This window comes from Tenrec ecaudatus, chromosome 1 (genome assembly GCF_050624435.1).
Source record: "Tenrec ecaudatus isolate mTenEca1 chromosome 1, mTenEca1.hap1, whole genome shotgun sequence".
In the NCBI taxonomy this organism is placed as follows: domain Eukaryota; kingdom Metazoa; phylum Chordata; class Mammalia; order Afrosoricida; family Tenrecidae; genus Tenrec; species Tenrec ecaudatus.
The window spans coordinates 260,519,699-260,663,877 of record NC_134530.1 but is presented as its reverse complement, the minus strand read 5'-3'; the positions used below and the strand labels follow the sequence as shown (position 1 = coordinate 260,663,877).

The following is a 144,179-nucleotide window of genomic DNA, read 5'->3' as shown; positions in this document are numbered from 1 at the left end:
GTTGTTTTCTATCTGGGAATGAACAGTGGCTACAACATTTGCAGGTGCACCGAGATCCGACTGCCACTGTGTGAGCCTGCTTAGAAAGGAGACCTCCTTTATAGGAGTGCTCTTCCCAGAACTAGGGGATTTCTGATTTCTCTAGGGAAGAGGTCCTTAAAGTCATTAAACAGGGACCAGTTCACTGTCCTTCCGACCCGTTGGAGGGCCGGACTATAGTATGCGGACTATATGCACACTGCACATTTGTTTTGAAGTTAAAATTAAAACCAAACAACCGAGGCACAAACACCTCGCGGACAGGATCAATGTCCTCGGCTGTCGGCATGCGGCCCGCAGGCTGTAGTTTGAGGACCCCTGCTCTAGGCGCTCACGAGGAGCATGTGGTTTCAACCCTAAAGCCTGGAGACTCCACAATTTGTTTAAGGGTGTTTGGGCAGAAGGAGTCCCTGATTGGCCCATGCAAGACTTGTTTTCCCTCCCCCTATTTCTCAGAGTTCATAGTTATGGTTATTGGGAACCAGGACATCCCAATGTGATCCCTAAGATTGATGTGTGGATTGACATGGCCACTAATAAGCCAGCATATATAAAAAACTTACTTCCTCACTCAACAGAAAGGGTTCATGTTTCCAAGATTTCAGGAAGCGTGGTAGGACTGGGAAAAGAACATGTCCAAGTTCCTAAAACCACCAAGGTGGAAGCCGTCCCTCCCCATCACCCTCCCTGTTGGCTTTATCCCATTTTGCAGGAGGACTCTGGAAATGGGAGAGCTGGCTTCCGACCCGTTGGTACCAATGACACCCTATCAGGTTCCCAGGGGGTATAGAGAAATACTTACAACCCCTTTTTGAGTCCCCAACACACACACACTAGGGCTGGCATGTCTTCTCAACCCCCCGAGAAGGATCACTTGGCAGCAGCCATTCTCTCAAGGCAAGCAGGCCCAACACCTGGGGAAGACCCCCCGAGTCCCTTTTTGGGGATATGTTCCCTTTTCTTTCAGGGATTTGTAAAATTGGAATCAACAAAATCCCCTTTTCTGACAACCCACAAGGTCCGATTTCATTGCTAGAAATGGTTTTCCATATGCATTAGCCCACCTCGGACAATTGCCAGCAACTTCTCCAAGTGCTGTTCACAACAGAGGAACGAGAGCCCTTCCAGAGAGAGGCCCAGAAGGCAGTCAATGGACCTGATGGTCAGCCAGCAGGCACTCCCACTGACAGAAACGCTTTTTGCCACTGCACGAACAATGTGGGATCCAAACTCCTCAAAAGGCCAATAGGGCTTAACCAGGTATCACCAGTTTCTCTTGCAGGGCCTCAATGGAACACCTAGGAAACCTCTGAATTTATCTAAGGTCAGTGAGAATTTTCAGACCCCTACAAGAGAATGTCCGCCTGCCTTTTCAGAGTGGCTGATGGAAGCCTTCGGGCTTTATATTCCTATAGACCCGGAGGCCCCCAGGAACAGAAGGGCAATAAATGTTGCCTTTATTACTCAGTCCGCCTCAGACATGAAAAAGAAATGGGAAAGGTTTGAAGGGAAAAATCTTAGTGATTTGGTAGAAGTGGCTCAGCGGGTATATAACAACAGAGATGACCCTACCACGACAGAGCCAAGAAACTAGCTAAAATACTAGTAATGGCCATGAGAGACTCCAGAAGCTCAGGGAAAGGAGATCATGGCTCACTCACAGAGAGACTGACCTGTGGGCACCGCCAAGCCCTGAGGAAGGATCAAAGTGCCTACTACAGAAAAGAAGGACATTGGGGAAATCAGTGCCTTGAAAACCCCAGGAGAGGTGGACGACCCACCACTAGAGAGGATGGCCCTCATCCTCACCTAGAAACACCCAAGTGAGAGACAATAATGCTTGAAGATGCTGAATTAAGGTGTCAGGGCTCTGTTTCACTTGGCCCCCAGGATCCCAGGCTAACTCCAAGGAGGTGGCTATCCAGTAAATTTCTGAGTGGACACAGGAACTGCCTTCTCAGGTTCAACTAAGAGTACGGGCGCATTGTCAAAAGGAAAGATTTGAATAACAGTCAGTATATAGGATTGCTTCCAGAGATAACGCACATAGAAGGTTTGCATGGAGGTTGGGTGAGCTTCCCAAGACATCAAGGTAAAAATATCTATCTGCCCTTTGTCCCAGTTAGCCATATGATGTTCATGGCAATGGCTCCTGGCTTGGCTGCTGAGCCAGTGAAACTGTTTTAACAAGAGATGAGACGGTGGCCTGTGGCCATCAGTGGAAGGACAAAATCTCCACAGTGGGCTTCCTGTGTCAGTATGAAGCCACAAATATCACTTCTTGGATGTTATCGTTGTCCTGGCTCAGAATCGCCACCCCAGGTCTAGAACGCGCCTGACAGGTACGCACTATTTGAATCAGGCTCTGGTTAGCCCCTCTTGATCACTTGGTGACACGGGAGTCTGGACAATGGAGTTCCTTTACTTTCCAGATGAGAAAGCTCACTCAAAAAGACACAGGTGTTGACCCACAGGCACACAACTAGTTAACAACAAAGCCATATTCACAACCAATGTTTGGAGTCAGAGATCTGAGTCCCACATACCTGTGCCCAGCCGAGAAGTCACTCTCTCCTGGACCCCCAAAACATCTGAGCAGATCCTCCCCCACCCCCTCAAAGAAAATTTTATTTCCAAGGATGGCACTGATTCTGCATCTCTGGGAGAGTGACATATCTGATCAGAGCATATGGAGCCGATGAAGGGGAAGGAGGGGAGAGTGGAGCACACTGTTCCACCAGGCCTTGAGGATGATGTTACCACTCAGAAAGCCAGCCCATACAGAAGACCACATGGCTAGCCCCATGATGAGACACAACGTCCCTCAAAAATCCATAGCCCTAGAGGGGACAACACTGGAGACTCAGTGTGGGAATTGCGCCCAAACTGATCCTGCCACACCGAGGCATAACACGAAGGGGTGCAGAAGTGCAAGGAAACAGAGCAGCATGGTCCACCGGATTGCCAAAGGAGGACTTTGGGGCCAGGACATGGTGCACCAACAGACTGGACTGGAAAACACTCCAAAAGGACAACAAACAGTCTTTGAACTGACTACAAGCTTTTCTTTCTTGTTGTGTTTTCTTTTATTGTCATTGGATTATGGTTGTTTTGTTGCGTTTAGTGTTTGGTTTTGCTCTGTCTAATTTTGTGCATGTTAGTTCATCTACATGTCTGTCTAAATAAGATAGGCTGGATGAACAATCTGGAAGAGGAAAAAAAAGGGACCATCACTTCCGGGGAGACATGGGAGAGAGGGATGTGTGGGAAAAGGTAATGGTGTTAAGAAACCCAGAGACAAGGGAACAAGTGATGCAAATCGGTGGTGAGGGGGGATATAGGAGGCCTGGTAGGGAGTGATCAAGGAAATGGAACCAAGAGGAATTACTGGAACCCAAATGAAACTGAGCATGGCAGTGGGCACATGAGGAAAATCAAAGGGATTAGAAAAGCAAGCTAGGAAGCAGGGGCCATTTATAGAGGTCGAAAAAAAGGCATGTACATATGAGCATTTGGAAATAGATTTTTGTCCATATATTTATAGGTTTCGTATTAAGGTAGCAGATGGACATTGGGCCTCCACTCAAGTACTCCCTCATTGCAAGAATATTTTGTTCTATTAAATTGCCATTCTATGCTGCTCACCTTCCCTACACGATCACTGCAGACAAAACTGTTGCAATAGCAAATGTGGTCAAGAAAGCTGATGGTGACCAGCTATCAAAATATATGGCATCTGAGGTCTTAAAGGCTTGAAGGTAAACAAACTGCCATCTAGCTCAGAAGAAACAAAGCCCACATGGCAGAAGCACACCAGCCTGTGTGATCACAAGGTTTCAAAGGGATGTGGTATCAGGCATCATCAGAACAAAACAATCTTATCATTGCGAATGAGGGTGGAATGATGGATACAGACACAAAGCCCATTTGCAGTCCACTGGACAATCCCTTACAGAAGGGGGTCGAGGAAGAGATGAGCCAAGACAGGGTATGGGATAGCAACGATGAAACACAACTTTCCTCTAGTTCCTAAATGCTTCCTCTCCCCCCACTCTCATGATCCCAATTCTACCTTACAGATCTGGCTAGAGAATGTACACTGGGACAGATAGGAACAGGAAAAATGGGGAATCAGGGTGGATGGCCCTTTAGGACCAGTGTTGTGAGTGGAGGTACTGGGAGGGTGGGGGGAGGCTAGGTTGAAAAGAAGGAACCAAATACAAGGATCTACATTTAACCTCAACAGAAAAGGGGGTGAAGGGGGACATCAGACAGTGCAAGATATGACAAGATAATTAGTAAATTACCAAGGATTTATGAGGGAGGGGTAGCGCCCATGGATGGGGAGAAATGAGGAGCTGAGGCCAGAGGCTTGGGTGGAGAGTTGATATTTTGAGAATAATGAGGGCAATGATTGTACAAATGTGCTTCACACACTGATGTACATATCGATTGTGGTTAGTGTTTATGAGCCCCTAATAAAATGATAAAAAAAAACCCAAAACATCTGGGCAGAGGGCTCATGCAAGGATGATCTCAGGCTGGATTGCATCAGCAAAATCAGCTACTGTAGTTGCCTTACCCTGTGTCTATTCCTGTGTCAGGCATGAAGCTTAGGGTCCACAGCCCCAGGAGCTGGACAGGGAGGGAGGCGGGACTCTGAAGTCATTCCACAGGGGGAATGGTCCTCCTGTCCTGCAGGGCCCACCCTCCTCTTTAGTCCTGCTGTCAGGGGGCACCTCTTTCATGGAGTCCACACCATAGAGGTCTACAATTTATGGGGGATTGGCAGGAAGCCTCTGCTGATGCACACACCCCACCATCAAAACAGAATCCACCAGCCACTCATGTCCAGTCCTGCCGCCTCCAAAGAGCTTTCCTGGGTTTGTCTGATCCCTCTGGGGACAGATATACCTCGCTCCTTAGCTCTGCATGAGAAAGAATTCACGCCCAAACCTGGTTTGTGATCCAAGTGAGTTTTAGGGGAGTTAGGGAGGCATCATGGGCAACCCTGGTCAACCCCAGTGGCTGAATTGAATTTACTTGACCTTGGTGGGTCAATGCATGTGCAGCGCCCACCCAGGTGTACCTGCCCTTCTTGGCCGGAAAACTGGACCTCTGAGCACGCACAGTATGCCACTCCTTCCTGGGCCGCTAGCTCAGCCTTCTGAGCAGGCGTAATGGACACCCCATTCCTGATGCTAGCTACCTAACATTTACACTCTGAAGAGATATGGACCCAAATCTTTGGGGTACTGGGCGACGACATCTCTAGCTACTTCCTGCTGGAAAAAGGAGCGTGGTGGGGCTTTGGGTCCATACCCTTCCTACTCTGCTGGGAGGAGTTGTCTATTCAGGGAAACCTTATCCAAGATGGATAAAGTTGAGGTGGTCCAGGAGATGATAGTAGTGGAGCTGGCACACCTGGTTCAGAGGCCTTGGTAACTTGAGAACTTCTGGAAAGACTAACGGACAAAAAAGTGAACAATTTAACTGAGACAAGTCTAAGATTGTGAGGTGGCAGTGCCCTTGAAATTAGGTGAGTATCACAGGAAGTAAATAAAAAATGTTAAGATTAGCAGGCATGTGTGTCTGTTCACTGTAAGTGCAGGAATGGGGATAAAAGCATTCATAATATCCCTAAGGATGTACAGGGTTTGGGCACTACTGGGTGCAGTGGGATCACTGATTCATTTATGATCCTAAGGTCTTCAACCTGCTGATAATACCTATCCATTTTTTAACCCTATAACGCCTTAATTGCAATTTGGGGGAAATTTTTTTTGTTTTTATTATTTACTTTCTTGGGTATCGATATATATAATATATATACACATTTTTAATGTTATGAAAACGTCATGCTCGGCATTATAGGGTTAAATGGCAATATTGGGGTACTACGGGGGAGTCAGCAATGATCAAAAGTAGAGTAATTGCCTAAGACATTTTTAATTTTCTTGGGTTCAATTTGAGTAAAAGTCTTGTCAATTACACTGGGACCAAATTCCCCTGGAACCTCTACTACGGGTAGAATGTTCAGGGAGGTTTCAGGGCTAGGAAATAGTAACCCCTACGTCCAGGATCTCTTAGGGCAGGGGTCCTCAAACTGTTTACATAGGGCGCCAGTTCACTGTTCCTCAGACCGTTAGAATGCCAGACTATAGTGTTTAGAAAACTTATGAATAAATTCCCATGCACCCTGCACATATCTTATTTTGAAGTTAAAACCAAATTAACGGGGTACAAACACCCCGCGGACAGGATCAATGTCCTTGGCTGTCCTTATGTGGCCCGCAGGCTGTAGTTTGAGGACCCCTGCTCTAGGCGCTCAAGAAGAGCATGTGGTTTCAACCCTAAAGCCTGGAGACTCCACAATTTTTTTAAGGGTGATTGGGCAGAAGGAGTCCCTGATGGGCCCATGCAAGATTTGTTTTCCCTCCCCCTATTTCTCAGAGTTCATAGTTATGGTTATGGGGAACCAGTACATCCTGATCTGATCCCTTAAATTCATGTGTGGATTGACATTGCCACTAATAAGCCAGCCTATATAAAAGACTTATTCCCTCCCCCAACAGAAAGGGTTCTTGTTTCCAAGAGTCAGGAAACAAGGCAGGACTGGAAAAACAACAGGTCCAAGTTCCAAAAACCACCAAGGTGGAGGCCATCCCTCTGCCCCCCCTCCCTGTAGCCTCCCCTCCCCACCCCCCTCCCCCCTGTCCCCTCCCCTCCCCACCCCCTTTCCTCCCTGTCTCCTCCCCACCCCCCTCCCTGTCACCTCCCCTCCCCTCCCCACCCCCCTCCCTGGCACCTCCCCTTTGGTACCACTTCCACCCTATCAGTTCCCAGGAGGCTGGAGAGTGAGAATTACAACCCCTTTTTAAGTCATCCCCCAACACGGGCACTAGGGCTGGCATGTCTTTTCAACACCCCCCCACCCCAGCCCCCAGAAGAATCACCTGGCAGCAGTTTTTCTCCTCTTAAGGCAAGCAGGCCCAACACCTGGGGAAGACCCCCGAGTCCTTTTTTGGGGGGATATGTCTCCTTTTCTTCCAGGGATTTGTACAATTGGAATCAATAAAAATCCCTATTTCTGACAACACACAAGGCCTGATTTCTTTTTTTTTTCCCTTTTCTTGTTTTACATTTTATTAGGGGCTCATACAACTCTTATCACAATCCATACATATACATACAACAATTGTATAAAGCACATCTTCACATTCTTTGCCCCAATCATTCTCAAAGCATTTGCTCTCTACTTAAGCCCTTTGCATCAGGTCCTCTTTTTTCCCCCCCTCCCTCCCCATTCCCCCCTGCCTCATGTGCCCTTGGTAATTTATACATTGTTATTTTGTAAAGGTCTGATTTCTTTGCTAGAAACGCTTTTCCATACTTAAAAGCCCACCTCTGACACCTGGGAGCAACTTCCCCAGGTGCTGTTCACAACAGAGGAATGGGAGCCCATCCAGAGAGAGGCCCAGAAAGCAGTCAATGGACCTGATGGTCAGCCAGAGGGCACTGCCCACTTGAGGCAAACTCTTTTTCCCACTGCACGGAACAATGTGAGATCCAAACTCCTAGCAAGGCCCGCAGGGCTTAACCAGGTATCACCAGTTTCTCCTGCAGGGCCTCAATGGAACAGCTAGGAAACCTATGAATTTATCTAAGGTCAGTGAGAATTTGTCAAACCCCTACAAAAGAATGTCCGCCTGTCTTTTCAGAGTGGCTGATGGAAGCCTTCGGGCTTTATATCCCTATCGACCCGGAAGCCCCCAAGAACAGGAGAGCTATTTAAATATTGCCTTTTTTACTCAGTCTACCTCAGACATGAAAAAGAAATGGGAAGGGTTTGAAGGGAAAAATCTTAGTGATTTGGTAGAAGTGGCTCAGCAGGTGTATAACAACAGAGATGACCCTACCATGACAGAAGAGACAAAGAAACTAGCTAAAATACTAGTAATTGCCATGAGAGACCCCAGAGGCTCCGGAAAAGGAGATCAGGGCCCACACACAGAGAGGCTGACCTGTGTGTACCGCCAAGCCCTGAGGAAGGATCAATGTGCCTACTACAGAAAAGAAGGACATTGGAAAAATCAGTGCCTTGATAACCCCAGGAGAGGCGGATGACCTTCCACTAGAGCGGATGAGCCTCATCCTCACCTAGAAAAACCCAAGCGAGAGACACTAATGCTTGAAGAAGCTGAATGAAGATGTCAGGGCTCTGTTTCACTTGGCCTATAGGAACCGGGCTAACTTTCCTAGAAAGAGGCCATCCAGTAAATTTCTTGGTGGACACAGGGGCCACCTTCTTGGTTTTGGAAAAGAAAAGACTACAGGTGCATTGTCAAAAGGAAAGATTTAAGTACAGGGGACACATGGCAGACCCAAGCACACCCATGGACAACAGCCTCAATAACAGATTTAGCACGAGACACAGGTACACACTCCTTCCTGGCAATGCCTCAATGTCCCTTTCCCCTAATTGGTCATGACTTATTGCAAAAAATGGCGGCCATAATTACTTTTTCATCTGCTACATCCACCTTAACCCTTGAAGTTGAAAATGCAAAGGTTTTGCTCCCCGCTCCATTGTCAGAGGGATATGTGTTTTATCAAGGAGCAGAAGAGACCTCCTCAAAGGAACTTCTTGGTAATAGTTAAAAGATATACCTTTTGTTTGGGCAGAGGACAACCTACCAGACCTTGCTGAACATCAGGTGCCTGGGGTCGTACAACTTCTGAGCTCAGCCACACTGGTGTGTCAGGGAAAACCCTCCTCCCGGGAAAGCAAAGGTGGATATTGCTGTTCACATATGCAGACTCAAAAGGACAGGCATTTTGGTGCCCTGCAAGTCCACATGGAATGCTCCCCTCCTGCCCCTGCAGAAGCCAGGAACTGAGGACTTCCAACTGGTGCAGGATCTCGGAGAGGTAAATGCGAGGGTAGAAACTGTCCACCCCACGTACCAAACCCCGAGACCCTCCTGAGTACTATTGCGTCAAACTGAATTTGTTACACTGTTTTGGACTTAAAGGATGCTTTGCTCTCCATACCCTTGTCCCTCATACGTCAACCCAGTGAAGACTTACAGGAATACAAGGAGGAACACCCCAAAACCACCCTGCTCCAATATGCAGATGACCTCCTCCTGGCCTCTGAAACCATGAAGTAATGCCAAAGGGCTACCAAGGACCTGTTAATTGTCCTTAGGCAATTGGGGTACAGGGTGTCTGCAAGAGAGGCTCAACTGTGTGTTCATAAAGCTGTATGCCTAGGCTACCAACTGGAGGAGGGAAAACGGACCTTGTCCCCCAGCCGCATTGAGGTGATCCTCAAAATCCCAGTACGTGAGACTAACAGGCAGGTGCAAGAGTTTCTAGGAGCTGTGAGGTACTGTCCATTGTGGAATTTGTGATTTGCAAAAATAACCAACCCCCTATGTGCAAGTACTGGGGAAAGGAAAAAGAACTTAAATGGACTGAAGTAGAATAGCAAGCCTTTGAATCCTTAAAAAAGTCGCTCATATGGGCACCCTCTCTTCCCCTTCCAGACATAGAAAAGCCCTTCCAATCGTCTATCTGTGAGGCCAGAGGCACAGCAAAAGGAGTGCTAACTCAGAACTTGCGGCCATGGAAGAGACGTGTGGCCGATCTTTCAAAGAAACTGGACTCTGTAGCTGCAGGATGGCCAAGCTGCATGCGAGCTGACGCTGCCACGGCCATCCTAGTCATAGAAGCTAGGAAGCTTACACTGGGACAGGATATTGCTGTGGTAGGGGGACCTATGGCTGAACCACTCCTAACCAGTCCCCCAGACCGGTGGATCTCCAACACCAGGATTATACCATCAATCCCGACACAACTGCTGAAGCCAAAGCAGGTGAACAAGTAAATGTGAAAAAAGCTGATGGTGCCCGGCTATCAAAAGAGATAGTGTCTGGGGTCTTAAAGGCTTGAAGATAAACAAGCGGCCATCTAGCTCAGAAGCAACAAAGCCCACATGGAAGAAGAACACACCAGCCTGTGTGATCACGTGTTCTCGAAGGGATCAGTTATCAGGCATCAAAGAACAAAAAATCATATCACTGGCTGCACACCTCCATGATGCGATCGCCGAAGACAAACGGGTACATAAGCAAATGTAGCGAAGAAAGCTGATGGTGCCTGGCTATCGAAAGAGATAGTGTCTGGGGTCTTAAAGGCTTGAAGGTGAACAAGTGGCCATCTAGCTCAGAAGCAACAAAGCCCACATGGAAGAAGCACACCAGCCTGTGCGATCACGACGTGCCAAAGGGATCAGGTATAAGGCATCATCCAGAATAAAAAAATACCATAGTGAATGAAGGGGGAAGTGTAGAGTGGAGACCCAAAGCCCATTTGTTGGCCACTGGAGATCCCCTCACAGAGGGGTCTAGGGGAAGAGATGAGTCAGTCAGGGTGCGATGTAGCACCGATGAAGAAAACATCTCCCTCAGTTCCTAAATGCTTCCTCCAACCAACTACCATGATCCAAATTCTACCTTGCAAGTCTGGATAGAGCAGAGGCTGTATACACTGGTACATACAGGAGCTGGAGACACAGGGAATCCAGGGTGGATGATACCTTCAGGACCAGGGGTGTGAGGGGCGATACTGGGAGAGTAGAGGGTGAGTGGGTTGGAAAAGGGGAATTGATTATAAGGATCTACATTTGACATCCTCCCTGGGGGGCGGACAACAGAAAAGGGGGTGAAGGGAGAGGCCAGATAGGGCAAGATATAACAAAATAATAATTTATAAATTATCAAGGGCTCATGAGGGATGGGGAAAAAAAGAGGACCTGATGCAAAGGGAGAGCAAATGCTTTGAAATTGATTAGGGCAAAGAATGTAGAGATGTGCTTTATACAATTGATGTATGTATATGTGTGGATTGTGGTAAGAGTTGTATGAGCCCCTAGAAAAATGTTTTAAAAAAAGAAACAAAGAAAAGTAAATAAAGTAGCTATGAACTATAAATGAACTAGCTGATATTGCGGGTGGGGGGTAGGCTGTGCAGACGTAGCCCAAGGGAAAATCCCGAAGGAAATGGATGTTCAGAAGGCTTTCGAGAACAACAATAGTAGTTTCTGTTCAACTAAGAATGGCTAACACCAATACCCCACTTCTGTACTCTGCCCGCTAGCACACCTGCTCATTACAAAATTATGAAAACATTTGGAAAATTAAACTGGGGGCTGTTCAGTCACCTCTCAAGAGGGGCGACAGTCCCTGCACAGGAAATAAAACCTTTTCTGTTGAACTTGCCGGCTGTCTGAGTTGTTTTCTATCTGGGAATGAACAGTGGCTACAACATTTGCAGGTGCACCGAGATCCGACTGCCACTGTGTGAGCCTGCTTAGAAAGGAGACCTCCTTTATAGGAGTGCTCTTCCCAGAACTAGGGGATTTCTGATTTCTCTAGGGAAGAGGTCCTTAAAGTCATTAAACAGGGACCAGTTCACTGTCCTTCCGACCCGTTGGAGGGCCGGACTATAGTATGCGGACTATATGCACACTGCACATTTGTTTTGAAGTTAAAATTAAAACCAAACAACCGAGGCACAAACACCTCGCGGACAGGATCAATGTCCTCGGCTGTCGGCATGCGGCCCGCAGGCTGTAGTTTGAGGACCCCTGCTCTAGGCGCTCACGAGGAGCATGTGGTTTCAACCCTAAAGCCTGGAGACTCCACAATTTGTTTAAGGGTGTTTGGGCAGAAGGAGTCCCTGATTGGCCCATGCAAGACTTGTTTTCCCTCCCCCTATTTCTCAGAGTTCATAGTTATGGTTATTGGGAACCAGGACATCCCAATGTGATCCCTAAGATTGATGTGTGGATTGACATGGCCACTAATAAGCCAGCATATATAAAAAACTTACTTCCTCACTCAACAGAAAGGGTTCATGTTTCCAAGATTTCAGGAAGCGTGGTAGGACTGGGAAAAGAACATGTCCAAGTTCCTAAAACCACCAAGGTGGAAGCCGTCCCTCCCCATCACCCTCCCTGTTGGCTTTATCCCATTTTGCAGGAGGACTCTGGAAATGGGAGAGCTGGCTTCCGACCCGTTGGTACCAATGACACCCTATCAGGTTCCCAGGGGGTATAGAGAAATACTTACAACCCCTTTTTGAGTCCCCAACACACACACACTAGGGCTGGCATGTCTTCTCAACCCCCCGAGAAGGATCACTTGGCAGCAGCCATTCTCTCAAGGCAAGCAGGCCCAACACCTGGGGAAGACCCCCCGAGTCCCTTTTTGGGGATATGTTCCCTTTTCTTTCAGGGATTTGTAAAATTGGAATCAACAAAATCCCCTTTTCTGACAACCCACAAGGTCCGATTTCATTGCTAGAAATGGTTTTCCATATGCATTAGCCCACCTCGGACAATTGCCAGCAACTTCTCCAAGTGCTGTTCACAACAGAGGAACGAGAGCCCTTCCAGAGAGAGGCCCAGAAGGCAGTCAATGGACCTGATGGTCAGCCAGCAGGCACTCCCACTGACAGAAACGCTTTTTGCCACTGCACGAACAATGTGGGATCCAAACTCCTCAAAAGGCCAATAGGGCTTAACCAGGTATCACCAGTTTCTCTTGCAGGGCCTCAATGGAACACCTAGGAAACCTCTGAATTTATCTAAGGTCAGTGAGAATTTTCAGACCCCTACAAGAGAATGTCCGCCTGCCTTTTCAGAGTGGCTGATGGAAGCCTTCGGGCTTTATATTCCTATAGACCCGGAGGCCCCCAGGAACAGAAGGGCAATAAATGTTGCCTTTATTACTCAGTCCGCCTCAGACATGAAAAAGAAATGGGAAAGGTTTGAAGGGAAAAATCTTAGTGATTTGGTAGAAGTGGCTCAGCGGGTATATAACAACAGAGATGACCCTACCACGACAGAGCCAAGAAACTAGCTAAAATACTAGTAATGGCCATGAGAGACTCCAGAAGCTCAGGGAAAGGAGATCATGGCTCACTCACAGAGAGACTGACCTGTGGGCACCGCCAAGCCCTGAGGAAGGATCAAAGTGCCTACTACAGAAAAGAAGGACATTGGGGAAATCAGTGCCTTGAAAACCCCAGGAGAGGTGGACGACCCACCACTAGAGAGGATGGCCCTCATCCTCACCTAGAAACACCCAAGTGAGAGACAATAATGCTTGAAGATGCTGAATTAAGGTGTCAGGGCTCTGTTTCACTTGGCCCCCAGGATCCCAGGCTAACTCCAAGGAGGTGGCTATCCAGTAAATTTCTTAGTGGACACAGGAACTGCCTTCTCAGGTTCAACTAAGAGTACGGGCGCATTGTCAAAAGGAAAGATTTGAATAACAGTCAGTATATAGGATTGCTTCCAGAGATAACGCACATAGAAGGTTTGCATGGAGGTTGGGTGAGCTTCCCAAGACATCAAGGTAAAAATATCTATCTGCCCTTTGTCCCAGTTAGCCATATGATGTTCATGGCAATGGCTCCTGGCTTGGCTGCTGAGCCAGTGAAACTGTTTTAACAAGAGATGAGACGGTGGCCTGTGGCCATCAGTGGAAGGACAAAATCTCCACAGTGGGCTTCCTGTGTCAGTATGAAGCCACAAATATCACTTCTTGGATGTTATCGTTGTCCTGGCTCAGAATCGCCACCCCAGGTCTAGAACGCGCCTGACAGGTACGCACTATTTGAATCAGGCTCTGGTTAGCCCCTCTTGATCACTTGGTGACACGGGAGTCTGGACAATGGAGTTCCTTTACTTTCCAGATGAGAAAGCTCACTCAAAAAGACACAGGTGTTGACCCACAGGCACACAACTAGTTAACAACAAAGCCATATTCACAACCAATGTTTGGAGTCAGAGATCTGAGTCCCACATACCTGTGCCCAGCCGAGAAGTCACTCTCTCCTGGACCCCCAAAACATCTGAGCAGATCCTCCCCCACCCCCTCAAAGAAAATTTTATTTCCAAGGATGGCACTGATTCTGCATCTCTGGGAGAGTGACATATCTGATCAGAGCATATGGAGCCGATGAAGGGGAAGGAGGGGAGAGTGGAGCACACTGTTCCACCAGGCCTTGAGGATGATGTTACCACTCAGAAAGCCAGCCCATACAGAAGACCACATGGCTAGCCCCATGATGAGACACAACGTCCCTCAAAAATCCATAGCCCTAGAGGGGACAACACTGGAGACTCAGTGTGGGAATTGCGCCCAAACTGATCCTGCCACACCGAGGCATAACACGAAGGGGTGCAGAAGTGCAAGGAAACAGAGCAGCATGGTCCACCGGATTGCCAAAGGAGGACTTTGGGGCCAGGACATGGTGCACCAACAGACTGGACTGGAAAACACTCCAAAAGGACAACAAACAGTCTTTGAACTGACTACAAGCTTTTCTTTCTTGTTGTGTTTTCTTTTATTGTCATTGGATTATGGTTGTTTTGTTGCGTTTAGTGTTTGGTTTTGCTCTGTCTAATTTTGTGCATGTTAGTTCATCTACATGTCTGTCTAAATAAGATAGGCTGGATGAACAATCTGGAAGAGGAAAAAAAAGGGACCATCACTTCCGGGGAGACATGGGAGAGAGGGATGTGTGGGAAAAGGTAATGGTGTTAAGAAACCCAGAGACAAGGGAACAAGTGATGCAAATCGGTGGTGAGGGGGGATATAGGAGGCCTGGTAGGGAGTGATCAAGGAAATGGAACCAAGAGGAATTACTGGAACCCAAATGAAACTGAGCATGGCAGTGGGCACATGAGGAAAATCAAAGGGATTAGAAAAGCAAGCTAGGAAGCAGGGGCCATTTATAGAGGTCGAAAAAAAGGCATGTACATATGAGCATTTGGAAATAGATTTTTGTCCATATATTTATAGGTTTCGTATTAAGGTAGCAGATGGACATTGGGCCTCCACTCAAGTACTCCCTCATTGCAAGAATATTTTGTTCTATTAAATTGCCATTCTATGCTGCTCACCTTCCCTACACGATCACTGCAGACAAAACTGTTGCAATAGCAAATGTGGTCAAGAAAGCTGATGGTGACCAGCTATCAAAATATATGGCATCTGAGGTCTTAAAGGCTTGAAGGTAAACAAACTGCCATCTAGCTCAGAAGAAACAAAGCCCACATGGCAGAAGCACACCAGCCTGTGTGATCACAAGGTTTCAAAGGGATGTGGTATCAGGCATCATCAGAACAAAACAATCTTATCATTGCGAATGAGGGTGGAATGATGGATACAGACACAAAGCCCATTTGCAGTCCACTGGACAATCCCTTACAGAAGGGGGTCGAGGAAGAGATGAGCCAAGACAGGGTATGGGATAGCAACGATGAAACACAACTTTCCTCTAGTTCCTAAATGCTTCCTCTCCCCCCACTCTCATGATCCCAATTCTACCTTACAGATCTGGCTAGAGAATGTACACTGGGACAGATAGGAACAGGAAAAATGGGGAATCAGGGTGGATGGCCCTTTAGGACCAGTGTTGTGAGTGGAGGTACTGGGAGGGTGGGGGGAGGCTAGGTTGAAAAGAAGGAACCAAATACAAGGATCTACATTTAACCTCAACAGAAAAGGGGGTGAAGGGGGACATCAGACAGTGCAAGATATGACAAGATAATTAGTAAATTACCAAGGATTTATGAGGGAGGGGTAGCGCCCATGGATGGGGAGAAATGAGGAGCTGAGGCCAGAGGCTTGGGTGGAGAGTTGATATTTTGAGAATAATGAGGGCAATGATTGTACAAATGTGCTTCACACACTGATGTACATATCGATTGTGGTTAGTGTTTATGAGCCCCTAATAAAATGATAAAAAAAAACCCAAAACATCTGGGCAGAGGGCTCATGCAAGGATGATCTCAGGCTGGATTGCATCAGCAAAATCAGCTACTGTAGTTGCCTTACCCTGTGTCTATTCCTGTGTCAGGCATGAAGCTTAGGGTCCACAGCCCCAGGAGCTGGACAGGGAGGGAGGCGGGACTCTGAAGTCATTCCACAGGGGGAATGGTCCTCCTGTCCTGCAGGGCCCACCCTCCTCTTTAGTCCTGCTGTCAGGGGGCACCTCTTTCATGGAGTCCACACCATAGAGGTCTACAATTTATGGGGGATTGGCAGGAAGCCTCTGCTGATGCACACACCCCACCATCAAAACAGAATCCACCAGCCACTCATGTCCAGTCCTGCCGCCTCCAAAGAGCTTTCCTGGGTTTGTCTGATCCCTCTGGGGACAGATATACCTCGCTCCTTAGCTCTGCATGAGAAAGAATTCACGCCCAAACCTGGTTTGTGATCCAAGTGAGTTTTAGGGGAGTTAGGGAGGCATCATGGGCAACCCTGGTCAACCACAGTGGCTGAATTGAATTTACTTGACCTTGGTGGGTCAATGCATGTGCAGCGCCCACCCAGGTGTACCTGCCCTTCTTGGCCGGAAAACTGGACCTCTGAGCACGCACAGTATGCCACTCCTTCCTGGGCCGCTAGCTCAGCCTTCTGAGCAGGCGTAATGGACACCCCATTCCTGATGCTAGCTACCTAACATTTACACTCTGAAGAGATATGGACCCAAATCTTTGGGGTACTGGGCGACGACATCTCTAGCTACTTCCTGCTGGAAAAAGGAGCGTAGTGGGGCTTTGGGTCCATACCCTTCCTACTCTGCTGGGAGGAGTTGTCTATTCAGGGAAACCTTATCCAAGATGGATAAAGTTGAGGTGGTCCAGGAGATGATAGTAGTGGAGCTGGCACACCTGGTTCAGAGGCCTTGGTAACTTGAGAACTTCTGGAAAGACTAACGGACAAAAAAGTGAACAATTTAACTGAGACAAGTCTAAGATTGTGAGGTGGCAGTGCCCTTGAAATTAGGTGAGTATCACAGGAAGTAAATAAAAAATGTTAAGATTAGCAGGCATGTGTGTCTGTTCACTGTAAGTGCAGGAATGGGGATAAAAGCATTCATAATATCCCTAAGGATGTACAGGGTTTGGGCACTACTGGGTGCAGTGGGATCACTGATTCATTTATGATCCTAAGGTCTTCAACCTGCTGATAATACCTATCCATTTTTTAACCCTATAACGCCTTAATTGCAATTTGGGGGAAATTTTTTTTGTTTTTATTATTTACTTTCTTGGGTATCGATATATATAATATATATACACATTTTTAATGTTATGAAAACGTCATGCTCGGCATTATAGGGTTAAATGGCAATATTGGGGTACTACGGGGGAGTCAGCAATGATCAAAAGTAGAGTAATTGCCTAAGACATTTTTAATTTTCTTGGGTTCAATTTGAGTAAAAGTCTTGTCAATTACACTGGGACCAAATTCCCCTGGAACCTCTACTACGGGTAGAATGTTCAGGGAGGTTTCAGGGCTAGGAAATAGTAACCCCTACGTCCAGGATCTCTTAGGGCAGGGGTCCTCAAACTGTTTACATAGGGCGCCAGTTCACTGTTCCTCAGACCGTTAGAATGCCAGACTATAGTGTTTAGAAAACTTATGAATAAATTCCCATGCACCCTGCACATATCTTATTTTGAAGTTAAAACCAAATTAACGGGGTACAAACACCCCGCGGACAGGATCAATGTCCTTGGCTGTCCTTATGTGGCCCGCAGGCTGTAGTTTGAGGACCCCTGCTCTAGGCGCTCAAGAAGAGCATGTGGTTTCAACCCTAAAGCCTGGAGACTCCACAATTTTTTTAAGGGTGATTGGGCAGAAGGAGTCCCTGATGGGCCCATGCAAGATTTGTTTTCCCTCCCCCTATTTCTCAGAGTTCATAGTTATGGTTATGGGGAACCAGTACATCCTGATCTGATCCCTTAAATTCATGTGTGGATTGACATTGCCACTAATAAGCCAGCCTATATAAAAGACTTATTCCCTCCCCCAACAGAAAGGGTTCTTGTTTCCAAGAGTCAGGAAACAAGGCAGGACTGGAAAAACAACAGGTCCAAGTTCCAAAAACCACCAAGGTGGAGGCCATCCCTCTGCCCCCCCTCCCTGTAGCCTCCCCTCCCCACCCCCCTCCCCCCTGTCCCCTCCCCTCCCCACCCCCTTTCCTCCCTGTCTCCTCCCCACCCCCCTCCCTGTCACCTCCCCTCCCCTCCCCACCCCCCTCCCTGGCACCTCCCCTTTGGTACCACTTCCACCCTATCAGTTCCCAGGAGGCTGGAGAGTGAGAATTACAACCCCTTTTTAAGTCATCCCCCAACACGGGCACTAGGGCTGGCATGTCTTTTCAACACCCCCCCACCCCAGCCCCCAGAAGAATCACCTGGCAGCAGTTTTTCTCCTCTTAAGGCAAGCAGGCCCAACACCTGGGGAAGACCCCCGAGTCCTTTTTTGGGGGGATATGTCTCCTTTTCTTCCAGGGATTTGTACAATTGGAATCAATAAAAATCCCTATTTCTGACAACACACAAGGCCTGATTTCTTTTTTTTTTCCCTTTTCTTGTTTTACATTTTATTAGGGGCTCATACAACTCTTATCACAATCCATACATATACATACAACAATTGTATAAAGCACATCTTCACATTCTTTGCCCCAATCATTCTCAAAGCATTTGCTCTCTACTTAAGCCCTTTGCATCAGGTCCTCTTTTTTCCCCCCCTCCCTCCCCATTCCCCCCTGCCTCATGTGCCCTTGGTAATTTATACATTGTTATTTTGTAAAGGTCTGATTTCTTTGCTAGAAACGCTTTTCCATACTTAAAAGCCCACCTCTGACACCTGGGAGCAACTTCCCCAGGTGCTGTTCACAACAGAGGAATGGGAGCCCATCCAGAGAGAGGCCCAGAAAGCAGTCAATGGACCTGATGGTCAGCCAGAGGGCACTGCCCACTTGAGGCAAACTCTTTTTCCCACTGCACGGAACAATGTGAGATCCAAACTCCTAGCAAGGCCCGCAGGGCTTAACCAGGTATCACCAGTTTCTCCTGCAGGGCCTCAATGGAACAGCTAGGAAACCTATGAATTTATCTAAGGTCAGTGAGAATTTGTCAAACCCCTACAAAAGAATGTCCGCCTGTCTTTTCAGAGTGGCTGATGGAAGCCTTCGGGCTTTATATCCCTATCGACCCGGAAGCCCCCAAGAACAGGAGAGCTATTTAAATATTGCCTTTTTTACTCAGTCTACCTCAGACATGAAAAAGAAATGGGAAGGGTTTGAAGGGAAAAATCTTAGTGATTTGGTAGAAGTGGCTCAGCAGGTGTATAACAACAGAGATGACCCTACCATGACAGAAGAGACAAAGAAACTAGCTAAAATACTAGTAATTGCCATGAGAGACCCCAGAGGCTCCGGAAAAGGAGATCAGGGCCCACACACAGAGAGGCTGACCTGTGTGTACCGCCAAGCCCTGAGGAAGGATCAATGTGCCTACTACAGAAAAGAAGGACATTGGAAAAATCAGTGCCTTGATAACCCCAGGAGAGGCGGATGACCTTCCACTAGAGCGGATGAGCCTCATCCTCACCTAGAAAAACCCAAGCGAGAGACACTAATGCTTGAAGAAGCTGAATGAAGATGTCAGGGCTCTGTTTCACTTGGCCTATAGGAACCGGGCTAACTTTCCTAGAAAGAGGCCATCCAGTAAATTTCTTGGTGGACACAGGGGCCACCTTCTTGGTTTTGGAAAAGAAAAGACTACAGGTGCATTGTCAAAAGGAAAGATTTAAGTACAGGGGACACATGGCAGACCCAAGCACACCCATGGACAACAGCCTCAATAACAGATTTAGCACGAGACACAGGTACACACTCCTTCCTGGCAATGCCTCAATGTCCCTTTCCCCTAATTGGTCATGACTTATTGCAAAAAATGGCGGCCATAATTACTTTTTCATCTGCTACATCCACCTTAACCCTTGAAGTTGAAAATGCAAAGGTTTTGCTCCCCGCTCCATTGTCAGAGGGATATGTGTTTTATCAAGGAGCAGAAGAGACCTCCTCAAAGGAACTTCTTGGTAATAGTTAAAAGATATACCTTTTGTTTGGGCAGAGGACAACCTACCAGACCTTGCTGAACATCAGGTGCCTGGGGTCGTACAACTTCTGAGCTCAGCCACACTGGTGTGTCAGGGAAAACCCTCCTCCCGGGAAAGCAAAGGTGGATATTGCTGTTCACATATGCAGACTCAAAAGGACAGGCATTTTGGTGCCCTGCAAGTCCACATGGAATGCTCCCCTCCTGCCCCTGCAGAAGCCAGGAACTGAGGACTTCCAACTGGTGCAGGATCTCGGAGAGGTAAATGCGAGGGTAGAAACTGTCCACCCCACGTACCAAACCCCGAGACCCTCCTGAGTACTATTGCGTCAAACTGAATTTGTTACACTGTTTTGGACTTAAAGGATGCTTTGCTCTCCATACCCTTGTCCCTCATACGTCAACCCAGTGAAGACTTACAGGAATACAAGGAGGAACACCCCAAAACCACCCTGCTCCAATATGCAGATGACCTCCTCCTGGCCTCTGAAACCATGAAGTAATGCCAAAGGGCTACCAAGGACCTGTTAATTGTCCTTAGGCAATTGGGGTACAGGGTGTCTGCAAGAGAGGCTCAACTGTGTGTTCATAAAGCTGTATGCCTAGGCTACCAACTGGAGGAGGGAAAACGGACCTTGTCCCCCAGCCGCATTGAGGTGATCCTCAAAATCCCAGTACGTGAGACTAACAGGCAGGTGCAAGAGTTTCTAGGAGCTGTGAGGTACTGTCCATTGTGGAATTTGTGATTTGCAAAAATAACCAACCCCCTATGTGCAAGTACTGGGGAAAGGAAAAAGAACTTAAATGGACTGAAGTAGAATAGCAAGCCTTTGAATCCTTAAAAAAGTCGCTCATATGGGCACCCTCTCTTCCCCTTCCAGACATAGAAAAGCCCTTCCAATCGTCTATCTGTGAGGCCAGAGGCACAGCAAAAGGAGTGCTAACTCAGAACTTGCGGCCATGGAAGAGACGTGTGGCCGATCTTTCAAAGAAACTGGACTCTGTAGCTGCAGGATGGCCAAGCTGCATGCGAGCTGACGCTGCCACGGCCATCCTAGTCATAGAAGCTAGGAAGCTTACACTGGGACAGGATATTGCTGTGGTAGGGGGACCTATGGCTGAACCACTCCTAACCAGTCCCCCAGACCGGTGGATCTCCAACACCAGGATTATACCATCAATCCCGACACAACTGCTGAAGCCAAAGCAGGTGAACAAGTAAATGTGAAAAAAGCTGATGGTGCCCGGCTATCAAAAGAGATAGTGTCTGGGGTCTTAAAGGCTTGAAGATAAACAAGCGGCCATCTAGCTCAGAAGCAACAAAGCCCACATGGAAGAAGAACACACCAGCCTGTGTGATCACGTGTTCTCGAAGGGATCAGTTATCAGGCATCAAAGAACAAAAAATCATATCACTGGCTGCACACCTCCATGATGCGATCGCCGAAGACAAACGGGTACATAAGCAAATGTAGCGAAGAAAGCTGATGGTGCCTGGCTATCGAAAGAGATAGTGTCTGGGGTCTTAAAGGCTTGAAGGTGAACAAGTGGCCATCTAGCTCAGAAGCAACAAAGCCCACATGGAAGAAGCACACCAGCCTGTGCGATCACGACGTGCCAAAGGGATCAGGTATAAGGCATCATCCAGAATAAAAAAATACCATAGTGAATGAAGGGGGAAGTGTAGAGTGGAGACCCAAAGCCCATTTGTTGGCCACTGGAGATCCCCTCACAGAGGGGTCTAGGGGAAGAGATGAGTCAGTCAGGGTGCGATGTAGCACCGATGAAGAAAACATCTCCCTCAGTTCCTAAATGCTTCCTCCAACCAACTACCATGATCCAAATTCTACCTTGCAAGTCTGGATAGAGCAGAGGCTGTATACACTGGTACATACAGGAGCTGGAGACACAGGGAATCCAGGGTGGATGATACCTTCAGGACCAGGGGTGTGAGGGGCGATACTGGGAGAGTAGAGGGTGAGTGGGTTGGAAAAGGGGAATTGATTATAAGGATCTACATTTGACATCCTCCCTGGGGGGCGGACAACAGAAAAGGGGGTGAAGGGAGAGGCCAGATAGGGCAAGATATAACAAAATAATAATTTATAAATTATCAAGGGCTCATGAGGGATGGGGAAAAAAAGAGGACCTGATGCAAAGGGAGAGCAAATGCTTTGAAATTGATTAGGGCAAAGAATGTAGAGATGTGCTTTATACAATTGATGTATGTATATGTGTGGATTGTGGTAAGAGTTGTATGAGCCCCTAGAAAAATGTTTTAAAAAAAGAAACAAAGAAAAGTAAATAAAGTAGCTATGAACTATAAATGAACTAGCTGATATTGCGGGTGGGGGGTAGGCTGTGCAGACGTAGCCCAAGGGAAAATCCCGAAGGAAATGGATGTTCAGAAGGCTTTCGAGAACAACAATAGTAGTTTCTGTTCAACTAAGAATGGCTAACACCAATACCCCACTTCTGTACTCTGCCCGCTAGCACACCTGCTCATTACAAAATTATGAAAACATTTGGAAAATTAAACTGGGGGCTGTTCAGTCACCTCTCAAGAGGGGCGACAGTCCCTGCACAGGAAATAAAACCTTTTCTGTTGAACTTGCCGGCTGTCTGAGTTGTTTTCTATCTGGGAATGAACAGTGGCTACAACATTTGCAGGTGCACCGAGATCCGACTGCCACTGTGTGAGCCTGCTTAGAAAGGAGACCTCCTTTATAGGAGTGCTCTTCCCAGAACTAGGGGATTTCTGATTTCTCTAGGGAAGAGGTCCTTAAAGTCATTAAACAGGGACCAGTTCACTGTCCTTCCGACCCGTTGGAGGGCCGGACTATAGTATGCGGACTATATGCACACTGCACATTTGTTTTGAAGTTAAAATTAAAACCAAACAACCGAGGCACAAACACCTCGCGGACAGGATCAATGTCCTCGGCTGTCGGCATGCGGCCCGCAGGCTGTAGTTTGAGGACCCCTGCTCTAGGCGCTCACGAGGAGCATGTGGTTTCAACCCTAAAGCCTGGAGACTCCACAATTTGTTTAAGGGTGTTTGGGCAGAAGGAGTCCCTGATTGGCCCATGCAAGACTTGTTTTCCCTCCCCCTATTTCTCAGAGTTCATAGTTATGGTTATTGGGAACCAGGACATCCCAATGTGATCCCTAAGATTGATGTGTGGATTGACATGGCCACTAATAAGCCAGCATATATAAAAAACTTACTTCCTCACTCAACAGAAAGGGTTCATGTTTCCAAGATTTCAGGAAGCGTGGTAGGACTGGGAAAAGAACATGTCCAAGTTCCTAAAACCACCAAGGTGGAAGCCGTCCCTCCCCATCACCCTCCCTGTTGGCTTTATCCCATTTTGCAGGAGGACTCTGGAAATGGGAGAGCTGGCTTCCGACCCGTTGGTACCAATGACACCCTATCAGGTTCCCAGGGGGTATAGAGAAATACTTACAACCCCTTTTTGAGTCCCCAACACACACACACTAGGGCTGGCATGTCTTCTCAACCCCCCGAGAAGGATCACTTGGCAGCAGCCATTCTCTCAAGGCAAGCAGGCCCAACACCTGGGGAAGACCCCCCGAGTCCCTTTTTGGGGATATGTTCCCTTTTCTTTCAGGGATTTGTAAAATTGGAATCAACAAAATCCCCTTTTCTGACAACCCACAAGGTCCGATTTCATTGCTAGAAATGGTTTTCCATATGCATTAGCCCACCTCGGACAATTGCCAGCAACTTCTCCAAGTGCTGTTCACAACAGAGGAACGAGAGCCCTTCCAGAGAGAGGCCCAGAAGGCAGTCAATGGACCTGATGGTCAGCCAGCAGGCACTCCCACTGACAGAAACGCTTTTTGCCACTGCACGAACAATGTGGGATCCAAACTCCTCAAAAGGCCAATAGGGCTTAACCAGGTATCACCAGTTTCTCTTGCAGGGCCTCAATGGAACACCTAGGAAACCTCTGAATTTATCTAAGGTCAGTGAGAATTTTCAGACCCCTACAAGAGAATGTCCGCCTGCCTTTTCAGAGTGGCTGATGGAAGCCTTCGGGCTTTATATTCCTATAGACCCGGAGGCCCCCAGGAACAGAAGGGCAATAAATGTTGCCTTTATTACTCAGTCCGCCTCAGACATGAAAAAGAAATGGGAAAGGTTTGAAGGGAAAAATCTTAGTGATTTGGTAGAAGTGGCTCAGCGGGTATATAACAACAGAGATGACCCTACCACGACAGAGCCAAGAAACTAGCTAAAATACTAGTAATGGCCATGAGAGACTCCAGAAGCTCAGGGAAAGGAGATCATGGCTCACTCACAGAGAGACTGACCTGTGGGCACCGCCAAGCCCTGAGGAAGGATCAAAGTGCCTACTACAGAAAAGAAGGACATTGGGGAAATCAGTGCCTTGAAAACCCCAGGAGAGGTGGACGACCCACCACTAGAGAGGATGGCCCTCATCCTCACCTAGAAACACCCAAGTGAGAGACAATAATGCTTGAAGATGCTGAATTAAGGTGTCAGGGCTCTGTTTCACTTGGCCCCCAGGATCCCAGGCTAACTCCAAGGAGGTGGCTATCCAGTAAATTTCTTAGTGGACACAGGAACTGCCTTCTCAGGTTCAACTAAGAGTACGGGCGCATTGTCAAAAGGAAAGATTTGAATAACAGTCAGTATATAGGATTGCTTCCAGAGATAACGCACATAGAAGGTTTGCATGGAGGTTGGGTGAGCTTCCCAAGACATCAAGGTAAAAATATCTATCTGCCCTTTGTCCCAGTTAGCCATATGATGTTCATGGCAATGGCTCCTGGCTTGGCTGCTGAGCCAGTGAAACTGTTTTAACAAGAGATGAGACGGTGGCCTGTGGCCATCAGTGGAAGGACAAAATCTCCACAGTGGGCTTCCTGTGTCAGTATGAAGCCACAAATATCACTTCTTGGATGTTATCGTTGTCCTGGCTCAGAATCGCCACCCCAGGTCTAGAACGCGCCTGACAGGTACGCACTATTTGAATCAGGCTCTGGTTAGCCCCTCTTGATCACTTGGTGACACGGGAGTCTGGACAATGGAGTTCCTTTACTTTCCAGATGAGAAAGCTCACTCAAAAAGACACAGGTGTTGACCCACAGGCACACAACTAGTTAACAACAAAGCCATATTCACAACCAATGTTTGGAGTCAGAGATCTGAGTCCCACATACCTGTGCCCAGCCGAGAAGTCACTCTCTCCTGGACCCCCAAAACATCTGAGCAGATCCTCCCCCACCCCCTCAAAGAAAATTTTATTTCCAAGGATGGCACTGATTCTGCATCTCTGGGAGAGTGACATATCTGATCAGAGCATATGGAGCCGATGAAGGGGAAGGAGGGGAGAGTGGAGCACACTGTTCCACCAGGCCTTGAGGATGATGTTACCACTCAGAAAGCCAGCCCATACAGAAGACCACATGGCTAGCCCCATGATGAGACACAACGTCCCTCAAAAATCCATAGCCCTAGAGGGGACAACACTGGAGACACAGTGTGGGAATTGCGCCCAAACTGATCCTGCCACACCGAGGCATAACACGAAGGGGTGCAGAAGTGCAAGGAAACAGAGCAGCATGGTCCACCGGATTGCCAAAGGAGGACTTTGGGGCCAGGACATGGTGCACCAACAGACTGGACTGGAAAACACTCCAAAAGGACAACAAACAGTCTGTGAACTGACTACGAGCTTTTCTTTCTTGTTGTGTTTTCTTTTATTGTCATTGGATTATGGTTGTTTTGTTGCTTTTAGTGTTTGGTTTTGCTCTGTCTAGTTTTGTGCATGTTAGTTCATCTACATGTCTGTCTAAATAAGATAGGCTGGATGAACAATCTGGAAGAGGAAAAAAAAGGGACCATCACTTCCGGGGAGACATGGGAGAGAGGGATGTGTGGGAAAAGGTAATGGTGTTAAGAAACCCAGAGACAAGGGAACAAGTGATGCAAATCGGTGGTGAGGGGGGATATAGGAGGCCTGGTAGGGAGTGATCAAGGAAATGGAACCAAGAGGAATTACTGGAACCCAAATGAAACTGAGCATGGCAGTGGGCACATGAGGAAAATCAAAGGGATTAGAAAAGCAAGCTAGGAAGCAGGGGCCATTTATAGAGGTCGAAAAAAAGGCATGTACATATGAGCATTTGGAAATAGATTTTTGTCCATATATTTATAGGTTTCGTATTAAGGTAGCAGATGGACATTGGGCCTCCACTCAAGTACTCCCTCATTGCAAGAATATTTTGTTCTATTAAATTGCCATTCTATGCTGCTCACCTTCCCTACACGATCACTGCAGACAAAACTGTTGCATAAGCAAATGTGGTCAAGAAAGCTGATGGTGACCAGCTATCAAAATATATGGCATCTGAGGTCTTAAAGGCTTGAAGGTAAACAAACTGCCATCTAGCTCAGAAGAAACAAAGCCCACATGGCAGAAGCACACCAGCCTGTGTGATCACAAGGTTTCAAAGGGATGTGGTATCAGGCATCATCAGAACAAAACAATCTTATCATTGCGAATGAGGGTGGAATGATGGATACAGACACAAAGCCCATTTGCAGTCCACTGGACATTCCCTTACAGAAGGGGGTCGAGGAAGAGATGAGCCAAGACAGGGTATGGGATAGCAACGATGAAACACAACTTTCCTCTAGTTCCTAAATGCTTCCTCTCCCCACACTCTCATGATCCCAATTCTACCTTACAGATCTGGCTAGAGAATGTACACTGGGACAGATAGGAACAGGAAACACGGGGAATCAGGGTGGATGGCCCTTTAGGACCAGTGTTGTGAGTGGAGGTACTGGGAGGGTGGGGGGAGGCTAGGTTGAAAAGAAGGAACCAAATACAAGGATCTACATTTAACCTCAACAGAAAAGGGGGTGAAGGGGGACATCAGACAGTGCAAGATATGACAAGATAATTAGTAAATTACCAAGGATTTATGAGGGAGGGGTAGCGCCCATGGATGGGGAGAAATGAGGAGCTGAGGCCAGAGGCTTGGGTGGAGAGTTGATATTTTGAGAATAATGAGGGCAATGATTGTACAAATGTGCTTCACACACTGATGTACATATCGATTGTGGTTAGTGTTTATGAGCCCCTGATAAAATGATAAAAAAAAAACCCAAAACATCTGGGCAGAGGGCTCATGCAAGGATGATCTCAGGCTGGATTGCATCAGCAAAATCAGCTACTGTAGTTGCCTTACCCTGTGTCTATTCCTGTGTCAGGCATGAAGTTTAGGGTCCACAGCCCCAGGAGCTGGACAGGGAGGGAGGCGGGACTCTGAAGTCATTCCACAGGGGGAATGGTCCTCCTGTCCTGCAGGGCCCACCCTCCTCTTTAGTCCTGCTGTCTGGGGGCACCTCTTTCATGGAGTCCACAACATAGAGGTCTACAATTTATGGGGGATTGGCAGGAAGCCTCTGCTGATGCACACACCCCACCATCAAAACAGAATCCACCAGCCACTCATGTCCAGTCCTGCCGCCTCCAAAGAGCTTTCCTGGGTTTGTCAGATCCCTCTGGGGAGAGATATACCTCGCTCCTTTGCTCTGCATGAGAAAGAATTCACGCCCAAACCTGGTTTGTGATCCAAGTGAGTTTTAGGGGAGTTAGGGAGGCATCGTGGGCAACCCTGGTCAACCCCATTGGCTGAATTGAATTTACTTGGCCTTGGTGGGTCAATGCATGTGCAGCGCCCACCCAGGTGTACCTGGCCTTCTTGGCCGGAAAACTGGACCTCTGAGCACGCACAGTATGCCACTCCTTCCTGGGCCGCTAGCTCAGCCTTCTGAGCAGGCGTAATGGACACCCCATTCCTGATGCTAGCTACCTAACATTTACACTCTGAAGAGATATGGACCCAAATCTTTGGGGTACTGGGCGACGACATCTCTAGCTACTTCCTGCTGGCAAGAGGGGCGTAGTGGGGCTTTGGGTCCATACCCTTCCTACTCTGCTGGGAGGAGTTGTCTATTCAGGGAAACCTTATCCAAGATGGATAAAGTTGAGGTGCTCCAGGAGATGATAGTAGTGGAGCTGGCACACTTGGTTCAGAGGCCTTGGTAACTTGAGAACTTCTGGAAAGACTAACGGACGAAAAAGTGAACAATTTAACTGAGACAAGTCTAAGATTGTGAGGTGGCAGTGCCCTTGAAATTAGGTGAGTATCACAGGAAGTAAATAAAAAATGTTAAGATTAGCAGGCATGTGTGTCTGTTCACTGTAAGTGCAGGAATGGGGATAAAAGCATTCACAATATCCCTAAGGATGTACAGGGTTTGGGCACTACTGGGTGCAGTGGGATCACTGCTTCATTTATGATCCTAAGGTCTTCAACCTGCTGATAAGACCTATCCATTTTTTAACCCTATAACGCCTTAATTGCAATTTGGGGGAAAAAATTTTTGTTTTTATTATTTACTTTCTTGGGTATCAATATATATAATATATATACACATTTTTAATGTTATGAAAACGTCATGCTCGGCATTATAGGGTTAAATGGCAATATTGGGGTACTACGGGGGAGTCAGCAATGATCAAAAGTAGAGTAATTGCCTAAGACATTTTTAATTTTCTTGGGTTCAATTTGAGTAAAAGTCTTGTCAATTACACTGGGACCAAATTCCCCTGGAACCTCTACTACGGGTAGAATGTTCAGGGAGGTTTCAGGGCTAGGAAATAGTAACCCCTACGTCCAGGATCTCTTAGGGCAGGGGTCCTCAAACTGTTTACATAGGGCGCCAGTTCACTGTTCCTCAGACCGTTAGAATGCCAGACTATAGTGTTTAGAAAACTTATGAATAAATTCCCATGCACCCTGCACATATCTTATTTTGAAGTTAAAACCAAATTAACGGGGTACAAACACCCCGCGGACAGGATCAATGTCCTTGGCTGTCCTTATGTGGCCCGCAGGCTGTAGTTTGAGGACCCCTGCTCTAGGCGCTCAAGAAGAGCATGTGGTTTCAACCCTAAAGCCTGGAGACTCCACAATTTTTTTAAGGGTGATTGGGCAGAAGGAGTCCCTGATGGGCCCATGCAAGATTTGTTTTCCCTCCCCCTATTTCTCAGAGTTCATTGTTATGGTTATGGGGAACCAGTACATCCTGATCTGATCCCTTAAATTCATGTGTGGATTGACATTGCCACTAATAAGCCAGCCTATATAAAAGACTTATTCCCTCCCCCAACAGAAAGGGTTCTTGTTTCCAAGAGTCAGGAAACAAGGCAGGACTGGAAAAACAACAGGTCCAAGTTCCAAAAACCACCAAGGTGGAGGCAGTCCCTCTGCCCCCCCTCCCTGTACCCTCCCCTCCCCACCCACCTCCCCCCTGTCCCCTCCCCTCCCCACCCCCTTTCCTCCCTGTCTCCTCCCCACCCCCCTCCCTGTCACCTCCCCTCCCCTCCCCACCCCCCTCCCTGTCGCCTCCCCTTTGGTACCACTTCCACCCTAGCAGTTCCCAGGGGGCTGGAGAGTGAGAATTACAACCCCTTTTTAAGTCATCCCCCAACACGGGCACTAGGGCTGGCATGTCTTTTCAACACCCCCCCACCCCAGCCCCCAGAAGAATCACCTGGCAGCAGTCTTTCTCCTCTTAAGGCAAGGAGGCCCAACACCTGGGGAAGACCCCCGAGTCCTTTTTTGGGGGGATATGTCTCCTTTTCTTCCAGGGATTTGTACAATTGGAATCAATAAAAATCCCTTTTTCTGACAACACACAAGGCCTGATTTCTTTTTTTTTTCCCTTTTCTTGTTTTACATTTTATTAGGGGCTCATACAACTCTTATCACAATCCATACATATACATACAACAATTGTATAAAGCACATCTTTACATTCTTTGCCCCAATCATTCTCAAAGCATTTGCTCTCTACTTAAGCCCTTTGCATCAGGTCCTCTTTTTTCCCCCCCTCCCTCCCCGTTCCCCCCTGCCTCATGTGCCCTTGGTAATTTATACATTGTTATTTTGTAAAGGTCTGATTTCTTTGCTAGAAACGCTTTTCCATACTTAAAAGCCCACCTCTGACACCTGCGAGCAACTTCTCCAGGTGCTGTTCACAACAGTGGAATGGGAGCCCATCCAGAGAGAGGCCCAGAAAGCAGTCAATGGACCTGATGGTCAGCCAGAGGGCACTGCCCACTTGAGGGAAACTCTTTTTCCCACTGCACGGAACAATGTGAGATCCAAACTCCTAGCAAGGCCCGCAGGGCTTAACCAGGTATCACCAGTTTCTCCTGCAGGGCCTCAATGGAACAGCTAGGAAACCTATGAATTTATCTAAGGTCAGTGAGAATTTGTCAAACCCCTACAAAAGAATGTCCGCCTGCCTTTTCAGAGTGGCTGATGGAAGCCTTCGGGCTTTATATCCCTATCGACCCGGAAGCCCCCAAGAACAGGAGAGCTATTTAAATATTGCCTTTTTTACTCAGTCTACCTCAGACATGAAAAAGAAATGGGAAGGGTTTGAAGGGAAAAATCTTAGTGATTTGGTAGAAGTGGCTCAGCAGGTGTATAACAACAGAGATGACCCTCCCATGACAGAAGAGACAAAGAAACTAGCTAAAATACTAGTAATTGCCATGAGAGACCCCAGAGGCTCCGGAAAAGGAGATCAGGGCCCACTCACAGAGAGGCTGACCTGTGTGTACCGCCAAGCCCTGAGGAAGGATCAATGTGCCTACTACAGAAAAGAAGGACATTGGAAAAATCAGTGCCTTGATAACCCCAGGAGAGGCGGATGACCTTCCACTAGAGCGGATGAGCCTCATCCTCACCTAGAAAAACCCAAGCGAGAGACACTAATGCTTGAAGAAGCTGAATGAAGATGTCAGGGCTCTGTTTCACTTGGCCTATAGGAACCGGGCTAACATTCCTAGAAAGAGGCCATCCAGTAAATTTCTTGGTGGACACAGGGGCCACCTTCTTGGTTTTGGAAAAGAAAAGACTACAGGTGCATTGTCAAAAGGAAAGATTTAAGTACAGGGGACACATGGCAGACCCAAGCACACCCATGGACAACAGCCTCAATAACAGATTTAGCACGAGACACAGGTACACACTCCTTCCTGGCAATGCCTCAATGTCCCTTTCCCCTAATTGGTCATGACTTATTGCAAAAAATGGCGGCCATAATTACTTTTTCATCTGCTACATCCACCTTAACCCTTGAAGTTGAAAATGCAAAGGTTTTGCTCCCCGCTCCATTGTCAGAGGGATATGTGTTTTATCAAGGAGCAGAAGAGACCTCCTCAAAGGAACTTCTTGGTAATAGTTAAAAGATATACCTTTTGTTTGGGCAGAGGACAACCTACCAGACCTTGCTGAACATCAGGTGCCTGGGGTCGTACAACTTCTGAGCTCAGCCACACTGGTGTGTCAGGGAAAACCCTCCTCCCGGGAAAGCAAAGGTGGATATTGCTGTTCACATATGCAGACTCAAAAGGACAGGCATTTTGGTGCCCTGCAAGTCCACATGGAATGCTCCCCTCCTGCCCCTGCAGAAGCCAGGAACTGAGGACTTCCAACTGGTGCAGGATCTCGGAGAGGTAAATGCGAGGGTAGAAACTGTCCACCCCACGTACCAAACCCCGAGACCCTCCTGAGTACTATTGCGTCAAACTGAATTTGTTACACTGTTTTGGACTTAAAGGATGCTTTGCTCTCCATACCCTTGTCCCTCATACGTCAACCCAGTGAAGACTTACAGGAATACAAGGAGGAACACCCCAAAACCACCCTGCTCCAATATGCAGATGACCTCCTCCTGGCCTCTGAAACCATGAAGTAATGCCAAAGGGCTACCAAGGACCTGTTAATTGTCCTTAGGCAATTGGGGTACAGGGTGTCTGCAAGAGAGGCTCAACTGTGTGTTCATAAAGCTGTATGCCTAGGCTACCAACTGGAGGAGGGAAAACGGACCTTGTCCCCCAGCCGCATTGAGGTGATCCTCAAAATCCCAGTACGTGAGACTAACAGGCAGGTGCAAGAGTTTCTAGGAGCTGTGAGGTACTGTCCATTGTGGAATTTGTGATTTGCAAAAATAACCAACCCCCTATGTGCAAGTACTGGGGAAAGGAAAAAGAACTTAAATGGACTGAAGTAGAATAGCAAGCCTTTGAATCCTTAAAAAAGTCGCTCATATGGGCACCCTCTCTTCCCCTTCCAGACATAGAAAAGCCCTTCCAATCGTCTATCTGTGAGGCCAGAGGCACAGCAAAAGGAGTGCTAACTCAGAACTTGCGGCCATGGAAGAGACGTGTGGCCGATCTTTCAAAGAAACTGGACTCTGTAGCTGCAGGATGGCCAAGCTGCATGCGAGCTGACGCTGCCACGGCCATCCTAGTCATAGAAGCTAGGAAGCTTACACTGGGACAGGATATTGCTGTGGTAGGGGGACCTATGGCTGAACCACTCCTAACCAGTCCCCCAGACCGGTGGATCTCCAACACCAGGATTATACCATCAATCCCGACACAACTGCTGAAGCCAAAGCAGGTGAACAAGTAAATGTGAAAAAAGCTGATGGTGCCCGGCTATCAAAAGAGATAGTGTCTGGGGTCTTAAAGGCTTGAAGATAAACAAGCGGCCATCTAGCTCAGAAGCAACAAAGCCCACATGGAAGAAGAACACACCAGCCTGTGTGATCACGTGTTCTCGAAGGGATCAGTTATCAGGCATCAAAGAACAAAAAATCATATCACTGGCTGCACACCTCCATGATGCGATCGCCGAAGACAAACGGGTACATAAGCAAATGTAGCGAAGAAAGCTGATGGTGCCTGGCTATCGAAAGAGATAGTGTCTGGGGTCTTAAAGGCTTGAAGGTGAACAAGTGGCCATCTAGCTCAGAAGCAACAAAGCCCACATGGAAGAAGCACACCAGCCTGTGCGATCACGACGTGCCAAAGGGATCAGGTATAAGGCATCATCCAGAATAAAAAAATACCATAGTGAATGAAGGGGGAAGTGTAGAGTGGAGACCCAAAGCCCATTTGTTGGCCACTGGAGATCCCCTCACAGAGGGGTCTAGGGGAAGAGATGAGTCAGTCAGGGTGCGATGTAGCACCGATGAAGAAAACATCTCCCCCAGTTCCTAAATGCTTCCTCCAACCAACTACCATGATCCAAATTCTACCTTGCAAGTCTGGATAGAGCAGAGGCTGTATACACTGGTACATACAGGAGCTGGAGACACAGGGAATCCAGGGTGGATGATACCTTCAGGACCAGGGGTGTGAGGGGCGATACTGGGAGAGTAGAGGGTGAGTGGGTTGGAAAAGGGGAATTGATTATAAGGATCTACATTTGACATCCTCCCTGGGGGGCGGACAACAGAAAAGGGGGTGAAGGGAGAGGCCAGATAGGGCAAGATATAACAAAATAATAATTTATAAATTATCAAGGGCTCATGAGGGATGGGGAAAAAAAGAGGACCTGATGCAAAGGGAGAGCAAATGCTTTGAAATTGATTAGGGCAAAGAATGTAGAGATGTGCTTTATACAATTGATGTATGTATATGTGTGGATTGTGGTAAGAGTTGTATGAGCCCCTAGAAAAATGTTTTAAAAAAAGAAACAAAGAAAAGTAAATAAAGTAGCTATGAACTATAAATGAACTAGCTGATATTGCGGGTGGGGGGTAGGCTGTGCAGACGTAGCCCAAGGGAAAATCCCGAAGGAAATGGATGTTCAGAAGGCTTTCGAGAACAACAATAGTAGTTTCTGTTCAACTAAGAATGGCTAACACCAATACCCCACTTCTGTACTCTGCCCGCTAGCACACCTGCTCATTACAAAATTATGAAAACATTTGGAAAATTAAACTGGGGGCTGTTCAGTCACCTCTCAAGAGGGGCGACAGTCCCTGCACAGGAAATAAAACCTTTTCTGTTGAACTTGCCGGCTGTCTGAGTTGTTTTCTATCTGGGAATGGACAGTGGCTACAACATTTGCAGGTGCACCGAGATCCGACTGCCACTGTGTGAGCCTGCTTAGAAAGGAGACCTCCTTTATAGGAGTGCTCTTCCCAGAACTAGGGGATTTCTGATTTCTCTAGGGAAGAGGTCCTTAAAGTCATTAAACAGGGACCAGTTCACTGTCCTTCCGACCCGTTGGAGGGCCGGACTATAGTATGCGGACTATATGCACACTGCACATTTGTTTTGAAGTTAAAATAAAAACCAAACAACCGAGGCACAAACACCTCGCGGACAGGATCAATGTCCTCGGCTGTCGGCATGCGGCCCGCAGGCTGTAGTTTGAGGACCCCTGCTCTAGGCGCTCACGAGGAGCATGTGGTTTCAACCCTAAAGCCTGGAGACTCCACAATTTGTTTAAGGGTGTTTGGGCAGAAGGAGTCCCTGATTGGCCCATGCAAGACTTGTTTTCCCTCCCCCTATTTCTCAGAGTTCATAGTTATGGTTATTGGGAACCAGGACATCCCAATGTGATCCCTAAGATTGATGTGTGGATTGACATGGCCACTAATAAGCCAGCATATATAAAAAACTTACTTCCTCACTCAACAGAAAGGGTTCATGTTTCCAAGATTTCAGGAAGCGTGGTAGGACTGGGAAAAGAACATGTCCAAGTTCCTAAAACCACCAAGGTGGAAGCCGTCCCTCCCCATCACCCTCCCTGTTGGCTTTATCCCATTTTGCAGGAGGACTCTGGAAATGGGAGAGCTGGCTTCCGACCCGTTGGTACCAATGACACCCTATCAGGTTCCCAGGGGGTATAGAGAAATACTTACAACCCCTTTTTGAGTCCCCAACACACACACACTAGGGCTGGCATGTCTTCTCAACCCCCCGAGAAGGATCACTTGGCAGCAGCCATTCTCTCAAGGCAAGCAGGCCCAACACCTGGGGAAGACCCCCCGAGTCCCTTTTTGGGGATATGTTCCCTTTTCTTTCAGGGATTTGTAAAATTGGAATCAACAAAATCCCCTTTTCTGACAACCCACAAGGTCCGATTTCATTGCTAGAAATGGTTTTCCATATGCATTAGCCCACCTCGGACAATTGCCAGCAACTTCTCCAAGTGCTGTTCACAACAGAGGAACGAGAGCCCTTCCAGAGAGAGGCCCAGAAGGCAGTCAATGGACCTGATGGTCAGCCAGCAGGCACTCCCACTGACAGAAACGCTTTTTGCCACTGCACGAACAATGTGGGATCCAAACTCCTCAAAAGGCCAATAGGGCTTAACCAGGTATCACCAGTTTCTCTTGCAGGGCCTCAATGGAACACCTAGGAAACCTCTGAATTTATCTAAGGTCAGTGAGAATTTTCAGACCCCTACAAGAGAATGTCCGCCTGCCTTTTCAGAGTGGCTGATGGAAGCCTTCGGGCTTTATATTCCTATAGACCCGGAGGCCCCCAGGAACAGAAGGGCAATAAATGTTGCCTTTATTACTCAGTCCGCCTCAGACATGAAAAAGAAATGGGAAAGGTTTGAAGGGAAAAATCTTAGTGATTTGGTAGAAGTGGCTCAGCGGGTATATAACAACAGAGATGACCCTACCACGACAGAGCCAAGAAACTAGCTAAAATACTAGTAATGGCCATGAGAGACTCCAGAAGCTCAGGGAAAGGAGATCATGGCTCACTCACAGAGAGACTGACCTGTGGGCACCGCCAAGCCCTGAGGAAGGATCAAAGTGCCTACTACAGAAAAGAAGGACATTGGGGAAATCAGTGCCTTGAAAACCCCAGGAGAGGTGGACGACCCACCACTAGAGAGGATGGCCCTCATCCTCACCTAGAAACACCCAAGTGAGAGACAATAATGCTTGAAGATGCTGAATTAAGGTGTCAGGGCTCTGTTTCACTTGGCCCCCAGGATCCCAGGCTAACTCCAAGGAGGTGGCTATCCAGTAAATTTCTTAGTGGACACAGGAACTGCCTTCTCAGGTTCAACTAAGAGTACGGGCGCATTGTCAAAAGGAAAGATTTGAATAACAGTCAGTATATAGGATTGCTTCCAGAGATAACGCACATAGAAGGTTTGCATGGAGGTTGGGTGAGCTTCCCAAGACATCAAGGTAAAAATATCTATCTGCCCTTTGTCCCAGTTAGCCATATGATGTTCATGGCAATGGCTCCTGGCTTGGCTGCTGAGCCAGTGAAACTGTTTTAACAAGAGATGAGACGGTGGCCTGTGGCCATCAGTGGAAGGACAAAATCTCCACAGTGGGCTTCCTGTGTCAGTATGAAGCCACAAATATCACTTCTTGGATGTTATCGTTGTCCTGGCTCAGAATCGCCACCCCAGGTCTAGAACGCGCCTGACAGGTACGCACTATTTGAATCAGGCTCTGGTTAGCCCCTCTTGATCACTTGGTGACACGGGAGTCTGGACAATGGAGTTCCTTTACTTTCCAGATGAGAAAGCTCACTCAAAAAGACACAGGTGTTGACCCACAGGCACACAACTAGTTAACAACAAAGCCATATTCACAACCAATGTTTGGAGTCAGAGATCTGAGTCCCACATACCTGTGCCCAGCCGAGAAGTCACTCTCTCCTGGACCCCCAAAACATCTGAGCAGATCCTCCCCCACCCCCTCAAAGAAAATTTTATTTCCAAGGATGGCACTGATCCTGCATCTCTGGGAGAGTGACATATCTGATCAGAGCATATGGAGCCGATGAAGGGGAAGGAGGGGAGAGTGGAGCACACTGTTCCACCAGGCCTTGAGGATGATGTTACCACTCAGAAAGCCAGCCCATACAGAAGACCACATGGCTAGCCCCATGATGAGACACAACGTCCCTCAAAAATCCATAGCCCTAGAGGGGACAACACTGGAGACACAGTGTGGGAATTGCGCCCAAACTGATCCTGCCACACCGAGGCATAACACGAAGGGGTGCAGAAGTGCAAGGAAACAGAGCAGCATGGTCCACCGGATTGCCAAAGGAGGACTTTGGGGCCAGGACATGGTGCACCAACAGACTGGACTGGAAAACACTCCAAAAGGACAACAAACAGTCTGTGAACTGACTACGAGCTTTTCTTTCTTGTTGTGTTTTCTTTTATTGTCATTGGATTATGGTTGTTTTGTTGCTTTTAGTGTTTGGTTTTGCTCTGTCTAGTTTTGTGCATGTTAGTTCATCTACATGTCTGTCTAAATAAGATAGGCTGGATGAACAATCTGGAAGAGGAAAAAAAAGGGACCATCACTTCCGGGGAGACATGGGAGAGAGGGATGTGTGGGAAAAGGTAATGGTGTTAAGAAACCCAGAGACAAGGGAACAAGTGATGCAAATCGGTGGTGAGGGGGGATATAGGAGGCCTGGTAGGGAGTGATCAAGGAAATGGAACCAAGAGGAATTACTGGAACCCAAATGAAACTGAGCATGGCAGTGGGCACATGAGGAAAATCAAAGGGATTAGAAAAGCAAGCTAGGAAGCAGGGGCCATTTATAGAGGTCGAAAAAAAGGCATGTACATATGAGCATTTGGAAATAGATTTTTGTCCATATATTTATAGGTTTCGTATTAAGGTAGCAGATGGACATTGGGCCTCCACTCAAGTACTCCCTCATTGCAAGAATATTTTGTTCTATTAAATTGCCATTCTATGCTGCTCACCTTCCCTACACGATCACTGCAGACAAAACTGTTGCATAAGCAAATGTGGTCAAGAAAGCTGATGGTGACCAGCTATCAAAATATATGGCATCTGAGGTCTTAAAGGCTTGAAGGTAAACAAACTGCCATCTAGCTCAGAAGAAACAAAGCCCACATGGCAGAAGCACACCAGCCTGTGTGATCACAAGGTTTCAAAGGGATGTGGTATCAGGCATCATCAGAACAAAACAATCTTATCATTGCGAATGAGGGTGGAATGATGGATACAGACACAAAGCCCATTTGCAGTCCACTGGACATTCCCTTACAGAAGGGGGTCGAGGAAGAGATGAGCCAAGACAGGGTATGGGATAGCAACGATGAAACACAACTTTCCTCTAGTTCCTAAATGCTTCCTCTCCCCCCACTCTCATGATCCCAATTCTACCTTACAGATCTGGCTAGAGAATGTACACTGGGACAGATAGGAACAGGAAACACGGGGAATCAGGGTGGATGGCCCTTTAGGACCAGTGTTGTGAGTGGAGGTACTGGGAGGGTGGGGGGAGGCTAGGTTGAAAAGAAGGAACCAAATACAAGGATCTACATTTAACCTCAACAGAAAAGGGGGTGAAGGGGGACATCAGACAGTGCAAGATATGACAAGATAATTAGTAAATTACCAAGGATTTATGAGGGAGGGGTAGCGCCCATGGATGGGGAGAAATGAGGAGCTGAGGCCAGAGGCTTGGGTGGAGAGTTGATATTTTGAGAATAATGAGGGCAATGATTGTACAAATGTGCTTCACACACTGATGTACATATCGATTGTGGTTAGTGTTTATGAGCCCCTGATAAAATGATAAAAAAAAAACCCAAAACATCTGGGCAGAGGGCTCATGCAAGGATGATCTCAGGCTGGATTGCATCAGCAAAATCAGCTACTGTAGTTGCCTTACCCTGTGTCTATTCCTGTGTCAGGCATGAAGTTTAGGGTCCACAGCCCCAGGAGCTGGACAGGGAGGGAGGCGGGACTCTGAAGTCATTCCACAGGGGGAATGGTCCTCCTGTCCTGCAGGGCCCACCCTCCTCTTTAGTCCTGCTGTCTGGGGGCACCTCTTTCATGGAGTCCACACCATAGAGGTCTACAATTTATGGGGGATTGGCAGGAAGCCTCTGCTGATGCACACACCCCACCATCAAAACAGAATCCACCAGCCACTCATGTCCAGTCCTGCCGCCTCCAAAGAGCTTTCCTGGGTTTGTCAGATCCCTCTGGGGAGAGATATACCTCGCTCCTTTGCTCTGCATGAGAAAGAATTCACGCCCAAACCTGGTTTGTGATCCAAGTGAGTTTTAGGGGAGTTAGGGAGGCATCGTGGGCAACCCTGGTCAACCCCATTGGCTGAATTGAATTTACTTGGCCTTGGTGGGTCAATGCATGTGCAGCGCCCACCCAGGTGTACCTGGCCTTCTTGGCCGGAAAACTGGACCTCTGAGCACGCACAGTATGCCACTCCTTCCTGGGCCGCTAGCTCAGCCTTCTGAGCAGGCGTAATGGACACCCCATTCCTGATGCTAGCTACCTAACATTTACACTCTGAAGAGATATGGACCCAAATCTTTGGGGTACTGGGCGACGACATCTCTAGCTACTTCCTGCTGGCAAGAGGGGCGTAGTGGGGCTTTGGGTCCATACCCTTCCTACTCTGCTGGGAGGAGTTGTCTATTCAGGGAAACCTTATCCAAGATGGATAAAGTTGAGGTGCTCCAGGAGATGATAGTAGTGGAGCTGGCACACTTGGTTCAGAGGCCTTGGTAACTTGAGAACTTCTGGAAAGACTAACGGACGAAAAAGTGAACAATTTAACTGAGACAAGTCTAAGATTGTGAGGTGGCAGTGCCCTTGAAATTAGGTGAGTATCACAGGAAGTAAATAAAAAATGTTAAGATTAGCAGGCATGTGTGTCTGTTCACTGTAAGTGCAGGAATGGGGATAAAAGCATTCACAATATCCCTAAGGATGTACAGGGTTTGGGCACTACTGGGTGCAGTGGGATCACTGCTTCATTTATGATCCTAAGGTCTTCAACCTGCTGATAAGACCTATCCATTTTTTAACCCTATAACGCCTTAATTGCAATTTGGGGGAAAAAATTTTTGTTTTTATTATTTACTTTCTTGGGTATCAATATATATAATATATATACACATTTTTAATGTTATGAAAACGTCATGCTCGGCATTATAGGGTTAAATGGCAATATTGGGGTACTACGGGGGAGTCAGCAATGATCAAAAGTAGAGTAATTGCCTAAGACATTTTTAATTTTCTTGGGTTCAATTTGAGTAAAAGTCTTGTCAATTACACTGGGACCAAATTCCCCTGGAACCTCTACTACGGGTAGAATGTTCAGGGAGGTTTCAGGGCTAGGAAATAGTAACCCCTACGTCCAGGATCTCTTAGGGCAGGGGTCCTCAAACTGTTTACATAGGGCGCCAGTTCACTGTTCCTCAGACCGTTAGAATGCCAGACTATAGTGTTTAGAAAACTTATGAATAAATTCCCATGCACCCTGCACATATCTTATTTTGAAGTTAAAACCAAATTAACGGGGTACAAACACCCCGCGGACAGGATCAATGTCCTTGGCTGTCCTTATGTGGCCCGCAGGCTGTAGTTTGAGGACCCCTGCTCTAGGCGCTCAAGAAGAGCATGTGGTTTCAACCCTAAAGCCTGGAGACTCCACAATTTTTTTAAGGGTGATTGGGCAGAAGGAGTCCCTGATGGGCCCATGCAAGATTTGTTTTCCCTCCCCCTATTTCTCAGAGTTCATTGTTATGGTTATGGGGAACCAGTACATCCTGATCTGATCCCTTAAATTCATGTGTGGATTGACATTGCCACTAATAAGCCAGCCTATATAAAAGACTTATTCCCTCCCCCAACAGAAAGGGTTCTTGTTTCCAAGAGTCAGGAAACAAGGCAGGACTGGAAAAACAACAGGTCCAAGTTCCAAAAACCACCAAGGTGGAGGCAGTCCCTCTGCCCCCCCTCCCTGTACCCTCCCCTCCCCACCCACCTCCCCCCTGTCCCCTCCCCTCCCCACCCCCTTTCCTCCCTGTCTCCTCCCCACCCCCCTCCCTGTCACCTCCCCTCCCCTCCCCACCCCCCTCCCTGTCGCCTCCCCTTTGGTACCACTTCCACCCTAGCAGTTCCCAGGGGGTTGGAGAGTGAGAATTACAACCCCTTTTTAAGTCATCCCCCAACACGGGCACTAGGGCTGGCATGTCTTTTCAACACCCCCCCACCCCAGCCCCCAGAAGAATCACCTGGCAGCAGTCTTTCTCCTCTTAAGGCAAGGAGGCCCAACACCTGGGGAAGACCCCCGAGTCCTTTTTTGGGGGGATATGTCTCCTTTTCTTCCAGGGATTTGTACAATTGGAATCAATAAAAATCCCTTTTTCTGACAACACACAAGGCCTGATTTCTTTTTTTTTTCCCTTTTCTTGTTTTACATTTTATTAGGGGCTCATAAACTCTTATCACAATCCATACATATACATACAACAATTGTATAAAGCACATCTTTACATTCTTTGCCCCAATCATTCTCAAAGCATTTGCTCTCTACTTAAGCCCTTTGCATCAGGTCCTCTTTTTTCCCCCCCTCCCTCCCCGTTCCCCCCTGCCTCATGTGCCCTTGGTAATTTATACATTGTTATTTTGTAAAGGTCTGATTTCTTTGCTAGAAACGCTTTTCCATACTTAAAAGCCCACCTCTGACACCTGCGAGCAACTTCTCCAGGTGCTGTTCACAACAGTGGAATGGGAGCCCATCCAGAGAGAGGCCCAGAAAGCAGTCAATGGACCTGATGGTCAGCCAGAGGGCACTGCCCACTTGAGGGAAACTCTTTTTCCCACTGCACGGAACAATGTGAGATCCAAACTCCTAGCAAGGCCCGCAGGGCTTAACCAGGTATCACCAGTTTCTCCTGCAGGGCCTCAATGGAACAGCTAGGAAACCTATGAATTTATCTAAGGTCAGTGAGAATTTGTCAAACCCCTACAAAAGAATGTCCGCCTGCCTTTTCAGAGTGGCTGATGGAAGCCTTCGGGCTTTATATCCCTATCGACCCGGAAGCCCCCAAGAACAGGAGAGCTATTTAAATATTGCCTTTTTTACTCAGTCTACCTCAGACATGAAAAAGAAATGGGAAGGGTTTGAAGGGAAAAATCTTAGTGATTTGGTAGAAGTGGCTCAGCAGGTGTATAACAACAGAGATGACCCTACCATGACAGAAGAGACAAAGAAACTAGCTAAAATACTAGTAATTGCCATGAGAGACCCCAGAGGCTCCGGAAAAGGAGATCAGGGCCCACACACAGAGAGGCTGACCTGTGTGTACCGCCAAGCCCTGAGGAAGGATCAATGTGCCTACTACAGAAAAGAAGGACATTGGAAAAATCAGTGCCTTGATAACCCCAGGAGAGGCGGATGACCTTCCACTAGAGCGGATGAGCCTCATCCTCACCTAGAAAAACCCAAGCGAGAGACACTAATGCTTGAAGAAGCTGAATGAAGATGTCAGGGCTCTGTTTCACTTGGCCTATAGGAACCGGGCTAACTTTCCTAGAAAGAGGCCATCCAGTAAATTTCTTGGTGGACACAGGGGCCACCTTCTTGGTTTTGGAAAAGAAAAGACTACAGGTGCATTGTCAAAAGGAAAGATTTAAGTACAGGGGACACATGGCAGACCCAAGCACACCCATGGACAACAGCCTCAATAACAGATTTAGCACGAGACACAGGTACACACTCCTTCCTGGCAATGCCTCAATGTCCCTTTCCCCTAATTGGTCATGACTTATTGCAAAAAATGGCGGCCATAATTACTTTTTCATCTGCTACATCCACCTTAACCCTTGAAGTTGAAAATGCAAAGGTTTTGCTCCCCGCTCCATTGTCAGAGGGATATGTGTTTTATCAAGGAGCAGAAGAGACCTCCTCAAAGGAACTTCTTGGTAATAGTTAAAAGATATACCTTTTGTTTGCGCAGAGGACAACCTACCAGACCTTGCTGAACATCAGGTGCCTGGGGTCGTACAACTTCTGAGCTCAGCCACACTGGTGTGTCAGGGAAAACCCTCCTCCCGGGAAAGCAAAGGTGGATATTGCTGTTCACATATGCAGACTCAAAAGGACAGGCATTTTGGTGCCCTGCAAGTCCACATGGAATGCTCCCCTCCTGCCCCTGCAGAAGCCAGGAACTGAGGACTTCCAACTGGTGCAGGATCTCGGAGAGGTAAATGCGAGGGTAGAAACTGTCCACCCCACGTACCAAACCCCGAGACCCTCCTGAGTACTATTGCGTCAAACTGAATTTGTTACACTGCTTTGGACTTAAAGGATGCTTTGCTCTCCATACCCTTGTCCCTCATACGTCAACCCAGTGAAGACTTACAGGAATACAAGGAGGAACACCCCAAAACCACCCTGCTCCAATATGCAGATGACCTCCTCCTGGCCTCTGAAACCATGAAGTAATGCCAAAGGGCTACCAAGGACCTGTTAATTGTCCTTAGGCAATTGGGGTACAGGGTGTCTGCAAGAGAGGCTCAACTGTGTGTTCATAAAGCTGTATGCCTAGGCTACCAACTGGAGGAGGGAAAACGGACCTTGTCCCCCAGCCGCATTGAGGTGATCCTCAAAATCCCAGTACGTGAGACTAACAGGCAGGTGCAAGAGTTTCTAGGAGCTGTGAGGTACTGTCCATTGTGGAATTTGTGATTTGCAAAAATAACCAACCCCCTATGTGCAAGTACTGGGGAAAGGAAAAAGAACTTAAATGGACTGAAGTAGAATAGCAAGCCTTTGAATCCTTAAAAAAGTCGCTCATATGGGCACCCTCTCTTCCCCTTCCAGACATAGAAAAGCCCTTCCAATCGTCTATCTGTGAGGCCAGAGGCACAGCAAAAGGAGTGCTAACTCAGAACTTGCGGCCATGGAAGAGACGTGTGGCCGATCTTTCAAAGAAACTGGACTCTGTAGCTGCAGGATGGCCAAGCTGCATGCGAGCTGACGCTGCCACGGCCATCCTAGTCATAGAAGCTAGGAAGCTTACACTGGGACAGGATATTGCTGTGGTAGGGGGACCTATGGCTGAACCACTCCTAACCAGTCCCCCAGACCGGTGGATCTCCAACACCAGGATTATACCATCAATCCCGACACAACTGCTGAAGCCAAAGCAGGTGAACAAGTAAATGTGAAAAAAGCTGATGGTGCCCGGCTATCAAAAGAGATAGTGTCTGGGGTCTTAAAGGCTTGAAGATAAACAAGCGGCCATCTAGCTCAGAAGCAACAAAGCCCACATGGAAGAAGAACACACCAGCCTGTGTGATCACGTGTTCTCGAAGGGATCAGTTATCAGGCATCAAAGAACAAAAAATCATATATCACTGGCTGCACACCTCCATGATGCGATCGCCGAAGACAAACGGGTACATAAGCAAATGTAGCGAAGAAAGCTGATGGTGCCTGGCTATCGAAAGAGATAGTGTCTGGGGTCTTAAAGGCTTGAAGGTGAACAAGTGGCCATCTAGCTCAGAAGCAACAAAGCCCACATGGAAGAAGCACACCAGCCTGTGCGATCACGATGTGCCAAAGGGATCAGGTATAAGGCATCATCCAGAATAAAAAAATACCATAGTGAATGAAGGGGGAAGTGTAGAGTGGAGACCCAAAGCCCATTTGTTGGCCACTGGAGATCCCCTCACAGAGGGGTCTAGGGGAAGAGATGAGTCAGTCAGGGTGTGATGTAGCACCGATGAAGAAAACATCTCCCCCAGTTCCTAAATGCTTCCTCCAACCAACTACCATGATCCAAATTCTACCTTGCAAGTCTGGATAGAGCAGAGGCTGTATACACTGGTACATACAGGAGCTGGAGACACAGGGAATCCAGGGTGGATGATACCTTCAGGACCAGGGGTGTGAGGGGCGATACTGGGAGAGTAGAGGGTGAGTGGGTTGGAAAAGGGGAATTGATTATAAGGATCTACATTTGACATCCTCCCTGGGGGGCGGACAACAGAAAAGGGGGTGAAGGGAGAGGCCAGATAGGGCAAGATATAACAAAATAATAATTTATAAATTATCAAGGGCTCATGAGGGATGGGGAAAAAAAGAGGACCTGATGCAAAGGGAGAGCAAATGCTTTGAAATTGATTAGGGCAAAGAATGTAGAGATGTGCTTTATACAATTGATGTATGTATATGTGTGGATTGTGGTAAGAGTTGTATGAGCCCCTAGAAAAATGTTTTAAAAAAAGAAACAAAGAAAAGTAAATAAAGTAGCTATGAACTATAAATGAACTAGCTGATATTGCGGGTGGGGGGTAGGCTGTGCAGACGTAGCCCAAGGGAAAATCCCGAAGGAAATGGATGTTCAGAAGGCTTTCGAGAACAACAATAGTAGTTTCTGTTCAACTAAGAATGGCTAACACCAATACCCCACTTCTGTACTCTGCCCGCTAGCACACCTGCTCATTACAAAATTATGAAAACATTTGGAAAATTAAACTGGGGGCTGTTCAGTCACCTCTCAAGAGGGGCGACAGTCCCTGCACAGGAAATAAAACCTTTTCTGTTGAACTTGCCGGCTGTCTGAGTTGTTTTCTATCTGGGAATGGACAGTGGCTACAACATTTGCAGGTGCACCGAGATCCGACTGCCACTGTGTGAGCCTGCTTAGAAAGGAGACCTCCTTTATAGGAGTGCTCTTCCCAGAACTAGGGGATTTCTGATTTCTCTAGGGAAGAGGTCCTTAAAGTCATTAAACAGGGACCAGTTCACTGTCCTTCCGACCCGTTGGAGGGCCGGACTATAGTATGCGGACTATATGCACACTGCACATTTGTTTTGAAGTTAAAATAAAAACCAAACAACCGAGGCACAAACACCTCGCGGACAGGATCAATGTCCTCGGCTGTCGGCATGCGGCCCGCAGGCTGTAGTTTGAGGACCCCTGCTCTAGGCGCTCACGAGGAGCATGTGGTTTCAACCCTAAAGCCTGGAGACTCCACAATTTGTTTAAGGGTGTTTGGGCAGAAGGAGTCCCTGATTGGCCCATGCAAGACTTGTTTTCCCTCCCCCTATTTCTCAGAGTTCATAGTTATGGTTATTGGGAACCAGGACATCCCAATGTGATCCCTAAGATTGATGTGTGGATTGACATGGCCACTAATAAGCCAGCATATATAAAAAACTTACTTCCTCACTCAACAGAAAGGGTTCATGTTTCCAAGATTTCAGGAAGCGTGGTAGGACTGGGAAAAGAACATGTCCAAGTTCCTAAAACCACCAAGGTGGAAGCCGTCCCTCCCCATCACCCTCCCTGTTGGCTTTATCCCATTTTGCAGGAGGACTCTGGAAATGGGAGAGCTGGCTTCCGACCCGTTGGTACCAATGACACCCTATCAGGTTCCCAGGGGGTATAGAGAAATACTTACAACCCCTTTTTGAGTCCCCAACACACACACACTAGGGCTGGCATGTCTTCTCAACCCCCCGAGAAGGATCACTTGGCAGCAGCCATTCTCTCAAGGCAAGCAGGCCCAACACCTGGGGAAGACCCCCCGAGTCCCTTTTTGGGGATATGTTCCCTTTTCTTTCAGGGATTTGTAAAATTGGAATCAACAAAATCCCCTTTTCTGACAACCCACAAGGTCCGATTTCATTGCTAGAAATGGTTTTCCATATGCATTAGCCCACCTCGGACAATTGCCAGCAACTTCTCCAAGTGCTGTTCACAACAGAGGAACGAGAGCCCTTCCAGAGAGAGGCCCAGAAGGCAGTCAATGGACCTGATGGTCAGCCAGCAGGCACTCCCACTGACAGAAACGCTTTTTGCCACTGCACGAACAATGTGGGATCCAAACTCCTCAAAAGGCCAATAGGGCTTAACCAGGTATCACCAGTTTCTCTTGCAGGGCCTCAATGGAACACCTAGGAAACCTCTGAATTTATCTAAGGTCAGTGAGAATTTTCAGACCCCTACAAGAGAATGTCCGCCTGCCTTTTCAGAGTGGCTGATGGAAGCCTTCGGGCTTTATATTCCTATAGACCCGGAGGCCCCCAGGAACAGAAGGGCAATAAATGTTGCCTTTATTACTCAGTCCGCCTCAGACATGAAAAAGAAATGGGAAAGGTTTGAAGGGAAAAATCTTAGTGATTTGGTAGAAGTGGCTCAGCGGGTATATAACAACAGAGATGACCCTACCACGACAGAGCCAAGAAACTAGCTAAAATACTAGTAATGGCCATGAGAGACTCCAGAAGCTCAGGGAAAGGAGATCATGGCTCACTCACAGAGAGACTGACCTGTGGGCACCGCCAAGCCCTGAGGAAGGATCAAAGTGCCTACTACAGAAAAGAAGGACATTGGGGAAATCAGTGCCTTGAAAACCCCAGGAGAGGTGGACGACCCACCACTAGAGAGGATGGCCCTCATCCTCACCTAGAAACACCCAAGTGAGAGACAATAATGCTTGAAGATGCTGAATTAAGGTGTCAGGGCTCTGTTTCACTTGGCCCCCAGGATCCCAGGCTAACTCCAAGGAGGTGGCTATCCAGTAAATTTCTTAGTGGACACAGGAACTGCCTTCTCAGGTTCAACTAAGAGTACGGGCGCATTGTCAAAAGGAAAGATTTGAATAACAGTCAGTATATAGGATTGCTTCCAGAGATAACGCACATAGAAGGTTTGCATGGAGGTTGGGTGAGCTTCCCAAGACATCAAGGTAAAAATATCTATCTGCCCTTTGTCCCAGTTAGCCATATGATGTTCATGGCAATGGCTCCTGGCTTGGCTGTTGAGCCAGTGAAACTGTTTTAACAAGAGATGAGACGGTGGCCTGTGGCCATCAGTGGAAGGACAAAATCTCCACAGTGGGCTTCCTGTGTCAGTATGAAGCCACAAATATCACTTCTTGGATGTTATCGTTGTCCTGGCTCAGAATCGCCACCCCAGGTCTAGAACGCGCCTGACAGGTACGCACTATTTGAATCAGGCTCTGGTTAGCCCCTCTTGATCACTTGGTGACACGGGAGTCTGGACAATGGAGTTCCTTTACTTTCCAGATGAGAAAGCTCACTCAAAAAGACACAGGTGTTGACCCACAGGCACACAACTAGTTAACAACAAAGCCATATTCACAACCAATGTTTGGAGTCAGAGATCTGAGTCCCACATACCTGTGCCCAGCCGAGAAGTCACTCTCTCCTGGACCCCCAAAACATCTGAGCAGATCCTCCCCCACCCCCTCAAAGAAAATTTTATTTCCAAGGATGGCACTGATTCTGCATCTCTGGGAGAGTGACATATCTGATCAGAGCATATGGAGCCGATGAAGAGGAAGGAGGGGAGAGTGGAGCACACTGTTCCACCAGGCCTTGAGGATGATGTTACCACTCAGAAAGCCAGCCCATACAGAAGACCACATGGCTAGCCCCATGATGAGACACAACGTCCCTCAAAAATCCATAGCCCTAGAGGGGACAACACTGGAGACACAGTGTGGGAATTGCGCCCAAACTGATCCTGCCACACCGAGGCATAACACGAAGGGGTGCAGAAGTGCAAGGAAACAGAGCAGCATGGTCCACCGGATTGCCAAAGGAGGACTTTGGGGCCAGGACATGGTGCACCAACAGACTGGACTGGAAAACACTCCAAAAGGACAACAAACAGTCTGTGAACTGACTACGAGCTTTTCTTTCTTGTTGTGTTTTCTTTTATTGTCATTGGATTATGGTTGTTTTGTTGCTTTTAGTGTTTGGTTTTGCTCTGTCTAGTTTTGTGCATGTTAGTTCATCTACATGTCTGTCTAAATAAGATAGGCTGGATGAACAATCTGGAAGAGGAAAAAAAAGGGACCATCACTTCCGGGGAGACATGGGAGAGAGGGATGTGTGGGAAAAGGTAATGGTGTTAAGAAACCCAGAGACAAGGGAACAAGTGATGCAAATCGGTGGTGAGGGGGGATATAGGAGGCCTGGTAGGGAGTGATCAAGGAAATGGAACCAAGAGGAATTACTGGAACCCAAATGAAACTGAGCATGGCAGTGGGCACATGAGGAAAATCAAAGGGATTAGAAAAGCAAGCTAGGAAGCAGGGGCCATTTATAGAGGTCGAAAAAAAAGGCATGTACATATGAGCATTTGGAAATAGATTTTTGTCCATATATTTATAGGTTTCGTATTAAGGTAGCAGATGGACATTGGGCCTCCACTCAAGTACTCCCTCATTGCAAGAATATTTTGTTCTATTAAATTGCCATTCTATGCTGCTCACCTTCCCTACACGATCACTGCAGACAAAACTGTTGCATAAGCAAATGTGGTCAAGAAAGCTGATGGTGACCAGCTATCAAAATATATGGCATCTGAGGTCTTAAAGGCTTGAAGGTAAACAAACTGCCATCTAGCTCAGAAGAAACAAAGCCCACATGGCAGAAGCACACCAGCCTGTGTGATCACAAGGTTTCAAAGGGATGTGGTATCAGGCATCATCAGAACAAAACAATCTTATCATTGCGAATGAGGGTGGAATGATGGATACAGACACAAAGCCCATTTGCAGTCCACTGGACATTCCCTTACAGAAGGGGGTCGAGGAAGAGATGAGCCAAGACAGGGTATGGGATAGCAACGATGAAACACAACTTTCCTCTAGTTCCTAAATGCTTCCTCTCCCCCCACTCTCATGATCCCAATTCTACCTTACAGATCTGGCTAGAGAATGTACACTGGGACAGATAGGAACAGGAAACACGGGGAATCAGGGTGGATGGCCCTTTAGGACCAGTGTTGTGAGTGGAGGTACTGGGAGGGTGGGGGGAGGCTAGGTTGAAAAGAAGGAACCAAATACAAGGATCTACATTTAACCTCAACAGAAAAGGGGGTGAAGGGGGACATCAGACAGTGCAAGATATGACAAGATAATTAGTAAATTACCAAGGATTTATGAGGGAGGGGTAGCGCCCATGGATGGGGAGAAATGAGGAGCTGAGGCCAGAGGCTTGGGTGGAGAGTTGATATTTTGAGAATAATGAGGGCAATGATTGTACAAATGTGCTTCACACACTGATGTACATATCGATTGTGGTTAGTGTTTATGAGCCCCTAATAAAATGATAAAAAAAACCCCAAAACATCTGGGCAGAGGGCTCATGCAAGGATGATCTCAGGCTGGATTGCATCAGCAAAATCAGCTACTGTAGTTGCCTTACCCTGTGTCTATTCCTGTGTCAGGCATGAAGCTTAGGGTCCACAGCCCCAGGAGCTGGACAGGGAGGGAGGCGGGACTCTGAAGTCATTCCACAGGGGGAATGGTCCTCCTGTCCTGCAGGGCCCACCCTCCTCTTTAGTCCTGCTGTCTGGGGGCACCTCTTTCATGGAGTCCACACCATAGAGGTCTACAATTTATGGGGGATTGGCAGGAAGCCTCTGCTGATGCACACACCCCACCATCAAAACAGAATCCACCAGCCACTCATGTCCAGTCCTGCCGCCTCCAAAGAGCTTTCCTGGGTTTGTCAGATCCCTCTGGGGACAGATATACCTCGCTCCTTTGCTCTGCATGAGAAAGAATTCACGCCCAAACCTGGTTTGTGATCCAAGTGAGTTTTAGGGGAGTTAGGGAGGCATCGTGGGCAACCCTGGTCAACCCCAGTGGCTGAATTGAATTTACTTGGCCTTGGTGGGTCAATGCATGTGCAGCGCCCACCCAGGTGTACCTGCCCTTCTTGGCCGGAAAACTGGACCTCTGAGCACGCACAGTATGCCACTCCTTCCTGGGCCGCTAGCTCAGCCTTCTGAGCAGGCGTAATGGACACCCCATTCCTGATGCTAGCTACCTAACATTTACACTCTGAAGAGATATGGACCCAAATCTTTGGGGTACTGGGCGACGACATCTCTAGCTACTTCCTGCTGGAAAAAGGGGCGTAGTGGGGCTTTGGGTCCATACCCTTCCTACTCTGCTGGGAGGAGTTGTCTATTCAGGGAAACCTTATCCAAGATGGATAAAGTTGAGGTGGTCCAGGAGATGATAGTAGTGGAGCTGGCACACTTGGTTCAGAGGCCTTGGTAACTTGAGAACTTCTGGAAAGACTAACGGACGAAAAAGTGAACAATTTAACTGAGACAAGTCTAAGATTGTGAGGTGGCAGTGCCCTTGAAATTAGGTGAGTATCACAGGAAGTAAATAAAAAATGTTAAGATTAGCAGGCATGTGTGTCTGTTCACTGTAAGTGCAGGAATGGGGATAAAAGCATTCACAATATCCCTAAGGATGTACAGGGTTTGGGCACTACTGGGTGCAGTGGGATCACTGCTTCATTTATGATCCTAAGGTCTTCAACCTGCTGATAAGACCTATCCATTTTTTAACCCTATAACGCCTTAATTGCAATTTGGGGGAAAAAATTTTTGTTTTTATTATTTACTTTCTTGGGTATCAATATATATAATATATATACACATTTTTAATGTTATGAAAACGTCATGCTCGGCATTATAGGGTTAAATGGCAATATTGGGGTACTACGGGGGAGTCAGCAATGATCAAAAGTAGAGTAATTGCCTAAGACATTTTTAATTTTCTTGGGTTCAATTTGAGTAAAAGTCTTGTCAATTACACTGGGACCAAATTCCCCTGGAACCTCTACTACGGGTAGAATGTTCAGGGAGGTTTCAGGGCTAGGAAATAGTAACCCCTACGTCCAGGATCTCTTAGGGCAGGGGTCCTCAAACTGTTTACATAGGGCGCCAGTTCACTGTTCCTCAGACCGTTAGAATGCCAGACTATAGTGTTTAGAAAACTTATGAATAAATTCCCATGCACCCTGCACATATCTTATTTTGAAGTTAAAACCAAATTAACGGGGTACAAACACCCCGCGGACAGGATCAATGTCCTTGGCTGTCCTTATGTGGCCCGCAGGCTGTAGTTTGAGGACCCCTGCTCTAGGCGCTCAAGAAGAGCATGTGGTTTCAACCCTAAAGCCTGGAGACTCCACAATTTTTTTAAGGGTGATTGGGCAGAAGGAGTCCCTGATGGGCCCATGCAAGATTTGTTTTCCCTCCCCCTATTTCTCAGAGTTCATAGTTATGGTTATGGGGAACCAGTACATCCTGATCTGATCCCTTAAATTCATGTGTGGATTGACATTGCCACTAATAAGCCAGCCTATATAAAAGACTTATTCCCTCCCCCAACAGAAAGGGTTCTTGTTTCCAAGAGTCAGGAAACAAGGCAGGACTGGAAAAACAACAGGTCCAAGTTCCAAAAACCACCAAGGTGGAGGCCGTCCCTCTGCCCCCCCTCCCTGTAGCCTCCCCTCCCCACCCACCTCCCCCCTGTCCCCTCCCCTCCCCACCCCCTTTCCTCCCTGTCTCCTCCCCACCCCCCTCCCTGTCACCTCCCCTCCGCTCCCCACCCCCCTCCCTGTCGCCTCCCCTTTGGTACCACTTCCACCCTAGCAGTTCCCAGGGGGCTGGAGAGTGAGAATTACAACCCCTTTTTAAGTCATCCCCCAACACGGGCACTAGGGCTGGCATGTCTTTTCAACACCCCCCCACCCCAGCCCCCAGAAGAATCACCTGGCAGCAGTCTTTCTCCTCTTAAGGCAAGCAGGCCCAACACCTGTGGAAGACCCCCGAGTCCTTTTTTGGGGGGATATGTCTCCTTTTCTTCCAGGGATTTGTACAATTGGAATCAATAAAAATCCCTTTTTCTGACAACCCACAAGGCCTGATTTCTTTTTTTTTTTCCCTTTTCTTGTTTTACATTTTATTAGGGGCTCATACAACTCTTATCACAATCCATACATATACATACAACAATTGTATAAAGCACATCTTTACATTCTTTGCCCCAATCATTCTCAAAGCATTTGCTCTCTACTTAAGCCCTTTGCATCAGGTCCTCTTTTTTCCCCCCCTCCCTCCCCGTTCCCCCCTGCCTCATGTGCCCTTGGTAATTTATACATTGTTATTTTGTAAAGGTCTGATTTCTTTGCTAGAAACGCTTTTCCATACTTAAAAGCCCACCTCTGACACCTGCGAGCAACTTCTCCAGGTGCTGTTCACAACAGAGGAATGGGAGCCCATCCAGAGAGAGGCCCAGAAAGCAGTCAATGGACCTGATGGTCAGCCAGAGGGCACTGCCCACTTGAGGGAAACTCTTTTTCCCACTGCACGGAACAATGTGAGATCCAAACTCCTAGCAAGGCCCGCAGGGCTTAACCAGGTATCACCAGTTTCTCTTGCAGGGCCTCAATGGAACAGCTAGGAAACCTATGAATTTATCTAAGGTCAGTGAGAATTTGTCAAACCCCTACAAAAGAATGTCCGCCTGCCTTTTCAGAGTGGCTGATGGAAGCCTTCGGGCTTTATATCCCTATCGACCCGGAAGCCCCCAAGAACAGGAGAGCTATTTAAATATTGCCTTTTTTACTCAGTCTACCTCAGACATGAAAAAGAAATGGGAAGGGTTTGAAGGGAAAAATCTTAGTGATTTGGTAGAAGTGGCTCAGCAGGTGTATAACAACAGAGATGACCCTACCATGACAGAAGAGACAAAGAAACTAGCTAAAATACTAGTAATTGCCATGAGAGACCCCAGAGGCTCCGGAAAAGGAGATCAGGGCCCACACACAGAGAGGCTGACCTGTGTGTACCGCCAAGCCCTGAGGAAGGATCAATGTGCCTACTACAGAAAAGAAGGACATTGGAAAAATCAGTGCCTTGATAACCCCAGGAGAGGCGGATGACCTTCCACTAGAGCGGATGAGCCTCATCCTCACCTAGAAAAACCCAAGCGAGAGACACTAATGCTTGAAGAAGCTGAATGAAGATGTCAGGGCTCTGTTTCACTTGGCCTATAGGAACCGGGCTAACTTTCCTAGAAAGAGGCCATCCAGTAAATTTCTTGGTGGACACAGGGGCCACCTTCTTGGTTTTGGAAAAGAAAAGACTACAGGTGCATTGTCAAAAGGAAAGATTTAAGTACAGGGGACACATGGCAGACCCAAGCACACCCATGGACAACAGCCTCAATAACAGATTTAGCACGAGACACAGGTACACACTCCTTCCTGGCAATGCCTCAATGTCCCTTTCCCCTAATTGGTCATGACTTATTGCAAAAAATGGCGGCCATAATTACTTTTTCATCTGCTACATCCACCTTAACCCTTGAAGTTGAAAATGCAAAGGTTTTGCTCCCCGCTCCATTGTCAGAGGGATATGTGTTTTATCAAGGAGCAGAAGAGACCTCCTCAAAGGAACTTCTTGGTAATAGTTAAAAGATATACCTTTTGTTTGGGCAGAGGACAACCTACCAGACCTTGCTGAACATCAGGTGCCTGGGGTCGTACAACTTCTGAGCTCAGCCACACTGGTGTGTCAGGGAAAACCCTCCTCCCTGGAAAGCAAAGGTGGATATTGCTGTTCACATATGCAGACTCAAAAGGACAGGCATTTTGGTGCCCTGCAAGTCCACATGGAATGCTCCCCTCCTGCCCCTGCAGAAGCCAGGACCTGAGGACTTCCAACTGGTGCAGGATCTCGGAGAGGTAAATGCGAGGGTAGAAACTGTCCACCCCACGTACCAAAACCCCGAGACCCTCCTGAGTACTATTGCGTCAAACTGAATTTGTTACACTGTTTTGGACTTAAAGGATGCTTTGCTCTCCATACCCTTGTCCCTCATACGTCAACCCAGTGAAGACTTACAGGAATACAAGGAGGAACACCCCAAAACCACCCTGCTCCAATATGCAGATGACCTCCTCCTGGCCTCTGAAACCATGAAGTAATGCCAAAGGGCTACCAAGGACCTGTTAATTGTCCTTAGGCAATTGGGGTACAGGGTGTCTGCAAGAGAGGCTCAACTGTGTGTTCATAAAGCTGTATGCCTAGGCTACCAACTGGAGGAGGGAAAACGGACCTTGTCCCCCAGCCGCATTGAGGTGATCCTCAAAATCCCAGTACGTGAGACTAACAGGCAGGTGCAAGAGTTTCTAGGAGCTGTGAGGTACTGTCCATTGTGGAATTTGTGATTTGCAAAAATAACCAACCCCCTATGTGCAAGTACTGGGGAAAGGAAAAAGAACTTAAATGGACTGAAGTAGAATAGCAAGCCTTTGAATCCTTAAAAAAGTCGCTCATATGGGCACCCTCTCTTCCCCTTCCAGACATAGAAAAGCCCTTCCAATCGTCTATCTGTGAGGCCAGAGGCACAGCAAAAGGAGTGCTAACTCAGAACTTGCGGCCATGGAAGAGACGTGTGGCCGATCTTTCAAAGAAACTGGACTCTGTAGCTGCAGGATGGCCAAGCTGCATGCGAGCTGACGCTGCCACGGCCATCCTAGTCATAGAAGCTAGGAAGCTTACACTGGGACAGGATATTGCTGTGGTAGGGGGACCTATGGCTGAACCACTCCTAACCAGTCCCCCAGACCGGTGGATCTCCAACACCAGGATTATACCATCAATCCCGACACAACTGCTGAAGCCAAAGCAGGTGAACAAGTAAATGTGAAAAAAGCTGATGGTGCCCGGCTATCAAAAGAGATAGTGTCTGGGGTCTTAAAGGCTTGAAGATAAACAAGCGGCCATCTAGCTCAGAAGCAACAAAGCCCACATGGAAGAAGAACACACCAGCCTGTGTGATCACGTGTTCTCGAAGGGATCAGTTATCAGGCATCAAAGAACAAAAAATCATATCACTGGCTGCACACCTCCATGATGCGATCGCCGAAGACAAACGGGTACATAAGCAAATGTAGCGAAGAAAGCTGATGGTGCCTGGCTATCGAAAGAGATAGTGTCTGGGGTCTTAAAGGCTTGAAGGTGAACAAGTGGCCATCTAGCTCAGAAGCAACAAAGCCCACATGGAAGAAGCACACCAGCCTGTGCGATCACGACGTGCCAAAGGGATCAGGTATAAGGCATCATCCAGAATAAAAAAATACCATAGTGAATGAAGGGGGAAGTGTAGAGTGGAGACCCAAAGCCCATTTGTTGGCCACTGGAGATCCCCTCACAGAGGGGTCTAGGGGAAGAGATGAGTCAGTCAGGGTGCGATGTAGCACCGATGAAGAAAACATCTCCCCCAGTTCCTAAATGCTTCCTCCAACCAACTACCATGATCCAAATTCTACCTTGCAAGTCTGGATAGAGCAGAGGCTGTATACACTGGTACATACAGGAGCTGGAGACACAGGGAATCCAGGGTGGATGATACCTTCAGGACCAGGGGTGTGAGGGGCGATACTGGGAGAGTAGAGGGTGAGTGGGTTGGAAAAGGGGAATTGATTATAAGGATCTACATTTGACATCCTCCCTTGGGGGCGGACAACAGAAAAGGGGGTGAAGGGAGAGGCCAGATAGGGCAAGATATAACAAAATAATAATTTATAAATTATCAAGGGCTCATGAGGGATGGGGAAAAAAAGAGGACCTGATGCAAAGGGAGAGCAAATGCTTTGAAATTGATTAGGGCAAAGAATGTAGAGATGTGCTTTATACAATTGATGTATGTATATGTGTGGATTGTGGTAAGAGTTGTATGAGCCCCTAGAAAAATGTTTTAAAAAAAGAAACAAAGAAAAGTAAATAAAGTAGCTATGAACTATAAATGAACTAGCTGATATTGCGGGTGGGGGGTAGGCTGTGCAGACGTAGCCCAAGGGAAAATCCCGAAGGAAATGGATGTTCAGAAGGCTTTCGAGAACAACAATAGTAGTTTCTGTTCAACTAAGAATGGCTAACACCAATACCCCACTTCTGTACTCTGCCCGCTAGCACACCTGCTCATTACAAAATTATGAAAACATTTGGAAAATTAAACTGGGGGCTGTTCAGTCACCTCTCAAGAGGGGCGACAGTCCCTGCACAGGAAATAAAACCTTTTCTGTTGAACTTGCCGGCTGTCTGAGTTGTTTTCTATCTGGGAATGGACAGTGGCTACAACATTTGCAGGTGCACCGAGATCCGACTGCCACTGTGTGAGCCTGCTTAGAAAGGAGACCTCCTTTATAGGAGTGCTCTTCCCAGAACTAGGGGATTTCTGATTTCTCTAGGGAAGAGGTCCTTAAAGTCATTAAACAGGGACCAGTTCACTGTCCTTCCGACCCGTTGGAGGGCCGGACTATAGTATGCGGACTATATGCACACTGCACATTTGTTTTGAAGTTAAAATAAAAACCAAACAACCGAGGCACAAACACCTCGCGGACAGGATCAATGTCCTCGGCTGTCGGCATGCGGCCCGCAGGCTGTAGTTTGAGGACCCCTGCTCTAGGCGCTCACGAGGAGCATGTGGTTTCAACCCTAAAGCCTGGAGACTCCACAATTTGTTTAAGGGTGTTTGGGCAGAAGGAGTCCCTGATTGGCCCATGCAAGACTTGTTTTCCCTCCCCCTATTTCTCAGAGTTCATAGTTATGGTTATTGGGAACCAGCACATCCCAATGTGATCCCTAAGATTGATGTGTGGATTGACATGGCCACTAATAAGCCAGCATATATAAAAAACTTACTTCCTCACTCAACAGAAAGGGTTCATGTTTCCAAGATTTCAGGAAGCGTGGTAGGACTGGAAAAAGAACATGTCCAAGTTCCTAAAACCACCAAGGTGGAAGCCGTCCCTCCCCATCACCCTCCCTGTTGGCTTTATCCCATTTTGCAGGAGGACTCTGGAAATGGGAGAGCTGGCTTCCGACCCGTTGGTACCAATGCCACCCTATCAGGTTCCCAGGGGGTATAGAGAAATACTTACAACCCCTTTTTGAGTCCCCAACACACACACACTAGGGCTGGCATGTCTTCTCAACCCCCCGAGAAGGATCACTTGGCAGCAGCCATTCTCTCAAGGCAAGCAGGCCCAACACCTGGGGAAGACCCCCCGAGTCCCTTTTTGGGGATATGTTCCCTTTTCTTTCAGGGATTTGTAAAATTGGAATCAACAAAATCCCCTTTTCTGACAACCCACAAGGTCCGATTTCATTGCTAGAAATGGTTTTCCATATGCATTAGCCCACCTCGGACAATTGCCAGCAACTTCTCCAAGTGCTGTTCACAACAGAGGAACGAGAGCCCTTCCAGAGAGAGGCCCAGAAGGCAGTCAATGGACCTGATGGTCAGCCAGCGGGCACTCCCACTGACAGAAACGCTTTTTGCCACTGCACGAACAATGTGGGATCCAAACTCCTCAAAAGGCCAATAGGGCTTAACCAGGTATCACCAGTTTCTCTTGCAGGGCCTCAATGGAACACCTAGGAAACCTCTGAATTTATCTAAGGTCAGTGAGAATTTTCAGACCCCTACAAGAGAATGTCCGCCTGCCTTTTCAGAGTGGCTGATGGAAGCCTTCGGGCTTTATATTCCTATAGACTCGGAGGCCCCCAGGAACAGAAGGGCAATAAATGTTGCCTTTATTACTCAGTCCGCCTCAGACATGAAAAAGAAATGGGAAAGGTTTGAAGGGAAAAATCTTAGTGATTTGGTAGAAGTGGCTCAGCGGGTATATAACAACAGAGATGACCCTACCACGACAGAGCCAAGAAACTAGCTAAAATACTAGTAATGGCCATGAGAGACTCCAGAAGCTCAGGGAAAGGAGATCATGGCTCACTCACAGACAGACTGACCTGTGGGCACCGCCAAGCCCTGAGGAAGGATCAAAGTGCCTACTACAGAAAAGAAGGACATTGGGGAAATCAGTGCCTTGAAAACCCCAGGAGAGGTGGACGACCCACCACTAGAGAGGATGGCCCTCATCCTCACCTAGAAACACCCAAGTGAGAGACAATAATGCTTGAAGATGCTGAATTAAGGTGTCAGGGCTCTGTTTCACTTGGCCCCCAGGATCCCAGGCTAACTCCAAGGAGGTGGCTATCCAGTAAATTTCTTAGTGGACACAGGAACTGCCTTCTCAGGTTCAACTAAGAGTACGGGCGCATTGTCAAAAGGAAAGATTTGAATAACAGTCAGTATATAGGATTGCTTCCAGAGATAACGCACATAGAAGGTTTGCATGGAGGTTGGGTGAGCTTCCCAAGACATCAAGGTAAAAATATCTATCTGCCCTTTGTCCCAGTTAGCCATATGATGTTCATGGCAATGGCTCCTGGCTTGGCTGTTGAGCCAGTGAAACTGTTTTAACAAGAGATGAGACGGTGGCCTGTGGCCATCAGTGGAAGGACAAAATCTCCACAGTGGGCTTCCTGTGTCAGTATGAAGCCACAAATATCACTTCTTGGATGTTATCGTTGTCCTGGCTCAGAATCGCCACCCCAGGTCTAGAACGCGCCTGACAGGTACGCACTATTTGAATCAGGCTCTGGTTAGCCCCTCTTGATCACTTGGTGACACGGGAGTCTGGACAATGGAGTTCCTTTACTTTCCAGATGAGAAAGCTCACTCAAAAAGACACAGGTGTTGACCCATAGGCACACAACTAGTTAACAACAAAGCCATATTCACAACCAATGTTTGGAGTCAGAGATCTGAGTCCCACATACCTGTGCCCAGCCGAGAAGTCACTCTCTCCTGGACCCCCAAAACATCTGAGCAGATCCTCCCCCACCCCCTCAAAGAAAATTTTATTTCCAAGGATGGCACTGATCCTGCATCTCTGGGAGAGTGACATATCTGATCAGAGCATATGGAGCCGATGAAGGGGAAGGAGGGGAGAGTGGAGCACACTGTTCCACCAGGCCTTGAGGATGATGTTACCACTCAGAAAGCCAGCCCATACAGAAGACCACATGGCTAGCCCCATGATGAGACACAACGTCCCTCAAAAATCCATAGCCCTAGAGGGGACAACACTGGAGACACAGTGTGGGAATTGCGCCCAAACTGATCCTGCCACACCGAGGCATAACACGAAGGGGTGCAGAAGTGCAAGGAAACAGAGCAGCATGGTCCACCGGATTGCCAAAGGAGGACTTTGGGGCCAGGACATGGTGCACCAACAGACTGGACTGGAAAACACTCCAAAAGGACAACAAACAGTCTGTGAACTGACTACGAGCTTTTCTTTCTTGTTGTGTTTTCTTTTATTGTCATTGGATTATGGTTGTTTTGTTGCTTTTAGTGTTTGGTTTTGCTCTGTCTAGTTTTGTGCATGTTAGTTCATCTACATGTCTGTCTAAATAAGATAGGCTGGATGAACAATCTGGAAGAGGAAAAAAAAGGGACCATCACTTCCGGGGAGACATGGGAGAGAGGGATGTGTGGGAAAAGGTAATGGTGTTAAGAAACCCAGAGACAAGGGAACAAGTGATGCAAATCGGTGGTGAGGGGGGATATAGGAGGCCTGGTAGGGAGTGATCAAGGAAATGGAACCAAGAGGAATTACTGGAACCCAAATGAAACTGAGCATGGCAGTGGGCACATGAGGAAAATCAAAGGGATTAGAAAAGCAAGCTAGGAAGCAGGGGCCATTTATAGAGGTCGAAAAAAAGGCATGTACATATGAGCATTTGGAAATAGATTTTTGTCCATATATTTATAGGTTTCGTATTAAGGTAGCAGATGGACATTGGGCCTCCACTCAAGTACTCCCTCATTGCAAGAATATTTTGTTCTATTAAATTGCCATTCTATGCTGCTCACCTTCCCTACACGATCACTGCAGACAAAACTGTTGCATAAGCAAATGTGGTCAAGAAAGCTGATGGTGACCAGCTATCAAAATATATGGCATCTGAGGTCTTAAAGGCTTGAAGGTAAACAAACTGCCATCTAGCTCAGAAGAAACAAAGCCCACATGGCAGAAGCACACCAGCCTGTGTGATCACAAGGTTTCAAAGGGATGTGGTATCAGGCATCATCAGAACAAAACAATCTTATCATTGCGAATGAGGGTGGAATGATGGATACAGACACAAAGCCCATTTGCAGTCCACTGGACATTCCCTTACAGAAGGGGGTCGAGGAAGAGATGAGCCAAGACAGGGTATGGGATAGCAACGATGAAACACAACTTTCCTCTAGTTCCTAAATGCTTCCTCTCCCCCCACTCTCATGATCCCAATTCTACCTTACAGATCTGGCTAGAGAATGTACACTGGGACAGATAGGAACAGGAAACACGGGGAATCAGGGTGGATGGCCCTTTAGGACCAGTGTTGTGAGTGGAGGTACTGGGAGGGTGGGGGGAGGCTAGGTTGAAAAGAAGGAACCAAATACAAGGATCTACATTTAACCTCAACAGAAAAGGGGGTGAAGGGGGACATCAGACAGTGCAAGATATGACAAGATAATTAGTAAATTACCAAGGATTTATGAGGGAGGGGTAGCGCCCATGGATGGGGAGAAATGAGGAGCTGAGGCCAGAGGCTTGGGTGGAGAGTTGATATTTTGAGAATAATGAGGGCAATGATTGTACAAATGTGCTTCACACACTGATGTACATATCGATTGTGGTTAGTGTTTATGAGCCCCTAATAAAATGATAAAAAAAACCCAAAACATCTGGGCAGAGGGCTCATGCAAGGATGATCTCAGGCTGGATTGCATCAGCAAAATCAGCTACTGTAGTTGCCTTACCCTGTGTCTATTCCTGTGTCAGGCATGAAGCTTAGGGTCCACAGCCCCAGGAGCTGGACAGGGAGGGAGGCGGGACTCTGAAGTCATTCCACAGGGGGAATGGTCCTCCTGTCCTGCAGGGCCCACCCTCCTCTTTAGTCCTGCTGTCTGGGGGCACCTCTTTCATGGAGTCCACACCATAGAGGTCTACAATTTATGGGGGATTGGCAGGAAGCCTCTGCTGATGCACACACCCCACCATCAAAACAGAATCCACCAGCCACTCATGTCCAGTCCTGCCGCCTCCAAAGAGCTTTCCTGGGTTTGTCAGATCCCTCTGGGGAGAGATATACCTCGCTCCTTTGCTCTGCATGAGAAAGAATTCACGCCCAAACCTGGTTTGTGATCCAAGTGAGTTTTAGGGGAGTTAGGGAGGCATCGTGGGCAACCCTGGTCAACCCCAGTGGCTGAATTGAATTTACTTGGCCTTGGTGGGTCAATGCATGTGCAGCGCCCACCCAGGTGTACCTGGCCTTCTTGGCCGGAAAACTGGACCTCTGAGCACGCACAGTATGCCACTCCTTCCTGGGCCGCTAGCTCAGCCTTCTGAGCAGGCGTAATGGACACCCCATTCCTGATGCTAGCTACCTAACATTTACACTCTGAAGAGATATGGACCCAAATCTTTGGGGTACTGGGCGACGACATCTCTAGCTACTTCCTGCTGGAAAAAGGGGCGTAGTGGGGCTTTGGGTCCATACCCTTCCTACTCTGCTGGGAGGAGTTGTCTATTCAGGGAAACCTTATCCAAGATGGATAAAGTTGAGGTGGTCCAGGAGATGATAGTAGTGGAGCTGGCACACTTGGTTCAGAGGCCTTGGTAACTTGAGAACTTCTGGAAAGACTAACGGACGAAAAAGTGAACAATTTAACTGAGACAAGTCTAAGATTGTGAGGTGGCAGTGCCCTTGAAATTAGGTGAGTATCACAGGAAGTAAATAAAAAATGTTAAGATTAGCAGGCATGTGTGTCTGTTCACTGTAAGTGCAGGAATGGGGATAAAAGCATTCACAATATCCCTAAGGATGTACAGGGTTTGGGCACTACTGGGTGCAGTGGGATCACTGCTTCATTTATGATCCTAAGGTCTTCAACCTGCTGATAAGACCTATCCATTTTTTAACCCTATAACGCCTTAATTGCAATTTGGGGGAAAATATTTTTGTTTTTATTATTTACTTTCTTGGGTATCAATATATATAATATATATACACATTTTTAATGTTATGAAAACGTCATGCTCGGCATTATAGGGTTAAATGGCAATATTGGGGTACTACGGGGGAGTCAGCAATGATCAAAAGTAGAGTAATTGCCTAAGACATTTTTAATTTTCTTGGGTTCAATTTGAGTAAAAGTCTTGTCAATTACACTGGGACCAAATTCCCCTGGAACCTCTACTACGGGTAGAATGTTCAGGGAGGTTTCAGGGCTAGGAAATAGTAACCCCTACGTCCAGGATCTCTTAGGGCAGGGGTCCTCAAACTGTTTACATAGGGCGCCAGTTCACTGTTCCTCAGACCGTTAGAATGCCAGACTATAGTGTTTAGAAAACTTATGAATAAATTCCCATGCACCCTGCACATATTTTATTTTGAAGTTAAAACCAAATTAACGGGGTACAAACACCCCGCGGACAGGATCAATGTCCTTGGCTGTCCTTATGTGGCCCGCAGGCTGTAGTTTGAGGACCCCTGCTCTAGGCGCTCAAGAAGAGCATGTGGTTTCAACCCTAAAGCCTGGAGACTCCACAATTTTTTTAAGGGTGATTGGGCAGAAGGAGTCCCTGATGGGCCCATGCAAGATTTGTTTTCCCTCCCCCTATTTCTCAGAGTTCATAGTTATGGTTATGGGGAACCAGTACATCCTGATCTGATCCCTTAAATTCATGTGTGGATTGACATTGCCACTAATAAGCCAGCCTATATAAAAGACTTATTCCCTCCCCCAACAGAAAGGGTTCTTGTTTCCAAGAGTCAGGAAACAAGGCAGGACTGGAAAAACAACAGGTCCAAGTTCCAAAAACCACCAAGGTGGAGGCCGTCCCTCTGCCCCCCCTCCCTGTAGCCTCCCCTCCCCACCCACCTCCCCCCTGTCCCCTCCCCTCCCCACCCCCTTTCCTCCCTGTCTCCTCCCCACCCCCCTCCCTGTCACCTCCCCTCCCCTCCCCACCCCCCTCCCTGTCGCCTCCCCTTTGGTACCACTTCCACCCTATCAGTTCCCAGGGGGCTGGAGAGTGAGAATTACAACCCCTTTTTAAGTCATCCCCCAACACGGGCACTAGGGCTGGCATGTCTTTTCAACACCCCCCCACCCCAGCCCCCAGAAGAATCACCTGGCAGCAGTCTTTCTCCTCTTAAGGCAAGCAGGCCCAACACCTGGGGAAGACCCCCGAGTCCTTTTTTGGGGGGATATGTCTCCTTTTCTTCCAGGGATTTGTACAATTGGAATCAATAAAAATCCCTTTTTCTGACAACACACAAGGCCTGATTTCTTTTTTTTTTCCCATTTCTTGTTTTACATTTTATTAGGGGCTCATACAACTCTTATCACAATCCATACATATACATACAACAATTGTATAAAGCACATCTTCACATTCTTTGCCCCAATCATTCTCAAAGCATTTGCTCTCTACTTAAGCCCTTTGCATCAGGTCCTCTTTTTTCCCCCCCTCCCTCCCCGTTCCCCCCTGCCTCATGTGCCCTTGGTAATTTATACATTGTTATTTTGTAAAGGTCTGGTTTCTTTGCTAGAAACGCTTTTCCATACTTAAAAGCCCACCTCTGACACCTGCGAGCAACTTCTCCAGGTGCTGTTCACAACAGAGGAATGGGAGCCCATCCAGAGAGAGGCCCAGAAAGCAGTCAATGGACCTGATGGTCAGCCAGAGGGCACTGCCCACTTGAGGGAAACTCTTTTTCCCACTGCACGGAACAATGTGAGATCCAAACTCCTAGCAAGGCCCGCAGGGCTTAACCAGGTATCACCAGTTTCTCTTGCAGGGCCTCAATGGAACAGCTAGGAAACCTATGAATTTATCTAAGGTCAGTGAGAATTTGTCAAACCCCTACAAAAGAATGTCCGCCTGCCTTTTCAGAGTGGCTGATGGAAGCCTTCGGGCTTTATATCCCTATCGACCCGGAAGCCCCCAAGAACAGGAGAGCTATTTAAATATTGCCTTTTTTACTCAGTCTACCTCAGACATGAAAAAGAAATGGGAAGGGTTTGAAGGGAAAAATCTTAGTGATTTGGTAGAAGTGGCTCAGCAGGTGTATAACAACAGAGATGACCCTACCATGACAGAAGAGACAAAGAAACTAGCTAAAATACTAGTAATTGCCATGAGAGACCCCAGAGGCTCCGGAAAAGGAGATCAGGGCCCACACACAGAGAGGCTGACCTGTGTGTACCGCCAAGCCCTGAGGAAGGATCAATGTGCCTACTACAGAAAAGAAGGACATTGGAAAAATCAGTGCCTTGATAACCCCAGGAGAGGCGGATGACCTTCCACTAGAGCGGATGAGCCTCATCCTCACCTAGAAAAACCCAAGCGAGAGACACTAATGCTTGAAGAAGCTGAATGAAGATGTCAGGGCTCTGTTTCACTTGGCCTATAGGAACTGGGCTAACTTTCCTAGAAAGAGGCCATCCAGTAAATTTCTTGGTGGACACAGGGGCCACCTTCTTGGTTTTGGAAAAGAAAAGACTACAGGTGCATTGTCAAAAGGAAAGATTTAAGTACAGGGGACACATGGCAGACCCAAGCACACCCATGGACAACAGCCTCAATAACTGATTTAGCACGAGACACAGGTACACACTCCTTCCTGGCAATGCCTCAATGTCCCTTTCCCCTAATTGGTCATGACTTATTGCAAAAAATGGCGGCCATAATTACTTTTTCATCTGCTACATCCACCTTAACCCTTGAAGTTGAAAATGCAAAGGTTTTGCTCCCCGCTCCATTGTCAGAGGGATATGTGTTTTATCAAGGAGCAGAAGAGACCTCCTCAAAGGAACTTCTTGGTAATAGTTAAAAGATATACCTTTTGTTTGGGCAGAGGACAACCTACCAGACCTTGCTGAACATCAGGTGCCTGGGGTCGTACAACTTCTGAGCTCAGCCACACTGGTGTGTCAGGGAAAACCCTCCTCCCTGGAAAGCAAAGGTGGATATTGCTGTTCACATATGCAGACTCAAAAGGACAGGCATTTTGGTGCCCTGCAAGTCCACATGGAATGCTCCCCTCCTGCCCCTGCAGAAGCCAGGACCTGAGGACTTCCAACTGGTGCAGGATCTCGGAGAGGTAAATGCGAGGGTAGAAACTGTCCACCCCACGTACCAAAACCCCGAGACCCTCCTGAGTACTATTGCGTCAAACTGAATTTGTTACACTGTTTTGGACTTAAAGGATGCTTTGCTCTCCATACCCTTGTCCCTCATACGTCAACCCAGTGAAGACTTACAGGAATACAAGGAGGAACACCCCAAAACCACCCTGCTCCAATATGCAGATGACCTCCTCCTGGCCTCTGAAACCATGAAGTAATGCCAAAGGGCTACCAAGGACCTGTTAATTGTCCTTAGCCAATTGGGGTACAGGGTGTCTGCAAGAGAGGCTCAACTGTGTGTTCATAAAGCTGTATGCCTAGGCTACCAACTGGAGGAGGGAAAACGGACCTTGTCCCCCAGCCGCATTGAGGTGATCCTCAAAATCCCAGTACGTGAGACTAACAGACAGGTGCAAGAGTTTCTAGGAGCTGTGAGGTACTGTCCATTGTGGAATTTGTGATTTGCAAAAATAACCAACCCCCTATGTGCAAGTACTGGGGAAAGGAAAAAGAACTTAAATGGACTGAAGTAGAATAGCAAGCCTTTGAATCCTTAAAAAAGTCGCTCATATGGGCACCCTCTCTTCCCCTTCCAGACATAGAAAAGCCCTTCCAATCGTCTATCTGTGAGGCCAGAGGCACAGCAAAAGGAGTGCTAACTCAGAACTTGCGGCCATGGAAGAGACGTGTGGCCGATCTTTCAAAGAAACTGGACTCTGTAGCTGCAGGATGGCCAAGCTGCATGCGAGCTGAGGCTGCCACGGCCATCCTAGTCATAGAAGCTAGGAAGCTTACACTGGGACAGGATATTGCTGTGGTAGGGGGACCTATGGCTGAACCACTCCTAACCAGTCCCCCAGACCGGTGGATCTCCAACACCAGGATTATACCATCAATCCCGACACAACTGCTGAAGCCAAAGCAGGTGAACAAGTAAATGTGAAAAAAGCTGATGGTGCCCGGCTATCAAAAGAGATAGTGTCTGGGGTCTTAAAGGCTTGAAGATAAACAAGCGGCCATCTAGCTCAGAAGCAACAAAGCCCACATGGAAGAAGAACACACCAGCCTGTGTGATCACGTGTTCTCGAAGGGATCAGTTATCAGGCATCAAAGAACAAAAAATCATATCACTGGCTGCACACCTCCATGATGCGATCGCCGAAGACAAACGGGTACATAAGCAAATGTAGCGAAGAAAGCTGATGGTGCCTGGCTATCGAAAGAGATAGTGTCTGGGGTCTTAAAGGCTTGAAGGTGAACAAGTGGCCATCTAGCTCAGAAGCAACAAAGCCCACATGGAAGAAGCACACCAGCCTGTGCGATCACGACGTGCCAAAGGGATCAGGTATAAGGCATCATCCAGAATAAAAAAATACCATAGTGAATGAAGGGGGAAGTGTAGAGTGGAGACCCAAAGCCCATTTGTTGGCCACTGGAGATCCCCTCACAGAGGGGTCTAGGGGAAGAGATGAGTCAGTCAGGGTGCGATGTAGCACCGATGAAGAAAACATCTCCCCCAGTTCCTAAATGCTTCCTCCAACCAACTACCATGATCCAAATTCTACCTTGCAAGTCTGGATAGAGCAGAGGCTGTATACACTGGTACATACAGGAGCTGGAGACACAGGGAATCCAGGGTGGATGATACCTTCAGGACCAGGGGTGTGAGGGGCGATACTGGGAGAGTAGAGGGTGAGTGGGTTGGAAAAGGGGAATTGATTATAAGGATCTACATTTGACATCCTCCCTGGGGGGCGGACAACAGAAAAGGGGGTGAAGGGAGAGGCCAGATAGGGCAAGATATAACAAAATAATAATTTATAAATTATCAAGGGCTCATGAGGGATGGGGAAAAAAAGAGGACCTGATGCAAAGGGAGAGCAAATGCTTTGAAATTGATTAGGGCAAAGAATGTAGAGATGTGCTTTATACAATTGATGTATGTATATGTGTGGATTGTGATAAGAGTTGTATGAGCCCCTAGAAAAATGTTTTAAAAAAAGAAACAAAGAAAAGTAAATAAAGTAGCTATGAACTATAAATGAACTAGCTGATATTGCGGGTGGGGGGTAGGCTGTGCAGACGTAGCCCAAGGGAAAATCCCGAAGGAAATGGATGTTCAGAAGGCTTTCGAGAACAACAATAGTAGTTTCTGTTCAACTAAGAATGGCTAACACCAATACCCCACTTCTGTACTCTGCCCGCTAGCACACCTGCTCATTACAAAATTATGAAAACATTTGGAAAATTAAACTGGGGGCTGTTCAGTCACCTCTCAAGAGGGGCGACAGTCCCTGCACAGGAAATAAAACCTTTTCTGTTGAACTTGCCGGCTGTCTGAGTTGTTTTCTATCTGGGAATGGACAGTGGCTACAACATTTGCAGGTGCACCGAGATCCGACTGCCACTGTGTGAGCCTGCTTAGAAAGGAGACCTCCTTTATAGGAGTGCTCTTCCCAGAACTAGGGGATTTCTGATTTCTCTAGGGAAGAGGTCCTTAAAGTCATTAAACAGGGACCAGTTCACTGTCCTTCCGACCCGTTGGAGGGCCGGACTATAGTATGCGGACTATATGCACACTGCACATTTGTTTTGAAGTTAAAATAAAAACCAAACAACCGAGGCACAAACACCTCGCGGACAGGATCAATGTCCTCGGCTGTCGGCATGCGGCCCGCAGGCTGTAGTTTGAGGACCCCTGCTCTAGGCGCTCACGAGGAGCATGTGGTTTCAACCCTAAAGCCTGGAGACTCCACAATTTGTTTAAGGGTGTTTGGGCAGAAGGAGTCCCTGATTGGCCCATGCAAGACTTGTTTTCCCTCCCCCTATTTCTCAGAGTTCATAGTTATGGTTATTGGGAACCAGGACATCCCAATGTGATCCCTAAGATTGATGTGTGGATTGACATGGCCACTAATAAGCCAGCATATATAAAAAACTTACTTCCTCACTCAACAGAAAGGGTTCATGTTTCCAAGATTTCAGGAAGCGTGGTAGGACTGGAAAAAGAACATGTCCAAGTTCCTAAAACCACCAAGGTGGAAGCCGTCCCTCCCCATCACCCTCCCTGTTGGCTTTATCCCATTTTGCAGGAGGACTCTGGAAATGGGAGAGCTGGCTTCCGACCCGTTGGTACCAATGCCACCCTATCAGGTTCCCAGGGGGTATAGAGAAATACTTACAACCCCTTTTTGAGTCCCCAACACACACACACTAGGGCTGGCATGTCTTCTCAACCCCCCGAGAAGGATCACTTGGCAGCAGCCATTCTCTCAAGGCAAGCAGGCCCAACACCTGGGGAAGACCCCCCGAGTCCCTTTTTGGGGATATGTTCCCTTTTCTTTCAGGGATTTGTAAAATTGGAATCAACAAAATCCCCTTTTCTGACAACCCACAAGGTCCGATTTCATTGCTAGAAATGGTTTTCCATATGCATTAGCCCACCTCGGACAATTGCCAGCAACTTCTCCAAGTGCTGTTCACAACAGAGGAACGAGAGCCCTTCCAGAGAGAGGCCCAGAAGGCAGTCAATGGACCTGATGGTCAGCCAGCGGGCACTCCCACTGACAGAAACGCTTTTTGCCACTGCACGAACAATGTGGGATCCAAACTCCTCAAAAGGCCAATAGGGCTTAACCAAGTATCACCAGTTTCTCTTGCAGGGCCTCAATGGAACACCTAGGAAACCTCTGAATTTATCTAAGGTCAGTGAGAATTTTCAGACCCCTACAAGAGAATGTCCGCCTGCCTTTTCAGAGTGGCTGATGGAAGCCTTCGGGCTTTATATTCCTATAGACCCGGAGGCCCCCAGGAACAGAAGGGCAATAAATGTTGCCTTTATTACTCAGTCCGCCTCAGACATGAAAAAGAAATGGGAAAGGTTTGAAGGGAAAAATCTTAGTGATTTGGTAGAAGTGGCTCAGCGGGTATATAACAACAGAGATGACCCTACCACGACAGAGCCAAGAAACTAGCTAAAATACTAGTAATGGCCATGAGAGACTCCAGAAGCTCAGGGAAAGGAGATCATGGCTCACTCACAGAGAGACTGACCTGTGGGCACCGCCAAGCCCTGAGGAAGGATCAAAGTGCCTACTACAGAAAAGAAGGACATTGGGGAAATCAGTGCCTTGAAAACCCCAGGAGAGGTGGACGACCCACCACTAGAGAGGATGGCCCTCATCCTCACCTAGAAACACCCAAGTGAGAGACAATAATGCTTGAAGATGCTGAATTAAGGTGTCAGGGCTCTGTTTCACTTGGCCCCCAGGATCCCAGGCTAACTCCAAGGAGGTGGCTATCCAGTAAATTTCTTAGTGGACACAGGAACTGCCTTCTCAGGTTCAACTAAGAGTACGGGCGCATTGTCAAAAGGAAAGATTTGAATAACAGTCAGTATATAGGATTGCTTCCAGAGATAACGCACATAGAAGGTTTGCATGGAGGTTGGGTGAGCTTCCCAAGACATCAAGGTAAAAATATCTATCTGCCCTTTGTCCCAGTTAGCCATATGATGTTCATGGCAATGGCTCCTGGCTTGGCTGTTGAGCCAGTGAAACTGTTTTAACAAGAGATGAGACGGTGGCCTGTGGCCATCAGTGGAAGGACAAAATCTCCACAGTGGGCTTCCTGTGTCAGTATGAAGCCACAAATATCACTTCTTGGATGTTATCGTTGTCCTGGCTCAGAATCGCCACCCCAGGTCTAGAACGCGCCTGACAGGTACGCACTATTTGAATCAGGCTCTGGTTAGCCCCTCTTGATCACTTGGTGACACGGGAGTCTGGACAATGGAGTTCCTTTACTTTCCAGATGAGAAAGCTCACTCAAAAAGACACAGGTGTTGACCCACAGGCACACAACTAGTTAACAACAAAGCCATATTCACAACCAATGTTTGGAGTCAGAGATCTGAGTCCCACATACCTGTGCCCAGCCGAGAAGTCACTCTCTCCTGGACCCCCAAAACATCTGAGCAGATCCTCCGCCACCCCCTCAAAGAAAATTTTATTTCCAAGGATGGCACTGATCCTGCATCTCTGGGAGAGTGACATATCTGATCAGAGCATATGGAGCCGATGAAGGGGAAGGAGGGGAGAGTGGAGCACACTGTTCCACCAGGCCTTGAGGATGATGTTACCACTCAGAAAGCCAGCCCATACAGAAGACCACATGGCTAGCCCCATGATGAGACACAACGTCCCTCAAAAATCCATAGCCCTAGAGGGGACAACACTGGAGACACAGTGTGGGAATTGCGCCCAAACTGATCCTGCCACACCGAGGCATAACACGAAGGGGTGCAGAAGTGCAAGGAAACAGAGCAGCATGGTCCACCGGATTGCCAAAGGAGGACTTTGGGGCCAGGACATGGTGCACCAACAGACTGGACTGGAAAACACTCCAAAAGGACAACAAACAGTCTGTGAACTGACTACGAGCTTTTCTTTCTTGTTGTGTTTTCTTTTATTGTCATTGGATTATGGTTGTTTTGTTGCTTTTAGTGTTTGGTTTTGCTCTGTCTAGTTTTGTGCATGTTAGTTCATCTACATGTCTGTCTAAATAAGATAGGCTGGATGAACAATCTGGAAGAGGAAAAAAAAGGGACCATCACTTCCGGGGAGACATGGGAGAGAGGGATGTGTGGGAAAAGGTAATGGTGTTAAGAAACCCAGAGACAAGGGAACAAGTGATGCAAATCGGTGGTGAGGGGGGATATAGGAGGCCTGGTAGGGAGTGATCAAGGAAATGGAACCAAGAGGAATTACTGGAACCCAAATGAAACTGAGCATGGCAGTGGGCACATGAGGAAAATCAAAGGGATTAGAAAAGCAAGCTAGGAAGCAGGGGCCATTTATAGAGGTCGAAAAAAAGGCATGTACATATGAGCATTTGGAAATAGATTTTTGTCCATATATTTATAGGTTTCGTATTAAGGTAGCAGATGGACATTGGGCCTCCACTCAAGTACTCCCTCATTGCAAGAATATTTTGTTCTATTAAATTGCCATTCTATGCTGCTCACCTTCCCTACACGATCACTGCAGACAAAACTGTTGCATAAGCAAATGTGGTCAAGAAAGCTGATGGTGACCAGCTATCAAAATATATGGCATCTGAGGTCTTAAAGGCTTGAAGGTAAACAAACTGCCATCTAGCTCAGAAGAAACAAAGCCCACATGGCAGAAGCACACCAGCCTGTGTGATCACAAGGTTTCAAAGGGATGTGGTATCAGGCATCATCAGAACAAAACAATCTTATCATTGCGAATGAGGGTGGAATGATGGATACAGACACAAAGCCCATTTGCAGTCCACTGGACATTCCCTTACAGAAGGGGGTCGAGGAAGAGATGAGCCAAGACAGGGTATGGGATAGCAACGATGAAACACAACTTTCCTCTAGTTCCTAAATGCTTCCTCTCCCCCCACTCTCATGATCCCAATTCTACCTTACAGATCTGGCTAGAGAATGTACACTGGGACAGATAGGAACAGGAAACACGGGGAATCAGGGTGGATGGCCCTTTAGGACCAGTGTTGTGAGTGGAGGTACTGGGAGGGTGGGGGGAGGCTAGGTTGAAAAGAAGGAACCAAATACAAGGATCTACATTTAACCTCAACAGAAAAGGGGGTGAAGGGGGACATCAGACAGTGCAAGATATGACAAGATAATTAGTAAATTACCAAGGATTTATGAGGGAGGGGTAGCGCCCATGGATGGGGAGAAATGAGGAGCTGAGGCCAGAGGCTTGGGTGGAGAGTTGATATTTTGAGAATAATGAGGGCAATGATTGTACAAATGTGCTTCACACACTGATGTACATATCGATTGTGGTTAGTGTTTATGAGCCCCTAATAAAATGATTAAAAAAACCCAAAACATCTGGGCAGAGGGCTCATGCAAGGATGATCTCAGGCTGGATTGCATCAGCAAAATCAGCTACTGTAGTTGCCTTACCCTGTGTCTATTCCTGTGTCAGGCATGAAGCTTAGGGTCCACAGCCCCAGGAGCTGGACAGGGAGGGAGGCGGGACTCTGAAGTCATTCCACAGGGGGAATGGTCCTCCTGTCCTGCAGGGCCCACCCTCCTCTTTAGTCCTGCTGTCTGGGGGCACCTCTTTCATGGAGTCCACACCATAGAGGTCTACAATTTATGGGGGATTGGCAGGAAGCCTCTGCTGATGCACACACCCCACCATCAAAACAGAATCCACCAGCCACTCATGTCCAGTCCTGCCGCCTCCAAAGAGCTTTCCTGGGTTTGTCAGATCCCTCTGGGGAGAGATATACCTCGCTCCTTTGCTCTGCATGAGAAAGAATTCACGCCCAAACCTGGTTTGTGATCCAAGTGAGTTTTAGGGGAGTTAGGGAGGCATCGTGGGCAACCATGGTCAACCCCAGTGGCTGAATTGAATTTACTTGGCCTTGGTGGGTCAATGCATGTGCAGCGCCCACCCAGGTGTACCTGGCCTTCTTGGCCGGAAAACTGGACCTCTGAGCACGCACAGTATGCCACTCCTTCCTGGGCCGCTAGCTCAGCCTTCTGAGCAGGCGTAATGGACACCCCATTCCTGATGCTAGCTACCTAACATTTACACTCTGAAGAGATATGGACCCAAATCTTTGGGGTACTGGGCGACGACATCTCTAGCTACTTCCTGCTGGCAAAAGGGGCGTTGTGGGGCTTTGGGTCCATACCCTTCCTACTCTGCTGGGAGGAGTTGTCTATTCAGGGAAACCTTATCCAAGATGGATAAAATTGAGGTGGTCCAGGAGATGATAGTAGTGGAGCTGGCACACTTGGTTCAGAGGCCTTGGTAACTTGAGAACTTCTGGAAAGACTAACGGACAAAAAAGTGAACAATTTAACTGAGACAAGTCTAAGATTGTGAGGTGGCAGTGCCCTTGAAATTAGGTGAGTATCACAGGAAGTAAATAAAAAATGTTAAGATTAGCAGGCATGTGTGTCTGTTCACTGTAAGTGCAGGAATGGGGATAAAAGCATTCACAATATCCCTAAGGATGTACAGGGTTTGGGCACTACTGGGTGCAGTGGGATCACTGCTTCATTTATGATCCTAAGGTCTTCAACCTGCTGATAAGACCTATCCATTTTTTAACCCTATAACGCCTTAATTGCAATTTGGGGGAAAAAATTTTTGTTTTTATTATTTACTTTCTTGGGTATCAATATATATAATATATATACACATTTTTAATGTTATGAAAACGTCATGCTCGGCATTATAGGGTTAAATGGCAATATTGGGGTACTACGGGGGAGTCAGCAATGATCAAAAGTAGAGTAATTGCCTAAGACATTTTTAATTTTCTTGGGTTCAATTTGAGTAAAAGTCTTGTCAATTACACTGGGACCAAATTCCCCTGGAACCTCTACTACGGGTAGAATGTTCAGGGAGGTTTCAGGGCTAGGAAATAGTAACCCCTACGTCCAGGATCTCTTAGGGCAGGGGTCCTCAAACTGTTTACATAGGGGGCCAGTTCACTGTTCCTCAGACCGTTAGAATGCCAGACTATAGTGTTTAGAAAACTTATGAATAAATTCCCATGCACCCTGCACATATTTTATTTTGAAGTTAAAACCAAATTAACGGGGTACAAACACCCCGCGGACAGGATCAATGTCCTTGGCTGTCCTTATGTGGCCCGCAGGCTGTAGTTTGAGGACCCCTGCTCTAGGCGCTCAAGAAGAGCATGTGGTTTCAACCCTAAAGCCTGGAGACTCCACAATTTTTTTAAGGGTGATTGGGCAGAAGGAGTCCCTGATGGGCCCATGCAAGATTTGTTTTCCCTCCCCCTATTTCTCAGAGTTCATAGTTATGGTTATGGGGAACCAGTACATCCTGATCTGATCCCTTAAATTCATGTGTGGATTGACATTGCCACTAATAAGCCAGCCTATATAAAAGACTTATTCCCTCCCCCAACAGAAAGGGTTCTTGTTTCCAAGAGTCAGGAAACAAGGCAGGACTGGAAAAACAACAGGTCCAAGTTCCAAAAACCACCAAGGTGGAGGCAGTCCCTCTGCCCCCCCTCCCTGTAGCCTCCCCTCCCCACCCACCTCCCCCCTGTCCCCTCCCCTCCCCACCCCCTTTCCTCCCTGTCTCCTCCCCACCCCCCTCCCTGTCACCTCCCCTCCCCTCCCCACCCCCCTCCCTGTCGCCTCCCCTTTGGTACCACTTCCACCCTATCAGTTCCCAGGAGGCTGGAGAGTGAGAATTACAACCCCTTTTTAAGTCATCCCCCAACACGGGCACTAGGGCTGGCATGTCTTTTCAACACCCCCCCACCCCAGCCCCCAGAAGAATCACCTGGCAGCAGTCTTTCTCCTCTTAAGGCAAGCAGGCCCAACACCTGGGGAAGACCCCCGAGTCCTTTTTTGGGGGGATATGTCTCCTTTTCTTCCAGGGATTTGTACAATTGGAATCAATAAAAATCCCTTTTTCTGACAACCCACAAGGCCTGATTTCTTTTTTTTTTTTTCCCTTTTCTTGTTTTACATTTTATTAGGGGCTCATACAACTCTTATCACAATCCATACATATACATACAACAATTGTATAAAGCACATCTTTACATTCTTTGCCCCAATCATTCTCAAAGCATTTGCTCTCTACTTAAGCCCTTTGCATCAGGTCCTCTTTTTTCCCCCCCTCCCTCCCCATTCCCCCCTGCCTCATGTGCCCTTGGTAATTTATACATTGTTATTTTGTAAAGGTCTGATTTCTTTGCTAGAAACGCTTTTCCATACTTAAAAGCCCACCTCTGACACCTGCGAGCAACTTCTCCAGGTGCTGTTCACAACAGAGGAATGGGAGCCCATCCAGAGAGAGGCCCAGAAAGCAGTCAATGGACCTGATGGTCAGCCAGAGGGCACTGCCCACTTGAGGGAAACTCTTTTTCCCACTGCACGGAACAATGTGAGATCCAAACTCCTAGCAAGGCCCGCAGGGCTTAACCAGGTATCACCAGTTTCTCTTGCAGGGCCTCAATGGAACAGCTATGAAACCTATGAATTTATCTAAGGTCAGTGAGAATTTGTCAAACCCCTACAAAAGAATGTCCGCCTGCCTTTTCAGAGTGGCTGATGGAAGCCTTCGGGCTTTATATCCCTATCGACCCGGAAGCCCCCAAGAACAGGAGAGCTATTTAAATATTGCCTTTTTTACTCAGTCTACCTCAGACATGAAAAAGAAATGGGAAGGGTTTGAAGGGAAAAATCTTAGTGATTTGGTAGAAGTGGCTCATACAGGTGTATAACAACAGAGATGACCCTACCATGACAGAAGAGACAAAGAAACTAGCTAAAATACTAGTAATTGCCATGAGAGACCCCAGAGGCTCCGGAAAAGGAGATCAGGGCCCACACACAGAGAGGCTGACCTGTGTGTACCGCCAAGCCCTGAGGAAGGATCAATGTGCCTACTACAGAAAAGAAGGACATTGGAAAAATCAGTGCCTTGATAACCCCAGGAGAGGCGGATGACCTTCCACTAGAGCGGATGAGCCTCATCCTCACCTAGAAAAACCCAAGCGAGAGACACTAATGCTTGAAGAAGCTGAATGAAGATGTCAGGGCTCTGTTTCACTTGGCCTATAGGAACCGGGCTAACTTTCCTAGAAAGAGGCCATCCAGTAAATTTCTTGGTGGACACAGGGGCCACCTTCTTGGGTTTGGAAAAGAAAAGACTACAGGTGCATTGTCAAAAGGAAAGATTTAAGTACAGGGGACACATGGCAGACCCAAGCACACCCATGGACAACAGCCTCAATAACAGATTTAGCACGAGACACAGGTACACACTCCTTCCTGGCAATGCCTCAATGTCCCTTTCCCCTAATTGGTCATGACTTATTGCAAAAAATGGCGGCCATAATTACTTTTTCATCTGCTACATCCACCTTAACCCTTGAAGTTGAAAATGCAAAGGTTTTGCTCCCCGCTCCATTGTCAGAGGGATATGTGTTTTATCAAGGAGCAGAAGAGACCTCCTCAAAGGAACTTCTTGGTAATAGTTAAAAGATATACCTTTTGTTTGGGCAGAGGACAACCTACCAGACCTTGCTGAACATCAGGTGCCTGGGGTCGTACAACTTCTGAGCTCAGCCACACTGGTGTGTCAGGGAAAACCCTCCTCCCTGGAAAGCAAAGGTGGATATTGCTGTTCACATATGCAGACTCAAAAGGACAGGCATTTTGGTGCCCTGCAAGTCCACATGGAATGCTCCCCTCCTGCCCCTGCAGAAGCCAGGACCTGAGGACTTCCAACTGGTGCAGGATCTCGGAGAGGTAAATGCGAGGGTAGAAACTGTCCACCCCACGTACCAAACCCCGAGACCCTCCTGAGTACTATTGCGTCAAACTGAATTTGTTACACTGTTTTGGACTTAAAGGATGCTTTGCTCTCCATACCCTTGTCCCTCATACGTCAACCCAGTGAAGACTTACAGGAATACAAGGAGGAACACCCCAAAACCACCCTGCTCCAATATGCAGATGACCTCCTCCTGGCCTCTGAAACCATGGAGTAATGCCAAAGGGCTACCAAGGACCTGTTAATTGTCCTTAGCCAATTGGGGTACAGGGTGTCTGCAAGAGAGGCTCAACTGTGTGTTCATAAAGCTGTATGCCTAGGCTACCAACTGGAGGAGGGAAAACGGACCTTGTCCCCCAGCCGCATTGAGGTGATCCTCAAAATCCCAGTACGTGAGACTAACAGGCAGGTGCAAGAGTTTCTAGGAGCTGTGAGGTACTGTCCATTGTGGAATTTGTGATTTGCAAAAATAACCAACCCCCTATGTGCAAGTACTGGGGAAAGGAAAAAGAACTTAAATGGACTGAAGTAGAATAGCAAGCCTTTGAATCCTTAAAAAAGTCGCTCATATGGGCACCCTCTCTTCCCCTTCCAGACATAGAAAAGCCCTTCCAATCGTCTATCTGTGAGGCCAGAGGCACAGCAAAAGGAGTGCTAACTCAGAACTTGCGGCCATGGAAGAGACGTGTGGCCGATCTTTCAAAGAAACTGGACTCTGTAGCTGCAGGATGGCCAAGCTGCATGCGAGCTGAGGCTGCCACGGCCATCCTAGTCATAGAAGCTAGGAAGCTTACACTGGGACAGGATATTGCTGTGGTAGGGGGACCTATGGCTGAACCACTCCTAACCAGTCCCCCAGACCGGTGGATCTCCAACACCAGGATTATACCATCAATCCCGACACAACTGCTGAAGCCAAAGCAGGTGAACAAGTAAATGTGAAAAAAGCTGGTGGTGCCCGGCTATCAAAAGAGATAGTGTCTGGGGTCTTAAAGGCTTGAAGATAAACAAGCGGCCATCTAGCTCAGAAGCAACAAAGCCCACATGGAAGAAGAACACACCAGCCTGTGTGATCACGTGTTCTCGAAGGGATCAGTTATCAGGCATCAAAGAACAAAAAATCATATCACTGGCTGCACACCTCCATGATGCGATCGCCGAAGACAAACGGGTACATAAGCAAATGTAGCGAAGAAAGCTGATGGTGCCTGGCTATCGAAAGAGATAGTGTCTGGGGTCTTAAAGGCTTGAAGGTGAACAAGTGGCCATCTAGCTCAGAAGCAACAAAGCCCACATGGAAGAAGCACACCAGCCTGTGCGATCACGACGTGCCAAAGGGATCAGGTATAAGGCATCATCCAGAATAAAAAAATACCATAGTGAATGAAGGGGGAAGTGTAGAGTGGAGACCCAAAGCCCATTTGTTGGCCACTGGAGATCCCCTCACAGAGGGGTCTAGGGGAAGAGATGAGTCAGTCAGGGTGCGATGTAGCACCGATGAAGAATACAGCTTTTCCCCAAATCCTGGATGCTTCCTCCCCCCAACTACCATGATCCGAATTCTACCTTTCAAGACTGGATTGAGCAGAGGTTGTACACTGGTGCATATAGGAGCTGGAGGCACCGGGAATCCAGGGTGGATGATACCTTCAGGACCAGGGGTGTGAGGGGCGATACTGGGAGAGTAGAGGGAGAGTGGTTTGGAAAAGGGGAATTGATTATAAGGATCTACATTTTACCTCCTCCCTGGGGACAGACAACAGAGAAGGAAGTGAAGGGAAACACCAGATAGGGCAAGATATGACGAAATAATAATCTATAAATTATCAGGGGCTCATGAGGGAGGGGGAGCAGGAAGAGAGGGGGGGGAAAAAAGACCTGATGCAAAGGGCTTACGTGGAGAGCAAATGCTTTGAAAATGATTAGGGCAAAGAATGTATAGATGTGCTTTATACAATTGATGTATGTATACGTATGGATTGTGATAAGAGTTGTATGAGGCCCTAATAAAATGTTTAAGAAACAAAAGATTCCTTTGCCGCACCCTACAGACTCTTCAGTAACTTTCCCATTCACCACCAACCCAACTCAAAGGGCCCTTCCCATTCAGGAGCCACCTCAAGTTTCTCTGTTTTGATACTCTGGATGCTGTATTCCAATTTATGAACTCAAATCCTCACCTCGCAGCTGATTGTTGGCTTTGTCTGAACCCTGCTCCCCTTATTCTGTAGGTACAGCTACAAATAGCTCTATTGGTGCAGAGTGTAATCCAATTAGAAATGTTAGTAAGAAGGATTACACGAAGCAGACTGTAGGTGAGGTTAGAATGGACTCAATTCTAAGCTCACTTTAAAAGATTTGCAAGGGCAAGGATTGTGTTTTTCTTCATTTAATTAACCCTTAAATATATCAAGACTTTTGCCTTCAAACTGTTCCCATTGAACCAAATGTTGATCCTTATTTGTTATCTACTCCAAGGAGTACTTGCTTTACTTGTTCCACAGGACTAACACCCTGTCTCTTTCCCCAGTATTAGCAGCAGGCCCGGGTATTTGTGTGCTAGTACATGTTGTTCCCCAAGTGTACCTGTATTCTGGTGAAGGAGGTGTAGGGATCACTTTGGAATTTCTGGATGAGTTAAAACAGCCCCAATGTTGGACCCACTGTTAGCAGGGCTTGGGATTATGGGATTAGCTGCAGTCGGGTCAGTTGCTTTAAAACAAGGAAACTTAAACTATCAGACTGTTAGTCAGCAAACTGATTTAGATTTACAGGGATTAAAAAAACCTGTTTCCCATTTAGAAAGATCCTTAGACTCCCTTGTAGAAGTTGTGTTGCAAAACCGCCAAGGGCTTGACTTGCTCTTTTTGAAACAAGGAGTGCTATGCACGGCATTGGGAGAAACTTGTTTTATGCAAAGCATTCAGGAATCGTTAAAGATAGTTTAGCCCTGGTTAGGAAAAGATTAGAGGAAAGAGACAAGAAATGAAGGAACCAATTGGTTTGAAAAGCTTTTTAATTGGTCAACCTGGCTAACTAGCCTAGTAACGGCCCTAGCCAGACCCCTAATCCTCCTCCTGCTAAGCCTCACATTTGGACCAATAACCAATAAGCTAGCGGCAGTCCTTACACAGAAAGTACAAGCCATAAAACGCTTAGCGCTGAGCCCACCATACACTGGGCTGGCTAGCACAGATTCAATGACTTGAACTTGGCTTAGAACAGGCGGGAATGTAGCAGCTCTGGGAGAAGCTTAAACAACCTTAACGAGAGAAGCCAGTCTGAGCTGACAGAAGCCATTATGAACGGTAAATAAACTAGCTATGAACTGTCAATGAACTAGCTGATATTGGGGAGGTAGGCTGTGCAGACGTAGCCCAAGGGAATGTCCTGAAGGAAATGGATGTTCAGAAGGCTTGCGAGAACGACCAGAGCAGTTTTTGTTCAACCAAGAATGGCTAACCACAAAACCCCGCTTCTGTGCTCTGCTTGCTTGCACACCTGAACATTACAAAAGTATAAAAACCTTTGGAAAATTAGACCGGGGACCACTCAGTCTCCTCTCAAGAGAGCTGACGGTCCGTGCACAGGAAACGGTTCTGTTGACCTTGCCGGCGGTCTGGGTGCTTTTCTTTCTGGGAACAGACAGGAGCTACAACAGACACAGGTGGCCCCATTCTGCCTGGGAGTGGGGTCAAGTGACTGGGAAAATGGAGGCCGCAGGTTGCGGCCTAGCCCAAAGCCAGCCTGGGGCCGGCCACCCAGCCAGAGTCCTGCCAAAGCCAACAGGGTGGACGTGGGCGCCCCCAGCCCCGGCACACCACTGAGCCTCGAGAGGGCTTTGGGAGTCGAAATCCTCCCGGCCTCCGGGCAGCAGCGTCCCAGCCCCCTCCCCAAATGCAGCCTGGGCAGGCAGGCGAGTTCCTGGGAAGGCAGGCACAGAGAAACCCCTCAAGTCCCGCACACAAAGACGGACACAAAAGGCTGGGGCTGCGGCAATGCACTACAGAGTGTCCCCAGGGGCCTCCATGGTGTGGGGTGGGCGCGGCACCCAAATTGGCTCACCTAGGCCAGGTGAAGGCAACTCACCAATTCTCCCGAGGGTGGTGAAGTGAAAGGAGCCCAGAGGGGCCCAGAACCCGTGAGACCAGCATGGGAGGGCCCACTCCTGGGTCCGGCTTACCTCATAGCTCCCAGTCACACAGCACCGCTTCGGTTTGACCTCTCCGGGGACAGGTATGCCTGGGTCCTTGGCTCCGCGCCAGAATCAGCTCACGCAGAAGCTCACGCCGAGGCCTGCTTTGGGATTCCCGTGAGTTTTATGGGCATTAGGAAGGCGTGGTGGATGACGTTGGCCGATCCCATTGGCTGAATTGTTGAATTGAATTCACCTGGCCTAGGTGAGCCGAAGCAAGTGCTGCGCCCACCCAGGAGTAGCTCCCCCTCCTGGCTGAAACCTGAACTTCTGAGCATGCAGTGCGCCACTGCTTCATGAGCCGGTAGCTCGGACGTCTGAGCATGTGTAATGGACGTGCCAGTCCCTATACTAATAGGTATACTAACAGTCCCTCCCTAACACGTTTTCCAGCCAAAGGTCTGCCTTCTGGGGCGTTTCTACAGAAAGCACTTAGTTCTCGACCCCTATGCATTCGGGGTAATGGATGCCCTTGCTTCCGTGCTTGCTTCTATGTCATTCTGGAATGGTCCTTGTTTCACAAGGTCAGCGAGGTCAGGAATTCTGGGCTGGGTGGCTACCAGGCACAAATAGCCAACAGATTGAAATCTCAACCCCTATATTGGTTTATTATCAACCACACAAACTTGTCTTCTGGAACTTCCCTCCTAAATTTCTGAACCCTTGAACTCCTTGACACATGTATGTGGAAAGCAAGGATTCCAAACTCTGATCACCACATCTGACTGCTCCCCCAGTTCCTCTGTGCCCCCCTTGTCTTCCAGAGGTGCACTGTCAACAAGCAGAGTCGGGCCTCTCCATTTCTCAGAAGCTGCTGATTGTTATGTGAAATCACCCTGTGTTTAAATGTTAGTGATTATGCCATTTAAAAAACAAATCTGTGAGCCAACTGGGGGCAAACAAAACTCATTTCAAACACCAGCTCTGTCTCCTCTAAGGGCCCGTGTACAACTGCTACAACACAACAGTGGATCCTGCTGGGTCCACATTAGCATCTGGGAGGAAGGTTATTTATGACAGGGAATCCTACCTTGGTCCCTTGGTGTTAATTGCAGACTCACTGGGTGACGGATTGTATTTGACACGCACCACGTTTCCCAGCAAACACCAACACTTTGTCAAACTCCATTTGGTATTGCTCCATGCCTCCATATTCTCCCTAATGACAAAAATAATTAACACATTCATATAAAAGCACAGGATGAGGAGAGCTTTAATTTATTCATCTAGTTCAGGGCCATCCCTGTTAACAGTATATGACAAGTTAATGAGGCTTAATTTAAAAAGCAGCAGTAAAGCAATTTAGGAAACTCAGGGATTGTCACGAGTCCTGGTTGTGACAGCATGTTTTGTGCATCATGGAAGATAACAGATTTGCCTTCTGTGGTATCTCATATCCATCATCCCCAAACTACCTACTCTTAGGGGTAGAGAGAGCGAGCTTGTCTTTGAAAAAAGTGCCTAGGTTTGGTAGCTGCTCATAGGATGGCAGGTGTAATGTATTATGAGAACTCAACAAGGCTCTGAGAAGATGGTTATTGGAAGGTCTGGCTGGAGGGCAAGGTTTTGCTGAAGGATTCAGGATCCAAAAGTCAAGTCTGAACTGGATGCCAGAGACTTTCTCAACCCAGCCCTCTTTGCCCTTCCCTAAAGCCAATACATTTCTAAGGGTTATGGATTCTACTTCAGAATCTTTCTCAAACCCAGGGCCCTCTTCACCATTACTGGCTAGACCTGGTCACCTCTTGCCTTATATATAAAAATATGGGTTTATTGTAAGTCTGGGTCTGTTAGGAATCTCAGGTGGGAAATGTCTTGGTCCTTGGCTACACACCAGAAAGAAATTCACACCAAAGCCTGGTTGGTGATCCGAGTGGGTTTATATACAGGAGAGAAGGTTCCGGCGTTACAGTAAACTGAACACGGGCACCCTCATGACACTGCACATCCAGCCCTGCTGAGTGGAAGGCAGAGAAGCACTGAAGGGAAGAGGTGGTGGTCTCCAGGTTTCAGCCTTTTAAGGGCTTTCAGCTGGGAGGCGTCAATTAAGCTCTCCTGGCTTGGGCTGGAATTGGTGCATGCCCCTTAGCCCGCATTGGCTTCTAACCTCCTGTAGGGGGCGCCATAAGCATGGGGAGGAACAATCTCTGTCTTGCTACCTAACAGGTCTACGTTCCTTTATGGCTACATTGAGATGGAACTAGCCCCTTTAGACAGCCTGTGTGGTTCACCAGGAGCCACAAGCCCCAGCGTTCCCTGTTACCACCTTAAACCTTAAACTACTGTTGGAGTTTATATTACCTGTGTGGGTCTGTGGGCATGGGACGTTTTCATGCCAGAGACCTGAAGTTGCACAAATAGGCATCCAGAAGAGAACTCATCCAAGCTCTAATAAGATGCTCAGATGCTTCTTGCTAGGATGAGAATTCATCGAAGTGTGTGAGCAGTTCAGATCTTGTAAGGGAGAACAGGTCAGTAGTGTATCCAGAGAAGAGAGCAAAGGTCCGGAGAAAGGGAGGTGGCCCGCAGACATCTGTGCTCTGTGTTTGGCCACAAGACAAGAAACCAGGTCTCCCTGCAAAAGAAAGCAGACAGCAAGTCCCTCGGAACTAGGACATCTTTAAACATGACCTACACAACACTCGGCTCTGGGAGGCGCCTTGGAAAACCATAAAAGCCCGAAAAGAGGGACAAGGAGGAAGCCCAAGTCTTTGGCTTTCCCTGCTGTGCTTTCAATAATGAAATGTCTGTGCACGAAGCCTTTGAAGTTTCTGAATCAGAGAGTGGATTCACAAGCCAAGCTTCCCACTTGACATTTTTGGGACCCTTGTCGAAGATCAGTTGTCTATATGCTGATGATTTTACTCCTGGGCTTTCTATTCTTTTCCACTGGTCTGAGTGTCTATCATTGTGCCAGTACCATGCTGTTTTGACCACTGTAGCTGTGTAGTAGGCATTGAAATCAGGTAGGGCGAGTCCTCCAATTGTGTCCTTCTTCTTGAGGAGTTCTCTGCTAATTCTGGGTTTCTTCCCTCTCCATATGAAGTTGGTGGTCAGTTTTTCCAATTCTTTGAAGAAGGTTGAGGGTAATTGGATTGGTATAGCAGGCCAATACATTTCTAAGGGTTATGGATTCTACTTCAGAATCATTCTCAATCTCAATCCCAGGGCCCTCTTCACCATTGCTGGCTAGACCTGTTCACCTCTTGCCATATATGTGTGTGTGTGTGTGTGTGTGTGTGTGTGTGTGTGTATCACACACACACACACATATGGGTTTATTGTAAGTCTGGGTCTGTAGGTTTCTCGGGTGGGAAATGTCTCGGTCCTTGGCTACACACTAGAAAGAAATTCACACCAAAGCCTGGTTGGTGATCCGAGTGGGTTTATATACAGGAGAGAAGAAGGTTCCGGCGTTACAGTAAACTGAACACGGGCACCCTCATGACACTGTACACCCAGCCCTGCTGAGCGGAAGGCAGAGAAGCAGCTGAAGGGAAGGTTCCAGCCTTTTAAGGGCTTTCAGCTGTGAGGCGTCAATTAAGCTCTCCTGGCTTGGCCTTGAATTGGTGCATGCCCTTTAGCCTGCATTGGCTTCCAACCTCCTGTAGGGGGCCCCCTAAGCATGGAGAGGAACAACCCCTTGTCTTGCTACCTAACAGGTCTACATTCCTGTATGGTTACATTGAGATGGAAGTAGCCCCTTTAGACAGCCTGTGAGGTTCACCAGGAGCCACAGGCCCCAGCGTTCCCTGTTACCACCTTAAACCTTAAACTACTGTTGGAGTTTATATTATCTGTGCGGGTCTGTGGACATGGAATGTTTCCATGCCAGACCCTGAAGTTGCACAAATAGGCATCCAGAACAGAACTCATACAGGCTCTAATAAGATGCTCAGATGCTTCTTGCTAGGATGAGAATTCATCGAAGTTTGTGAGCAGTTCAGATCTTGTAAGGGAGAACAGGTCAGTAGTGTATCCAGAGAAGAGAGCAAAGGTCAGGGGAAAGGGAGGAGGCCCACAGACATCTGTGCTCTGTGTTTGGCCACAAGACAAGAAACCAGGTCTCCCTGAAAAAGAAAGCAGAACAGCAAGTCCCTCGGAACTAGGACATCTTTAAACCTGACCTATACAACACTCGGCTCAGGGAGGCGCCTTGGAAAACCGTAAAAGCCCGAAAAGAGGGACAAGGAGGAAGCCCAAGTCTTTGGTTTTCCCTGCTGTGCTTTCAGTGTTGAAATGTCTGTGCATGGAGCCTTTGAAATTTCAGAATCAGAGAGTGGATTCATAAGCCAAGCTCCTGCTTTATTCTTCAATGCATTTTAGCCCAACTCCTCCTTGGTGACACATGTAACAGAAATTCTGGACTTAGGAGCCACTTGGTCCTTGGACACTAGGAGATTACAGTGGAATCTGAAACAGGGCTCTAACCACCAACTGGACTGGCCTAGGAAGCCCAAGTATTCAGTCTCCCAAACACCAACCTCCCGTTGCTCTTCATCTGCCTCCACCTTGTTCAGCTTTAGTTGTCCGTGGAAGCGTTTGGCACCCATCTGATGCTTCAGAACCCAGAAAGGAGGAAAGGTAAAACTGGGATTCAAATGAAACAAGATGTGCCCGGGGCTCCTCGTGGCATTTGTCACCTTCAGTTCCCTCTTCGGACGCAGATGTGGCAAGGTTCACAAACAAGCTTTACCAGAAAGAACAGCCTGCTTCCAAGTGAGAAAAAGCCCTTTACACATGAGTTCCTGAGGTCAGCCCAGCCCTGTGCGCCCCCACCCCTCCCAGAGTCCCCTGCTCTCTGGCAAAGCATTAAAGCAAGTGGAAGTAGAGATTTGCTCAGAATAAAAAATCATTTTTCACAATAGCATGGCACATTCTTTTTTTTCTTTGGGGGGCGGAACAGTCCCGATTTTTTTTCTTTCTTCTTCTTCTTTTTTTTTTTTACATTTTATTAGGAGCTCATACAACTCTTATCACAATCCATACATATACATACATCAATTGTATAAAGCACATCTGTACATTCTTTGCCCTAATCATTTTCAAAGCATTTGCTCTCCACTTAAGCCCTTTGCATCAGGTCCTCTTTTTTTCCCCCTCCCTCCCCGCTCCCCACTCCCTCATGAGCCCTTGATAATTTATAGATTGTTATTTTGTTATATCTTGCCTTATCTGGACTCTCCCTACCCCCCTTCTCTGCCGTCTGTCTCCCAGGGAGGAGGTCACATGTAGATCCTTGTAATCAGTTCCCCCTTTCCAACCCACTCACCCTCTACCCTCCCAGTATCGTCCCTCACATGCCTGGTCCTGAAGGGATCATCCACCCTGGATTCCCTGTGAGCGCGGCACATTCTGAATGGCAATCACGGCTGCACAAACCGTATCCGTCCTCCAGCCATAATGTTGGCGCCTCAGTGACCACGCACATACATTGTGTGGCGAGACTCAGAGTCTATTCCATTTGTGATCAATTGTTTCCTCCCTCTCCATACTTTGCACTTACGAGACATGCTCTCTGGAGGTGGTTGAGGCTTGTCTTGTCACCAATAATCATCTATGCCTTCCTTTCCAGTCACTAATTTGATGTCTTCACTCAAAGAAATGCCCATAAGTTGAGGTTTCGGAGGAGAGCTCCTTGAGCTCCCCAGACAACAAGGAGGCCGAGTGTCACCATCCTTATCCTGAGCTGGGAGGGAGCACTGGTGTCCCGGAGACTGGGAATCCATCACTGCCTGCCCACCGCACAGACAGGGCAGGTGCTAGTTATAATTGCTTCTAGATGTCCTGCCATGCTGAGTTGAAAGCCAAACCCATAAACGCTGCCCAACTACAATCAAACTGGAGTACACAGACATTTCTGCATCATTGCCTGGTGAAAAAAAACTGAGTGGAGTTGGATGAGATGGCAGCAAGTGCTTAGGAAGGGGATGCTGTGGGAATACCAACAGGATGACTGTCAGTCTCCGTTTCCTTCTCTCGTCTGCTTTTTTTCTTCTTTTTCTTTCAGGACCAAAAATCATGATGGATATGTAAGGAAACAAATTTGTCCATTTCCAGAGGAGTATCCCTCCCCACCCCCCCACCCCCGCCCCATCCACCTCTGGCCTCCTTTGAGCAAGTCAGTAGAAGCTTCATTTTTTTTTTAACCTGGCTTCTACTATGGCAATTTCCGGAGCTGCTATGTGGCTGTGTGTAAAAGTCCCCTTTGGGATCCAGAGTGCAATCCATATCACAGAGGCATCCTCCCAGTCCCAAATAGCAATGCGACCTCATTTCAGAAGGTTGGTTCCATAGACCCAGAATGGAGTTCAAGCTGTTGATCTTGACTGTGGTTGTCGAGTTATCCTCTCATGAGCACCTCATGGGCACCTCATGGGCAGCGGTGCACAGTGTGCCAGTCTGTGGTACCACCAGGGCTGGGAGGGGAAGCCAACCGTGGAGGGCCATAGGTCGATGTGTGGATGGGGATGATCAGGTCTTTCTTCCTTATTCTATTTCAGTCTGGAAACACCACTGAAGCCTGCTCCGTGTCGTAGCAACACACAAACCTTCACTGACAGTCTGGGGCACATTGGCTGCAAATTGAACCTGGGTCCTCCCGGTGAAAGACGATGAGAGATCTATCACTGAAGCACCGTGGCCCTCACCTCAAACCAGGGCAGCCATTTCCCACAGATCTACCGGAGTTCAAACCAGACCACAATGCAGGATGACTGAGATTGCCACCAGAATCTGATAATGATGCAGAAAAAAACTAACTACCATTTTATTGACTCCCACTCATACTGACCCAATAGGACAAAGAACTACCCCTTTGGTGTTTTGAGACTTTAAATCCTTACAGCAGCGGTTCTCAACCTGTGTGTCGCAACCCCTTTGGGGATCAAATAACCCTTTCACAGGGGTCACCCAATTCATAACAATAGCAAAATTACAGTTATGAAGTAGCAATGAAAATAATTATATGGTTGGGGGTCACCACAACATGAACTGTATTAAAGGGTGGCGGCATTCAGAAGGTTGAGAACCATTGCCTTACAGAAACAGACAACCTCATATTTCTCCCACGGACGGGCTAGTCATTTCAAACCCCTGACCTTGCGATTAGCGGCTTGATGCATAGTCCACTACACCACCTGGGCTCCTGATGCTATAATAAGAGATACTATGGTTAGATCTCTCCTGGGAGAGATATACCTCAGTCCTTGGCTTCGCACGAGAAAGAATTCACTCCGAAGCCTGGATTGTGACCCAAGTGAGTTTTTTGAGAGAAGAATTTCAGGTTTACACAGGCCCCTCAGGGCCCCTCACCCCTGCACAGCTTGCCTAAAAGCTGCTGAAGAGAAAGTCACTCAGTGGGCTCTGGGATGCTGTCTTTTCTTTCTTTTTTTAATCATTTTATTAGGGGCTCATACAACTCTTATCACAATCTATATATACATCAATTGTATAAAACACATTTGTACATTCATTGCCCTCATCATTCTCAAAGCATTTGCTCTCCACTTAAGCCCCTAACATCGTTCTCATTTTTCCCCTCCCTCCCCACTCCCCTCTCCCTGATGAACCCTTGATAATTTGTGAGTGGTGATACTGGGAGGGTAGAGGGAGGGTGGATTGGAAAGAGGGAACCGATTACAAGGATCTACATGTGACCTCCTCCCTGGAGGACGGACAACAGAAAAGTGGGTGAAGGGAGACATTGGAGAGGTCAAGATCCTGCCTTTTCAATTCCTCCATAGGGAGGCATGGTTGACGGTCCTGGTCAACCCCATTGGCTTGATTGAATTTACCTGGCCCAGATGGGCCAATCCAGGTGTAACGCCCACCTAAGTGGACCACCCCTTCCTGGCCGGAAGTTTGAACCTGAGCCTATGTCATGGATGACCCAGTTCCTAAGCTAAGCTACCTAACAGTATTTGCAAGATGTCAAGCACCGTTCTAAGTTTTTGCATATAATAATTCAATTATTCCACTTAACATGCCTATGTGTGGACTCTCTTCTTGCCTCACTTTACAGATGAAAAATCAGTGGCACAGGATGATAAAGTCATGAGCCTAGGACCACACAGTGAGGAAGTGGGAAGGAGAGATTTGGACCCAGGCTGCAGAGCCCATGCCTTGGGTGCCTACAGCGCCACATAGGACACAGAAAAGCATGGAGCAGACTCGGCATAAGACATTAGGGAGTTGCGAGGACTGTGCATGCATGCAGGTGCTATGACTGCATGAGAGTAGCTGCTACTCAGATCCAGAAGAGAATACAAGCCCTTTGCAAAAAAAATTTTTTTCCAAGAGAGGGTGGAAATCTGCATCTTGTGTGAAATCCCCCGACCTGCACATGTGCACAGCTACTTCAGAAGGTTCCACACAATGTGTGCTGTGCGGCAAACCAAACTGAGCTCAGGGGGAGCTGTTCTGTGGGTTATGTTAGCCAGAAGGCGAGCAGTTTGAACTCGCCAGCCACCACTCCAAGGAAGAAAGAGGAGGCTTTCTGCTCCCATGGACTTATAGTCTTCGAAGTGGCAGGGAGCAGTTCCATGCGGCCTAGGATCTAGGAGGGTGAGAGTGGATGGAGTTGGTTGAGACCTGGCTTCAGGGCATTTCCCAGAAGGGCTTCCTCCAGTGGCTCTGCCTTCAGGAATGTCTGGTGACCTTGAGGGCAGCAAAATCCTAAACACACTCGGGCAGTGGTTCTCAACCTTCCTAATACAGGTCCTCTTGTTGTGGTGACCCCCCAACCATTAAATTATTTTCTTGCTACTTCATCACTGTAATTTTGCTACAGTTATGAATTGGGTGAGCCCTGTGAAAGGGTCATATGATTCCCAAAGGGGTCACAACCCACAGGTTGAGAACCACTGCACTAAGGGTTCCCCTTCCGGGCAGCTCTACCAGTGTCTGGTGTGCACAGTTCTGTGAGGTGAGAGAAATGAACTTAGTGTCTGCTTCTGGTGACAGTTGATGTGGGTGCACTTTCTCCCTATGTCAAGTCCCCCTCAAGCCATTTGTCACCACAACAGAGGGAGCCACACACATAAAGCAAGAAGAGGAGGCAGCACAGCAGGACAGTAAGCAGAACAAAGATTGAGTAAGCACAATTCACTTCAATCATGAATCGGGTCCCCTTGAGATTTGCGGAAGACCCCAGTCTAGTGACATTAGATCAGGTTTAGGGATTGAGTGAAGGGACCCCTCTTGGCTCCCCTCAGCCCCTATCTTGCTTTCCCATTGACCCTGACCCTTGCATTGTGATTGGTCCTCATTCCAGCAGGATGGCTGCTTTCATAATCACGGCATATGGGAATGTGTTAGTCGACAGGTTATACAGGCACAGCCTCTGGAATGGGTAAGTGAGGAGGCGATTTGGGCTCGCTCATGCAGACCTCTAGTTGTCCTTGACATGACTGGTGGAATGGATCATGTGAAGTGATTTGAGATCGGTGTTCAGACCTAATAGGTAATCCAGGCCTCTAGCTGATCCTGGCAGTACCCTAGTTTAAGGAAACAGAATGTTAGGCATTTAAGTTGTATTTTAGCTTAAATTTTGAGCAATAGGCTTTGGCTCATAGTGAGAGTCTATGTGGAGCGCCTACATCCATTTTGAAGGGCCACAGATCCAGCCGCCATTGAGTTCTTTCCTATTGCTGACTGGCAGTGGAAAGCTTGGCCCTCAGGCAGTGTGCTTGCATCCACTCCCCGGACCAGACTCAGCGACATATGGTCGTGTGCACATCCCAATGAAGGTCCCGCTCATGCTCTCACAGGCCCTCCTGCAACGCCATGAATTGATCTGTCTTCAGTCACAGTTTTGTGACAAAGTTGCTTGTTTTCCATGTCTTATTTAAGCTTTCAGGAGCCCAGGTGGTAATGCTGGATAGTGCTGGACTATTAACAGCAAGGTCGCTGGTTCGAAGCCACTAGTCATTCCACAGGAGAAAGATGAGGTTATCATTTCCTGTAAAGGTAGCAACTTCAGCATCCCTACACAGAGTCACTATGAGTCAGAGTCAGCAGGACAGAATGGGTGTCGTTTTATTTAAGTAAGTGGCTGTGGGTCCTTCTGACACCATTGTGGCCTCGTGCAGATGCTCTCCTTCATCCAGAACAGCGATTTTTGCCTTTTTCTTGTGTAAAACTTAGCAAAGGAGTTCATAATAAAATATAGTTGAATTGGGAGTCATTTTCCCCTAAAACAAAGTAAATACATAAATAGAAATGAGACTATGGTGCTAATAACCAGTTGGAGAGTTGAGAAAGCAGAACTCTCAATCCTGATGGAAACCCATTGTGACTTTGAGCACCTGCTCAAGGTCATCCACAACCTATGAGGTTGAGTTGAGCAGACACAAAACAGATGTGTTGGGGAGTAATTGTGTACATTAAGTAAACAATTTATCTTTCTAAAGATTCTGTCTAAAATTTACTTTAAATAGTAAGTTTTCCCCTAGGCTAGGGAATGGTCAGGGAACTTAACCCCCTAGTATCCACCCCCTCTCAGCATTCATCATGTTATCCCAGAGAAGCCAAATCACACTGATACCCAGGGAGCACTGCTTCCAAAAGCACATTGCGTGTGCAGGTACCCAGACCAGAAATGCTCACGGAGTGGAACCAGAGGGTTCAGCCCTCAGCTTCTCAAGGGAGCAGCTTTGATGGTTCACTTCTGGATGAATGTGTTTAAGCAAAGGCCAAGGGCATGACTTGGGCAAAAGCAGATGTGCAGAGGCTGTTTACTGCATTCCAGAAGTTCACATACTCCCCGGAGGCTCCTTGGCTCAATGGCAGGAAGTCACTGGTGGCTTCCACCTTCAATCCCAAAAGGCCCCTGCCATCAAGAGGATTCCAACCACAGTGACCCTATATGGAGTTTTCAAGACTGTAAATCTTCATGGGAGCCAGTAGTCTCATTGTCCCCCTTGGGACAGGGAGCTAGCAGCCCGTCTCCCCACTAGGGCTCCTTCCTCGCTAATTCTGGATCCAGTCCCTCCAAATATCCTGCCCTGCCCTTGTCTAGGCTTCTTAAGTGCATTCCACGCTGCTTTTGTTAGTCTGGGTGCATTAGAGAAACAAATCCACAGAAACTCGTATGTATAAGAGAGAGTTTTATGTAAAGGGTGAGTGCACATCAAGAAAACATGCCCGCATTTGCTTATGCACCTGCTTTGTCTTCAGCGATCATGTCAGGGTAGGCTGGTGTGCTTCTTCCATGTGGGCTTTGTTGTTTCTTAGCTAGATGGCCCCTTGTTTATCTTCCAGCCTTTAAGACCCCAGACACTAAATCTTTTGATAGCCGGGCACCATGGTGCTTTAGGACTACACCACCAGGGTGCATTAGCATGTGACTTATCTCCTGCCATTCACACTAGATGCTCAAAATAGCAGGAGACCAGGTTTCTCCTTTTGTGGCCACACCAGGTACTGACAGAACCAAGAACAGAGACACACTTAGTTATATATCTTCACTATCATTTGCATATTATATGCCAGGCAATCTGTAAGCCTTCACTCGCCTGACCTCTCATAGCCTCCATAAAATGAAGCTAATAAAAGTAGTGATCTCACAAGCTTGGTAGGAGACTAAACAACTCACATAAGGCTACACAGCCCATCAACCAGGAGGCGAGATGAGGCAGTGTGCGGCTGCTGAACCCACACCCTTCACAGCACCTCCATTAAAATGACTGAGGGCAATGGGGAACCAGACAGAAGCAGGTTCACAAGCCAGATTTAGTCAAGTAAACTGCCTATTGTGCCTGGCCCTTCTATCTCCAATCTTAGAAATGGGGTTAACAACAACAAAACAGCGAGGAAGAAATTTCCAGCAGGTGCCAGGCACATGATTAAAAAAAAACAAAAAATAAATCACTTAAGTTGAAATTCTAACTCCTGGAAACCCCTCACATGCATGCAGAGAAGGATTGAGCCCCATGCAGTGTTTCCAGTGCCCCCACTTCCCACCTAAAATGAGCATTTGATTTGGTAATGCCTGGATTGTTCCAAGCCCAAGACGGTGGAGAACTGAAGGATTTTAGGACTTTGAGGTTATTTGGGGGGCTTTTATAGTACTTTTAGCTGATTTTGGCCTCCAGCTCCTATCTGCACCAGTGTACAACCTCTGCTCTATCCAGACTTGCAAGGTAGAATTAGGATCATGGTAGTGGGGGTGGGGTGGGGGGAGGAAGCATTTAGGTACTGGAGGAAAGCTGTATTCTTAATCGGTGCTAAGTCGCACCCTGACTGACTCATCTCCTCCCCTAGGCCCCTCTGTGAGGGGATCTCCAGTGGCCAACAAATGGGCTTTGGGTCTCCACTCTGCACTTCCCCTTTTATTCACTATGGTAAGATTTTTTTTATGATGATGCCTTATCCCTGATCCCTTTGACACCTCATGATCACACAGGCTGGTGTGCTTCTTCCATGTGGGCTTTGTTGCTTCTGAGCTAGATAGCCGCTTGTTCACCTTCAAGCCTTTAAGACCCCAGACACTATCTCTTTTGATAGCCGGCACCATCAGCTTTCTTCGCCACATTTGCTTAGGCACCCGTTTGTCCTCGGCGATCGTATCATGGAGGTGCGCACACAATGATATGATTTTTTGTTCTTTGATGCCTGATAACTTATCCCTTCGGAACCACCGTGATCACACAGACTGGTGTGTTCTTCCATGTGGACTTTGTTGCTTCTGAGCTAGATGGCCGCTTGTTTATCTTCAAGTCTTTAAGACCTCAGACGCTATCTCTTTTGATAGCTGGGCACCATCAGCTTTCTTCACATTTACTTGTTCACCCGCTTTGGCTTCAGCAGTTGTGTCGGGAGGGTGAGCATCATAGAATGCCAATTTAATAGAAAAAAGTATTCATGCATTGAGGGAGTGCTTGAGTAGAGGCCCAAGGTCCTTCCACCACCTAAATACTAAACCTATAAATATAGACACATAGATCTATTTCCCCATCCTCACATATATTTGCATGTACATGTCTTTGTCTAGACCTCTATAAATGCCCTTTGCCTCCTAGCTCTTTCCTCTATTTCCCTTGACTTTCCTCCTGCCCCATTATCATGCTCCGTTCCCACCTATAGTTCAATCACGTCAAGCAGAATTGTACAACTTTTACCACAGTTTCCAAACATTTTTTTCTACCTGAACTCCCTGACATCGTCTCCCCATTCACCCGCCTCCACCACTGAAACCCCCCTCCCCCGCCCCAACCCTTATGCTACTTGCTGTCTCTATAGGTTCATCAATCCTGGGTTTCACATATCGTAAAATGGAAAACATGTAACACAACTTCAGCAGGGTGCCCTCCAATGTCATGACACCTCTGAGATACACCCTAATATGGACAAGCAAAAACCAAGCAGAACAATACAATCAAAAATACAGAAAAATTTGGAAAACAGATCAAGTCCAACATGTATTGTAGGAGGGATCTACTGACACATTGTTATCTAGTCAAGTCAGATTTATGCCTTTGATCATCTGGGCTCATCTCTCCATAGTGCTCTGTTTAGTAACCACTTTCCTCCCATCCCTCAATTGTAGATAGTTCTCCAGAGACTTATTTCCTATGCAGTCCCACAAATGAATCTTGGAATCTGTCAACCGTCGCCTTCTGTACACTGGATTCTCAATTTAGACTCTAAAACCAGTCCCTCCTTTGACTTCAGATTATATAATTTTCCTCCTTCGGTAAATAATCATGGTGTGCTTACACTAGGCTGAGCAGTTGAAGTGCTTCAACCATTTCTGCTTTTGCACTTCCACATACTTAAGTTATGAAATGATCCCTGCGCCTTTTTCAGAGTTACCCATATTGACCAATCACCTCCTCCATGAAGCCTCCCAAGAGAAGAGAAGTGCTCCGGAGGGCCCTGATTCCTTCAGGGCTGCTATCTGTGTACAGCAGGCAACCCAGGGGAGGCTACGCTGGGCAGGAGACTGCAGGGCCAGGACCCAGACCTTTATCAGACCAACACTCTGCTCCTCCACCCCACTTCCACCCCCACCACGCCCTGGGCTCTCTGGGGTTCATCCTTGTCCTGGGCATCCTATGGTCACTTGCCTGCTTGCATAGGCAAGTGCTCCAGGTTCAGCAAGGGCTGTGATGCTCGCCTAGTAAGCGGGGACGGCGCGACTGCGCGTGTAAAAGCCACCAGTGGCACTGCCCGCTCCCTGCCAACAGCTCCTGCGGACAGCGCGCGGGGGGGGGGGGGGCTGCTCTCACGGGTGGCGCGTGAGGGGCGTGTCCGCTCCGCTCCGCTCTTCCCGCCGTGAGCTTCTTTTTGCTTGTGAGCATGGGCACCCCACGAAGGCGAGGGTGTGCAGCAAGGGCACTGGGCCGTCGGAGGGGGGGGGGGAGGCGGGATTATCGCTCGCTGCCCAGGAGGACTGCAGAGCGCAGGTCTGCACCGTCCCGGAGAAGGCTGGTGGCGGAGTGGCTACCTGCTGGGCTGCTGCCCGCAAGGTCAGCAGTTGGAACCCACCAGCCGCTCGGCGCGAGAACGACGAGGCTTTCCGCGGCCCCCTAAGAACGAGCGCCTCGGAAAGCCCCCAGAGCAGTTCTGCTCGGTCGGATAGGGTGGCTCCGGGGTCGGAATCTACTCCGCCGCAGCGAGCACAGCCCCAGCCCCGGCGGGCGGGCGTCGGAGCCCGGGCCGGGCGGGGACCGCGCGGGGGGCGTGGACCGCGCGGGGGGGCGTGGCGTGCGCGGCGGGACGGGGCCCGCCCATCCGCCCGGGGCCGGAGCGCGGCTGGCTGGCGGCCGCGGGTGAGCCGGGGCCTCGGTGGGCGCGCCCAGGGCCGGGCCGGGGGAGGAGCCTCGGGGCTCGGCGCGCGCCGGTCGCCGGGGCGGAGGCGCAGAGGTCGGGGCGGAGGTGCAGGTTGCGGCGCCATGCGCGGTCCCTCCTCCTGGCCGCTGCGGCCCCTTCCGGCCTCCTGCACGCGGCCTCCGGCGGCCGCCCGGGCGGCCGGGCCCTGGCGAGCGCTGGGCGGCCTGGGGCCGGCGCGGCCCGGGGGCGCAGGACTGGTGCCTTCCAGGGGGCTCCGAGCCGCGTGCCTGCGATGCTGGGGGACCGCCTGGCCCGGCGGGGGCCCAAATGTCAGCCGCGGAGTCCCGGGGCCGCCGCTGGCCGGGCTGGGGCCGCCACTTACCCCCGGGCCCGCAGTGGGTATCGCCCGGCTCCTGGGGCTCCGAGCCCGCTTCCTCGGCGCCTGCAGGTGCGGGGTGCGCGGGGGGCTCCCAAGATACCTCCTCCTCTCGTGCCGGGCTCGGGGGGAGTTCCGGCAGCGCGAGGCTGCAGCACCAGCCGCAGTGGCAGCTCCCGGAGACCACCCGGGGCTGCAGCCCTCGGCCGCCAGGCGATCGGAAGCGAAGAAGCTACTGGGCTTGGCGTACCCCGAGCGTTGGAGGCTGGCAGGTAGGCAGGGCTGTGCTGCCCAGGGTGCCCACCTGGGGCCGGGCTTACCCTCTGCCCTTGAATCCCGTCCCTTCTCCCTCACGATCTCTTTCCCTCCTGCGCCCTTCTGTGAAAATCTGCTTGTTCTGGAGTCACCCCGAGGGGACATGAAAATTAAAATCAAAACAAACGAAAAAACGAAAGCACACGTAAGGGGGAGCGAAAACGGCCTGGGAGAACTTGCCACCACTCCCCTCCTAGACCACTTGGTACACTTTGAGGAAGGAGGAACCAGGCTGTCATCCTCTGAAAAGTTGAGTGTTTCAGATTCGCTGGGCACGTTTGCAAATTCTATGTACGTTTGATGACCGCACATACCAGTGGAGCAGGATCTAATTATTAAAATCTTTGAGTCTGCGCACCTACCAACTTAGTGTGGACATCAGATCTGGCTTTGACTGCTTTGTTAGAATGCACTGTTTTTGTTTTTTTAATTTATAAAAAGAATTATAATTAAAAGCATATGTACATGCATTTGCACTGCTTTTAAAACATATAGGCAAATTTATCAAGTAATCAACAATTTAAAAACTCAGACTTATTTCATGTGCTGTTATTACCTCCTTGAGTGTTAGTAAGCTTGCAGTTCCAACACGCTTTTTAGAACAAGCAGTCAGTGATCTGTAAGTTACAAGAGCCATGAGCCCATTGACCATAATCCAACTAAATCAGAAGTGAAAGTTTGTTTTTTAAGAAACAAAGATTAATATGCTTTCAGAAACAAAATCCAAACGAACAACTTTCTATAGTTCCTCACTTCGTGCCATAAGTGGGGAATGCCTTAAATGCCAGGACATTACATAATCAAAACATTTTCTCTGACTCTCTTTAGAGTCTCAGAAATACACTCCCTAATCCTGTGAGAACTTGAGCTCAGTGGGCAGAACACATTAAGGAAATCATCTTAAGAGTAAAGATGAAAACAAAACAAAACAAAAGGAGTAAAGATGAACTTACATCTGTGAGGGGTGCTTTGGAAAAGGGTCTTGGAGTTACCAGAAACTAACAAGGAAATCTTTACTTTGCTCAGAACCTATTGTGTTTGAAAAGATTTACAGGCGATTTAGAGGAGGCATGTTCCGGTGGTGGAAAAAGGTAGTTACTTCCTGGTTAAGGCCTGAATATTAAAGCTTGGGAAAGGGTTGGAATCGCTTCAAGTATCAGATAATACCCTGTTATGGTTTGGTTGTTGGCTATATGTCCGGTTTGGTGAAAATAAGGATCTGTTCTCATAAAGGGACGTTTTGAGCACAGGTGTTCTCACTGAACTAGGAGCTACTTGGCACAGCCCTTGAACATCAAAGATGTAGAGTGGAAAACAAGAGCAGGAATCCAGAGGGCCTTTGAGTAAAGAATTAGGAACCAACGAGGCCAAATTGAGGCTCTCAGACCCCAGGCACTTACCTCCCATACGTAACTAGAAGTAAGTAGAAAGAAACTCGGTCCTGTGTTGTTTTTAAATTATTAGATGTCTGAAAGGTTTCTTTCAGATGTCAAGATCTGCTAATTCCTGAGCATGTTTATATTTTGTGTTGGGCAACCCAGCCCTGACCATCTCACGATCCTCATACCCACCTGTCTTGCTAGGGTAATATGTTGAAAAATATCCGTAAACCAGTCAGACACTTCACATCCTTTTATTTTAAGATCAGTTGCTATTTTTATGTGCCCTATGAAAAATTGTGGATAAGTAATTTAAGGAAATAGTCTGGGGTTGGTACACTAATTTGTTTTCACTTTTTATTATGAATTATGTGAAACTTTAGAGAGCAAATCATCAATTACACATTGAACAACTCGTTCGTGTTTCGTTTCAACTAGTGTATTGCAATCATCTCAGTGTACCATCGGTTACTCCTCTGTGTCCGCTCCTCCCCTTTCCTAACCCTCTGCACTTTGTCCTTGGGTACCTGCTGCCCTTTTGCTCTTAAATGGTCGATTATTCCAACACAGGAGTGAGTTCAGTCCCAGATCTGCAAGGTGCTTAAAGGTCCTAGTCTTGGATGTCCCACCAGTCTCTATCTGGTTTCTTTTATGCTGTTGAGTTTTTGTTTCTTAATCATTTTATTGGGGGCTTGTACAACTCTTATTACAGTCCATACATCCAGCCATTGTATGTCAAGCACATTTGTACATCTGTTGCCCTCATCCGCAAAACATTTGCTTTCTTTCCACCTGAGCCCCTGGTATCAGCTCCTCATTTTCCCCCTCCCTCCCTGTTTCCCCCTCCCTCGTGAACCCCTGATAATTTATAAATTATTATTACTTTTTCATATCTTACACTGTCTGATGTCTCCCTTCAACCCATTGAGTTTTGTTCCATATTTTTCTCCCGTGCTATCCAGGACCTTCTAATGCAGTGGTTCTGTAAAACTGTAATCTTGCTACTGTTATGAATCGTAGTGTAAATATCTGATGTGCAGGAATATATTTTCATTGTTACAAATTGAACATAATTAAAGCATAGTGATTAATCACAAAAACAATATGTAATTATATATTGTGAAATATTTATTTCTAATGACAAATAAATGATATTTTGTCTTGAAGCATGGTATAGTATGGGTAACACTCTTCACACCGGGGTACTTGTATATGGGCATATCTCCATGTGGGCAGACCTGCCTGGAAACGGATAGAGGAGCAGTATCTCGGTTCCTAAGACCATTGGAAATATGTGTTTTCCGATGGTCTTAGGCAACCCCTGTGAAAGGGTTCTTCGACCCCCAAAGGGGTTTCGACCCACAGGTTGAGAACCACTGGTCTAATGTGGTCCTTTTCTGAGCAGCTGGCCATGGTAGTCAAGCACCATTTAGCTCTTCTAGCCTCAGGGTTGTGGAGATTCATGTTTGCTTGATACTCATTAGTCCAGCTCTCTGTTTCCATATGCATTTCAATTTCCATCACTCCTCTCCTCCCACCTGGCAGGTACTACTAGAAGCTGCCTGCTCATGAGGGTTTTTTTTTTGTAACAAATAATTTTATTGGTGGCTCTTACAGCTCTTACAATCCATACATCAGTTGTATCAAGCACATGTGTACATATGTTACCATCATAATTTTCAAAACATTTTTTTTCTACTTGAGCCTTTGGTATCAACTCTTCGTTTTTCTTCTTCCTCCCCCACCCTTGTAAACCCTTGATAATTTATAAATTATTTTTACTTTCATATTTTGCTCATGAACTTTTTTTTTACATGCATGGTTAGTGTTTTATTTTTGGAAGAATGGTTCTAAAACATCACACTAACTCGGGTTGAAAGGTCAAGTTTAAAACAGACCGTTTTATAAGGATATCAGTTATAACATATGTAATGATGGTTCATGCTACAAAATCTTGATCTCAGAGCAGATGATACACTCGTTGGCAGGAGCAGCAGGGATTCCAAACCAGCCAGTCATCATTTTCCTCTCGTCTGCATAGACTTCTTCTCGTTAGCTGCCTTCTGCTTTTGTTGCATGATCTCAGAATCCCTCTGCTTCCTCTGAGGAGCAGTCAGGCGATCCTCTTTTCTTTTTCCCTTGCTAATCTCCTGGGTGTTCTTCATGTTTTTCTGGCGGGCAAGTTCTCTTTGATTTCCACGGGCCATGCCGACCACAGGGACAGAGCGACTCGGAGGAGCTACGGTTCCCTCGCATGCAGGCCGCCGTCACCGCCCTCTCGTGAACTTTTAAGACTCAGGTTGCTTCTCATCAAAGTAGGCTATCGATCTTTTGTTTTTCACTTCTTCAGTATTATAAAACAGATAGCATATGCTATAAAGCAGGAACTGATGAACCTTTGGTTCCCTCAAAATTTATTATGTATAATATATTAAAGCTAATCTGCATGATTAGCTTTCAGAGGCATTAAGAGGAAGTGGGCATCCATAATTTGTAACCAAACATAAGTTGTTGGCACATCTCCTTGAAATGCTGGAGATAGAGTAGGTGTGCTTCTACAGGTCGATGCATCTGTTTATGTGGCTGGAGTTGTCCGTGGGGTATGTGTGCATGTGTATTTCATAACCAGGATATCCAAGATACTGAGTTGAAGAAAATGATTTACAATGTTTATGTTTGCGGGGGATGGGGGGAATGCAAAGCCCTTTTTAGAAAATCCAACTGTGTGTTTGAATAATAACTCGACCTCTTTTCAGCAGCTTGCTGATTATGCACCTGAGCTGTGCAGCCGGGACATTTTGATGGTGATTTGGATGAAAAGCTTCAAAAACATTGAAAATGTTTCTAGGTGTGGATTGGTATATTTACAGTGTTATTGCCAGTCCTCTTCGAAGAAATGAGCAACATCTCCAGCCTGCTTACCCTTTGGCCCCTTTCGCAGCTTTGCTTACAATTGTGCAGCTATGCTCTGCAGTCGCCCTCAGCCTTTTTTTCTATCCCACAGTCACTTTTCATCTTATCACATTGGCCAGAAGGAGCTTTGCAGAGTGTCGGGAGCTTGCTGAGGAGCCCAGGGCGGATTGATTGGGATAAGATGTAATTGTCAGGGCCTTGCTGTTCCTGACAGATAGAACAGGCAACAGGTGGCTTTAATCCCCTCAGTGATAGGGAGCAGTGGACACACCCAACCTACCCCTCCACCCCCCAACTCACTGCCATGGTGTCAATGCCGACTCACAGCGGTAACCATAGGCCATGACATTTGGATCCCGTGAAAGTGAGTTGTTGGCCATGTGTGAGGCAATAGGCAGGATTCGAACCTGGGGGTTCTTTGTGCCATGGGGCCTTGGCACGTGGAGGCACTTGCCACATCAAACTGTGGAATCAGCCCCTCCTTCACCCCACGGTGTTCTGCTGATGAGCATGTTCATGACTTGGGAGGGCATCTCTCACTTAAAGGATGATAAGGGATTGTGTGGCTTGGAAGAACATGGGGCCCTCTGGGCGCCTGTGCTGAATGTGGTGTTCTCTGAAGAAGGACAATTTAGGGCATGCTGTGAAGTGGCCAAAATCAATGTACTGATGAAGTCAGTCACTGCAATAAGCAAGGCACCCGTAGCTTGGCGTGACCGTTTCCTGAATCTCACATCAGGACACAGATTCTAACAAGTGCAGTGAGATGGAACCTCTGAAGCACCACCTGTGAGAGAAAATACTCACATTTGACAGCCTAGTGTGAAATGCGGCTTGTCAGAGTGACTCAGGGGTCAAATACCTGTGGGGTTTTGAGAGGACGAAGCAAGAAAAAAACGAATGGATGAGATCTTAGTAATTTATACATTGACTACATGCTAATATTTGGGCTATGTTGACCAAATAAAATAAATTATTAAAATGAATTTTACCTAGTTTTACAATAATGCAACTAGAAAATTGTAAGTTACCTGGGCAGTTCTTTCCTATCTTATCTCTGTGGAGCCACAGCCAGAGACGAGCCATGTGTTCCACTGCCCGCAGCGTGCTCCTGCCTAACTCTTTAGCCCACCATGATCGTTTGGCCTTGCACTCCCCATGCCAAGGTTCAGACAGATGCCCTACAGATCACGCCAGAACCTGAAACGTTTCCTGAACTCTCTGAGCCTTGGTTTTTCCTCATCAGCTTTCTTCTAGTTTACCGACCCCTCCTGTCTTCAGCCCTGTACCTTCACTGTAGCCTCTGCCTTTCAAATACACTACTTGTTTGCCTCCTACTCACTTTCACCTACTGAAATGTCTCCCAGACACCTGAAAACTCGACATGTCTAAAATCCCAACTTCTTCCCCAAACCTGCCTTCCCTCCTTTGTTCTTTATCGAAGTGCTTGGGCAAGCCAGAAATGAGCCACCTTTACTGTTCCTATGAATGAGAACAGTAATATAAGTAATGAGTTTCATTTATTGTTTACTAAGACTGCTCCCTGTATGAAACGCTTTACTTAGGGGGACCCCCCAAAAAACAATGCTCATTTGTTTTTTTGATGTGAGGGGGATAGATAGTGCATTTGAAGTTCATTCCGCCAAGTCAGACTGTTAATCAAGCTTTCTATTGAGAGGTTCTGAAAAGATTGTGTAACAGCGTGTGACAACAAAGGCCTGATTTGTGGCAGACGGGGGACTGGTTTTCCCACCACGACAATGCACCTGCTCACGCAGCCATCTCAATGTACTAGTTTTTGGCAAAAAAAAAAAGCAGCTTGCCTCTCTTGCCCCACGCACCTTACTCACCTGATCTCACTCCATGCAACTTCTTTTTATTTCCACGCGTGGAGAGGGATATTCAATTTGACAATGTAGAAGAGGTGAAGAAAAAAAAATGAGGGAGGTGCTGTCAGCCAGCCAAACGGATGAGTTTGAAAAGTGTCTCCCGGAATGCAATCACAAGTTTGACAAATGTATGAAGTGTAATGGAGAGGACTTTGAAGGCGATTGGTTGTTTTGTAAAAAAAGATTTACGTACATAGCTTTGAAAAATATTTCAGTTTTTGGGGAAACCCCTGTATGTTATCTAAGTTAATCTTCAAAACAGTTCCCTGAATGGAGATACTACTTCTGTTATGTTTAATAAATGCAGAAAGTGAGCTAGAGAGAAGTGGAGTGATTCACCTAAGGTCAAAGAGAGTTGATCTAGGGTTCAGATCAGTCTTCAGTCCGATTTGGCCCTCTTTACCTACTCCTCATAAAAACAGCTGGCGTGTCCTGGAAATTCTCATTTAAAAAATATCTCAACGCCCTTTCGCCTCTGTCATCACCCCCTGCATCCTGTCTGACTGGGGCAGCATGCCTGTGGGCGCCCCAATTGCCAATCTAGCTGGCATCCAGCCACTTCTTGCACTTTGTTGCCAGAATGAATCCTATAAAAATACAAATTTGATTGTATCGTTCTCCACCGAAATCCTTCGAGCCTTCCTTACAGAAAAGTTCACACTCTGTATGATAATTTGGAGTCCTGCTTATTCCCGCTGGGCTCAGAGCCAGGAAGCCTTCATATAAACTCTTCTTTATTGCTTCTATGATTGCTGTTTGATGATGTTGTGCGTCTTCATATTCCAATTGTCTACTCTTGTTGGTTCTCTGTGTGTATGTTCACTTGAAAAAAAAAACACAAACAAACAAATACATCGATGCAAATGATGGGGTCTGAGAGGAGACCCAAAGCCCATCCATCTGTAGACAATTGGACATTCCCTCACAGAAAGGTGCAGCATATCACTGATGGAGCACACAACATTCCTCTAGTTCTTTAATGCTTCTTTCCCCCCCTATCATAACCCCAGTTCTACCTTACAAATCTGGCTAGACTGGAGCATGTACACTGCTACAGATAAGAGCTCCCGACATATAGAATCCAGGACAGATAAACCTCTCAGGAACAGTAATGAGATTAGTGATACCATGAAGGCAGGGGGAGGGTTGTGGAAGAAGGGGGAGAAACGTGGGACCAACTACAATGATCAATGTATCAATGCCCAAGGAGTACAAGCAACAAATGTGGGCAAAGGAAGACAGAGGGTGGTGTAAGATATGAAAATATGATATGAAAATAATAATAATTTATAATCAGGGGTCCATGAGGGCCGAAGGATGAGAGAGGAAGAGATAAAAGAGGAGCTAGTATCAAGGGCTCAAGCAGAAAGAAAATGTTTTGGAAATGATGATGGCAACATAATGTACAAATGTGTTTGATGCAATTGATGTATGGGTTGTTATAAGAGCTATAAGAGCCCAAATAAAATGGTTTATTAATTTAAAAAAAATGGATAACCCAGGAGTATATCTTGGGCATATATTTCTCTTTCCTAGCACTTTATGGATCATGGCATGGCACTCTCTGGAGAATCCTGCTGTGAGTGCCAGTGGTTTGGGTTGTGTTGAGTTTTTCTATGTGCACTCACTGTCATCAAGTAGATTCGGAGTCAGCAACCCTTCATAGGCGCACATCGCCTCCTCTTCCTCACATGGAGGCCTGGTAGATCTGAAACACTGGCTTTGGGCTTCGCTGCCCAATGCTAACCACGGTGAGACCAGGACTCCGTTTTCTGTACGGGATCATCTTATCTGTTCATAGAGATAGTTTTACTTCGTTGCCAATGTGGATGATTTTGCCGCCCCGCCCCGCCCCCCCCTTTTTTGTCTTACTGACCTAGCTAGAACTTGCAATATTGTCTGAAGTGGAAGTAGTGATAAAGGGTATACTTGGGTGAGACCTGTTCGGAAGGGAAATGCTTTCAGTTTCTCCCTATTGAGAATAATAGGGGACTTTGATTTTGTGTCGCTTCTATTGTACTAAGCGTTTTTTTTAAATAACAAATGGACCTTGGATATTGTCAAATGTCTCTACAACATGAATTAATATAATCATATGGTTCTTTTCTTTTTAAAGATTTACATGGTAAATTATGTTGATTGTTTTTCTAATGTTGAACCATTCTTCCATACATGGTATGAATCACACTTGGCCATGGTGTATTCTTTTATTTTTAAAATCATTTTATTAGGGGCTCATACAAATCTTTTCACAATCCGTACACACATCATTTGTGTCTAGCACATTCATACGTATGTTGGCGTCATCATTTTCAAAATACCTGCTTTCTACTTGAACCCTTGGTATCAGCTCCTCATTTCCCCCTCCCTCTTCCCTATCCCTCCCCCTGAACCCTTGATAATTTATAAATAATTATTATTTTATCATATCTTACACCATCCAATGTCTACCTCACCCAGTTCTCTGCTGTCCGTCCTCCTCCAGGGAGGAGGTTATATGTAGACCTTGTCATCTGTTCCCTGTTTCTCCCTCACCCTCCCTCCACCCTCCCGATATCGCCACTCTCACCACTGATCCTAAGGAGTTGATCTGTCCTGGATTCCCCGTATTTCCATTCCCTATCTGTGCCAGTGTACATCTTCTGGTCCAGCAGTTATGTAAAGTAGAATTAGGATCATGATAGTGGGGGGAGGAAGCATTCAAGAACTAGAGGAAAATTGTATGTTTCATCATTGCTACACTGCACTCTGACTGGCTCGTCACCTCCCCGCAGCCCTTCTGCACAGGGATGACCAATTTCCCCCAGATGGGCCCTGGGTTCCCCTCCATACTCCCCCTCATTCACCATGCTATGATTTTTTATTTGCTTTGATGCCTGATACCCGATCCCTTCGATGCCTTGTCATCTCACAAGCTGGTATGCATTTTCCATGTGGGCTTTGTTGTTTCTCAGTTAGATGCCCCCTTGTTTATCTTCTAGCCTATGAGACCCCAAATTCTATATATTTTGACAACTGGGCACCATCAGCTTTATTCACTGCATTTGCCTATGCAACCGCTTTGTCTTCAGCGTTTGTGTCAGGGTAGACTGGTGTGCTTCTTCCTTGTGGGCTTTGTTGTTTCTTAGCTAGATGGCCGCCTGATTGTCTTCAAGCCTTTAAGACCCCTGATGCTATATCATTTGTAGCCGGGCACCATCAGCTTCGTTCATAACTTTTGCTTATGCACCCACTTTGTCCTCAGTGATCGAGTTGGGTATGCTTCTTCCATGTGGGGGTGTGCTTCTTCCATGTGGGTTTTGTTGTCTCTCAGCTAGATGGCTGCTTGTTTATCTTCAGGTCTTTAAGACTTCAGGTGCTATATCTTTTGGTAGCTGGGCACCATCAGCTTTCTTCACTACATTTGCTTGTGCACCCATTGTCATGAGCGATCATCCAGGCAGGTGAGCATCTTAGACTGCCGAATTGTTAGAACAAAGTGTTCTTGTGTTGACGGAGTACTTGAGCAGGGGCCCACTGTCCATCTGTTTCCTTAATGCTAAACCTATAAATAAATATATGTACATAGATCTTTTCCCCACTACCCTTTGCCTCCTAGTTCTTTCCTTTGTTTCTTTGTACTTTCCTCTTGTCCCACTATCATGTTCTACCGTCATTTGGGTTTTAAGAATTCCTCTTGGTTACATTGCTCTTGATCCAGCCCTGCCAGACCTCCCACACCTTCCTTGACACTGATTTTGGATCCCTTTTTATTCCCTTGTCCCTGGGCTTATTAACACCCTTTTCCTTTCTCCCGCCTCCCCTACTCCCAAGTCCCCCTGGAACTGTCATCCTGTTGTTCTCTCTTCTGGCTTGTTTATTCTGCCTATCCCTTCCAGGTAGATATGCTATGTGCTATCACAAGATTGAGTACCACGAAGCAACAACAGAAAGTAAAACAATAGCTACAGCAACAACAACACACACACACACACACACACACATAAATATATGAATAGTTGAGGGTCTGTTTGTTTTCCTTCACAGGTGCTTTCCAGTCAAGTCTGATGGGGTGCCATGCCTTGGCACCACCTCTATCCCTGGGGACTTCATCGCTCTGCTTCCCCCGCTGCTCTGCTGCATAGCCCCAGAGGCTGGCTTCGGTGTGGTGAGCTCATGGTGGGCACAATTCCCACTGTGTGTCTCTAGTGTTGTCCCCCATGGTGCTATGGGTCAATGAGGAACACTGTGTCCCATGGTGGGGCAGGCCCTGTGGTCATCTCTGTGCATTGCTTTTCTGAGCAGGAACATTGTCCTCAGGGCTTGGTGAGCCAGGATGTGCGTCACTCTTTTCTTTTTTTCCCCTATGCCCCCTGGTTGGCTCCTTTGTGCTCTGACCAGACCAGTCTTCTTCCCCTCTTCTTGAGCTGTAGTGTCAGTGCTGTCCTCTGAAGTGAATTCTTCTTGGGGGGAGGGTGATGCTGTCCACTTAGTTGGTAATGGGGCCGGCCCCTCAGGCCTCCCTATTGGTTCCCTGCTTCATGTCAGTGTGTTGCGTTCTTGTCTTGGTGCTCCGGGTTGAAGTCTTGTCTCTCTTTCCCTGTGGAAACACGATCAACACCCTCCCCCTGGGTGGATTAGTACCCTGTTCCCCCGGCTACCCATACCTTTTTCCATCCTCCCTTTTAATGGGCTTCCATATGTGTCCCATATGTATCCCTGGGTTTAGTCTGGCCCCTGCCATATTACCTGGACCTCACCCCAGGGATGTATGTATACAGCATCTTCTTCCCTATACCCCTTTCGAATATTTTTTTGAGCTTACCTCAGTGGACTCATGTAGTACTTGTCCTTTTGTGCTTGGCTTACTTCACTTAGCATAATTTCTTCCAGTTCTTCCCATGCGGTGAAATGCTTCATGCGTTCATCACTGATTTTTAGGGATGCATAATACTCCATTGTATGTATGTAGCAGAGTTTTTTAATCCATTCGTCTGTTAAAGGGAATTTGGGCTGTTTCCAACTCCTTGCAGTTGTGTACTGTGTTGCGATGAATATTGGGGCACAGATGTCTGGCCATGGTTTGTTTTTTGTCTCTTCTGGGTATATGTCCAGTAGGGGGATTGCTGGATCATAAGGTAGCTCAATTTCCAACTGTTTTAGATATCGCCAAATCGATTTCCATAATGGTTGTACATACCTACAGGTCCACCAGCAGTGGACAAGAGCTCCTATCTCTCCGCATCCCCTCCAACACTTGTTGTTTTCTGATTTCTTGAATTGGGCTATCTTTGAGGGTGTTAGGTGGTATCTTGTACTTGTTTTAATTTGCATTTCTCTTGTGGCTAGAGATCTGGAACATTTTCTCATATATTTATTGGCCATTTGGATTTCTGCCCTTGAGAAACTCCTGCTCAGGTCTTTTGCCCACCTCCTGAGTGGACAATTGGGTTTTTTTCTTGTAGTTTAGCAGTATATTGTAGATTTTAGTAATAAGGCCTTTGTCTGATGTGTACTTGCTAAAGTTGTTTTCCCAGTCTGTAGTATCTCTTCTTACTCTCTTGGCGAATTCTTTCAATGTACATAAGTGTTTTATTTTCAGTATGTCCCACTGGTCAATTTGTGCCTCCTCTGTGTTGGTGTCCTTCCCGATTTCCAATAGCCTATGTAATCTCTGTGCCAAGGTTCTCAGGTTTGTCCCAATTCCCTCACTGATGGCCCTAATAGTTTGGGGTTTTACCTCAAGGTCTGTGATCCACCTTGAGTTTATTCTTGTGGTCTTGCTTCATTTTTCTGCAGCTATGTATCCATTTTTTTTCCCAGCACATGAATTGAAGAGGGCATCCACATCCCATTTGATATTTTTGGGCCCCTTATCAAAGGTCAGTTGTCTGTATGCTGATGATTTTATTTCTGGGTTTTCAATCCTTTTTCATTGGTCTGAATATCTATCGTTATACCAGTATCATGCTATTTTGACCACTGTGGCTGTGTAGTAGGTGCTACAGTCGGGTAAAGCAAGCCCTCCGACTTGGTCCTTCTTGAGGAGTTCTCTGCTAATTCTCGGTTTTCTTCCCCCTCCATATGAAGTTGGTAATCTGTTTATCTAACTCTTTGAAGAAAGTTGCTGGAATATGGATCGGGATAGCATTGAACTTATATAGTACCTTGGGTAGAATTGACATATTTACAATATTGAGTCTACCAATCCACGAGCATGGGATCTTCTTCCATTTGTTGAGGTCATCTAATAGTATTTTGTAGTTTTCCTCATACAGATCTTTTGTTTTTTGAGTCAGATGTATCCCTAGATACTTCAGTTTGTATTTGGCTATTGTGAAGGGTACCCCTTTTTTGATCTCTTCTGTGTCCTTGCCCGATGTCTATAGTAGTACAATAGACTTCTGTTTGTTGATCTTGTAACCTGCTACTCTGCCATATTCCTCTATTGCTTCCAGTACTCCTCTTGTGGAACTTTTAGGATTTTTCATATATAAAATTATATCATCTGCGAATAACGATAGTTTCACTTCTTCCTTCCCCAGATGAATACCTTTGATGTCCTTTCTTTGCCTTATATTGTTAGCTAGGACCTCCAGCACGATGTTAAACTGGAGTGGGGACAGGGGACATCCTTGTCTAGTCTCCTTTTTCAGAAGAATTGATCTCGTCTTTTCTCCACTGACTACCACATTGGCTGTTGGTTTTTCTTATATAGCTTGTATTATATTGAGGAATTTTCCTTCCATTCCTATCTTCTTGAATGTCTTAAACATGAATTGGTGTTGAATGTTGTCGAATGCTTTTTCTGCATCTGTTGATCTTATCATATTGTTCTTACATTTCTTTGTTTCAATGTGATGAATAATACTAATGGTCTTTCATATGTTGAACCATCCCTGCATCCCTGGTATGAATCCCACTTGATCACGGTGAATTATTTGTTTTATATATTTTTGTATTCTCTTGGCTAGTATTTTGTTCAGGATTTTTGCATCAATATTCATTAGGGAAATTGGTCTGTAGTTCTCAATTCTTGTGGGATCCTTGCCCGGTTTAGGTAACAGAGTTATACTAGCTTCATAGAAGGAATTTGGAAGTTTGTCATCTTTTTGTATGGTCAGGAAGAGTTTGTGTAGGATTGGTGTCAGTTCTTTCTTGAATGCTTGATATACAATTCACCAGTGAATCTGTCTGGTCCCAGTGTCTTCTTGGTTGGTAATTCTTTAATAACTTTGTCTATTTCTTCTATTGAGATGGGTCTGTTGAGGTTCTTGATGGCCATTGGGGATAATCTAGGGAGGGATTGGTATTCCAAGAATTCATCCATATCTTCCAAGTTTTTTAATTCATTGGAGTACAGTCCTTCATAGTACTGAGTAATTATCATTTTGATTTTACTGTGCTCCATTGTAATATTCCCTCTTTTATCCCTCATCCTTGCTATTGAGATGTGTTTCTTCCTTTCTTTGGTTAAATTCACGAGAGGTTTGTTGATTTAATTTAGCCGTTCGAAGAACCAACTTTTAGTAGCATTGATTTTTTTCCATAGTTTTCTTACTTTCTCCCTCCTGAATCTCAGATCTAATTCTTATTATTTCTTTTCTTTTTCTGTTAGATGGATTTTCTTGCTGACTCCACTCTAGTTGCTGTAAATTTTGTGCCAGTGTATCAATCATAAGCCTCTCCTCCTTCTTTATGTGTACATGTAATGCTACGAGACTTCCTCTGATGACTGCCTTTGCTGTGTCCCATAAGTTTTGGTATGTCATGTTTTCATTCTCGTTGGTTTTTAGAAATTTCCTAATTTCGTCTCTGATCTGAGCCAGTATGCTCTGCTTTTGCAATAGAGAGTTATTCATTCTCCAATGGTTTGCCCTTGATTTCTTTATCTTTTATTGATTTCCAGCTTTATGGCACAGTGGTCAGACAGAGAGGTATGTATGATATCAATGTGCTTGAATTCATATAGATTTGCCTTATGCCCCAGCGTGTGGTCTATTTTCGTCAATGTACCATGGGACTTGAATAGAATGAGAATTCTTTTTTGTTTGGGTGGAGAGCTCTGTAGATATCTATTAGGTCAAGTTGTCTAATTGTAGTGTTTAGATCTTTAGTCTCCTTGTTGAGTTTCTTTCTGAGTGATCTAACTTTCTCAGAGAGCGGTGTATTGAAGTCACCTACTATAATTGTTGAGGCTGTGTTTTCTTTTTTCATCCTTTGCAGTGTTTGCTTGACTTATTCTGCTGGATGCTTGTTAGGCGAGTAAATATTTAGAATGTTTATTGGTTCTTTATGTAATGCTCCCTTGAGCGTTATATTATTTCCATCCTTATCTCTTTTTATGGTTTGCACTTTGAGGTCAATTTTATCTGAGATTAGGATTGCAATCCCCACTTTTTTTGAATTAGAGTTTGCCTGGTATGATTGTCTCCAGCCTTTGATTCTCAGCCTGTTTTTATCTATAATGTTGAGATGTGTCTCCTGTAGGCAGCAGATCGAGGGTCTGTGTTTTCCAAGCCAGTCTATTAGCCTCTGTCTCTTTTTTTTTCTTTAAAATTTTGTTTTCTTTTATTTTTTTTGTGAGTGAGTTAGTGGGAGGGTGAGTGAGTGAGAGTGAGAGAGTGAGTGAGAGTGAGAGAGTGAGTGAGTGAGTGAGTTAGTGAGAGTGAGAGAGTGAGTGAGAGTGAGTGAGTGAGAGAGAGTGAGTGAGTGAGTGAGTTAGGGAGTTAGTGGGAGGGTGAGTGAGTTAGTGAGAGTGAGAGAGTGAGTGAGTGAGAGAGTGAGTGAGTGAGAGAGAGTGAGTGAGTCTAGCCTCTGTCTCTTAAGGCCAGAGTTCAAACCATTAATATTCAGGGTTATTACATCTATCTGTGGACCCTGTGATGTCATTTTATCTCTCTTGTGTTGGGTGTTTTCCTACCTCCCTTTCTTTTCTGTGGGTTGTGCATATGTGTGTTTGTGGTTCATTCTTGCCTTCTTTCCATTGCTGATCCAGTTCTATCTTGGGGACTCTTTTCCCTTTGATGGTCTCTGGGTGGAGTTGTTCTGTGTAGTGGTCTCTTGTATGTGCTTGGTGAGTGTTGTTCTTCTGCCCATACTGGGTCAGTGAGGATCTTTTGTAGTTCTGGGTTCCTTTTAGCATATTCTTTGAGGCTTTCCTTGTCTGGGAAGACTCTCACTGCTCCATCAATTTTGATAATTTGGCCAGATAGAATATTCTTGAGTTTGCATTATTTTCCTGAAATTTTTGGAATATGCTGCTCCACTGTCTCCTCTTCTTCATAGTGTCTGCTGACAGGTCTGAGTATATTCTTATCTGCTTGCCTTTATATGTGGTTGCCTGTTTTTTCCTAACTGCTCTCATAATTTTCTCCTTTTCCTCAAAGTTGGATAGTTTAACAACTATATGTCTTGGTGACTTCTTCTGGGGGTTCACTCTAGCTGATGTTCTTTCAGTCTCCTGGATAGTTGCCTGGTTTTTGTTCATTAGGTTAGGGAAGTTTTCTTACAAGCATTCCATCACTATTTCAGATGCTGGTTTCCTTGATGTGCATTCCTCCAGCAAACTGATAGTTTGATGTTGTTCCTTCTCATAGCATCAAACATAGCTTTGAGTTTTTCTTCAACTTCTCTGATTTTTTTCTCATGTTTATTAATTTCTGCTTGCAAATCCTCTAAGTCACTGGTGCAGTTCTCTGCCTCCTCCATTCTCTGGTTGAAGTTCGTGAGTTTGCTGTTAGTTTTGTTATCTCTCCCTTTAACTCTTGTATTTCCATTGGGTGCAGGGCCTTTATTTCCTCTATCATTTCATCCTTTTTCTGTAATACTTGCCTCGTGTCCTGTATGGCTCCAAGCAGCATTCTGAAGATTTCTTGCTTGCTGTTAGGTCCAGATGGTCCTCTGGCATTGGATTTTGTTTCTCTTTTCTTGTTGAAACTGTGAAAGCAGCTTGTTGTTATTTGCTTGATTTGTTGGAATTCGGTGCCATTTTCCCAGGTGTCTCGGAGCTCTGGGCTCTCTCTGGGAAGTTGGTGTTGGTGTTTCCGCTGGTTGTGTTTAGCCAACTGTCTCGTGGGGTTGTGTTTCACCTTTGTCCTGCTGGGGATTCCCTCTCGCTTTGGCCTATGGTTTGTAGGGGCTGTTTGCAGCTGTGCACGCTGCGGTCTGATAGAAATTATTGGCCCCAGTGCAGAGGAGAGTATTTAGGGGATGGGTTGGGGATTGGCTTGTTTCTGGCTAGGGGCACTTCCCTCAGGTAGGCAGGTAGGAGGGGAGCCCGCGACTGGTGTGCAGATGCACCGCTTGGAGCCCAAAGGGTGGGACAATGTGAGCAGGGAGAAGGGCAAATACAGCGAGCAAGCCCCAATGGCTTGGGTTCCTATGCCACAGCTGCAGAAAGTTCTGCCAGACTTGGGTCCTCTGCCTGGCAGGCCTGGAGCGGTGTGGTAGGGTGGGAATCTCTGCGTGTGTGTGTCCCTGCGCACGTATGGACGTGCGCGTGTATAGGGGAGTGAGGCCCAGGGAGGGGGCTGGCTGGCGGATCTGCAAGGAGCGCAGTGATGGGGCGGGCACCTCTGGGCTGAGACCTCTAAGCGTGCAGCGGGTATGATTGGCAGTTTGTGCAGAGCACTAAGGCAGGACCGCAGCTTCTGCCTTCCACCTGGCTGTGGCACCGGGCCCGCCTCCCAGGAGAAGGGGGGAGGGTCTGGCCCGCTGGACTGCGAGGGGTGCCTGGGTGGGGCCCGAATATGCAGGAGGTGCTGGGTATGCCGGCTGGAGCACACACACAGGCCCCGGACACCCTGAGGCGGGGTGGGGTACTGACTTGAGGCTTTGCGCGGAGCACCGAGGCAGGCGCATCTTCCACCATGCACCTGGCTTCCCCGTGGCGCCGGTCCCAGCAGAGCGGGTGCCCGGAGCACTGCACCAGAGACCACAGGTGTCCGCAAGGAGCCCTGACGATCAGGTGGGGGTCCACCTCTGGGTCCGAGAGATACTCTGAGTGGTCTTGAGACTCGAACAAGCAGATTTGAAACCACCACTCCGCCCCCAACTCTCCCCACTCACTGATCTCCTCGAAGCGCTGGGCATGAGTTACCTATCTGGTGGCCATCTTCCTGGAGTCCTCCTGTGTTTTTTTTGTTGTTGTTTGTCTTGTTTTTTTTAATATATTGTTGGATTCTATTGGCTAGGATATTCTTGAAAATTTTCGTGTCAATTAAGAGATATTAGTCAATAATTTTCTTTTCTTTTAAAAATCATTTTATTGAGGGCTCATACAGCTGTTATCACAATCCATCCATTGTGTCAAGTACATTTGTACATATAATTTTCTTTTTTAATAGTATCTTTTCTTTGTTTTGATATCAGGGTTATGCTTGTTTTATAGGATTAGTTTCAGATTATACTCTCCTTTTTATATTTTCAAATAGGGGGGGCATGGAGTGGAGACCCAAAGCCCAACTGTAGACAATTGGACATCCCCTTACAGAAGGGTCACAATGAAGACACGAGCCAGTCAGGGTGCAATTTAGCACCGATAAGACATACAAGTTTCCTCAAGTTCTTTAATGTTTCCTCCCCACCACTCTCATGACCTCAGTTCTACCTTACAAATATGGCTAGACCAGAGTATGTACATGGGTACAGAAAGGAGCTGGAAACACAGTGAATCCAGGACAGATAAACCCCTCAGGACCAATAATGAGAGTAGCGATACCAGGAGGAGAAGGGAAAGGTGGGAGGGAGAAAGGGGAAATCAATCACAATGATCTACATATAACCCCTTCCCAGGGGGACAGACAACAGAAAAATGGGTGAAGGGAGATATCGGTCAGTGTGAGACATGGAAAAAATAATAATAAATAGTCAAGGGTTCATGAAGGAGGGAGGGTGGGAGGGAGAGGGAAAAATGAGGAGCTGATACCAAGGGCTGAAGTAGAAAGCAAATGTTTTGAGAATGATGATGGCAACATATGTACAAATGTGCTTGACACAATGGATGGATGTGTGGATTGTGATAAGAGCTGTAAGAGCCCCAATGAAATGATTTTATATACATACATACACACACACATCATGCATGTAGGAAAAATATGGTCTGAGTTGAATACCAAAACCATAAGCAGGGAGGGAGGCCAGAATGAGTTTGCATAGTTAATTCTTGATTATGCCCAGTAGGGAAAGGATCATCGAAACAGGATCAATGCAAAAAGTCCTTCATTTTACCTGCTTAGGAATGATCAGAAAGGTCCTTGCACCCACCTGACTTCTTCTGGCCGTAGAATGGATTTTGTGCTTCCTTTCAGTAAGGTCAGGACTGTTGGTGGCAGAGTTGCTTAAGCATTAGGCCACTAACTGTGAGGTTGGCAGTTCAAACTCACCAGCCACTCCAAGAGAGAAAGATGTGACTGTGTGTTTCCATAAAGATGTGCAGTCTTGGAAACCCTCAGGAGCAGCTCTTTTCTGTCCCTATAGGCGCATTATACGTTGAAATCAACCTGTTTAATGGAAGGAGGTTTGGTTTTGAGGTTGTTTTTGTTTTGTTTTAAAGTTAGGGATCCACTGGTACAGATGGGAACTGGAAACACAGGGAATCCAGGGCGAACGATCCCTTTAGGACCAGTGGTGAGAGTGGCGATACTGGGAGGGTAGAGGGAGGGTGGAGTGGCAAGGGGGAACCGATTACAAGGATCTACATATAATCTCCTCACTGTGGGACGGACAACAGAAAAGTGGGTGAAGGGAGACAATTGGACAGTGCAAGATATGACAAAATAATAATTTATAAATTATCTAGGGTTCATGAGGGAGGGGGAGTAGGGAGGAAGGGGAAAAATGAGGAACTGATGCCAGGGGCTTAAGTGGAGATGAGGGCAATGAATGTACAGATGTGCTTTACACAATTGATATATATATGGATTGTGATAAGAGTTGTATGAGCCCCTAATAAAACGATTAAAAGAAAGAAAGAAAGTAAGCTAGTTAGGGATCTAGAAACCATGGAAGGAAGCTTCTAGCAACTGATAATCATTCACAATCTGATGACAGTTTCTTTAAACAAGAAGAATTTTAACTTGGTCTCAGGCAAATTTTGCCCAAAAAAAGGGGAGAAGAAGAAAGCGTTGGCCCTTGTAAAGCGTTGACATGATTGTGCTTCCTTCTTTCAGCTGCTGTCGGGTTTTTGACAGTGTCCAGTGTCATCACCATGTCTGCCCCTTTCTTCCTGGGGAAGATCATCGATGTTATTTATACAGACCCCACTGTGGACTATACCAGCGACCTGACCAGCCTGTGCCTGGCGCTCAGTGGTGTGTTTCTCTGCGGAGCTGCTGCGAATGCCATCCGTGTCTACCTCATGCAGACTGCAGGTAAAAAGCCTTCCTTCCGTCTTGGTGATATGCCCCACCCACCCCTACTCCCCACAAATGTATGGGGTTCCCGTGGATTTGGCTTGGGTCTCTAGTGTCATGTGCTCGATGGCTCTTGCTGCTCCTAGCCATCACACTCAGGAGGACAGATCCTGATAATGGAGTTCTGGGGTGTTTTATATGAGGCACCCGTATCAATATCTCTGGGAGAAAAAGACTAGGCTCTCTACTCCCATAAAGAGTTCCAGTCTCAGAAACCCACAGGGACAATTCCACCCTGCCCTGTATGGTCGCTATGAATCAGCATCGACTCAGTGGCAGTGGAAATCTTATGACAAGATGATTGACACAATGGCTGACAACAATGGACTCAAGCACAAAAACAACTGTGCACATGGTGCAATACTGGGTGGTATTTTGTTCCGTTGTACGTAGGGTCACTACGAGTCAGAACCATCTGGATGGCACCTAACAACTACAGCATCTTAGGGGAGCCTTGGTGGGATAGTGGGTTACACGTTGTGTTGCTAACCGCATGGGCAGCAGTTCAAACCCAGCAGCTGCTCTGTGTGAGAAAGAAAAGGGTCTGTGTCCCCATGAAAAATTTACAGCCTGGGAAACCCTACAGAGTAATTCTACTTTGCTCTGTGGGGTCACTGTCAGTCAGAATCAACTCCACTGCATTGAGTTTGGGGTATTTGGGTTACGTCATGGGAGGTGTGAGGGCAGTGCTCATTCATAAGGATGGAGTCTGGAGACCCTCAGAGAACTACAGATGCTCATGGTCCCCCCTCACCCCCACGTGCATTTGTTTCTTTCAGCACAATGTGGGGTGATCAATTTTACAATATATTCCACATAGAAGGTTCTGGTATTCAACTCAGATCTTACTTTACCTATATCCATGCAATATATTATTATTTTTTATAGCCTAATCATACCATAGCTCAACTCTTAACTAGTGGTTAATGACCTAAGTCACAATCACAATAATGATAAAGCCCGGGAAACCAAACTGTACGTCTGTTGCTCACTACTTGGCTAATAAAATGCTCTGTAGATCATTAACCAGTCCCTGCCATTTGAAGGCTCATTACGGAAAAGGGTTACCAAGGAGGAACAAAAGCTTTTGAGAAGTCAATGCATCTAGCAAAGCTTGAGTATAAATATAAATTTTTAAAACCTCTCAGTCGTGTTCTATTTATCACTACGTCCTGTCTCCATTAGACTCTAGTTTCTAAGAGAAAAAGAAATACTCTGCTTTAATAGGACTATTCACGTACCAGTGCTGAGGTAAAGTTCATGTCCACACGCACGAGATGATGCCCTACAGATGGCTCAGTTGCCTGGAGGAGGACTTAGAAGGTTTCATGACGCCAGGCCAAACTGCCACAGACAAACAGCTGCTCTTCAGGGGTACCAATCGCTTTTTTAATGCCGTTCTGTCTTGCCTTTGTAGGTCAACGCATTGTGAATCAGTTGAGAACTTCGTTGTTCTCCTCTGTTTTGAGGCAAGAGGTTGCTTTCTTTGACAAGACTCGCACAGGTGAATTGATCAACCGCCTCTCCTCAGACACTGCACTCCTGGGGCGTTCAGTGACTGAAAACCTCTCGGATGGACTCCGGGCTGGGGCCCAGGCTTCTGTTGGCATTGGCATGATGGTAGGTTGGCTCATTTTTCCTTTGGTGCCTTCTGGCTCTGAAGCAGGAGGGGAGCTTCAGGTGGTCTCCCCACAATTCTGTGAGCATGGCAGAGCCAGGATCAGGCTTCACACCATGCAGATCACTTTCCCCTTTAGACTGGGCCTGCTGGACCTTGTGGAGACGTCAATCAACCAACCCCCTTGAAAGACAACTCTAATGATCCTTCAACTTGATATTGTTCTGGGCCCCACGCCCTCGTTCACCTGTTTATCAAAGCACATGGGATTTTTGACTTCTCTGCCATCTTGTTCACCTGTGGGATGTGTTGCCTCTGATTGCTCAGTGCTCCTGAGGTCATCCAGAATTGAACACAGGTCAATAGTTCAAGCCTACCAGCAACTCTACAGGAGAAAGATGAGGCTGCCCCCTCTTTATTAAGATTTACAGTTTCAGAAACCCTAAGGAGCAGTTCTTCTCCAACTTACTAGGTTGCTGTAGTTGGAGTCAGCTTGGTGGTAACGCCTTAGTCCCTGACTTATGACTTATCAGAGCTGTGATGAATTGTTGATTGTATATTTTGTTGTACACCTTATTTTTAGTAATATGCACTACATACATTGTTGCGACATGTAGTTTATTGATATTCTCCTTCCTGGGTGTTCACTTGCAAATACTACCATATAAAAGGCTATGAAAAGTAAAGGGAAAAAACAAAGCATTTGACTTAAATAAACCCTGACTTTGGACAGATATTGGAGTGGAACCCTGTTTTAAATCAAGGGCTGCCTATACAAAATTTGTGGGCTCCTTCTTATAGGTTGTAGGAAAACCTGGTCTAATGTGGGCAGCATTAATCCAATGGTATAGGATTTTTACAATATCTTCAGAAATTCTCCATCAGATGAATATTCATGGGGCATTGAAGATGAGATGTTGAATAGTGGTACCAAGACATGCTGTACACGGTAATGGGAATATTATGTTGATTAAGGATGAGTCTACACCACTGATTATTGTAATCGTGTCAATAAATTGTATGCCTGTATAAAGTTAAATAAGCAAAAGTTATGTGATAGATATATTTACAACACTGACTGAAAAAAATAGTTGCTGAGGCTGCTTGTGTACAGCCAAAAACATCAGATCTGGTTTCTTGGTTTGGAGGTTCAGGGACAAGGCGTCAGAGGGCATCCCAGTTGATTGGCCTATGGACCTGTTTAGTGTTTCTGGTCTATCTCCTATTCATTGTGTAGTACTAGAAACAGAAATGCTCGTAAACAGCCATCGAGGGGACAAAGCTCGGTTTCTGTTCTGTTGAAGGAGCAGGGTAAGAAAGAGAGTCAGGAATGAAGGAAAATGTGTGGCTGCTTGCCTTCATGAACCACCACCTCTTCTGCCCTGAGAGCAGAAGAATGGGTGGTGCCTGGCTACCATTATTGACTGCCTTCCCACTCACTGAGTGGGATGGAATACTTTTATCTCTTTATCGAAACTTTATTGTGATTTGAGTAAAAGCTTACAGAGCAAATTGGTTTTCCATTCAATAATGAATACACATTTGTTTTATGACATTGACCGCAATCCCCACAATTTCATAACACTCCATTTCCACTTCTGTCCTGTATGTACCATTTCCATTCATCCTTTCCTGTCCACTCCTGCCTTCCAAGGCTTGTCTCAGAGCTTATGATTGATTGTACTAAGGTGTGCTTACCTGCCTGGTGTTAGTGTTGGTCCTATGAGCTTATCTTATTGTTTGGTTAAAAGCTGAGCTATGGAGCACGGAACTCAATTCGAGACCTGAGGATTACCTTGATGTCAGTCTCAGTTTCTACCTGTTACCTTCAGCCCAGTAAGCCAGCATCATTTATCGAAAGAGACTGCCCTTCCCCTCATGTAATGGATGTTAACCATTTATTTGTGGAAGACCAGTGTCCATAAGTGGGCGGATTTACTTCTGTGTTCTCATTTCTGTCCCATTGACTTCTGTGTCTGTTGCTGTACCATTGTGAGTCTGCTTTGACTTCTGTAGCTGTATAACAGGTTTTGAGGTTGAGAAGTGTGAGACCTCCTGCTTTGTTCTTTTTCAGTAGTGCTTTTGCTTCTCCTCAGTTCCTTTCCATACGAAGTTCTCACTCACTGCTATCAACTGGTGCCAGCTCACGGCAACCCTGTAAGACAGGGTAGAACCGCCCCTGTGGGTGTCCAGGCCTGTAACTGCATGTAAGAGTAGAAAGCTGCGTCTTTTGCCCTCAGAGCCGCTGGTCTCCAACCACTGACCTTGTGGACTTCAGCCACTAGGCCACCAGGGCTCGTCTCCATGTGAAGTTGGTGATTTTCCCCATGTCTTTAAAGAATGTTGATATCTGGATCAGGATCGCTCTATATTTATAAATCACTTTGGAATTGCCTAGGCATGTTCATCATGTTCATTATGTTAAGCCTAGGCATGTTCTATGACATGTTCCTCTATTCATGTAGCTCTCTTAGTTTGTTTTAACTGTGTTTTGTAGTTTTCTTTGTAAAAGTCTTACATTTCTGGTTAAATTTATACCTAAATATAATTGTTATAGCTATTGTGATCCCTACTTCGTTTTCAGAATTCACTTTGTTGGGATAAAGTAATGCAACCGATTTTGTATGTTGATCTTGTGGGCTGCTTCTTAGCTAAATCTTTCAATTAGTTCCAGTAGTTTACTTGCTGAGGATCCAGAATTTTCATGATCTTCGTATCTTCTATGAAAAAGGGATATTTTACTTCTTCCTTAGCAATTTGGAAGCCTTTGTTTCCCTTTCTTGCCTGGTTGCCCTGGCTACGACGTCCAGTACCGTGTTACATAGCCGTGGTGAGAGAGGGCATCTTTGTCCAGTTCCTGTTTGTAAGGGGATACTACTGAACATTTTGATCAGCGATTCTGAAGAAGAATCATCAGATTTCAAATTCTTATGAACTATAGATTTCTTGGAACCTTAGAAAGTTGGAAGAACTCCTTGAGACTGTTAACCCGAGATAATCTTTAAACCTTAGCTAAAAATAGATCTTACACTCTCCTTAAAACCAAACCGTAGTTTAGCTTAATTTGCATAGTGTCTGCCTAGATCACAATGCTCGTTTAAGAACTGCCTTTAATGGTCTCAATTGGCAGCAGCAGTTTGAACTGAAGGAGCAGTGAATTCATGTGAACGGAGGGGGAACAACTTAGAATTGGAAGGTGAGAATGACGGTACGACTAGAATGGAATCAATGTCATTAAATGATTTATATTTTGCTAATACATGTTTTGAGCAACACAAATAAATGTTTTAGGTTGTACAACTTTGAGCACATACTAGCAACCCTGTGGAAGAAAAAAAAAGCGGCAAGAAAGAAAGGAAAAGAAAAATTAATAACATAAAACTTTAGTTAGGGGCTGAGAATTCCTTGTCATTCTGTGTAACTCTTCCTGCCTTTCATTTTTGACAGTTTTTTGTCTCGCCTAATCTGGCCACTTTTGTTTTGAGTGTTGTGCCTCCGATGTCCATCCTTGCTGTGATTTATGGACGATATCTACGGAAACTGACCAAAGTCACTCAGGATGCCCTGGCACAAGCCACTCAGGTAACGGTCCTCCCATCTTCTTGATCTTCTGGGTAACAGGGCCAGAGCCAAATCCCAAGGGGGCAGCTCCTAAGGGATAGGCTTAGGCTTTCCAAGCCCTTTTCCTTACTTCCCATTTCCTCACATCTTTGCCTTTTAGACTAGATCATTGCCCCCATCTCCAAGTAGATCTAGCTGGACTGAGCTCAGTCCACTTATCACCACTCTTTTATAGGACAAAAAGCTTACTATATTTGAAATAATTTCTTCCTTAATTTATAAGGCTAGTTTTGGAATGTCCAATACTGCCTTTAAAATATATATATTAAAAGTAAAACACAAAAACAAAACAAAAAAATTAAAAGTGACTTTTATATTTTCATATTACAAAGGCTATGTGTATATTTGAATAGTTTGAAAATATAAATAAGGAAAAAAGACAAAAACATATATAATCCTATGTCTCAGAGATAATATTATTAAAATCATATCTTAGAATCTGCTCTTCAAAATCTTTTTACTACATAAAATATATTTCTGTATGTATCTTCATTACTACTGATCTTTCTGCCTACTTATATAATATGCATGAGTATACATATTTTTTAATAAAAATATACTTTGCCTTACAAATTTCTTTTTTAAATTTGGGCTTATGTCATAAATTGCTTCCTATTGGCATTATGTTGTTGTCTTGTTTTTGGTAGTACCTTTAAAAGGAGAATCCTGTTTTAATTTTGCCTCTTGAAACTTTCAAATGTAACTCCTCACACGTATGTGTGTTCATTCCTCAGCTAGCCGAGGAACGTATTGGAAACATAAGAACTGTTCGGGCTTTTGGGAAAGAAATGACTGAGATGGAGAAATATACCAGCCAAGTGGGTTATGTGATGCAGTTAGCACGGAAAGAGGCCTTCGCCCGGGCTGGCTTCTTTGGAGCAGTAAGTATACCGTTTTAAAGAATGAAAAAACACAGATGCTGTGATTGTAATTTATTCTGTGGCTCTGCCATAAATAAAGGTAACTTTTTTTCTACTTCAAAGAATTGTCATCTTTAACATAGCTTGGTTATCAGAGGATCAACAGGTGAGACAACCAACTGTGAGATAAGGCCCTGGTTCTCGGAGTGTGACCCCAGCTCAGTGGTACCGACACCACTCACCACCTCTGCTTTATGGGCCTTGTATATGCTTTGAGCAGTCCTTTGGCCATGCTGAGGCCCAGAAACAACTGACAACCACTAAGGAGTAACAGAAACACCCTTAGTGAGTTTCAAGAGCGAAGTATGAAAGACTGGTCATAATCAACTCAGATCCAACACTGAACTAGAAAATCACCATGTGGGCAAACTTGTACCCAATATATTCGAGCTGGGAAGAAAGATAGAGGCAGTTCAATAATTGTCATCGTTTAGCAGATAAGGAATTGGAGGCTCAGGGAAAAGGCACTTGCGACCACCCACACATCTACTGGAAAACAAAACCAGATTATAGCAACAAGTGTCTGACGTTGCAGCCCAGTACCTTTGTCCAGGATGTTTCATTAAAATGTATAGTGCATTTAGCTGACACCTGTTTCCTTCCATTGAGGAAGAAATCTTTACTGTTTTGTCCTTGGTACATTGAGTAGATTCAGAAAACGAGGAGCTACGACAAAATAATAATAATTTATAAATCATCAAGGATTCATGAAGGAGGGGAAGCGGGGAGGGAGGGGTAAAATGAGGAGCTGATATCAAGGGCTCAAGTAGAAAGAAAATGTTTTGAGAATGATGATGGCAACATATGTACAAATGTGCTTGACACAGTGGATGTATGTATGGATTGTGATAAGATTTGTACGAGCCCCCAATAAGTGAGTTTAAAAAAATCAACTAGGAATCTAATGGGTGATTGAGCACCTTTGTTTTCATAGCAGTGAGATTCTTCAATATTATAATTTTTCAAAGATATTTATTTGAAATTCAGCTTGGATCTAATATTTCAGAAAGACTGTAAAAGTTAATAGTAAGCTAAGGTAGCCAACCGGACACCCCTTGCTGAGGGGCTGTGGGGAGGAGATGAACCTGACAGGGTACAGGATAGCAATGATGAAAGATATAACTTTCCTCTAGTTCTTAAATACTTCCTACCCCATTCCCCAACTATCCTGATCCCAATTCTACCTTGCAAATCTGGCTAGACCAGAGGATGTACATTGGTACAGAAGGGAACTGGAAACACAGGGAATCCAGGACAGATGATGCCTCCAGAACCAGTGATGAGAGTGGCGAGGCCTGGAGGGTGGAGAGAATGTGGGTAGAAAGGGGGAACTGATTACTACAGGAATCTCCACATAGTCTCCTCCCTGGGAGAGGGACAGCAGAGAAGAGGGCAGGGGGAGACGTCAGACAGTGTAATATATGACAAAATAATAATAATATATGAATGATGAAGGGTTCACGAGGTGGGAGGGAGGGGGGAAATGAGCAGCAGATATTAAGGGCTCAAGGAGAAGGCAAATGTTTTGAGAAGGATGATGGCAACAAATGTACATATGTTTTTTACACTATGGATGCATGTATGGATTGTGATAAAAATTGTACGAGCCCCCAATAAAAAGGCTTTAAAAAAAATAATAGTAAGCTTCATGAATCCCACTTTCACATTGGTGCTCCCTGACTCCGTTTTCCTTCCCTCCCAGGTGGGGCTCTCCGGGAACCTGATTGTGCTCTCCGTGCTCTACAAAGGAGGGCAGCTGATGGGCAGTGCCCACATGACCGTGGGTGAACTCTCGTCCTTCCTCATGTATGCTTTCTGGGTTGGACTCAGCATTGGAGGTATGGAAGTTAGCTCAACTTTTGGAGGGCTTCAAATGAAAAATGACGTGTATCATATATGAAATCAAAACTGTACTCTCACATACCTTTAGACCAAGGTTTCCTCTAGTGGGTAATACTGCCCATGGTAGGGCTCTGGAGCAATCTGGCGACTCTGCAAAAGCAGATACTTGCTCTTTATCCTGCATTATAGGGTGTAGTACAAAAGTTTATCATTGCCAGGCGGTGCGGAGTATTATTTTTTTCTCAAAAGTGGGGAGTAAGCCAAGTTTGGGAACCTGTGCTCTATGCAATTAACTGACCAGTTGTGCTGGAGTGTTATTCCAACGTGACTTTTAAAGGAAATAAAGAAATAACATTCTGGGTGTGATCTTCCCATCCAGGTAAGTAGTCTCTCGGTTGGAAAGTTGTGATTCTTTGCAGTGTCTTCTCGCTCAGCCTGGTAACTTCTTGTCATTGGATGGAAGGCGGAGGAAGGGTAGTTGCTAAACAGAAAAGCACAAGGGAACTTACTATCTCTGGCAGTAATACTTTAATGATTGGCAAATGTTTGAGGAATAAAATTTTTTTTATACAAAGACAGCCAAGTTCAGAACTAATGAACGAAGGCATTCATGAATTATTACATACACGAAGCAGAGTTGCTATGGTCGGAAATTTGAGTTCAGCTTATTGTCCATTCCTGGGTGGGGGAGGCACGACACATGGAGGCAAAGCAATGTGAAATCTGTGAAGTCTTGTTTGTGTGGTCTTTTTCTGCATCCCCACCAACACAGGGGAATGACTTCTTGCTTTTTTGTTTTCCTATCTCCTTTTCACAGCAAAGATGTAAAGGCTCAATAGACAGCTAGCTCAGTATCTAACTGACAGAACGTCTAAGTATTCTACAGCGTTAACCAACACTTCGTTGTTGACTGTAGAGGTTCTTCCTTAGACACTGCGAGCAAGTCGGTGTATTTCCTAGAGTGAAATTCGCAGACCCCCCAAAAGTAGCATTTAATTGTGCTTGCTGGTCTCAAGCCAACACCTTACACCACCCCTGACCCCCGCTTTCAAAAATTAAACAAACAAGCTAAAAAAATAAAGAAACCACCCTGGTTAGGGCAGGTGCTGAGTGATTTGGGAAGCTAGAGGCTTTTTCAGGAAAGCCTGAAGGTGATGCGTTGCCCTCCTACTGAGCCTGCTGGACTTGCAACCGCATCCTATGCTGCCTCAGGAGTGCCTGTATGTTTGGGGCCATGTTTCTGCAAGGGCTGTGCTCTGTCCTGCTTTAGAGTAGACTTGCCACCACCGGTCCCCCTCTCAGTGGCCCTTTATCCCATAACCCACAGCTTGTTACAGCCCATGTTTCTTCTCCAGCCCCCCTTAATCTTATGATTTCTGTCGCCTTTGACATTTTCTTTCCTAGCCACCTTCTTTTGTCTCATAAGGCTTGACAGGATAGACGCTATTCTACTGCCTTGCGCTTGTCCCCACCCCCAGACCTCACTTCTACTGTTTAAAATGCAGACTGAATGTGACCCAAGCCCTTTCCCTCAAGGTCTTTCTCCAGGAGCCAGCCCTGGATCTGGAAGCCTCAGGTGAGGCCATCACCCAGGGGCAGGAGACTGATAAAAATTATGGAACGCTTCACGAGTTTGCATATCATCTTTGCACAGGGGCCATGCTAATCTTCTCGGTGTCGTTCCAATTTTAGGAGATGTGCTGCTGAAGGGAGCACTACTGCCTTGCTTTTGTTCTGACAAGTTCACACATGTATCTTGCATATTAATAGGTTGGAAATCACAGCTCTATTTCATCAATACTCTGTCACCTCGCTTATTCTAGAAAGTCCTAATGAGACTCTACCTGTCTGCAGAACTTGGGTAGCTTAATGTTTCCTAACCACCACAGACGCTATCTCACCTCTTATCTGCTGTCCTGTATCATGCATGTAGTCTGGAAAAAGAATGGAGGAGTAGAAGGAGGAGTACTTCGTGTAGATCTTTCACCCCCACAGATTTCCCTATAGTTACAACAGGTTATGAGCCCATCCATATGCAACAGATTTCATTCAATTTTAAAAGCTTTTGTAAAGCTCAGGATTTCACATAATTGTTTTCTCATTCATTCAAATTTCTTGAGAACAGTTGTTATAACTTTTTTACCATTCTATTTGTTTAATCATTTTATTGGGCGCTCGTACAGCTCTTACCACAATCCACACGTCCATCCACTGTGTCAAGCACATTTGTACATTTGTTGCCATCATCATTCTCAAAACATTTTCTTTCTACTTGAGCCCTTGGTATCAGCTTCTCATTTTACCCCTCCCTCCTCTATGAACCCTTGATAATTTGTAAATTTTTATCTTTTCATGTCTTACACTGACCGATGTCTCTCTCTTCACCCACTTTTCTGTTGTCCATCCCCCTGGGAGGGGGTTATAGATAGATTGTGATTGGTTCCCCCTCTTTCCCCCCATCTTCCCCTTACCCTCCTGGTATGGCTACTCTCAGTATTGGTCCTCAGGGGTTTATCTGTCCTGGGTTCCCTGTGTTTCCAGCTCTTATCTGTACCTGTGTACAAACTCTGGTCTAGTCAGATTTGTAAGGTAGATTGGGGTTATGATTGTAGGGGGGAGGAAGCATTTAGGAACTAGAGGAAAGTTGTATGTTTCATTGGTGCTAGACTGCACCCTGCCTGGCTCATCTCCTCCCTGAAAACGCTCTGTAAGGGGATGTCCAGTTACCTACAGATGGGCTTTGGGTCACTGCTGTGCACTCCCCTCATTCACAATGATATGATTTCTTGTTCTGGGTCTTTGATGCCTGATACCTGATCCTATCAACACCTCATGGTCACACAGGCTGGTGTGCTTCTTCCATGTGGACTTTGTTGCTTCTCAGCTAGATGGCAGCTTGTTTACCTTCAACCTTTTAAGACTCTAGATGCTATATCTTTTTTTTTTAAAAACGTTTTATTAGGGGCTCATACAACTCTTATCACAATCCATACCTACATCAATTGTGTAAAGCACATCTGTACATTCATTGCCCTCATCATTTTCAAAGCATTTGCTCCCCACTTAAGCCCTTTGCATCAGGTCCTCTTTTTTCCCCCTCCCTCAAGAGCCCTTAATTACTTATAAATTATTATTTTGTCATATCTTGCCCTGTCCAACATCTCACTTCACCCCCTTTTCTGTTGTCCGTCCCCCAGGGAGGAGGCCACATATAGATCCTTGTAATCGGTTCCCTCTTTCCAACCCACTCTCCCTCTACGCTCCCAGTATCGCCACTCACACCCCTGGTCCTGAAGGGATCATCTACCCTGGATTCCCTGTGCCTCCAGCTCCTATCTGCACCAGTGTACTTCCTCTGATCTAGCCAGACTTGCAAGGGAGAATTCGGATCATGGTAGTGGGGGGTGTGGGGGAAAGAGGGGGAGGAAGCATTTAGGAACTAGAGGAAAGCTGTATTCTTCATCGGTGCTACATCGCACCCTGACTGACTCATCTCCTCCCCTAAACCCTTCTGCAAGGGGATCTCCAGTGGCTGACAAATGGGCTTTGGGTCTCCACTCTGCACTTTCCCCTTTATTCACTATGGTAAGCTTTTTGTTCTGATGATGCCTTATACCTGATCCCTTTGACACCTCGTGTTCACACAGGCTGGTGTGCTTCTTCCATGTGGGCTTTGTTGCTTCTGAGCTAGATGGCCACTTGTTTATCTTCAAGCCTTTAACCCCAGATGCTATATCTTTTGATAGCCGGGCACCATCATCTTTTTTCACCACATTTGCGAATGCACCCACTTTGTCTTCAGTGATCACGTCAGGGAAGGTGAGCATCATGGAATATCAGGTTAATAGAACAAAGTGTTCTTGCGTTGAGGGAGTTCTTAAGTAGAGGCCCAGTGTCCATCTGCTACTTTAATACTAAATATATGTACATAGATCTATTTAGAAGAAAAAGATCTATTTCCCTATCATCATATATAAATACATTTACATATGCCCATGCCTGTATTTAGACCTCTATAAATGCCCTTTGCCTCCTAGTTCTTTCCTCTGTTTCCTTTCACTTTCCTCTTGTCCCACTGTCACGTTCAGCCTTTATTTTGGTTTCAGTAATTCCTCTAGGCCCTGGATCAAGCCCCACTGGGCTGCCTACACCTTCCTCACCATCGATTTTAGACCACTTGTTCTCATGTCCCTGCACTTGTTAACACCCACTTCCTTGTTCAATTTTCAAAGCAAAAAGCTTCTTTATTTATTTATAAACAGTCCCTGAGGTTGTGAATGTCTAATATATAACCTATAATCACGAACCAACCTGTCTAAAGAGTTTTTATTCAAAATTCTAGGAATAGTCAATGACTCATTATAACAAATAGGTACAAAGTATTGTTGTTATTGCTGTATCTTGTTAAAGATGTTTTAGTGTTTATGGCAGTGTTTTTTTAAAAATGTTTTTTATACATAAAAAGCTATTAAAAAAACCAAACTCACTGACATAAAGTCGATTTAGACTCTAGCTACTACCCTCTAAAGAGTTTCTGGGGCTGTAAGTCTTTATCAGGACAGACGGCCTCGGCTTTCTCCTGAGGAGCTGCCGGGTGGTGTCAACGGGGCAGTTAGCTGTGGGACTCCTAGAACTCCCCATAGACGAACCTGGATAAACTGTACTTATCATTCTAACAAATGTGCAAATTAAATTTAAAGACACCTTTAACGATGGCGCCATTCATAACTCAGGACTGCCTTTATTAAATAAATTGGAATCTTGTTGTATTGGTTTGTCAGTATACCGGAGGAAAAAAAATTTCCAAGTACGTTTTCTGCTGAGAGGGCCTAGGAAGTGGTCGGAATAAAAGTATGCTTATTTACAACATGCGCTTGCAACTTCCTGCCGAGCCCCAGTGGGTTTTGTTTGTTTGTTTGTTTTAAACTAGCCCATTTTTTTACAAAAGAATTCAAGTCCGTTTCGTTTTGACATTTCTGCTTTTTCTAATTGCTCAGACCAGTGTTGAGATCTGAGGGGTAAGGACTCAGGAAGGGTTTGAAGGCTGTAACTCTTCTCCTTTTTAAAAACCTAAAACTTAAAAAGAAAAATTATTTTCCCTGTTTATTTGTGGAATACACAAATACAAGAAAAACATCCTGTGCCTAGTAGTACAGCTCATCCCGGTGAGAGGACCCAGTAAATCGCCTCCCCTCGCCTCCAGGTGGTTCTTTTTTCTTTTCCCATCCACCCCCCTGCTTTAACCCTCATCTCCTCCCCTTGGCCCCCTGCCATAGTCTCCAAAGACGCTCCCCACCTGCCCACGCTGTATTCACGGCCTATCAGAGCAGGGCCCAGAGTCTCTTTTAAATTACTCTCCTCTAGGCATTTGCCCACAGACCCAGGTGATACCTCTTTGGATACTGTGTCTATGGAGAGATGAGGTTCAGACACTCCTGTGCTAATTTTCCCTGGACAGAGACTCACCTGATTCTGCATTCCTCCTGGGCAGGCTCATCCCTTAGTATCCCTGGGAAGTGTTACCACATCTCTTCCCAAGATTTCCAACCCTGCTTGAGAACCAGTCTCCAGCTGATGTGTGTCTCTTCATTCTGCCCAGAGAAGAGCCCCTGGTGGCATAGTGGTTATGCATTGGGCTTGCAAGGTCAGCGGTTTGAAGCCACTAGCTGCTTCACTGGAGAAAGGCAAAGGTTTCTACTCCCATAGAGTTACACTCTCAGAAACACGTGGACAGTTCTACCCCGTCTTATAATGTCACTATAATTGGAATCAACCTAATGACAGTGAGTTTGGAATTCTGGGTTTATCTGCCCCAAATGCAGTGAGCTGGGCTCTGCCTCTCTCAATGCTAGGGTATGAACCTGTGAATTTTCAATCACACTTGCTTCTCCCCAGCACAGACTCAGCAACCCCAAGGATGTGGGGAAGAAGAGTTAGTGTCCTCCGTGGTGTAAGAGGGGTAGGGAGTAGAGACAATATGTCAGCTCACCTTTCCTCTCCTCCACGGAGGTCCAGGAGCATGGGGTTGGGGGAGGGGCAGCTCTGCAGGTGTCCTGTCAGCGTGGAGCACACAATCCTCCACTTTTTTGTAGGTTCTTCTGCCTGTTCCTCGTTCTGAAACACAAAAATGTATTTGGTAGAGGTTTGTGTTCTTCCTGGGAGCTCCAGAACTCAGGCTCTTGAGTCTCCTCCACTTTTTCAAAAGTGTTGTTTGAAGAGGCAACCTTCCCACAACCTTCAGGATCCCTGGTGCTGTTTCAATTCAACCTGCATGCATTCTGTTCCGAGAAGCCATGTGCTGTAGGAAGAATTGCTGAGCTGAACGTTTCCATCCTTCTTACTTAGGGAAAATGTTACAAATACATGTTCTCTTACTTATACACGCACCATTCTCTGGAGTTTCTTTATATGGCCATCAATTGAATCATTGTTCAAAACCGACTTCAGAAACAAATTGCTGGATAATTTAGTATTACAAAATTCCTTCTCATTTTTTCCCCTTATCTCAATTTTTAGCATATGCATTTACTAGAGTGATTTGACTTTATGGCTATATCCTTAAGATAAATATCGGGGCATTTTATATTATTTTTTACTATTGGGTAAGCATTATATGTTAGGTTCTGTGACAAGGGTACTAGCTAGAGCACTGTGATTTATATGGTTGACTAATAATAACTATACTTAATTATAAATTTCCTGATCAAAATCTAAGTACATATTATAAATAAGAAATTGAAGGAGGTGAATCTTAAAAAAAAAACATGACATAAAACAAAGAGCCCTGAATATTGATCCCCAGATAGCTGCCTTACATTCAGTATGGGAAATAACAGGTTTAATATTAGAAGTAAGTCATTGCTACTATTCTCCAGGGAGTGGAGTGTTAGAAGGCCATTCTCTGGTGTCTGAGGCTATTTGTTGATTTTTCTATTTCTCCCCAGGCTTGAGCTCTTTTTACTCTGAGCTGATGAAAGGACTGGGCGCTGGAGGACGCCTCTGGGAGCTCCTGGAGCGAAAGCCCATTCTCCCTTTTAATGGTGGGTACTCCAGGGGGTTGCTGTCCTTTGCTGGGGTAACTGTGACTTGGGTTAATGCGATAGTTTATTGTGCCAGCCTGGCCGATAAAAACAAGTAGGATTAACTGAAGGGCAGAGGGATAAATGGCTTGGTGAGCCTCGCCTTGCGTGTTCTGTGCCTCAGTTTAAAGGGGTACACTACCATCGTTCTATCAAGCCGGCAGCTTCAGGATGATGAGGAACATGATACGACCAGTGGATTCCATGGGAATGGGCCCATTGCCGCACTGTATTTGCTGTAAAGTGAGTTCCTTGAACTGAAGCAATGCTATGTAGGATGCCATGCCGGTGGACTGTGTCGCTGTAAGTTGAGGTCCCTTTAAGCCCACACGATTGGAATGTTCATCTCTGGAGCTGGGGACCGACAGTTGATGACAGTTGGGGACCTGCCTTGCTGTTTGCTGCCTGGATATATATAGCCCACCTCTCTCTACAGAAGGGGACTGGCAACTGGCGGCTCTCAAAACTTGAAGGACTGCTAGTGTCTCACTGCTTTATAATTTAACTGTTAATTTCTTGTATTATCTATCTGTATATAATTTAACAGTTCATTTCTTGTATTATATATCTATCTTTATAAATATATTTTTTATATATTTACTAGCAATCTAGTTTGTCTCTCTAGAGAAGAACCCTGTCCAACACAGTTAATTAAACAGCCTTGTCCTCCATGTCAAAAATAAACTGCCTGTGGACACTGGGTGTAGGGAGTCTTGCTCAGCTTGCAATGGATTGATTCCTTGGCTTTCATAAGTAATAACGTAAAATAACTCACTTCCATTGAGTCAATTCTGACTCATGGTGACTCTGTAGGACAGGGTAGAACTGCCTCTGTGGGTTTCCGAGACTGTAACATTCTACAGGAGTAGAAGGCCTCCTCTTTATTTCATGGAGTGGCTGGCAGTTTTGAATGATTGACTTTGCAGTTAGCAGTCCAGTGTGTACACACTAAGCCACCGCGTGTTATCAGGAGAGACTAGTCCCTGGAAAAGGACATCATGTTTGGGAAGTGGGTGGGCAGTTCAAAAGAGGAAGGCTGTCGAGGAGATGGATGGACACAGTGGCTGCAAGAGTGGGCTCACACATGAGAGTCATATTGGCCATGGCTCAGAGATGGGTATTCTTTTGTACAGAGGGTCGCTATGAGCCAGAACCGATGCAACGGCATCTAATGATAATTATTAGTCACCAAATACATTAGAGCAAATTATCGTTCCAACTCTTACTGCTTCAGCAAGTAAAGCACGGCTTCAAGGAAAATGTGCATCGGGCAATACAATGAAAAATGTCATGGCATGGGGGTGGGCAGAGACGTGCAAGGCTGCGGACCAGGACACCAGAAGGCTGCATGGCAGCAGGAGACCACGCTTCAGATGGAAGGAGGGTAGTCACAGAGGAAGAACCTTCCAGGGCCTCAGGGGGTTCTGGGAAGCACAGGGATTGGCCCTTGGTGGGCTTCCTAGCATGCATCTCCCTCTGCTGATCTTTGAGAGCAAGATAAAGTGCATGTTACCCAGGCTAGCCCACCAGATTTACCTTTCCTAGTAATTTTATAGTTTCTTTAGGGCAGTTGTGTGGAGAGGAAGCAACAAGAATCATAAGAATTTACAAGAACCTCTAGTACAAATGTGTGCTTAACATGATGAATGGATGTATGGATTGTGATGAGTTGTATGAGCCCCTAATAAAATGACGTAAAAAAAATAAGAACTTCTAAATGTCCTAGCATTGGAGACCAGGTAGTGTGTTGGTACTAATTGATTAGAGCTAGCCTCTTCCTTAACCTCTCTAGAAGCCAGGTAAGCGGGAACTTTGACCTGCACCCACTAGCTAAGTCTCTGAAGTGGTCGCTCCCCATAAGTACCCACTCCTGGAACCTTGCTGATTAACCCCCAAGTCAATAAGCCAAAGCCTCGTATTTTTCCAGTGTGGCTGATTCTGGAAAATATGCCCAGGTGAGGCAGGGTAAGTAGCTTCTCCTCAGTTACTGCTGGGGCAGAATAGATATCTGCTCTCCCTATGCCTGTGGTTTTGTGAAACTCTTCCCTCCGCACCACACGCCCCTCAAACATTGGGTTTAGGCTTGATGCTAAGATAAACACCGAGCAAAAAAATGACGTAGAGTGAGAAAGTGAAAATGAAAGTGGATTTGAAAATAGCCTAATCCGGGAGCAGACCTAACTCTGCCACTTGCCGGCTTGAGTGAGTTGTTTAATATCTGAGCCTCAGTTAAGTTGGAATAGTGATTTTAACTGCTTATGGCTGTCCTACATAGCAGGTACAGAGCAGGCTCATGTAAACATTTGGACACAGACCTACACCCCGACTTGCTCGTTAAAAACTCATGCTCCAAACCCTATTCATCTAGACGAGGGGAGAAGATTTGAGCTCAGCTGTGAGTTTGCCTTTTGCTTTACGTAATTAGTATTTCATCTTACATTGCAGAGGGAGTCAGTTTGCATGAGAAAGCCTTCCAGGGCACTTTGGAATTCAAGAAAGTGCATTTTGCCTATCCGGCCCGCCCTGAAGTGCCCATATTCCAGGACTTCAGCCTCCTGATCCCCTCAGGATCTGTCACAGCGCTGGTTGGCTCTAGTGGTTCTGGAAAATCAACAGTGGTTTCACTCCTCCTGAGACTGTACGACCCCATGTCAGGTAAGTTTCACCAGACTATAAGGCAGGGAGACCCCCCGGAGCCCTCCTTCTGCTCCTGAACCCTGGGGGAAAGCACTTTCCAGACTCAACATTCTGAATGCCAGCGGGTTTATCCCCAGCAAAGAAATGCCGTAAGTGAAGAGTGTCCCCTTTTAGGGTGTGACAGCCAACACGGACCTCTGCAAGTTCCCAGTGAGTTCCTGGATCCCACCTCCTCGCTTTCCCTGCTAGGAGCTGGGCAAGAGTGCTGGGCTGGGTGCCATGCTGGGCGCCACTGTCTGTCAGTTACGCTGTTGGCACTCCATGGCTGGCTGCAGGGGTGCCATCTCAGCTCTTCCTTCCTGGGAAAGCTGTAAACCCCAATGTGACCGCTAGTGTGGCTGCCTTAATGCATTTTCTCTTTCTGCCTCCCCTCCCTCCCCGACTTTAATGAGATCTTTAAGAGCAAGGAATGTATTTTACTTCTTTTTATTCTGTTCAGAGCTTAACACAGGGCTGTGCCTGGAGTAGATGCATGAATTGATTTTACTTGGGACTGGGAAAATGGTTTGGTTTCGAGCAAGCAGAGAACTGCTATTAAAAAGCAAACCAATAGGTTTTGTGATCTTGGCACCCTGTGCTTTTGGATCAACTCTACTGAATAATTATTTAAGCCAGGGGATCACCGATTGGGTTAAAATGGGGTTTATAGTACTGTCTCTGGAATCATTTCCTTGTGTTTACTTCCTATTAACAAGTCTTAATTAAATGGATGCATATCAAGTCAAAAAATTGAGTGAGTCTAGTTTCTTCATCACAGTGAATATGTCAGGACGGGAACTTGCACTTAAATTTAATTTCTGCCATGTTTACCTTGAACCCGAAAGGTTGTTTTTCCAGTCAGAGACCCCAGATTTTCCTAGTTGATGGAAGGTTACAGCTGGCATGTGTACCTCTAAACTACTGTCTAAGGAAGAGGAGGAGGAGCAAGTGCGAAGTGCCCGCGGCCTCTGCCCTGTGCATCCCCTCTGGCATTTCATAACTGCCACTGAGCGCTTACTGGGTATCTGCAATGTGTAGAACGAAGTCTTTTAGCCAAAATCACAATGTGAGGATCTAATTACTTAAAAGCTCTGCCACTGTGTCTTTTCGAGTTTCTGTGTTGATGACGGCAGATTCCCTTCTAAATGTACATAGAAAGGGGATTTTAAGAAGTAATCAAAAGCTCAGAAATCACAGAGAGTGTTGAAACAAATAGATTAGCGCTTGTACTTCCCGGATGTTTCCCAAGCCGTCATTACAGAAGAAGGCTCACAAGGTAGTCTCTGACCTGACATTGCTGAAGAAGCAGCCTAAATAGCCCACCACTGGCACGGTGCCCACTTCAGCACTGTGCCATCGCTGCCAACCCATGAGTCCCGCATAACCTGTCCCTTTCCTGCAGAATTTTATTCCGGATCAAAGGTGGGCTATGACTCAAGCTAAGGAATCTGTGGGGAGGGATGCATTTAGCAGGTTGTCATCCTGGATAATCCAGAAGTCCCTTTTTGCTGGAAAATCTCATGAACTAATGCTGTTTTCAGATTCTGTTTGGAGGTTTTTGCGTGCACTGTAAGTCTTTTAAAAACCTAAGTCTGGAGTTCCCCACTAACTGCTTCCTACGTGTTTCTCTTAGTTCCCCTGAAGCTCAGTGATCTTTTCTTTCCTTTTCTCTAAGGGACGATCAGCCTGGATGGTTGTGACATCCGTCAGCTAAATCCTGTCTGGCTGAGGTCCAAGATCGGCACAGTAAGCCAGGTAAGAAAGGGAGCGTTCCGTTATCATTACGCGTCTTTTTGGGGTTTTTGGTGCTAAAATGCAGGACCAAACCACTTTGCACAGTTTTAAAATATTGCTTTTGTCATTTGTTTTCTTCTTGGGCTCAAACCTTTCAAGAGGGTAGGAATGGAAGTTTTCCAGACAGAGTAAACGCATCTGGAATGAATGGCAGGCTGTTTAAGTGTAAACGATGGTGCTGTTTTCCTAAAGGCTTTAGGCACTTTTCCCCCTTTTAAATCAAAAGCCAGGGAACAGCATTGCTTCATAATACATTCTAGAAAATGAGAAAATTCTATAGCATAGTGGTTCTTCCCCAGTTTCCCATTTTCATTCTTGGCCAGAGTATTGTTTTCCATAATGGGTTTCAGGGATTTGCAAGTGAAGAGTAAATGAATCAAGAGTCCTCTTTGCAAGTTAAGTGGACAGTGAACAGACCTGAGCCTCCCACATCTCTAAGCCTCGTCCTTCTACTTAGTGTCCTTATACCTTATCCCTCCCACCCTAATTCTACTGGGTGGGAGGTGGGGGACAGTGGTGAGGGCCATTCAGCAGGGGAAGGGAATCAGTGGTGCTTGTGGTTTAGGAATGAAGAAAAGAAGCTGGTATCTCTTTTTAGGACCATTGATAAGAAATCTGTTAAACAGTCATGTTCCCATCAGGTTTGTATATTTCAAAGCATATGAACAGAACTGGATTATGTCACCCCTACCCCCATTTCCCTGTGCCTATGTACCAGGGCTGGTGGTAGGTCACTATCGACAGTGTGGTGGGAACTACATATGATAAAATCAATTCCATTCATGGTGAAACAGGAAGTTACGAACAGTCTTCTGGGTACATGTGTGTTGACGCAGGAAGCTAAGCCAAGAAAATGGCCTGTGTTCTTTGGGAGTAGTTTCTTAGATGTAAGTGCTATACTAAGGTCCATTAGAGTTCTTTGAAGGCTCGTTGAACGTTTATGACAAAGAAAGTTTTATTTACAATTTGTAGGAACCCATCCTGTTTTCTTGCACAATCGCTGAGAATATTGCTTATGGCGCGGAAGATCCTGCCCTGGTGACAGCGGAGCAAATAGAGAGGGCAGCTGACGTGGCCAATGCAGCTGCTTTTATCAACAGTTTCCCTCAAGGATTCAACACTGTGGTCGGAGAAAAGGGTATTCTCCTTTCAGGTATGCTTCTCTTCCTGCTCGGTTGCAAATTTTTCCCCCCAAAGATCTCTCTGAATGTGTCCAGATTGCAGAATTATTTTCTAAACAGGATCTTCCCCCTAGGGTTTTAGGATTATTCTCAACTCTTCCTGACACCTTCCCTTCTAGCCCTCACTTTCAGCCCCATTCCCACTGCGGAGTTGATCTCTTCTAAGAGAAAGTATGCGTTGCAACCCAGGGTCCTCAAAAATGTTAGAATATTAAAACGATGCAGGATGGCAAGATGATCTGTCCAGAGAGACGAGGGCTCTGAAACAGAAAGGGAACAGCCTTTCGTAGAGATTTTACTCTCCATTCTGCATTTTATACATGAGACCGGGGGCGGGGATTCCATATGTGGACCATGGTGTAGTTGCCCAGGGGGAACTCAGAGCCATGAAGCAGTCTCCTGCTCCTTGGGATGGTCAGACCACACCGAGCATGCTACATCCCACGTTAAGTACCATCTTTTCAGAAACTGTGTGTTGCTTCAGAGAGCAGAAGTTGAATCAATTAGTAGAATGGAAAGGAAAAGTTTTAGCAAAACCCAAATGTTTCTTCCTTCACAAATATGAACATGCGTTTCCTTCCCAGACTGTCTGCCAGAGCAGGAGGCATCTCTGTCAGACTGATGGCTAGTAGGGGAGATTAGATCCTCATGAGCCATTATCCTTTCCAACTCTAAAACTTGGCATTTGATGTTAGACTATAGGGAATTTAAAACAAGGATGATTTAAGTCTTACTTCAATTTTGTTATGCGAATATTATTCCTCTTATCAGAGAAAGTGGATAAAAAGATTTTTTTATAGACATGGGACACTGCAGGAATCATAAAATGCTGTGTAAATGTTGTGTCTCTCTCTCTGAAACCCGCCTGAGGCAGGATGCCTGCTCTAAGATGAGACCATTGAGCACAAAGGTGTAGGATCTGTAGCAACCTGTGGCTTGCTCTCTTAGCCCTGCACCTTCTCCGTTGGAACCAATAGCTTCATGCTTTTCCATCTAGCAGGAGTCTCAAGTTCATTTCACAGTGAAGTAACCAAAGTCACCCCTCTATGCTAACTTCCTGGGAGAAAAGATGGGTATGTAGCTGTAGACTTCCAGGGCACTGTGGTCAGAACGGATTCCTCAGCACTTAGCGACATCACGGGCTGGCTGCTCTCGCCATGCGGACACCCTGAGCACCAGGAGAGGCTCAGAAAGGACGGCTTTTCCTGTACTCAGCCTCATGGTGTGTGCTGGCTTAGCTGTTGGACAACAACAACACATATTTCAGTTGTCGACAGTGGGCTTTCCTTTTAGCCCAAATCATATGATATCCTGCAGTAACTACTAGTGTGCTTGACCAATAAAATTAGTTTAAAAGGAATGTTTGTATCATCAAAAATGGAGTTGGGTTTTTTTAAAGCAACTTAAGTTGGGAGCATTTCAGGTTGTCATGTTGGAGTAGCGTGACCTTGGGAAAGGAAGGAAGGAGGGGATTAGAAACAGACAAGGAAGGGACACTGTCATCTTTGTGCGCTTACTTCTATTTGACTCTCTACCTTATCCCATTGTGTCTCCATAGGAGTTTCCTTTGCTCTCAGTCGAATTTGAGTTTAAGGTGTTAGAGTGGTTTCGTCTAAATTGCCAGTCTCATGCATGCTGATATCCTGCTCTGGTGCAGACCTGCCAGGTAGCCTGCTGGACAGGGAGCGCAGAGAATGAGTTGAGACTGGGAGTCATGGAGCGGAGTGCTGTGTAGTCCAATGATAATTTGGTGCCATCCATCTCAAGTAGTGTTTGAAGACGATTTAGAGTTCCTGGTTTCTTTGCTACACGGGGTAGTCTATAGGGAGATAGGTGGTTAGAAGGATATCCCTCCACACTGCCCAGATTCAAAGTTTGGTTTTGCTTCTTGCCAATTGTGTGGTTTGTTTTTTTTAACTTTGTGCCTCACATTTTCATCTATGGGAACGATTAAGGAATCTGCCACATCAGATTTGCTTTAAAGATTAAATGGAATAATACATTTTGAGTTTGATGGGGAGACTTTAAAAAAAATAGCTTTTGGGGCTGGTGGAAAGGAGGGAGCGGGGAGTTGCTAGCACTGATGATTGTAGAGCCCCACCCGATGGGACTGAGCAACAGAACTGCGTGGGAAGGGAAGGGATATATTGGAATGAGTAAGATATGTCAATAATATTCCTTTAGAAAAAAATAGCGCTCTACTTTACCATCTATGTCTTCTTTGGCTGACTGAAAGAAGTAACCTGTAAATTGGCACGTGGTTTAACAGACCAGCCTACACCGAGTTTTTGTTAATTCGTCAACTTTAAAAAGAAAATGTCTTTGTCAGGTGGGCAGAAACAGCGGATTGCCATCGCCCGTGCTCTACTCAAGGTGAGTCTTTAAGCCACTTGGGTGTTTTGTTCTTGTTTTTTAAAAATCATTTTATTGTGGGCTCCTACAGCTCTTATCATAATGCATACATGCATCCGTTGTGTCAAGCACATTTGTACATCCGTTGCCATCGTCATTTTCAAAACACTGTTTTGATTTCTTAAAGATAGAGTAGTGAATTTTTAATTTGCATTTTTTTGTAACTTCCCTGTCCTGTTTTGGGGGTAGGAAGGGAAGAAGAAGGAGGAGGAGGCTCGGTATAAGGTTGACACTTCTGATTTCATTGAGGGCAATGTCCATATTGAACAAATCTGGTACCTAGATTGTGAGACGAAAACAGTCTTACTACAAGGGCCCTCCTGTTACTCAGCATACAGTCTAATGGGAACAACGCCGCTGCCCACCAGAATCATTAAGTGCTCACATGCGAATCATAAAGAGAGAGCCATTTTGACTTAAAGTCACAGACATTTGGTTTTTTTAAGAAGCAGTAGACTTCTCTATAATTAGTCTCCAGTTCATGCCTCTGGGTGGTTTAAAACATCTCTGTTGAAGTATGAGTTCTAGACTATAACATCTCTCCATAAAATAAAATTCCTTTTAATAAACTTTATAGAGGTGTCCAATTCCCAGAGCTTTTTGTTTTTTCAGAGCATTTCTAGCACCCGAAAAAGTTCATCCTGCCGTCATCCCCTGTTCTGATTCCAGCCCACCTCTGATTTACTCTCTGTTTCTATAGCTTCGCCTTTTCTGAACTCCTCAGATCAGCAATATCAGACAATGCATTCTCTTCTGTGTCTGACTTCTTTCCCTTATGTAACATTTTTTGAGGTTTGTCCATGTTAGAGAACGGAGCCCCGGAGACACAGTGGTTACGTGCTTGACACTAACCAAGAGCCTGATGGTTCGAATCTTCTCAGGGCCCACTGATCCGTTCCCATAAAGACTACAGCCAAGAAAACCCTCCGGAGCGGTTCTGTGTTATGTGGGGTCCCTGGGGGCAGGAATCTATTTGACGCCACCCCACAACAACCACCACGCTGTAGCATTGTATCCCTACCTTAACACTTAGTGCTGAAGAGTTTGTTGTTGTTGTTGTTGTTAGTAAAAATTGCTGTGTTTTTTTTCCCCTTCAGAATCCCAAAATTCTTCTCCTAGATGAAGCAACCAGGTGAGGATATCTTAATAATGTATGTAATTGTTTTCAGGCAGGGTTCTTCCTTTGCCAAAAACTGCTAATTCCATAACGCAGACTACTACAACTGAAAATGCCCCCGCTACAATTCAGCTATTGAATGTGAATTAATAATGAATGACACTTAGAAGACAGTCGAAGGATTGCGTTATGATTAGAGGACACTTTTTCTAATTCAACCATGTTCTCGATGAATCCTTAATCACTGTAATCAGACACTAGGCTGAATACTTTTCTATTTATATGACAGTTTTATAAGGATCAAAGAGTCCCAAGCTTCTTTCTTATATCTTTTTACTCAAGAAGTTGGCAAAAGTTTGACCACAGCAGTTCACTGTGAATGAAGCCCCTTTCAGATCTGTAAGCAGTGTGCATGACACTGAAGTCTTTGCTTTCTTGTGTTGCTTTTCTCTCACAGTGCCCTGGATGCTGAAAATGAATACCTTGTGCAAGAAGCTCTGGATCGTCTGATGAAAGGAAGAACCGTGTTAATTATTGCCCATCGTCTGTCCACTATTAAGAACGCTAATATGGTTGCTGTTCTTGACCAAGGAAAAGTTACTGAATGTGGGAAACATGAAGAACTGCTTTCAAAACCAGATGGGATGTACCGAAGATTAATGAACAAACAAAATTTTATGTCAGCATAGTGAAATGGTTGACTTGTATTACTTCATTATGAAATTGAATGACAAATTGAAAGCAAAACAGCATTGCAAGAAAAAATGGATAGTATATGAAATTTGTAATCAAACTTCATTTCCTCAAATGTATAAAAATTATTTTGAAATGTACCTGTCCTTAAGACCTTTTTATTCAGAGTTTTAATAATTTTCTAAATATCTATAGCACTGAAGTTATTTTCAGGTTTTGTATTTTACCTTGGAATATTATAATTGAAATAGCATGCCATTTCCTTTTCTGTTTCTTGCTGTTATAGATTGAAAACTATTGTCAAGTGACAACTTTGAAAAGCAGATTATATGTAAAAGCCTAATTATTTTAGGCCGGTTTACTAATCGCTGTAAAATTCTCTTGATAGTATTCTGCCAACTTTGTGTCTAATGTTACTTGGTAGATATAAACTTGGCTTGCGTCTAATTTTCATACAAGGTGAAAATCTAGCCCTCTTTTAAAATCCTAATCTCATGAAGTGAACCTAATTAGCATATATAAATAGTTTACATGATTAAGTGGAGAGCAGAGAAATTTCATATTGCTAGTATGTGTCTTAAAAGGTATGAGAGTTTAGGGATATGTATTATTATGGGCTGTGATTGTGTCTGAGTGCATGTGATTTTCAACATTGCTGGTACATGTGATCCTAATGAGTGTTTAAAAAGAGAAGCGTCATTCATCACCCAGGAAAATGTCTTCTGTGTTTGCATGTATGTGTTCCTGTGTATTTTGGGAAACCAGGATTGAAGTGCCAAGTCTCAGCAAGATAAAAATTAATTTTACATTTAGTTTGTCTGAAGGCATGTATTTTGAAAAGCATCTTTTAAAAGTTTCTAATCCCCAGGCAAATGGAACTTTACAGCTTAAATACGTTTGAAACTTTACTCAGGGAGGCTAAAATCTGAATAAAATAACCGTAATTTTCTATTGAAAACATTTGGAGAAAGTTTAGACATTCTTACTGTTCCACAAAATAACCGATCAACCGTACGACCTTGTTCCCCGCCCCCCCAGAAAAGACAACATGAAGAACACTTTTTTAATGGTAATAGTTTCATTCGCCTCAGTGTCTCAGAAACCTCAAAGCAATGCCGATAGCCATCGGATCGCCCACACGTGGTGTCGTCGCTGTTATTTTCAGGCTTTGTATTTTTATCTTGCCGTCTCTTGTTGCCTTAAGAAAGGATGCCAAACTCTTAAGTAATTATGCGTATAAAATTTAAACGGCAGTTTCCACGTACTAAGGAAGCCTAGGCGTCCTGGTGGCAGTGATTAAAGTGTTTGAGTGCTAACTAGAAGGGCAGTCAATGGTTCAAACCCCTCAGCTGCTCGATGGAAGGAAGATGATGTGCTTTGCTTTCATAAAGATTGACAGCTGTAGAAACCCGGTGGGGCAGTCTACCCTGTTCTCCAGGGTCATTACGAGTCGTAATCAACTGAAAGGCAAAGGGAGGGAATCCTCGTGGTCCAGTGGCAAGTGCTGTTTTGCTCATTGAAAATCTGGCAGCTTCAACCCTCAAGCCACTGAGTGGGAGAAAGATAATCACCGTCCGTCCCAATTACAGCTCTGCTCGGTCCTTTCGGATCACTAGGAGTTGTGGACTCATTCATTCTCTAATTGGACTGGCCGAGGAAACCACTGTTTCGTGACAAACCGACTTATTTCATTCTCCCTGTGATGTTCATGAAGGAGTAGATAGATAAACTGAAGGAAGGGAGGAAGGAAGTCAGTGTTGTTTGTAATGTAGTAGTGCATCTCTGACAATCAGTCTAAAAGCCGTATGCTTTATGCGGTGTGCTACTCCGCTCCTCCAAAGGCAAATAACCAATGACCAAGCGGAGTCTTGGGGAATCTGTTCGTGCCACAGAAGCAGTTACAGATTGAATTGGATCACTATATGTATTTTTTTTCTAATACAAGATGTTTTCAGTTTATTTCTAAGGGAAATTTTGTATCATGAAATAAAATTTATAGTGAACTTTGTGTCTTTCGCTCCTTATAAACGTTTTCAGGGGGAACTTTGTGTCTTTCGCTCCTTATAAACGTTTTCAGGACAACATTCAGATTTTTATTAGAACTTGTGGAGATTCTGGAATAAAAGATTCAGGGATAGTACAACTATAGAGATGTGCCTAGTAATTCCAATTTCCAATCCTTTCCTCCTTTCGTAAGATAGGCCCTGTCCTCATGTCTTTGTTATCTGGAAACACGTCCCCAGGTGCTTCAGTACAGTCAATATTACCTGCCCCCACGTTGGACCAGGCACAGTAGGACGACGTGCTGTGCAGTTGATAAGAGATGGGTGAAGCCATAGTACCTACTCTCAAGGAGCTTATAGTTTGAGTTAAGTTCGATAAAAATTACAAGGGAAAAAGAAATGTTATAAACACTATTTTCATAACACTTTTGTTTCCAGAATGTGTTTGCTTGTTACCAGATTTGGCCTTCTTGTTTTAACGGGTGAAGGCTGGCAGAGGACATCAGTTTTCTGTTGAACAATTCATACATATTTTGATTCATAATTGCTTGCAGTCCCCACAGTGTAACAGCACTCATCGACGTCCACCCTGTCTCCCTATTCCCATTCCTCACCACGTCCACCTTCAGATTTACAGCCTTAGCAACCTGTGAGGCAGCTCTACCCTGTTTTAAAAGATTGCTATGTACAAGAAAATTTATAATATTTTGGCCTGCATAATAGTTTGATGTTTTCATTGTTTGCTTCTCAAGTAGCTCCTTTTAAGTGTCTTAAAAAGCAAGGACTATAACACCCAGAATAAAACCATACCCAAGGTGAATGGGGTGGGGGGGCATGGAGTAGAGACCCAATGCCCATCTGTAGACAATTGGACACACCCTCACAGAGGGGTCACAGGGAAGAGATGAGCCAAGCAGGATGCAGTATAGCACGGATGGAACACACATATTTCCTCTTAACTTTTTGTTGCTTC

The 144,179-nt window shown here is 46.3% G+C and overlaps 1 protein-coding gene, 1 non-coding gene and 1 pseudogene across 2 annotated transcripts; 1 reads left to right on the top strand and 2 right to left on the bottom strand.

The window, feature by feature from the left end:
* The first annotated feature begins 96,045 nt into the window (after positions 1-96,045).
* ABCB10 (ATP binding cassette subfamily B member 10) lies at positions 96,046-143,197 on the top strand. Its single transcript, XM_075531793.1, has 13 exons — positions 96,046-96,632; positions 116,008-116,208; positions 117,668-117,870; positions 121,316-121,450; positions 122,224-122,370; positions 124,112-124,247; positions 131,196-131,291; positions 133,776-133,985; positions 135,682-135,761; positions 136,773-136,953; positions 139,311-139,354; positions 140,491-140,525; positions 140,968-143,197. The coding sequence occupies exons 1-13, from the start codon at positions 96,107-96,109 to the stop codon at positions 141,197-141,199; spliced, it is 2,226 nt and encodes a 741-aa protein (XP_075387908.1). The 5' UTR covers positions 96,046-96,106; the 3' UTR covers positions 141,200-143,197.
* Positions 100,055-100,288, bottom strand: LOC142437458 (small EDRK-rich factor 1 pseudogene; annotated as a pseudogene).
* On the bottom strand, positions 125,861-125,967 carry LOC142438215 (U6 spliceosomal RNA). The gene has a single exon (XR_012782638.1). It is a non-coding gene; the product is annotated as a U6 spliceosomal RNA (small nuclear RNA).
* Positions 143,198-144,179: the final 982 nt, after the last annotated feature.

What these genes read in the sequence shown, in the direction of transcription:
- ABCB10 (XM_075531793.1), top strand. Translation starts at nt 96,107, where the DNA reads ATGCGCGGTCCCTCCTCCTGGCCGCTGCGGCCCCTTCCGGCCTCCTGC. An exon ending in GGTTGGACTCAGCATTGGAG is followed by an intron (nt 124,248 to 131,195) that starts GTATGGAAGTTA and finishes ATTTCTCCCCAG; the next exon opens with GCTTGAGCTCTTTTTACTCT. An exon ending in ACTGTACGACCCCATGTCAG is followed by an intron (nt 133,986 to 135,681) that starts GTAAGTTTCACC and finishes CTTTTCTCTAAG; the next exon opens with GGACGATCAGCCTGGATGGT.